At 40.2% G+C, this 144,179-nt stretch overlaps 2 protein-coding genes and 1 long non-coding RNA gene across 9 annotated transcripts; 1 reads left to right on the plus strand and 2 right to left on the minus strand.

Moving 5' to 3' along the window:
• Positions 1 to 544: 544 nt before the first annotated feature.
• On the minus strand, positions 545 to 27,224 carry LOC142158878 (beta-Ala-His dipeptidase-like). Its single transcript, XM_075213221.1, has 12 exons — positions 27,168 to 27,224; positions 25,485 to 25,592; positions 24,063 to 24,206; positions 23,787 to 23,949; positions 21,389 to 21,471; positions 19,945 to 20,142; positions 15,543 to 15,627; positions 12,616 to 12,776; positions 6,261 to 6,425; positions 5,445 to 5,586; positions 3,950 to 4,097; positions 545 to 1,405 (listed from the first exon to the last, which is right to left on the minus strand). The coding sequence occupies exons 1-12, from the start codon at positions 27,168 to 27,170 to the stop codon at positions 1,342 to 1,344; spliced, it is 1,464 nt and encodes a 487-aa protein (XP_075069322.1). The 5' UTR covers positions 27,171 to 27,224; the 3' UTR covers positions 545 to 1,341.
• On the plus strand, positions 23,802 to 27,026 carry LOC142158879 (uncharacterized). Its single transcript, XR_012692881.1, has 3 exons — positions 23,802 to 23,942; positions 25,181 to 25,296; positions 26,863 to 27,026. It is a non-coding gene; the product is annotated as an uncharacterized LOC142158879 (long non-coding RNA).
• Positions 27,225 to 65,332: 38,108 nt separating the features above from the next.
• On the minus strand, positions 65,333 to 109,083 carry LOC142158880 (beta-Ala-His dipeptidase-like). 7 transcript variants are annotated; one of them, XM_075213225.1, is made up of 13 exons: positions 108,985 to 109,083; positions 108,086 to 108,229; positions 86,747 to 86,854; positions 84,986 to 85,129; positions 83,914 to 84,076; positions 83,260 to 83,348; positions 82,131 to 82,325; positions 77,626 to 77,710; positions 76,925 to 77,085; positions 75,164 to 75,328; positions 69,456 to 69,597; positions 67,508 to 67,655; positions 65,333 to 65,703 (listed from the first exon to the last, which is right to left on the minus strand). In XM_075213225.1, exons 2-13 carry the CDS (start codon positions 108,122 to 108,124, stop codon positions 65,577 to 65,579), a joined length of 1,566 nt encoding a protein of 521 aa, XP_075069326.1. In that variant the 5' UTR covers positions 108,125 to 108,229; positions 108,985 to 109,083; the 3' UTR covers positions 65,333 to 65,576. The 7 variants fall into 7 exon arrangements, with proteins under 7 accessions (XP_075069326.1, XP_075069324.1, XP_075069325.1 ...); XM_075213223.1 differs by lacking the exon at positions 108,985 to 109,083 and adding an exon at positions 108,632 to 108,786; XM_075213224.1 differs by lacking the exon at positions 108,985 to 109,083 and adding an exon at positions 108,589 to 108,786.
• Positions 109,084 to 144,179: the final 35,096 nt, after the last annotated feature.

Raw genomic sequence — 144,179 nt, forward strand, 5'->3', positions numbered from 1 at the left:
ATGAGATATATGTCTGATATTTCTGGGCCTGACACTAGAGCAACCCCATCCAATTTCACGACCAGTTGTAAATGTGAGGATGCTTAATGATTTAGAAATTGAGGATGCTACTTTTGAAGTTTCTCCAATGCTAGCGTTTGAGAGGTATGATGATAATAATGAGGGCCAATAAACACAATTGCATGCAATTCATGTCTGAACGCAAATAGCACTAGAGCGGTACGGTGGTGGGGAGAGACGGATGAATGTAAGTAACGTACAGTAATGGTGTGCCAATGCAGATGAGGCTGATTCAAGTTTTGGATTTCTGTTAAGCACGTGTTTTTTAACCGTGTCATTTGCACCAGGTACAGGGTAGGTGTAAGTGCCTACTGATATAGGAGGCTGTCACAGCACAGTCTTTGTATTAAAGACTACACGTATGCATGCCACTAGATAGCAAAGAAAATGTGTACGCATGGAATATTGAATATATAAATGCATTCTATGTACAGTGCATATTAAGAAAATCCTGATTTATGCGTTTAATGTAAAAAAAAAAGCATTAAACATAAAACATTTTTATTAATGATTATAGTATTTTTAGTTGGTAATTTCTTTTAATTTTCTGCTTTCAGTCAACAGTGCTGACAGTTTTTACAATACTTGTTTAATTACTGTCTTTTTTTTCCTCAATACATCATAGGAATTTTTTCCCCTGTCCTTCTGCATCATAGCAATTCCCCTATGACAGTATAATGATGTCACCTAATTTCTATTTTGGAAGCAATTTATGGGTTGTTAGTATAAATGGGTCTTACATTTCTTATCCTTGAAAAAGATCCCAAGCATAGGAGATATATATATAATTTGTCTTCGCACACATGTATACATTAGGTCAAGGTAACATTTTGAAATTCTAACCACATCACACATAAAACAAAATAATCATATGCCATGCCAGTAAATACATATGGATAAAGTGCAATAAATGTTCATTGGCATTTATACTGCAATTAAAATGTTTTCTTAAACATATTAGAACTGAAATACTGCGATATTAATACTGACATATGCCAAAATTGCTCATCTGCCAAAATGCTCACCAAATATATCTCTAATGGTTATTTTAAAAAGAAAAGAGTTTGAGGCTTTCATAACAAATAGTATGTTTACCTTAACCCTTTCTTTATGTTGTGGTATTAACAAATACTAAGTAGTACATATGTAAGCCTACCTAATATATAATTGTATTTTCTCTGAAACATATTCAGCATAATAGCTAATATGGTACTTATAACATATATTTATATTATTATTCAAAAACCCTTTCTGTCTTGTATCTGTAATGATGCACCATGGTCAGAATGATGTGAGTTCTTGCATAAAAGATGCATACAATTTTGTTCCTTCAATGTAATTGAACCTATAAAGAAATAGAAGCAAAATATATATTTTAATTTATGGCACATAGACAGGTGAAAGCTTCAAAACAGCCAGTTAACAACAGTCATAGGCAACTTACCACTTTTCAAGCCTCACATTTGGATTTCCTATTGGTTTAAAAAGACTCTATTGCAATTTCCCCTCTATGATTGTATGCACTACATCATTATAGCATCGATATACTATGTTCATGATTGACAGGCCAATGAGCAAGAAGACATCGCCACCTAATCTTTGATTATTCTGCCACACAAGCTGAATTTTGTAATCAGAATAAGAAACAAACAAAAAAATATCTACTAACAAAGTGCAAATGTGCAGTAACCTATAGCAACCATGCAGCAATTGGCTGTGAAAGATCTAGTGCAATTTACACAAATGTCAGATTGGTTGCATATTTGCATTTTGTTTATAATTGTATATCCCTTGTGAAATCATGCAAAAAGAATGTTTTGGTAGGTATTCTAAATGAAAACACAAAGTAGTGCCGATATATAGTTTTACCTTTTTTCTTTTATTCAATAATGTTTTTTCCTGTGCTATGTATTTTGATTAGATAACTTTTTCTGAGTGTACCATCATTTATAAGACACAGCATTTGTTTTGGGTTAATCAACTATGGTTCACATCTTGAATTGTTCCTGTTATATTGTAAACTTTACTATTTAGTTACTACTTATTTTGCTAGTGTTTTTCAGTATTTCTTTCAGTATATACTAAGTTTCTTTATTTAATTTATTGAGAGGTAAAATTTCAATGAGAAGCCTTGTTTGATTTAAATATTTTTGTGTGCTGTGTATATGTACAACAATTACGCTAAATACATAGCATTATTTAACATGCACAATGATATGTTGTTGAGTCTGAGTGTAGATCTAGATGTTATGAAATATTAGGGCTGTATTGTTTGGCCCTTTCGGAAAACTTATAGCTAAAGGTCCTGTTCCAACTTCCCATATCTGGTTTCACCGCGTTATTTAGAGAAGACAACAAAAAAAAGAGCATGATATGTTTACTGATTATGAGGATGTTTGTTATGTTGTACACAGATTAAAGGAGAAATCCATTAAAAAAGCATTAACCGATAAACCTCCTTATCCTCAGCAAGTATAACCATAGGGGTATTAAATGTCTGTCAGTGCAGCTAATTGGATGACTGTGTTGGTTTGTGTAATCAGCTGTGTTTCAACTATGTTAGCCACTCAATGCCTTCCATTTACTTTCAAACTTCTACCCAGCTGTAAACCTGTAAAAATTGTGACTAATGTTAAAGCGATGGTGAGCATCTCTGAAACCATGGGCGGTTTAGTTTCATGAGAAAAAAACAACTATTTAAAGTGGCATTCTGCTTTAGTGTTAAGTTTTGTTGTTAATATATTCTCTTATTTGTCAGTAAATTTAGTAATGTTTGCCTGGGTTTTCTTGGGGGGATTCTGATTTTTCACACAATCAACTTGCATAGTAGTAAGTTAATGTTACTGTGATAGAGAATTTAGACAGTAAGCTCCACTGGGGCAGGGATTTTTAACCCTTTATTTGGCAAGCATTGAAAATGTCAAGGAAAATGTTTTTATTTGCAGCACTGTATTCATACACCATCAATATTGGAACTTCTGAAACAACTGACTACTGTAAACACACATTCAGATGTTGCTTGAGAGCACCTCTGCCAAGGAAAGGATACCATTTTTAAACTTTATTACATAAAAGTAATGCGAAATTCATGTTGCTTGAAACTACTTAAGTGTGCAAAGTTGAGATAAGAGCCATGTTAAGTTACAATGTGTATTAATACTTTTGTTCTATGTTCCTATGTTCTCTACTTTTGGAGGAAGAGCGGCAGAATAGAGATGACAGGCAGGCTGCAAGAGGAGAGAGTAGAGTACAAAATAGACTATTTACAAAGCTAAATATTCTCCTGGTCATGTGGTACTCTTGTGGGGGAATACAGCTCTAGTAACTATAATATACTTACCTTAGTAAACGTGTAAGAGTTTAGGGAAAACACGTTCAATGTTTGGTTGGTGAGTGTGCAGATATTGTTACAGTGTGTTGGAAAACATAACTACAGCTGATATGGCTTTTTTAGAGAGAAGTTAATGTGTATTTCAGTTTACCCATTGTGGTGAGTGTTATTCATTGTATGCCTCAGCTTATCTGATTGGTTCTAACACAGTTTTGTTTGCGTTCAGCAAGGTTATATTTAATAATATAGTAATATATATTCAAGCACCTTGCATTACAAAATAACCATCTTAAAATATTTAGTATGAGAATACATTTTGTAGTAGAAATGCAAAATGTTTCTTCCAAAAAATGTTACTTTGTAAACATGGTGTTTTCAGGAATTTCTCCTTTATTGACCAAATAGTTGTATTTACTGTGAAAATCAGTTTTTCTCTAAATAAAGCTATATTTCTTATATGACTTGGGTGAATAAATAAACTGCTTAAGTATACCATACAACACTTTAAAATTTGGCGTTCTATTCACGTATTTAAGAGAAGGAAAAATTACAGCTTACTTGCTTATCTTCTCATTCTGCCCATGGGGAGCATCATCTGGTCCACCAATACCAAGTAACATGACACTTTTTCCTAGAACTTCCTCAAAATTTTTAGCTATTGGAATTGTTCCTCCAGCACGAATCATGTCTGCATCAATATTGAACACTAGAGGGCAGACAGAGACAGGAGAATAGGAATGTGGAAGCTTTTCACAAACACATTTACTGTAAATGAGCATGCCCAAAATATAGTCCCAGGTCTTTTCCTTAAGACAGTGTTCAACCACAAAAAAATGTTTCTTGAATGAACCTATTTTTGTCCCAGGGTCTTAACAGGCAGACTTTGTGTGGATATTATTTTTATGTTTGCTCTCAAACCACATTATTATAGTTAATTATTACATATTATGAACCATTTCTAGTAAACTTGCAGCTGTTACATCTAGTCCTATAGTGTCTTTCCCCACATACACAGATATAGTTAACATTGCAATGAACAATAACTTCCCATATAGCTGATCAACATATTTATTTAATGACTCCTAATTACCGGAGACGGTGATGTCACCAGCCTCTGGCAGGTCCGATATCGCGTCCCGTTGCCTTGCAACGGGGCGCACATGCGCTGTTTTGTCGGCTGGGTAGCCAGAAGCATGGTGTCTGGTTGCTATGCACCCAGGCACAGGAGGAACAGAGGCAGGTGGGCGTCCCAGGGTAGACACAGAGGGACGGCGCTTGACAATCATCTAGTTTAAAGTGTAGGAAATGGCAAAGAGCTTGTGTTAGCGGTAAGGTCCCAAACATGGTGATCCCACAGGCCCTTGCAATGTCCTGAAGAGGATTTTTATGTGTGTAAAAATGCCACTTTCCCTAGGCATTTGTCTTTGAAAAATATTTTTATATCCTTGCAAAGCCAAAGGTATTATGAACCCTGCATATCATGATTTTATTATTCCTGTTTCCACGCACATGTAAAAAATGTACGGCAGTATTTTGAGTTGCATGTGTCTTAAAAGGTTTACCTAATAAAGATGCAGCTTTCATCATCATCAACATTGAAAATTGCACTAGGCCTATAGGACAGGTAATGATATGTATCCTAAAAAGCATATTTTAAAGATTCTTGTAGGACAGAATCGGACGCATTTGTGATGGTCATGATCGTCTTGCATCCTCACTTCCTTATTGTAATGAACTTCTGCGCAAATGCTCCTGAGATACCTCTCCTTGTGCAAAGGACTGCAAATCTAAGATACGCTCAACTCAAAATATGACTATTAGTTGTGCTCATGGGCAGTGCCACCATTTTTACATGGCACATATGGACTTAGGTTCACCTCTAGTCACTTCACATGGGTCCATTGTTAGAAATCTGCATTAATGCTCCCTGCAGTTTTTCTGCAGGCAGCTTATTAGTGGACAGCCCAACTTGTATATCAATAGTGCCTGTAAACTACACCCACTTTATCACTGATGCCCATTTATGTCCACATTCCATGATTCCTTATATTACCTCTTTTCACTGCTTTCCTTGCAGCCAGATATTGGGGCTCATTCATATTTGCTAGCCATGGCTGTGCTCCGATAACCATGTTTACTTTCATTTTATTAGGGCTCTTACGTTCTGAAAATTTGTTTTCCAGGTAGTCAGATACCTATTGAAAAAGTAGGCAAAATAATAGAGATAATCCTTTGCTTTGAACTATGTAGTATGCAGTACATCACATCAGGTTTAAGCAACCTATGGTTCTCTGGCTGTTTAGGAAAAGTAGTTACTGGCAGACTGGCTTGGTATACTTGTATTTGTACTTAAACAAATGCTAGAAAGCCACAGATTGCCTATCTTTGTAATATATCAAGGCTTTTTCTATTAAAAGGGTTAGTAGTGGGGCTTATAACCAAAGCAGATCACTGTTGGCACCTTTTTCCAATATCTGCCTTTTGAAGGCAAAGAAGCAGTAACTAGTTGAAAGAGTTATCAGGTAAAGACAGTGTTGTTCTAGAAATCCAGTCAGAAACAGAGGACTTTAACATTGGTGGAATCAAGACTTTGGCTTACTTATTCTGATAAAAATATCCATTTTATAGGTCTATTTTTCAGTAAACAAATTTATACCCATCCATATGATTTGGTTGTTTAAAATGTTATTATTTGCTCTATACATTTTTCAAGCGGTTTATTACTTTCTATGAATGTAGATGGATACATTTGCCTACAATTATGGCTATATAACTGCCCACTGAAATAGCTCAGTTACAACATCCATAAAAGAGTATAGTTTACTTTGCTATAACTCATTGCCCTATGTAACATTTTTTTCTAGTGTACCTGCTTCTCCACAACGGATGGATTCATATTCGGAACTTGACGAATTGAGAATTTTCCAATAACTTTTGCAGGGATAACAGTTTTTGTTCCAGATCCAGAAAATCCTCCTTCAATGCCATGGATTGATAATGAAGGAAACCGCCATCTGTGCATAAGCAACTCTTCCTGAATGGAAATAAAAAATACATATGATACAGATTTATAATTCAAATATTTGTATTGTGACTGTAAAATTTATAGCTGCAATGCATGATTGGCTGTGTGATTTTTATTAGCTATGGTTGTGTCTGCAGTTTAAGCATTTATAAACAAACAAATGGATATTTCAGATGAAAAAAGCACTGTTACAGTTTATATTCAAAGATTTTAGACCAAGTGCAGAATAAGTAGAAAGTATTTAAAAGATTTGTTGCTGAAGTTCTGCACAAAAGTGACCGTAACCCACAGAATGCAGTAATTTGTCTAGAGCTATGGATGACATTACTTTTGTGCATCGTTACCATAAATGGCCCCGACAGTATGTACTTGTATTTATTTATAAATGAGTCCATCTGTTCACACTGTATTGTCATATTAACCTCCTAATTACCACCCCTCTACACAGTTCACACAAAACTTACATTTATTTTCCTTCTATATTTTTTCCCCCAAAGTGACATAGATGTGTGATTGAATGATATAGCTCTGCTACGCACTTTCCGATTGCAATCTGGCACGACAAATTTGCTATATGTGACACTTCATGGATCACACTGCTATATTCTTTTAGATTGTAAGCTTGCGAGCAAAACCATATAACCATTTTGTCTATTTTTTAATGCCCAGTCTTGTTTTATTACAGTGGTAAGAGCAGAGTGCCATGTGCAGTGGGCATGAGATTAAGCTAGGCATTCCCTCTTGCCAATCACTGTTAAATAGCTTTTGGTAAAATGTATTGTCATATGTGTGCCTTATGTTACAAATAAACTACAGTATTAAATGTTGCCAGGTGGCAACAGATATAAAGCTAGTCCTATTTCTGGTACAGCATGCTTGGTGAATTAGTGTAATGGCGGTATCTGCATTTAGATATCTTTTAAAGAGCCTACCACAGAACAGTTAGGATTAAAGGGAGGTGGAGTCATCTCCTCTGTGAGTCTGTATTGGTGAGTGTCAGAAATCACTATGGAATATATCCCAGTGTTAAGGAAATTGTTTTGAAACAGCTATTTGGGAAATCATAGATTATTGTATATTGCGAGTAAATCCTCTGCTCTCAGGTTACACTCACCCAATGCTCTAGAATAATATGCAATATCCCTGTATTGAAGTTCTAATTGTTTACAGGATAAGAGGTTTGCCCTCTTTGAACTATAGGGGACAAATTAACTGGACATGCTCATACAGTAGTGGCTCCCAAACTTTCTCAGTTTGAGGCACCCTTAGGGTCTCCATAATTTTTTCAAAGCACCCCTAACCCAAACTAATTACAGAGCACTCCCGTTGTATAAGTAGTTGGGACAAAATAATGTGATAAGTATTTAGGTCAGGACAGAAATACTTATTAAGTTGTTTGCATTAAATAATATACATAAATCCAAGGGAAAAGAATATTTATTTATTTTTTTCAATTATATTTCTGTCAGAGAACAATTTGCAGCACTCATTAACAGGAATAGGATCAAACAACAATATTGTCAAAAAACATCACACTGCCCCTTCATTCTGCGCCACTCCATTATCACACTGCGCCTCTTTACCATCACACTGCCCCTTCATCACACTGTGCCCCTTCACCATTATACTGTAATCCTTCACCATCACACTGTGTCCTCCATCATGTCACCATGCCCCCCTTCACCATGTCACACTGTGTTCCCCAATTGCTGTTTCCTCTCCTTTCTTTTTCTTACCTTTTACCTGGTCTTCTTTCTTCAGGCTCTTCTCTGCGCTGCTCCTCACTGAAAATGTTGGGCATGATGAGGTCACGCCCGACTATGACAAGGGAACAGGTAAGGAGAATTCTGTGTCCTGGGAGCTGCTAAATTGGTAAGTATTTCTTTTTTTTTGCCCGGTAGACAAGTAGCCCTGGTCGTAGCTCCCCAGGGAGCCGTGGTGCACACTTTGGGAACCACTGTCATAGAGCCTTTGCGCATTAGCCCAGTCAAATCTAATCCAGATTTGATTTTGAAGCACAGCTCCTCTGCCAGATTGGCTGCTCTGCTCAAACATCCATCAGGATTGATGCAGGTTTTCAAGTGCTTATTTGAATTTATGGCAGGGATGGAGATTAGTTTTGGGTCTATAAAAAGAGCACATGCTACTGTATGTTTCTCTCTCTTGCCTGAACAGTTCAGATCATGCCTGCTGCTCGGCTCATTGTAGTCTCCATGGACTTGGCTACTTTGTGTACCTGCAAAAAGCAGGAGAACATAGGGCAGTGGTCTGAACATCGCTTCATGGGAACTAGTGAATAATAGCCCATTTAGAGAAGGAGTGTCAGAATCACTAGGTGGAATTGATGATACCTGCAGTTGGCGCTACTGAGTACTGAGGCGCGGAGTCTAACACGCCCCTGGTTTTCACCAGGAACCCCAGCAAGGAGGTATGGACTTCGCTGCAAGGGACGTGCAGGTCGCGGCCCTCAGTATCAGTCAGCTGGCGAGGTAACAATTGAGACAGCGGTGATAGCCCACCAGGATGCAGGATGGAAGAGTAGTCAGCAAGCCGGATCAAAACAAGAGGAACGGATATAGCCAAATCAGAAGCAGGAGAATGGTCAGGAAGCCGGGTCAATACCAAATATCACTCTAAGCCAGAATCAGGAACCAAAGGAGAAGTCAGGAACAAGCCGGGATCAGAATCCAAATAACAGCAACACAGGAACAAATGCTGGAGAAAGGCTGAAGACCAAATACTCTGGCACTAGACATGTGTCAGAGGCTGCCTTATATACCCTAAGGTGCCTCCTGATAGGGTTAGGGAGATTTTGGCTGTAAGACATGCTGGCTGCAGACAGGTGAGCAGAGATAGTGTCCCGCTGCTAGGCAACAGGACGTGGTTGCTTGGAAGGTGCAAGCGTCCATCTCCTGCACCAAGTGTCAGTGCGGAGACGGCGCCTGACAAGGAGTAGACTCCTTGTTCGGTTAACCCCCTTGTTTTTGTTACCTGTTTTTTTTGTTATTTATGTGTATATACATTTATCAGATGCAGGTGCTTTCGGCGGTAGACAGAGGTCAGCATGGGCACTCTGACTGGTCTACAGCTACACAGCCCCATACGCAGCAAGCCGCAATACATTGTGTATTCTGACACCTTTCTATCATAGTCAGTATTAACTTTTTCAGTAATTTGTGCTATAGTAGCTTGTGTGAGGATTGGACTAGACGCGATACTCTTCGAACTCCAAGCGTATCGATGAGCCTTGGGCGCCCATGACCCTGTCAACAGTTCACTGGTTGTCCTTCCTTGGGCCACTTTTGGTAGGTACTAGCCACTGCATACCCAGAACACCACACAAGACCTGCCATTTTGGAGATGTTCTGACCCAGAGGTCTAGCCATCACAATTTGGCCCTTGTCAAAGTTGATCAGATCCTTATGATTGCCCATTTGTCCTGCTCCCAACACATCAAAATCAAGAACTGACTGTTCACTTTCTGCCTAATATATCCCACCCCTTGACAGATGTCATTGTAACAAGATAATCAATGTTATTGACTTCACTTGTTCAACTTCTATTTTTCAATACTTGTCAATGTTTAAAGAGCCATTCAAAGACATATATAAAGGGTGTTTGCATGTGAGGGCTTTTTCTGGGCATTGTCAACATTCAGCAACTGCATGTAGAACACTGCAGTGGCTGCAAAAGAAATTGCATCTGCTATGCCACCAACTAAAGCAAACTAGATAAATTATACAAAAAAAATTAATATAAGGTGCAAGAAATAATGAAACGCTACGCACACAAAATTTGGAACGTTAAACAGCATACATCATGGAGAGTGAAGATGCAGTAACAATCAGTTGTCATTAGATGGACAGGGGCATCAGTAGATATTTAAACACGTAGACACCCAATTGTAAAGCGCTATATAATTTGCTGTCACTATATAAATAAATAATGGTAGACAAAGGTGGCCAGCACTCATACCATAAACTTCAAAGACTAGTAATATGCACTTCTCAATGGGCAGAGCATTCAAAGTTGGAGCTTTCAAATAACTTGCCGCTATATAAAGCAATGTTGATGCTGAGAGACAAAGGTGGCCTGCAGCCATACTACAAAGCTTCAAAGACTATGGACGCAATACATGTTGAATGTTACAGGGCATCCATCATAGACAGTGAAGCTACAGTAACAGGCAGAGGTCACTATGGATAGTGGTATGAATGAATAGAGTTGGACAGCTATAAAAGTAAATGGATGAACTCATACTGAAAACTTCAAACACTAGAACTATACACTTCTCAAAGGGCAGAGCATTCATCGTTAGCCAAAAGCAGAACTACAAGTAAGGTAGATCTGTGTAGTAATGGTGTCCTTCTGAATCAAATAACGGGACTTGTATATATTAATTGAGAGGTGCTGAAGAATCAGTCCCCTGGGGGAGGCTTTGTCCAACCCCAGGGTAAAGGGGACTGCCCGAGACTAGCGGCGGAGGTGGTTCCTAAGACCCATGTATATAAATATGGAATGTATATAAATACTATTTATATGTTGAATTAGTGAAGTGTAAGAAATATGTAAAATAGACAGTTCTGATAGGCCAATATTTGCCATTCCCACACAAGTATATATAATACTCAACTTCATGCACATTTGGTTGTCCAAAACATGTCTTGTCAATGCAACTGAAGTCCACATTCTGAAAAATTAGGAGGACAGATTTTGGCCCTGGAAAAGAATATATGTATAGATGGAGATATGATGTCTGACGAGTTACGCTAAGTGATGAAGTTAGATTACTGTAATTTATGTTTCTTGCATACACATGTTCTGTGCTGCTAGTGGCACACATAGGTTGTCGTAAGTGTCATTTGCATTTGGACATGCGTTGCATGAAATTGTATTCATTGGTTAAATATTTTTGGACTTGAATGGGAGAAAGCAAATGCAATGATGGCAAAATTACAAAATCCTTTGGCCAAAATTGGTGGCAATTGGGACAGTTGTGAAAGAATCATTTGGAAATGACTGGAAAATAATGTTACTGTTAGTAATATAGGAGCAAAAACCGCTGTAAATTACATTATTTTACCTATTTTTCACAATTTTGTATTAAATCCAGATCATAAACCTTTTGTGTGTTTTTGGCAAAAGCAGTTACAAAACCAAAACACAAATATATTTTAGAACCAAAACCACATCCAAAACTAAAACAAGGGGGTCAGGGCTGTGACGATTGTATACTATTGTTATTTTCCCTTAATATTCAGGTATGACAATGTATATTTTATGTATCTCAATGTGTGCTTTGCTAAATTACATGAGTCTGAAACTATGCAAGGGTCAATAAACTTTTGAAACTAACCAGGCCCAGGGAGATAAGCATCTCGGAGGAGTTTGAAGCCTCAGAGTTGTAAACCATCTAGCCACTCAACTGATAGGTGAGAACTCAGCCCCTGTAAACATGCCAGATCTCAGGACATCCATAACTCTCTTCAGAATGTTCGGTGTCATTTTAGGAATCAATCTGACCTAATTGAAAATGTAATACCTAAGGTGGGGTTGAAGCCTGTAAGAAGGGTTTAAAATCTTCTGCTTTAGACATTACATTGTGCATTTTCATGAGAGGGTCTATCAAGACTGAAATGTCTCATATTAATCATTTGTGTTCCCTCACACACACCAAGTCTTAACCAGTACTAGTAAGTGGTGACTCTGGTTTTATTTCCTATTTTATGTCTCAAACTTATTTGTGCAACTTATTGTATGTCTTGTTATTAACAAAAAAGTTAACTAAGCCTTGGAAACATTTTTCAGATTAAATAAATTTAATCTAGTGTGTTCTCCGTGATTCTTTGTGAATTTACTAAGCCGAGGGAGGCTCATGCTACATATGTATGTTTTTAAGTGTGAAACATTACTAAGTGTGCAACGTACACACTAATAGGCAAACTTCACTCTTTCTACCTTATACTATAACTATAATGGCACTAATTTGTACTCTCCAGGTTCACATTATGCTGATTGACAATCAACCTTGGACTATATTTGTTCATTTTTGTCATCTGTTCATTATATGAACAATGTTATAGTCTCTATGATTACTTTTTATTGTCATGTAAAGGAGGGGCTTGGATAGTTTAAGGTTTCTGCTGGGCACCATAAAACCTATAATTAGATCTGCTTTGTAGTATAGATTTTGCTTTACCTTTGTGTTGTGAAGAAAGGTCTGTACTCCAGTATCAGCCTGCAGTTCGTCTAGGTTGAATTCCAGCCCTTTGTATAATTCTTTTTCTTGTTCGTTCAGGGGTAATACATCCTCATAAATACCTGGAATTAGGATTTTACCTTTGACATCCACAAGTAGATCTAAAGAAAAACAAACATAGATTCAATTAAAATATGATAAATCCCTAAACTATTGCACACATTACCTACACAAAATAAACATAAATTAATAAATATGAAAATATTTCAAAGTCCAAATTAGTAGCTCCTTTCTTCCAATACTCCATAACCCGCCGTGGAGAAAATCTAAAATCTGAAATAATGAAGAAAAAGGGCACTCATGGTGTAGTACTTATTAGACCATTAGTCAAAATTTAGAAACAAAAGCAGTGTGCATTTTTATTTTTTTTTAAAAAAAGTATAGCTTATCTCTATATAATCACTTTGAAAAATTCTTGCACTTTTATATGGCAACTTCAGTCTATGAGCAGGGAAGAGAGGAATCCCTCTTGTGTACACTGTTTCTGACAAAGCAGACAGTAACACTGATTCATGTCTGAATGCAACACGCAAGTTGCTTTAAAAGAGCATTGGACTTGAATGTAGTTCCGACTGTATTGAAATCGAAGCATATCTCAAGATGCATTTTAATTTGAGTCTGAGTGTAAGTACGCGTTGCCTGAATGGTAATTGCCTTATGTACACAGACAGAGCAGACTGCAGTAAATGCAATAAATGCATATGTGCAATATAAGGTCACATCAGAAATATTCTATTGTAAATAAATGAACAACTATTATTAGTATAATCTGTTGGAGTTTGTATGTTCTTCCCGTGTTTGTGTGGGTTTCCTCCGGGTGCTCCGGTTTCCTCCCACACTCCAAAAAAACAAACTAGTAGGCTAATTGGCTGCTATCAAAATTGACCCTAGTCTCTACCTGTCTGTCTCTGTGTGTATGTTAGGGAATTTAGACTGTAAGCTCCAATGGGGCAGGGACTGATGTGAGTGAGTTCTCTGTACAGCGCTGCGGATGCAGTGGCGCTATATAAATAAATGATGATGATGATCTAAATATAGGTTTTCATTTAAAAAAAATACATAAATCAAGATGATTATTAATGTGTACAGTACATACGATGTGTTACTATAGTTTATGTTACTTGCATACACACGTTCTGTGCTGCTAGTGGCACACATAGGCTGTCGTAAGTGTCATTTGCATTTGGACATGAATTGCATGCAATTGTATTCATTGGTAAGGTCCGTTTCGGTGCATTCACAAAGCTATTACACGTAAGATATACTATGCAAATGGACATATCAGCATTTATCAGGCCCAGTGTGTGCATAGATATTAAGACGAGGTAAAGGGGAGAGGACCTGGAGTGGGACTACAAAATTTGGGGCTTGGGCTAATTGGGATGACATTACTTCTGTGTAACATTCATGATTTTGTAGTCTGTTACACGCATGCTGAATTGTGGTGTTGGATAGGGGTCCAAGAAAGGAAGGTAAGTTAAATAATATATTTTTATTTCAGTTAGGTTGACAAAAACCTTATCTGCAGACGACATTGGACATTATAGTGTTGGTGACATGGGAGACCTGATATGGACTAAGTTACAATGGATTATTGTAATTTTTCATTTATTTCTGTTTGGTAGCTACCAGAAGGTGAAGAACTGAACCAATCAATTTCTACCTTCTTGTTGGACCATTGGGCTGTCATTGATAGCTCAAATCCAACTACGGTGTGTTTTAGGAGAGTACCACCACTACCAGCCTTTGGTAATTTACATCATCATCTGAGGTATATGTACATCAAGCAAGGTTGGTGTTTGGGGGGAAGTGAAAGGGGTTGCTTGCTCTCAATTTATTTATTTTGTTTCATATTTTTTCAGTGTCACTAGGTAAATAAACTTGTAAACAGCAATAAGCGCTGGAACTGTTCAGAAACACCAGTTAGTTAACAACAAGCACTGGCAATGAGTTCAAAGTGATATCTATGTTCCCTCAGAATCACAAATAGTTCAAGTAAGCTGATTGTGTAGCTGCTATCTGTTGCCAGCCAATTAGGACACAATGGACAGAAAAGGGAAGTCACTATAACCCGATGAACTGGGCTGCAGGCAGGTGTGGATTGTCCTCTCCAGGCATAGGACATGCGCCAGTGTGTCAGGGCAAGGTGGACCAGTACTGAACTCCGGGAACTTCACACTCAAATCAGTTTTTCCTGGGTCTAAAGGATTATAAAGCATGCTCAGCTTTTTAATAGTTGAATATTTCTGCCACAGAGGTGTGTAATTCTGCAGACCAATAGAAAGCTTCAAAGTCTCTGCTTACAGCTTCCTATTGGTCTTCAGCATCATACCACTAGTCTACGCACACAACACTGGCAAAATCCCCCAGCCAGAATTGTCCTACCAATCCACTTTTGGCTGCAAGCGTTTATGTTCTGTTGTATCAAATGATTGAAGCTCTCCAGGGTTCAGTGCTTCCCACTGACACAAGTAGTACGTACTATAAAGAAACTATCTATCCTAAACTAGGGTTCATTTTTTTGTTTGCGTGTGAATGTTGGCTAACATGCAGATATATGCATTTTTTATTTATATACATAATGAATCTGTAATATGCATGAAAAACAGATGGCCATAGGCAGAAAAGTATGTAAAATATAATGGTCATGTCACATTTGAGGAATTTACCTAGAAATGTGTTGGGAATATTGATCAAGATGGCAACAGCTTCCAATACATGAAGTTTGTTCTTACAGATGAAGGTATCAAATACTGTTTTTGATTCTTCCCCAAGCACATGAGAATGGACTACGTGTATGTAAAGTGTGTATATATGAAAATATGTCAAAGTGTAAACATTGGTATTAAATTAAAACTAGATATTACCAAGTAAATATATTAGGTCACTCATAGCTTCATAAACTGTTCCTCCGAAGCCTCCTGAGTGCAGGTCCCTCCTTGCACCCTTAACCTATATGAGGGCAAAAACAAATATACAATTTACATTCAGTTAGTGTAGACGTAATATAAATATGTACTAGTACCAAAGATAAGATATTGTTTGAAGTTATTCACATAATATGATCAACCACTGATCCTCAATGAGTTTTGCAACTTTTTTAATACATGAATATCAGGATTTTGGTCTGATTTTATGACTCTATTTACTTTATCAACATTTTAAAGGAACAGGTAAACTTAAACAGTACATAGGAATATGATATAGGTCCCTTTAATAAGGATTACATTGGGAGGGTTTACCAGCAATATATTTAGTATCTAATTTGTATCCTGGCCATGGGGAATAAAGGGAATTTTCCCCTAGACAGATCTTCATCATGTGACTCAGGGCTACACCAACTGTGAGGATACCACTCTTAGCTGGGATGGCAGTTACCCTCTGTGGGATTCAACTCACTCAGGTAGACCAGAATATATCCAAAATTAGGCTTTATTACGACAGCACAAGACGCTCACAAGATACAGGGTAAATGGTAGCATGTATCCTTCAGCAGCCTCTTGCAGTCAGCACGAAGTAATAATCTCAGTCTCTTTCAGAGTTTTATCCTCCTGCAAAATTACTACTACCGATTAGTTAGACAGTTATGGTGTTGCCCAGCCTGGGTTACTGGCTCAAACAGACCCTGTCCTGATAGGGTTTCCTCCAGCTGCACCACGATGCATGGCCCAGAGTCCTTTTTCCTGATGTCTTGTACACCAGGATTCTCCAAGCTATAATAGCTCTCTTGGGAATTCTGCTCTCCCTATATTCTTCACTGTATACACAGGGAGTAGGGTCAAATGTCTCAATCCTCCCCCTTACAGCAGGGGTCTCTCAGTGGACACTTTAGCTGCTGAAAATACTGTCTCTGTTGCGTTGATTATACAATAGAATGGCTTGACTCAATTAGCTATTTGGCTGAATTCACTAAACCCTAGGTTCCCAAACTGTGCGCCGCGGCTCCCGGGGGTGCAGCGGCGCTGTCACAGGGGTGCCGTGGACAGGAAGAAGAAGAGGAAGGGAAAAAACCCCCCAAAAAAACTACTTACCAATCCAGCGGCGCCCTGGACCCAGCATCCTCCTCCTTCCTCGCTTCTCACTGAATTACATCACTATGTAAGCCTTATTTCTTACCCGATCTCGAGCCGCACATACACGACACACAGCTGTATAGGTGAACCAGGCAGCGCCAATCGCCCGCCGAACACACAGCGCCAGCCGATCACCAGCGTTCACCGGACATCGCACACAGTGCCTCCTACCATCACACCACGAGACGGACTTCTGCATGCACGATCACCGGAACGCAGACCACCGCAGATCTTCATTGGTCACCACGGGACAAGATTCTGCAGACTGTACCTAAGAGCCAGCTATCGAGCACATATATATCTACCACAAGGTAATTGCGCATACTATATACACATGTTATCCCGAGATAGCTGAGCCACCAGCAGCTTCACCAATAGTCCGGACTATCAGATACCCTTTGCTATTTTGCCATATTGCTTCTAACCCAATTCGCAGTGACAGTCACACTGTATATTGGCACTTAACATGCTATCGACCTCTGCATTGACTGTTCAGACTGATCCGCAGTCATTTCACTTTTACATTGATTGTCTTTGCATATTATTCCTTCCGGTTGTGTTTTTGTCTTATTGTTCTATTGTATATTGGTTTGGTCTGTTGTGTGAATCAGTTTCCCATTGCCCCTCCATATCCTCTTACACCACCACATATCAACATTCTCTATCAGACCCAGACCCCTACTAATATCATATTATTTATCGCCATTTCTGGTGGCATTACCATCGACTTACTTTCATTCTCGTTTTTGTTTCTGTTTTTGTCTTGGTCATGTTCCGGTATCCCATTGTACTGTTCACCTGAGTCCCTGTTCCAGCTTGTGCATCTGCACTTGTTACACTCACATCCATTTCCCTTGCCCCACTAATTTCCATACAGTATTGAGCGCAGTTGGACCATATATTTCTTCAGGGCGTGACATCACACCCGGCATTCAGTGAGAAGCGAGGACGGAGGAGGATGCTAGGTCCTGGGCGCCGCCGGATTGGTAAATAGTTTTTTTGGGGGTTTTTTTCTTTTTCCTGTCCACGGCGGGATACAGAGGGGGCACAGCGAGGGGCAGAGGGCAGAGGCTGAGAGGGCAGAGCACAGAGGGCTGAGGGGGCAGAGGTCAGAGGCTCAGAGGGCTGAGGGCACAGTGAGAGGCAGAGCGCTGAGGGGGCAGAGGCTGAGAGGGCAGAGCGCAGAGACTGAGGGGGCAGAGCATGGAGGCTGAGGGGGCAGAGCGCGGAGGCTGAGGGGGCAGAGCGCATATGCTGAGGGGACACTGTGTGGATGCAAGGGGCACAGAGTGTGTGGATGCAAGGGGCACAGATTGTGTGGATGCAGAGGGGCACAAAGTGTGTGGATGCAGAGGGACACATAGTGTGTGGATGCAAAGGGGCACAAAGTGTGTGGATGCAGAGGGGCACAGAGTGTGTGGATGCAGAGAGGCATAGAGTGTGTGGATGTAGAGGGGCTCAGATTGTGTGGATGCAGGGGGCACAGTGTGTGGATGCAGGGGGCACAGAGTGTGTGGATGCAGGGGGCCAGTGTGTGTTAGCTGTAAATTATTCTTTGACAGAAATATAATTGAAAAAAATATACATAAATTCTTTTCCTTTGGATTTATGTGTATTATTTTTGCATACAACTAAATAAGTATTTCTGTTCTGACCTAAATACTTATTACGCCTTTTTGACTACTTATAAAACGGGACGGCTCGTTAATTATTTTGGAGGGGTGCCTTGAAAAAAATATGGAGACTCTAAGGGTGTCGCGAACTGCAAACGTTTGGGAACCAATGCACTAAACAAAGGGTTACAATATAAAATCAAGGAATGACACTTCACGCTTGTGTGAAACAACAAGACATTTGACACATTGTATCTGCCACATTACACAATCTGAGGCTGTGATACATTTTGATATAATAACATTTATATTGATACATGTTAATACATATCCTAATGCTATTGCAGCCAGTATATTACTGTGGAGGCACATTGCATATCATCTAGAAGTTCTAACCTAATTACCTCTCAGATTAACTGTTGACCTAACTAATTTATGTGGACTGCCAGCTAGCTATGTCAAGTCACTCAGACATTGTTCTGATTACAAACCAGATCTAAGCCACACCTCATGACAATGAACATTTGAGACAAATGGTAATTACCTTAGCTAACACAACCAAAATGACTTCTGCTGTCCTGTTATTTTCACACAATATGGTAATATTCTTTCTATTTCTAATACATACAATATTGCAGGTAATAGCAAGGGCAAAATGTACCTAATAACATGAAATAATAATACACAGATGCTCTGGTGTATATACTTAGACTGGGCCAAGGCTTAAAAAGTACATTAAACCGTGAGAAACGGGTGATGAATAAAAGTTCTCAGTCTAGTAGTACCCCGTTTCATGACACCAACCATTTTGAGATATGGTTTGCTAAGCAATGCAAGTAAGTGAGGTTTTGCACTGGCTAAGTCACTGCGGCTGCTACTCATTGGATAGTATGGAAAGAAGGCACATAGTTATGTTAAAGGAAACAGTGATACTGGCAATATGCTTTCCTTAAACATAAACTACAACTGTGATATTAGGCTATATTATGATATGAGAAAAAAATTATTCATAGCATATTTGCAAGTTCCAATGCAGGAACTATTTGAGCTGAGACCTTGAAAACCCATTATGTTGCTGAAATTAAGGGGTGGCATGACATGGTGGTAGTGGACCTGCTGTGTTCAGTTCATATGGGGTAAACTCCATTTCATCAGGGCTTCCTTCGGGCACAAAATTAGCCCCATGAGAAGAACACATAATATACAGGAAATTGAGTGCATTTCTAAAACATCAATATTTTACAGTGGAAATGACCTTAATGCACTTTGCCAGGTTTCTTGCTGGACTGTGGGCAACTCACTTCCGTGGCCAAAACCTGCATGCCATTCTCTGTGATATCTATTATCTCTTCACCTGCCTCTCCAGTTGTATTTCAATAAACCATAGAAAATGCTTAAAAGAATTGTGAAACATAAAAAAATCCTTAATAGTTGAACAACATCAGTGGTGTATAGTGTTATTGAAATAAATTACATAGACATGAGTGTAACTGTAACTGCTGGTATGTAAATTGTGTATTATTTTAACCACTTAACTCCCTTTTTCATGCTTGAGTTCTAATGGAATAAATGGAATAACAAACCTCTATGAGGAAGTAGCAGTTTCCTCTGGCCCCATAAGTGATGCCTGGTTTCACGCTAAGCCATGGAGTATCAGTTACAACAATGTAGTTAACATTAGAGAAAAAAGTGTTCTTTTTCTCCTCAACAAGTTGCTCTAGACCTTGGGATCCCACTTCTTCCATGCCTTCAATGAAAAGTTTCACATTTACTGGCAGACCCTGGAACAACATAAACTTGCATTACATATGAATAGATCATTTGCTGTTTTAGAAGCGCATGCTTTAAATGAATCCTGTTTTCTTTATAGCTATTCACAGTAAGGTTCACTTATAAACTGTAAATTCTGCAGACCTGTAATTCTCCTCTATGTGCACAAGTGTGTCTCCTTATCCAACAATCCCATTTTATAGCATTGCATAGCCACTTCACGGCCTTTTAAAACACATCCAATCTGCCCCTAGTTTTGTATGTTGACAAATACTCCGGAAAATCATTGCATGGAAACAGTAACATGTCAGATCAAAGTCCAACCTACTACCACTTAATGGACCACACCCTTTATTCGATTAAACATTCCCTTCTTTTTCTCCTTAAATACTGCTCAATTTATGCTAATTTATGTCTGAAATAAATCACGACAGTGAGAGGATTTTGGAACTTATTACATGTGCTATGTGCTATTATGTGCTACCTTTGATTACTTATTACATGGTTTAGAGTATGCATAGAAATGGGCTTTTCTTCTGAAGTGCAACTTTATGCCACATTATATGCATATGTACACGATCTCCGGGACATCAATAGTGTTGTAGTATTCAAGGCCTTTTGCAGGAAGAAAAAGGATGTGTGAACTTGAGGTAAGGCATGCAATTCTCTCCCTATCACTTTGTGTCATTGTAGTAGTCCCATCCAGGAAAATTAAATCTTGTTTCTGTACTTTAGTGCAAATGTAGTTGAGCCTTATTCACACTTAGTATGGATACCTCCAATCAACTCCTCCCAAGGGCTGGTGCAAATATTTGAACACTGGCCACCATATGCCACAAATACTTGTGCTTATATATAAAACTAGACATTACAAATGAGCATTTGTACTGTGTTTTAACACTTGTACAGTTTGTAAATACAACTTACTGTTTTCCCTAATAGTGTTCATCATTGGTCCTATCTACCTTGTACAGCTTGGCTTTCACCTTCTTACCACATTATTCAAACACCTATTTTCATGCACGCACTTGAAATATCAACTTAAATCTTGCCATTAAGCAGATGTTTTGGAGCTCATTTTCTCAGGGTCTGCTACCACATGATGATTAGTTAGTATTGCTAGGGTGTTAAGTGCTATAATGATCTTTTAGGTTCAGAATGTTAAATAATTAAAAGTATGCTGGAAAAATTAGAGAGCCAAATCAATAAATACTGATACTATACAAAATTACTACTATGCAAAAAAAAACTACATACAATTTTCTTAATAGATTCCACTGCATGCAGCAAAGCCAGAACTTGTCCTTTGTCATCAGAAGTGCCTCTGCCATACAGATTACCTTTAAAAAAAAATAAAAGAGAACATACACTGATATAACAAAAGAAAACTTGAATATTGGCAATATGCTTTCCTTAAAAATAAACGCCAACAATTACATTAGGCTATGAGAAGGTACGATAAAACAAAATAGACCAATTATGATGATTTTACAGGAAGTAAATTTCCAAATGATAAGCTAAAATAAATATATATTGGAGTCCATTAAAAACATCTTGGTCATAGTCATACCTTCCAAGCATAATATTTTGCCCTCCTTAGCCAACATTCTCATGGATCATTTAGAATGATTCTTCTCTTGTTTTTGAGCAATTGTTTGAATATATAAATGTTAATGGATTGAATTGAACTTGTACTAGGGTACTAAATATTTATTTGATGACATTTGCTGTAATAGAGTATTCTCTTTTTGGAGATTGTGTTTCCTCCCCTAGGTAATTAATTAAAGGTGTAGAGTTTAAATTTCTGGCAATATCAATTTTCTTCACTGAGCACCCCTTTTTCTTAAAAATATTTTTTTAATGGAATTATCCAAGAGGTACAATAGAGTGAGCATTTACTATCGCCACCTATGCTGTTGAATGCTTTACATTGGGCTTTATTTATAGATCTCCAGAACACTGAGATTAACAATATATGACTAATAAGGTCCTTTGGATTTCAGTATCTTCCATCTCTATGCAGATGATACACAAATCTATCAATCCTCTCCTGATCTCTCACCACCTGTGTTGTCTTGTGTTACTGACTGTCTTTCTGCTATTTTATCTTTGATGTCTTCTCACCAACTCAAACTCAATCTTTCAAAAACTGAATTATTAATTTCCCCAATCTAAAACAGAAGCTTCCTGTCTGCAGCGCAGGTGCTAGGGTCCTTGGCGCCCTAGGCACAGTGTGAAAATCGCCGCCCCCCCATGTGAAGATCGCCGCCCCCCCTTTAAAAATCACCCCCCCCTTTAAAAATCGCCGCTTCCCTCCCCTCAGCTCCCCTCCCCATGTCTTTCTTTAACTTACCTGCATGAAGCTGCTCCTCTCTGCTCTGTCTTCTCCCCTCCACTCACAGACACTGTCGGGCCGTGATGATGACATCATCACGGCCTGTCACTGTCAGTGAGCGGAGGGGAGAAGACAGAGCAGAGAGAAGCAGCTTCATGCAGGTAAGATTCAATAGCCCCTTCCCTCCTCTCCTCCCCGTGGATTTCCGATTTCAAGGCGCCCTGCAGAGCCCGGCGCCCTAGGCAATTGCCTAACCTTGCCTAATGGGAGCGCCGGGCCTGCCTGTCTGACATTTCTATTTCTGTCAATAACATGACCATGAATACAACCCCGCAAGCTCACTGCCTAATTGTAATCCTTGACTCACAACTATCCTTTGTTCCCCACATCGACTCTATATCTAAATCATGTTACATACATCTAAAGAACATTTCCAGAATATGCTCATATGTCACACAAGACACTGCAAAAACCTTAATTTATGCACTCATCATCTCCCGCATCAACTGTTGCAATTCTCTACTTACTGGTCTTCCCAAAATCAGACTTGAACCCCCTACAATCTATTTTGCACACAGCGGCTAGATTGATTTTCCTTGCAAACCGTTCTTCCTCTGCTGAGCCACTCTGTCAGTCTCTACATTGGTTGCCTGTTTTTCAACGAATCCAATAAAAAATTCTTTAACTAGCATACAAGGCCGACAACAAAATTGCACCGACATATATTTCCTCACTTTTCTCAAAATAATTCCCAACTCGACACCTTCATTCTGCACAAGATCTGCGTCTCTCTTCCACTCTCATCAAATCCTCCCATTCCCGGTTACATGACTTATTTCGGGCTGCACTCATTTTGTGGAATTCCCTCCCTCGCACAGTAAGACTTTCCTCTAGTCTTTAAACCTTCAAGCGTTCTCTGAAAAACCACCTCTTCAGACAAAGTTATGATATTCCTCAACCAGCATCTTAATCTCTCTAGGTTAACCTATTACCACCCTCTACACAGCTAACACAAGACAACAACCCTGTGACCAACATTGCTGTGTGACTGATCACACAGCCCACTCAATGCTTTATACCTTTGCATTCTAGCTGGTCCAATGTGCAATATGATGTAGCACATGCCCTTGTATTTCAAACTCCCATTGTCCCATAGATTGTAAGCTTGTGAGCAGGGTTCTCTTACCTCTCTGTCTGTATGTATTACCCAGTAATGTTTTATTCATATTTGTTCCCAATTGTAAAGCACTACGGAATTTGCTGGCGCTATATAAATAAATGATGATGATGATGATGATGTAATATCAGTGTAATACTTACCATCTTTCTCTGTAAGGGTGTATGGCTCTGTTATCCATCCATCTTCTTTCTTTGCAGGCTGTACATCCATATGGCCATAAAAACAGACAGTAGGTTTGTTTGTGTCATTTCCAAATTCTGCAAGAATCACTGGTGGCAGGTGGAGTTTTCTTCCAGGTGAATACTAAAATGATTGTGTTTGATCATAAAGTGTTGCTAAAAAAACTGCTGACAAACGTGTGTTGTACATTGCACAGAATATATATCACCTATTATAAGACATGGAGCATTCTGTACCTCTTGCTCACCAAGTTCTGCCATCTCTACGTTTCCGCCTAGCTGCAAGATGTAGTCTTTAGTAACTTGCATCATATGTTGCAGCTGGTTCCTCTTTGATGGATCACTGGAATCACTTTCTATTGCCACCCAATCTTTCAATCTCTAGTAAAAAAAAATTATTGGACATTAACAAGAACCTTTTCACTCATCTTATGCTGCCCTCAATAGTCACATTCTTGCTGATATAAATGGGCTTCAGCAAAGCAACTCAATTTAAACAGGGTATATATGGGAGATATTCTGTTTGTCTAACTGTTCCCAGAATATAAAGTACGATTAAGCCACCTTACAACTCCCTATGATAGCTGCTATCCATTTCTGTTGCTGACATAAAGCCAGATATTATACAGTACTCACTGACAGATAAACAGGCAAACATATTAGCATCTACTTTCCTGGTAAAATGTTTATGCAAAATATAGTACTAACTGTGCAGTAATAAGTGCACTAAATCTGATCATTAAAGCTAAGTCTTTTGCATATGGAGGTCTTATGATATATTTACTATACAATTTGTTATATTATTAGCAAGTTGATATTATTAGATGGCAATTTTTCCCAAAGTGGCATTTAGGGGTAAACATAATTGGCACCAGGTCATTTCAGAAATAAACCTGTTTTATTCCTGGCTCCCGCCATCAGCAGAAAAGCATCTCTGGTAATAAGCATCTTGGGAAAATATAGTTTCCCAAACCCAGTCCCCAACAGTGCAGAGTTTCTGGATCACATGTGACATAATCAGGACCACCTGTGGATCTGTTACAATGTGTCAGTCAGTAATGAATACACCTGTGCTCCAGCAAGGAGATATGGAAAACCTGCACTGTTAGGGAGTCCTGAGGGCTGGGTTTGGGAAACCCAGGTTTAAGTTATTTATACAGAAGAATTGTCCTGCCTTGTCTGTTCTAGAATGTTCTCACACTGTTTATGCTGACAATCATTCAGAAGTTACTTAGTGCATGCCATATTTTTGTGAATGTTCATCATGTATCCCAAACCACAGTATGCAACTCAAACTGCAATTGAAATCATGTTTTATCCTGGTTCAAGTAAGTGAAGTAGACAAACCTCTTTAGGTTCCTATATATTAAGGTGATGAAAACTTCAACAGGAGTGTGTTATTCGGAAAAGTGTGAGGCACTGTGTTTCGGAGGCTGGCCCCCTTCTTCAGGAGTGACAATTCAGGTGCAAAGTGAGTATTTCAATTGTAACACTGATAATGTGGTATTATAGTCAACCAATCACAAAAATAATGTGTGATACATTCTTGGAATGAAAAAGTGAAACAAATAATTTACAACATAAAAAAACAATTGTTACACACAAAACAATGCACTTGTATTGTTAGCAGCACACATTATGGGAGCATGCAGGACTAACCTGAATATAATCATTCTGGTGATCGTCAATGTACTGAAATAAGGCATCTTTTGTCACAGGAGATAAGTAAGCTTGACTAGTTAGCAAAGAGAGAATGTACAACAGGAGCTGTAAAACAATAAAAAGAAATGCTATACAAATTATGGTCTACATACAGACTGAAATTAGTTTTTTGGGCCCCCATCTGCCAAGCAGACCACTTTTGTTGTATTATACTCTACCACAATCGTCATTGAGATTCCTGTCCCCATCTTACACTATGTCCTATCTCTATAAACTATATTCATTTATTCTGCAAATAATAAAGTATAATCATGGATTTTTTGGTGGCCAACATGTGTGGCACATTGCTCTTCTATCCTACAGAAGTGGTTCAGATACTTATAAAATAATAAAATATATATTAAATAAAAATCACTGGCATAAACGTAGGGACATGATTTTACACCCCTAAAACCAGTCACTTTCAAATTTTAATGAACAAATACCTTAAAAATAGTAACTAGAAGAGAAGCTCCAAAAATGATATCAAATTACCACTACTACTGCTTTAGTACATCATTTATTAAATGCAGTAATACTGTAATCTAAAATGTATTACATTTGGGGGATAAAATATGTAGAATAATATGACAGTATTGTATTTTTTTTTTTACTAAAAACTCTAAATAACATTATCAATTATTTATACAAATGTAAGTATAGAATATGTCTGAACAGAGTCTTGATTAACCAATGGAAAGCGCATATATTGCAAATGCATAGATTGCAAACTGTAAAGCCATGGACCCACAACTCTTTGTTCCTGACATGTTCAGCCAAATACATATACATCTTGTAGAATAGAGATCATTGATCTCTATGGAGCGCACACATCATTTATATAAAACTGGATGAGCAATGTCTGCAACAAAATATATATATATATATATATATATATATATATATATATATATATATATATATATAGTAGCAGTCGTGGTCTGAAGACTCTGTGTATCCTATACAGGAATTAGTGATCTGTATTCCGCATGATGTCCCTGCAGCATGCAGGATACAGAGTGTACAGAGAACACGCATGAACACACATATTGTTGTGGATATTCAGCCTGAAGAGTACATGTGATTCTGATGCATGTTTTTCATACATGGAAAATATAATAAAAACAACTCATAAACTAATGTGCTTTTTTTTTCATGCTGAAATTATATTTTTCATTTGAATTTTCTAAAAATGTAAGAATTTTTAAGCTTTTTTGCCTCAGCTTACCATCATGCATTATTGTGCTGATAATCTTTGTCAGGGGTTTGATTTGCCTGACAATGAACTTCAATACATTTTTTGGGGTCTTTTAACAAATTTTATTTACATTTTCAGATACAGTGCAGAAAGCGAAACACAAGTACCAAGACCAGAACAATACTCATTGCACAAAGTACACAAACTAAATGCATGATATATCCAACAATAGTGAAACCAAGAATCATGCAAAACTGAAAAGAAAACCCAAAGACGTTTTGAATGATTATCAGTACTTCGTCAGATAAAGAAAAAGTATTTCAAATGCTCAATTGCCCTACTTATTAATATAATTATGACATAAAGTAGTTTCCTTTAGTTATTAAACTGATTGTGAAGCTAAACACAGGTAAAGTAAAACAAATAATAACTATGTGTATTACCATGGCTGTAGTGCTTGTCTTGCCTTGTCCAGGAGTAATATTTTCAGTGGCACAGTGCTTACTGGGTGTTGAGGGATTTGCCTGTATTTATATGTATCTGGGACAAGCCACTCCTTTATACCAGTGCTCTCCAAGTAATAAGATTTAGCACTTGATTTGAAATAGGTTTAGTTAAGACAAATACTTGGTTAATAATCTTTGAAAAGTAAATATTAAGAATGCAACACTTATTTCTTCCTAAGGCAAATGCTATACAGTGTCTCTTTTTTTCACATTGCTCTAAAATATCTGATTTAATTTTAGGCAAATAATATTTTCAATCATATTTTGAAAATATAAAGTAATCTCAATCAAACATGTATCTACTTGCACTAAAGATTTGGTACTTGAAAAAAGAAAAATGAAAGAAGGTATTTGATAATGCTCTGCTCACTCCACAAATAATAATCAATTGGATTGTAATAAAAGGTTGTCCAAGACTGTAAAATTTAACTTTTATTGTTAAGTATTAAAAACATCAAGATCTCAGCAAAATATCACAAACAAATGTGTAAGTGATAAAGTGACAAAAAAGTGTCTTTTAAAATAACTGAATACACCCTTTAGTCTCTAGTAATTGTAAGACACCACAATATCTATTCTGTAACAGATAACAGATTAAAATATATTTTTTTAAAAATTCTTAAAATGTGTTAAATATTTTTACATTTTTAAATACCTTTTATCTATTATTATTTTTTTGTCAATCCACTTTAGCGGAAATGAAAGCTTAAATCTGGCAAGCTGCCTTAAAGAAGGGCCTGCAAAGTGGTAAGCTAATTCTAATGCCTCGGAACATTACCGCTGGGGCGGCTGAGAAACGATGAGCAGTCTGGCAACATTTTTTTATCACCTTATTGAAAAATTGTACATACCAAAACAAATGATAGTTCATGATAAATAAGTTACTGTATCATTGAACTGGATCCCTTACTTTAAACAGAAATATAATTAATCAAGTTCCATGGCTATCTTGATAATGCTAGTTTAGGTAAGTGGTATAAAGATTACTTTGCTATAAAAACAGAAATAATAAATAAATTCTATTTTTAAGTGTACTTTTGTAACGTGTTGTTTTAGTATAGTAAGAGACCTTAAAATATCTGATTTGTGATTACATAACATATTTATTTTGTACAGCAACGCAAGCTTCCCATGTGGATTGAGAAGCAGGCAGGCCAGAATACAAGCTGCAAGGTAAGTGGGCCTTCAGTCAATGACACATTACTTTTATCAGTGCAATATTGTGGAACTATAAAGCACAGCATGTTCTCCTAGAGGATTGCTGGAACTTGTCATTCCAATGTACTTTGTGGGTTGGCCGCACACCCTGTGTTGACGCACTTCTGTACTGGTGCATGAGGATCGGTGGGGTGGTGGTGCCGTTGCATGCGCTTGCTCCAGGTCACAATGGCCAAGCACTAAACCTCTGCATTTGTCACTTTTCTGTTCTTCAATATTTTTGCATATTATTATAACTTTATTATTATTTTTACAGCTCCTGCGCATTAAAAAATGACTGGATGGTATAAAGGGTATTCTATTGAAAGTATAGGATAACTATTCATCATCATCATCATCACTTATTTATATAGCGCCACTAATTCCACAGTGCTGTACTCAGAACTCATTCACATCAGTCCCTGCCCCATTGGAGCCTACAGTCTAAATTTCCTAACATACACACTCAGACAGAGACAGAGAGACTAGGGTCAATTTGATGGCAGCCAATTAACCTACTAATATATTTTTGGAGAGTGGGAGGAAACCGGAGCACCCGGAGGAAACCCACGCAAACACGGGGAGAACATGCAATCTCCACACAGGTACGGGAAATGAACTCATGACCCCAGTGCTGTGAGGCAGAAGTGCTAACCACTTTGCCAACCGTGCTGCCCTATGCCACTATTGATAACTGAGCACCTTTAAATAAATCCCAACTAATGTTTCAGTAAAAAAAAAAATCTTCTAACAAAGAAATGTCCCATAAATGCACCTATCGACCCCTTTGAATGTATATAATGAGCTTTTCCTCCAAACCAGTATATCAGGTCTAAATAAGTACAAAGGTCAGTTGCTCTTGTTAAGCAATCAGATTTCAAGAGACCATATACAAATACAAAGGAAGGTTTGTATTTAATAAACACAAATAGTGACATCTTTCTTGACAATAACATTAAATTACATAACAAAAGTCAAGTAATCATTTGTTGAAATCATAAATAGCTGCAGAATTGATATTGCCAAAACAAAATTTAAATAATTGAAATTGAAGTAAAACCAGATAATTGAGCACAGCGAACAGCATATACAAATTATTCAATGCTTCTGTTTATAATATGTTTATAATATGTAATTGTTCCAAAAATGCAATGATAAAACAACAAGATCATACATATTTAATCTAACGTATAGTAGATGGCTAAAATGAATGATCATTTAATTTAAATAATACGAATCTTGTTGTTGTCACATAGCATATTTGCTTTTTTTATGTATTTTATTTGATCACTGCTTTACGAATTGAATCTGGAGGAATTATATATATATCTCCTTAGAGGTTAACCTTTTTGTTATCATATACAGCATTTTAACCTTATCCAGCAACCCAAAGAGCTTTACTACATTTGGACATATTTATTTTCTTAACTTTGTCCATCATCATTATTTTGTTTATTTATGTGGTTCAGTACATAATAATAGTCCATAATAATGTTTATGTGTGCCAGCACTCACTGATGGTGTGTGTTTATATCTCTATGGGACAGCATTGACCATTTATTATACATTACCTTCACATCATTGTGTTGCCACAGCGATTGCTTGGCTTCCGTGGTTGTTTAGGTCGTTGCTGGGCAACAGCAGTCAAATGGCATAAATGTATTATGTGAGATCATTTTGGTGCCATCTGTTCTATTTAAATTGGATATCTTAGTATGTGCTTTTTAACAATCAATGTTTAAATAAAGCTTGATTTGTTTTGCATCTATTCTATATTCTTTTTTTTTTTTTTTTAGTTTTATTTTTGCAATGACAAAGTGTATACTGATAACAAAAGTAGTCAGGAAGTAACAATATTCACAACCAGCGTAGAACATGTGAAGACACTAAGTCAAACAACCTAACAATTTTGGTAGTAACAGGTGACCTAAGGTTTTTATAGAGAGAGAAAGAAAGTAAGAGAATACATAGAAGAGGAAAGGAGAGAGAAATGAGAGAGAAGAGGAGAGAAGGGAAGAAGTGACTAGATCCATTGTTGGTTGGAAGAAGATCCAAGATGGGTATGAGGTTTTAAAGCTGAGTTATGTAAACGGTGGGCACGGCTGGAAGAGGGATAACCATGGGTCCCAGACCTTGGAGAAGGCTCTAGAGGAATTCCGGAAAATACTGGTCATGTATTCCATCTGTTCAATCTGCCAAATTCTGTTGATTATGGACTGCATGGAAGGAGGGGATTGCGAGCGCCAGTCTGTCGCTATTTGGCAGGTAGCTGCCGAAACAATATGCCTGATCAGTTTATTCTGAGGTCGGGTTGCCGTGGGAGCCCCCATAGGAAGAAGAATAAATTTGGGCTCCAGGGGAACATCCACCTGGAGAATTGAGTTAATCAGACCTCTTATCTGGATCCAGAAGCCTGTCAATTTTGGGCACGACCACCATATGTGGAGAAATGTGCCTTCGTGGGAGCACCCTCGCCAGCACCGATCAGATGAATCGGGAAGGATTTTGCAGAGACGCGACGGCACATAGTACCATTGATATAGTACCTTATATACGTTCTCTTTAATTCTTATGCAGATGGAACTAGAGGCGGCGTTCTCGTAAATTTCAGACCATTCCTCTTCTAGTAGCTCTTCACCAAGGTCCCGTTTCCAGGCTAGTTCATGGGGGGGGGTCTAAGAGAAGAAGAAGAGGAAGCAAGTTCATGGTAAAGCGTTGATATTAGACCTTTAGTTGATGATTGGCGTAAACAGAGGGCTTCAAAGGTGGAGAGAGGTCGGGCTAGCAGGCGATCTTTAGCAACATTATGGAAATGGCGAAGTTGCAAAAACTGATAAAAGTACTTTGAGGAAATGTGGATCTGCGATTGAATTTCAGAAAACTGAGGAACAGTTACGGAGGTGGATAAATGATTGAGGTAAATGACTCCCCGCGAGTACCATGGCTGGAATGAGCTATGATGCAGTCTGGGAGGAAATTCCGGAGAGTTGAATAACGGAACAACCGGAGAGGGATGGGGAGACAAGGCAAATTTTTGGGATGTTGAGTCCCAGATAGATAATGTGTGTGAGACTATTGGGTGAGATAACAATCAATTAAGGCGACGGGGCCTAGGAACCCATAGGAGAGATGATAAAGAAAGCAATCCCAGACCCTGTGCCTCAATTTTAGACCATGCTCTGGCTTCCGTCGGACCAGACCACAGGACACACTGAGCGAGTTGGGCGGAGAGGTAGTATCTTCGAAAATCAGGAATCCCCAGGCCTCCCCCCTGCGGGGACCTCTGATGAATCTTTAGTCGGACCCTGGGTCGCCTGCCCGACCAGACAAATCTGGAGACATGGAATTGCAGGAATTTAAAAACATATGGCGGGATGCAGATGGGAAGAGTCTGAAAGAAGTAGAGCAGCCTGGGGAGGATATTCATTTTGACGGCATTAATACGTCCTAGCCAGGAGATGTAGAGCTGTGACCACGATGTAAGGTCTGTTTTAACTTGGTCGAGTAGGTGAGGAAAATTGGCTTGAAAAAGATGTCGATAGTGCTTTGTGATGAAAACACCCAAATATTTAATTTTGTGACGACCCCATTGAAAAGGGAAGGAGCGTTCTAATAATAGCTTGTCTGTAACTGATACATTAAAATCTAGAACCTCCGTCTTATCTGGATTAATCTTGTAGCCCGAGAAATAGCCATAGAGGTCTAGTTCATCTAGGAGGGGGGGAACCGACGTTTTGGGGTTAGTAATAGTAAGCAGGACATCGTCCGCATACAGGGCAATCTTATGAGTAGAGGGTCCACCTGTATGCCAGATATCTCATGATTGTTTCGGATTCTAGCAGCCAATGGCTCAATGACAAGAGCAAATATCAGTGGGGGGAGGGGGCATCCCTGACGAGTGCCGTTCGTGATCAGAAAGGGCATCGAGGTCAGACCATTAGCTCGAAGGACACCCTCCATAAATGACCAGGAGATGCGATCGAACGCCTTTTTGGCGTCGAGCGCCATGACAAGAGAGGAAAGATTATCATTGTTTATTGTGTGAATTAAGTCAACAATCCTTCTAGTATTATCAGGAGCTTGGCGCCCTGGGATATCTATTCTATATTCTTATTGCTGGGAACAATTATTCTGTCTCTCACTCTGCCGCCCCCTTCCCCTCCCACACTGTGTGTGTGGTTCTATGGGGAGGAAGGGAGCTATCAGTAGCTCCCAGTCCCCTGACAGTATGTGATGTCACACACTGTCCAAGGAGCTCTAAATCTCGCGAGATTTGGTCATCTCGAGAGATTTACAGCTGTACTGCTCACACTGCAGGACCAGCACAACTTTGGTAAGTATGCTGGGGGGTGTTTAATGATGTGTTTGGGAGGGTTAATGATGTGCTTGGGGGGGTTAATGATGTTTCTGGGGGGGTAGTGGTGTGCTTAGGGGGTTAATTATGTTCCTGGAGGGGTAATGATGTGTTTGGGGGGTTAATGATGTTCCTGGGGGTTAATGATGTGCTTGGGAGGGGTTAATCATGTGTTTGGGGTGGGGGAGTAATGATGTAATGAAGCAAAAATCAGCTTCATTAGGCCCTTGAGACCATTGGAGAGCAATCCACTGACCGCAATGCACTTAAACTTATGTTAAATACAATGAATGGTGCAAGAAACATCCGAAAAACCACAGCTCTGTGTAACATACAATACTTAAAAAAGTGTAAAGAAGTACATACAGGGAAAATAAGTAATAGGTAATATCTCCCTGTCCCATTTCACTCATATTCTCCCGGTCATGATGTACTTAGACCCTCGTGACAGTAGGCCACAGACCCACTTCCAAATTGCAATGGGGATCCTGGGACCTCCTCCCCTTTGTTCCAGGTCCCTGGCTGTCACTCTCTCACCATATCTTATCAGCTCATACCAGCCTTATGTGTCTCCTCTGGGTCCTAGTGCCAGGGCCACACAATCAATCACAGGGAGATGTGAGTAACAGTGCCAGAGGGGGTGTTACATACAGTACTGTGAAAGCAAACTTTAAAAAAAGGAAGAAAATGAAGAGTAGGAATATGATATGTCAAATATCAATTCAAAACAAGTTGTCTCATACCTAGGTGTTTTTCATTTGAATGTATATTAATACATTCCACTACTGAGCACCTTGAAAATGAATGATGTCATGCTGCAAGAGTGTGTGGGCTCTTGAGTGAGTATATATAGCCAAATTGGAACATATGTATTTTCTTGCCATAAAAAAGCAGCAAAAGAGCAGCATATGTGTCAAATACTATTTGCCCTATATGTACTTCTGTACACTTTTACATTAAGTATTGTATGTTAAACAGAGCTGAGGTTTTTTGGACAATTCTTGCTCCATTCATTGTATTTAACATAAGTTTAAGTGCATTGCGGTCAGTGGAGTGCTCTCCAATGGTCTCAAGGACCTAATTAGAAACACTACATGTGACACACAATGCATAGCAAATCAAACGCCAGTGGTTATAAGGCCTAAGATCTGTAAACGTTTATGGTAACTATTGAATTACTCCATAGTCCTTTTCCGGTATGCTAAAAATGAACAATGGAAGGTGAGAGCGTAGGATAGGACATAAAAAGGGAAACACATGGTTAAGGCAGGCCAAGATCAGGCTCATAGTAAACCAGGAAAAAAATCAAACCAGGCAGCTGACCCATTTAGTAAGCAAGGGTCACACTCAAATCCAAACAGAGGGGATTAAGGGGAGATTTAGATTTGCTGGCTTCCACATGTGAATTTAACTTGCTTGTACAGCCGCAATGTTTCATTATTGCCTTCTCAGAATAGTGATAGCAGATTAATATTATTTTAAAATATGTTATTCTTTGAATAAAGCATTTACAAAGGTTTTTAAATATTTGGAATTTTTTTCAAAATAAATGTTATATATTTTTTACCTTTTTTTTTTTTTTTAAATTTCACTTTAGTGGAACTGAAAGCCAAATCTGTACTTTAAAGGCTAGCCTGGTGAAGTTAGGAAACCATTACTAATCCAGGCAAATATTGGCAGGGGCAGCTGAGTTTTTTTTCTATTCTTTGATAAATTGTTGTGATAACTGTTTTTATTGCCAATGATAGTTTGTCAAAAAAACATATTACATATGGCCTTGAAGAGGCTATTCAGGATAAATAGGCACCTATATCTTTCAACTGGATCTCTATTGCTTTTAAGAGAAATACAATTTATCAAGCATCCTGGTCATTTTGATAATACTGGTTTAGACTAGTGTTATCAAAATTATGTTGCTATAAAGCACAAATAGGCAATAAATATATATTTTTAAATGTAGTTCCGATTTCTAAAATATCAGACTGTGATTACATATTATATTTGCTTTGTATTGCAATGCAAGCTTCCCACGTGGATGGAGTCCGTCCACCTTCACTGCTCCAGAGAAGCTCCAGAGGTGATACAGACAGGTCAGAATACATGCTGTATGGTAAGTGGGTCTTCAATTAATATATACAATACATATTCATTTTAGACTGCATGGGCCCTCCTGTCTTAAGTGCCCAGGTCCCTCAAAGCATTAATCCAGCTCTGAATCCAGCACACTGTAGTAGCAGAAAACAGTTTTCCTAATTAAAAACTAGACTTGTTGAAATGAGGCAGTTACAGTCATTAACAAAATAAGCAGTGGGTAAATATAGTAGAATGATTACACAAAATGTCTGCATAAACTGTGTATAAATGAGCAATATAGGGTGCTATGATTTACTATATAAATGGGGCCCATAAAATGCCACCGTCATTTCTAAGGCAGCTTTCACCAGGATGCTGCCTACCCTGCACTGCTGAACACTTCACTGCATTCCCCCTCCATGAGCCTGCTCTACTGATTAAATATTTGCCAAGGCATCCAACTGAGTGCTACAACATGTGTAAATCTACCCTCTTGGGTGAGGCTTGCCATCTGCAGGCACAATTTTATATGTGTGGTGCCATCTGTGTTTATGCAGTTGTGTCTACTGAAGGATTACAACAGTTTAAGGGAAGGGCGTGCCAATGTATTCTGAAGTGCAGGGGATACAGCACCTTATTGGCTGCTGTCTTGCTTATTAGAAGTGACGCTTCTTGGTCACAGAGAAAGGGCAGAACCATAAGAGTTACAGAGCATCCTATGTAAAGAACAGCTTATGATCCAAACAATGTGGTAACTTTTTGTTTACTTTGCAGACCAAAACTACTTCCTCTCTTCTCTTCCCTATTGCCATTAAAGTTCATGCCATGTTCGCCACATATATCATCTGTATAAAAGAAGTAAGTATAAGAAATACGTTAACTCTATCAGCAATTTAAGCTGAGCATTCTGGGCCTGATGCAGAGTAGCATGCACGTCTATTTGCGTAGTGTAAATTGTGTGAAATTGCTTTGCGCACAAAAAAGCTCCAAGTATCTATGCAGAGTTGCATGCAGCCACATTTATGTCTGCATCTGTACAGCGCTGCAGAATTAGAGGCGCTATATGAATAAATAAATGATGATGATGATGATGCTCCTCAAGAAGCATGATAGGGAAAGGAAGGGACGTTCTACCGTAGGCCAAGTATGGGTATGTTCGAGGATTTGCGAACCAATGTGGACCTTAAAGGAGATGCATATATTGCTTTTACAGCTGCATTATTTGCACCAGCATAGAGGCTGATGATGATGACGATCGCCAGCACTTCTGAAGCTGCCGGGTGCATTCTTCATTGATCATACATATACTGTGGGATTTGGTGTGTATTTAAAAAAATTGTCATTGTTATTTTCATTCGTATACGAAAAGGATGGTTAAATTAGTTGTATCATATGAAGCCTAATAGCAAAAGAGATTTTGCCTATGAAAACAAAGGTTGTATATATGTGTAAGTACAGCTGCTGGAAACCTAGTGCATGTGCTATAGATGCAGAGCTGGAAGATATTGCGATATATCTGACTATGGGCTGAAATATGCTGTTTTTGTGTGTGCATTTGTGGCTCATAAATAACATCCCAAGTTTTGTTCAACTCTGCATTAGGCCCTATATTTTTAGGCTGGCAGGCATGACTAAAAAAATTAAAATGTGGTCCCCCTCTCAAATGTCGTTTTTACACATGTATCTATAGATAAGTATAATATTTCAGTATGCTTGTTTGGGTTTTTTGATTTTTTTCTCCTTTTTTTTTTTTTCAAACATCATGCACCACAGACAGGGTACTATTGTTTTTAGTATCATCACAAACTACATTGTTGTTCCACTGTTCCACTATGTTACTGCATTACTATTTTGTCTATTTTTTGCTTTGGTCCTCTCACGCACCATGGACCCGTAAGGTTTTCACACCTCTGTAACCCATCTGGCATTTGCCAGAGCCACATTACCCCCCTCTGGTCATTAGGACCAGCCTCAGACACCTACAGCTATTATGCCGTCTTCTTTCCCGTGTCCATCCACTCGGGCTATTCATTTTTGTGGTGAGGTAACAGGAGATGCGGAGATGCTCTGCGGTCTGCAGGTTATTACCACCGGAGTGATGGAGAGATTATCCGGACAGCAGCTAAGGTAACAGGAGACGCTGAGAAGGACTGCAGGTAAGGTAACCAGGAGGTGTATGAACCACAGCTGCCTCAGCAGAGTGAAGACCAAGAACAGGCACTAGGAGTAGGTCGAGGGTACCTTAAATAGGGAGAGGCTGACAGTGGGCCAATGAAGAGCAAGGGAAGTCTTTAAAGCTTATTCCGGTCTGCACATGCGCAGAACCGTAGCTAAGATGGTGGCCGGCCGCGGCGCTGCACGGACGCCGGCAGAGGGGTGAGTGAATCGGGTCTTGGGTTAGTAGAACCAGAGACCTGGCGAGTGACACAGACTCTATCCTTGCTCTTTTCATGCTTGCGATCCTGTTGAAAAGTAAAAGGGGTTGCTATTCTTATAGCTAAACATCTCACATTCACAGTCTCTAAAGAAATTAGGGATCCAGAGGGGCATTATATTCTCCTGACAGGTGACCTTAATAACATCCCTTACACATTTCTAAATGTTTATGCTTTCAACACGAACCAAGCTCAATTTTTCCGTTCTATAAGTGACCTTCTTTCACTGCACTGGGCAGGTAGGGTAATTGTGGCAGGGGACTTTAACACTACTCTAGACAACTATCTGGACAGATCTTCCTTTCCCCCCTATCAACCTGCCATACCACTGATACTGACTCTAAGGGCTAGATTTGCTTTTCGGCTAGTTTTCCGGCGGTTTCAACCGCCTGATTTACTAAAGCCCAAACCGCCGTCAAAACAGCCAGAAACGACATTTTTCAAAACCACCACTTTACAAACCGCCATCCCGATTTTAACAATGATGATCATACAAACAGCCGGATTTACTAAGCTGGGGTTTTCAAAACCGCTGCAAAACAGCCATCCAAAACGGCCAAAATGAAAGAGGTGGTTGTAATAGGCAAGATTGATCAAACAGCATGCTGTTTGAGCTATTTTGCCATTCAGAACATAAGATAAAGCACCATTGATATTTTAATCATTTGGAAAACCATTATTTATTGATAAAGGGACAAAATTAATGTAATATTAATTTATGAGAGAATTTTTTTTTTATTTTTTTTTTAAAAGGGACACTACTATAGCATTATATTATGTAGAAAATTTGTATATATAATATTATTAACTGATTGTTAATGGTGGATATAATTATTTATGTTGCACAATTTGTCATGACATATTGTCCAAATAATATAATAATTAAATAATTAATTAATTAATATATAATGAAATATATATAATGAAAATTTTTTATTCCCTCATAAGTTAATATTTAATTCATTTTGCCCCTTAATCAATAAATAATGATTGGCAACATAATTTAAATGTCAATGATGTTTCTCTAATATTCTGAATGGCAAAATAGTTCAAACAGCACATTTAAGCTATCTAGCCATTCTGAAGCAGGTATTAAAACTGTCCTGTCCTGTCTTTTGGATGGCGGTTTTGATGGCGGTTTCATTCAAACCGCTGGCGGTTTAGCTTTTTCAATCTGCCATACATCGCCAGTCGTTTTAAATTAAAGCCTCAAGCCGCCCTATAGTAAATGCGGCGGTTTGAAGCACTAAACTGCCGGCGATGGGTGGCAGTTTCAAACCGCCACCAAACACGATTCTTAGTAAATCTAGCCCTAAGGCCCTGAGGTCTCTTCTGTCCCAACATCTTTTATTTGATGCATGGAGGGTCAGGGAACCTACCACAAAAAACTTTACTTTCTTTTCACCGGTTCATGGAGTGCACACATGCCTGTGCATGGATTTAGCTCAACATATACTTGATGTGGATATTCTCCCTAGCACGTGTTCGGACCATGGCCCAGCGACGGTGGATGTTATGGGTCCTCAGATGGGACAGAAGCAATTTTTGTGGCGCCTTAATGATAGGGTTCTACTCAACCTCCTTCTTAATTCACAAATAGACACAGAAATCCGTCAATACTACGAGACAAATATTGAGCCCTCTATATCCCCTATGCTCCTCTGGGACGCCCATAAGGCTGTAATCTGGGGTAGTCTGATTAGAGCAGCTGTGTAGGCCAAAAAAATAAAGACCCAGAAATTCCTGGAGGTTGCCAGGCGTGCAGCCAGTCTTGATAGAATACATAAAACCTCGGGCCTATCAGAGGATTATACTAAACTTGTAGCAGCTAGGGGAGAGCTAAACCTTCTGTTTTCCAACAAAGCAGAGAATTCTCTTAAAAGATTAAATCAATCCTTTTATGAAAAAGGTGATAAAGCGGATAGATTACTGGCATCTAGGCTAAGATCTAAACTTTCCCAAAACAATGTACTCCGCATAAAATCTAATTCAGGGGGTAGTACTCAATATCCAACCCAAATAGCAGAGGAGCTTAGAAAATTCTATAGCAAACTCTATAACGTCTCATTAACACATGACCCCTTTGTAACCCCAACGGAGGCCTCTAGGCATTTCCTCTCCCAATGTCACTTACCTAGACTTCTAATTGAGGCAATCCAACAATTGGGGGCTAACTTTGCAATACAAGAAATTCCTGATATTATCAAAAACTTGAAATCTAATAAAGCACCAGGTGCTGATGGTTTTAGAGCTAAAAAAAAACCTATAATAAGCTTATTTCATCTTATCTTGCTGACGTGTTTAACAGTGTACTAAAGGGTGGCTCATATTCAAAGGAAGCTCTTGAAACACGTATCATTGTAATCCCAAAAGAGGGCAAGGATCCGTCGGATTGTGCCAATTACCGACCCATTTCACTCTTGAATACAAACATTAAGATATATGCGAAAATCCTTGCTGACCATCTTAACGCGGTACTATCTCTTCTGATAAATAATGATCAGGTGGATTTCATACCAGGCAGTCAGGCTTGTGAAAACACCAGAAGAACCATTAGTCTCATTCACTACATTAATTCTACCAAAACACCGCCTGTAGGGCTTTCTCTGGATGCAGAGAAAGCCTTCGACCGAATCAGTTGACCCTTTATGTAGGAGACCCTCAGGACATTTGGCTTTGAAGGCACCTTTCTCAAAGGTGTCCAAGCTTTATACTCAAACCCCTCTGCTAGGATTTCAGTAAATGGGGTGATCTTCTCCCTGATTTCAATCACCAATGGTACTCGTCAAGGGTGCCCTCTCTCCCCTCTGATCTTTGCTCTTGTGAACCCCTGGTGGCCATGATTCGCTTTTCCCCAGATATTAAAGGAATTAGGTTCCGAGGAATATAAACTTAGTCTATTTCCAGACGATATCCTTGTTACATTAACTTCTCCCCACACCTCACTCCCAAATCTGTTTTCCCCCCTTAAAGCTTACGGTTTGACCTCTGGTTATAAAATTAATCTATCCAAAACGGAATCCCTGGCTCTCCATGTGTCACCTCCCACCTTGGGTCTTCTTAAAAGTAATTTTAACTTTTCCTGGCGGCATAAAAAATTAAAATACCTTGGAGTCTATATTACAGCCCAATATGAATCTTTATACGCAGAAAACTTTCCTTCCATAATTAAAACAATTAAACTAGATCTGCTTAGATGGCAAAAATTAATTATTTCCTGGCTGGGTCGAATAGTCGTCCTTAAGATGAATATCCTTCCCCACTTGTTTTACCTTTTCCAGACCCTCCCGGGGCAGTTACCTAGATCTATCCTATTCCAACTGCATCGTTGGTTCTCTCAATTCAATACAAGCAGACCAATGTATTTCTTTACCGTTGCTGGGAAAAAAATTAGACTTCCCTAATGTAAGCCCGTTTGCATTTCTCCAAGTAAAGCACTATGTTGACTCTCTCCCTCAGCTTGATATAACAAGACCTTTAACTTCCCTGAAATCCCTATGTGTACATTCGCCCCTACAAAGGGTGATTGTCTCCACATTTTATGACCTCCTGGTCTCCTACAAACAAGCCAATTCCCCCATTCATGAGCTCAGGTGGGAGGCTAACTTGGGTGGACCGCCTGACGAGGACACTTGGGCAACAATTAGAGAGAGAGTCTCTAAGACATCTATTTCTTCTCTAGTCAAGGAGAATGCATATAAAATGTATTATCTTTGGTACCTGGTCTTTACTAGACTGAAAAGAATATATGGTTTCACTTCTGACTTATGCTGGAGAGGTTGTGGGGAGCAGGGGTCCTTTCTCCATGTCTGGTGGTCCTGCTCACGTATTGCCTCTTTCTGGTATGATGTTGTCACTTTAATTAGTGATGTTACTTCCGTCCAGGTCTCCAAGTGTCCTTGGTCGTTTCTCCTCGGCTACCCTATCGAGGTCCTGGATAAATGTGCAGATAAATTGTCCGTTCAGATCCTCAATGCTGCCAGATGTCTAGTTGCAAAGCATTGAAAAATCCTGATCCCCCCTCTAGACAGCAACTAATTAATAACATTTGGTGCCTGGCATCTATGGAAAACATTTCTGCATATCTAAATAAGAAAACACATATATTCTCTCAATTATGGGGCAATTGGTTCATTTACAACGGTGCCTCTGGGCTTACACACTCAACCAACCTTCCTCGAAGTGTCTCTGCCCTTTTCTTTTGATTGACATTTTGTAGATAATATATGCCACACTCTCATTCAACTTGCCTTTATCATTAGATATCATTTGTCTATTGTATCTTTTGACCTTGTCGTTTGTCGTTACTTTTTATGACGAACTTTAATAAATAAAATCTTTAAAAAAAATAAAAAAAATGAAAATGTGGTGATATGATGAAACAATGGGTAGCCTGCCAACCTTCCAATTCTGTCAATTTAGGACTTGACCTGTTTGGTGGTTCCACAAATCCAGGCCTGCATATAGCACCTATTCAAAAAAGAGGCATATGGAGAGCCGGTGGTGGATTAACTCACCTCCTCAGTCTATGCCACAATCACACCCCAGGAGATCCATTTGTTGCATTTTTGTGCTGTATCAGGTTTCACCAGAAAATATCTTTTTTTTCTTATTATTTTAGGACACATGGCTTTCTTTTGTTACCATAGTCAAGCAAATATTTTTTAAATTTTTAGGCATTACTGGGAGAAAAATTCAACCAAATGTCAATGACAGTGACATGGTAAAAACAACTGTGGGCCTTGGGTGGTGCTCAGGTTATGGGCCCTGTGCCCTACATGTTCCACGCCTAAGAACTTATCCTCCTCCCCCTGCATCATCTATTGGCTGGGTTTATTACTGTGCATCCCACAGTCGTGGCAGAAGTTAATGTGAACTAATTGCTCTGAGTTCTACTAAGACCTAAGTTTGCACCCAGTAGTTTTCTATCTAGCTCCATGACCTGTCCAATGGTCTCATGCATGCCTTCGCCCACCCCTTACTCCTTAATCACCACCATATTTTTCTGTCTCACCCTCTGTCATGCCTGAGGATTTGTTTGTACTCAGACTGGGTTGTGTCTTTGGAAAGGAACTAGTGGCTACGTGCACAAAACTGTGTTGCCTGATTAAGTTCCTTTCCATGGGAGAGAAAGAACTGGTATAGGTGGTGGTTGCTGATAATTCAGGAGGTTACTAAATATATGAATGGCACTGGAGACTGGCAAGAAGTCAGGAATAGCAAGATGGTGTGATCAGGTTTAGCAGAGGACACCAGGCTGGAACCGGATTTCTGGACAGGACTGGAACCAGATTACTTGTCCGAACTGGGACCAGGGGTTGCTGGACTGGACTGGAACATGATTGCTGAACCAGAGTGGAACTGGATTGCTAGATGCGTTATAGCTCCAGGCAGTTCATTTATAGGAACTGCTAACCCCTGATTGGAGGCTGCAGTCAGCTGAGCTGAAGCATCCCTTTGGGTGAGAAGGAGCAGGTGACTGAATCCAATATGGCGCCCCCCAGGCAACAGTCCTGGAAGGATCTCTGGAGTGGAGAAAGACTGGGCAGCACTCTGCAGGTTGACCTGAGACTGGCAGAGCCTGCAGACAGCATTGACAGCTGAGAAATTCAACAAGAGTTTTATTATACATGGGAAGCCTCACACACAAAGCTATCTCCCCAAGTTAATTGGAATATACATCTAGATCCTCATTCCAAGCTTACTTTACTTTTGCCTATTAAAAAAGATGTATTGAAGATCTACACTTGTGTGGGTTACTTATGATTTCAATATGTATGTAGAGAATATTTCTCCAGTGAAGTGTTTTAAAAATAAAAATGTCTGATTGACATTTTACAGCTGTAATATTTCACATTCTTTCATGGATATTAACAGCGAGACTTTAGATCTGATCTCTTAATCAGCTTTTCCTAGCCGATAAATGTATTATTTATAAAGGTAAGCTCTTTAGCCATTAATTCTTTGTAAAGTATTTCACACTGTGGTTAATCTTAGGCTGGGTACACACTACAGAAAATGTCTCCCGATGAGATATCGTTAACGATTGTGCAAACGACTGAAGAAATAAAAAAAATTCCTTAACAGCATGTCGATTCATGTGTACACACTACAGATGTTCATTGACCCCCGTGTTTTGGTTTTAGATCTGGATTAAGTTTGTGTTTTTGTTTTTGTTTTGGCAAAACCACCCTCACGTGTTTTGATTTTGGTTTTGGATCTGTATTTTTTAGAAAAATAGCTAAAATATGCTAAAATCACATAATTTTGCTCTTTTTTTTGTTTTATACATTATTATTAACCTCAATAACACTAATTTCCAGTCATTTACAGTCAATTTTGACCACCTCACAGGTAACAATATTATTTTCATAAACTTTCGGACAAAGACTGCAGTGAGCTGGCTGGATGCTAAGCCACAGAGCAACAACACAAACACACAGCAGTTCATAGCACATCCAGAAAACATTGCCAAACAGTAGTGGCAGAAAAGAAAAGTGGTGCAAGATGGAATTGTCCTTGGGCCCTCCCATCCACCCTTATGTAAGATATTGAAAAGGACATGAACAGTTTAACAAACCAAGCACTCCAGTGACAAGCAGTGCCACTTTTTTGGCTGAAGTGCTTGGTTTGTTTAGGCCCCCACAAAACAAGCTACCAATAGCTTAGCTGCCTTAAGCCTAACAGTGCTGTCAATGAACTCTACAGTATTAAACCTTGTCTGCTCGTGCTGCATCTTTAATCTTCTTCTCCTCTCTGGATACCTCCCTCTCATCCCTGAAGAACTGCCAAACTTATGTAGAAACAGGAATGGATATTACAACTGGAGTGGCATTAGATCTGCTTCAGACAGACTGTGATACGGAACATGTGAGCAGCATGGAATCTATCATGTTGGAATATGCTGCATTTAACAGAGATTTAAACCAATATATAGACGCAGTTGAGAAGACTGTACTTAAGTTAAAACGTGACCCATCAGATGAGATTCCGGATTTAAGAGAGCTTGTACATGAGAGATACACTGCGTTTCAGAAGAATAATACAGAGGAGGCCCTGAGGCAGGACGATAAATATGTCCAGTTTAAAGAATAGATAAGAGACCTGAGAAAACAAATGGGTGTGTCACCGGTCCCTGCAGATTAAGCTTTGGAACATGAAAACGAGGAGATCGCCTTCACCCAGAGCACTCCTATAACACAGTTGGAGATGGTGAACCCAGTGAAAAACAAAGTATGTGGTCACACGTATGAGAGAGAAGCAATTGAAAGGCTGATTGAAAACAAACTTCAGAAGGGTAAATCCGCCAGGTGTCAAAAAATTGGCTGTGATCGCACTGACATGAGGATGTCGGATCTTGTTTCAGACAATGCACTAAAAAGAACCATTGAAATTCACAGCAAAAAGCAAGGTCATCACTGAGCTTCGAATCAGCCCCAATTCCCCAAAAATTAAAAAATAAGGTACCAAGGAGTGCCACTTTTATGGCTGAAGTGCTTGGTTTGTTTGTGCCCCCACAAAACAAGCTAACAATGGGCTTAAGGTAACGGTGCTGTTAATGAACTCTACTGTGGCAAGATGTTGTTGTCATCATCCTCAGCCCCATCCTCACCCTCATCAGTGTGTACATCATCCTCACACATTATTAATTCATCACCGCTGGAATCCACCATTACAAAGTCTCTGTATTTTGATGTAATCATCGGGAAAAGCGTTCCTTGTGGAAATTGTAGTTCATTTTTATGAACATCATCTTTTCCACATTTTGAGGAAGTAGCCTCCTATGCAGATCGCTGACCAGGTTCCCGGCTGTGCTGAAAACTCTTTCCGAATACACTCTGGAGGGTGGGCAGCTTAGGTAGTTGAAAAGCGAGTTGGTACATGGGTCTACAAATTCCTTTTTTTTTCTCCCAGTATGTAAAGGAACTGTCTGATGTGTCTATTTCTATGCTGCCGCTATAATCCTCCACCATCCTTTGCATGTTCATAGTAGGATCAGGTGGAGTTATGGTAGAGGTGTAACTTTTTTGGTCAATTCTTTTAGACTAGACCAGATGTCAAAATCTTGTGCTGAGTCATCTGCAGCATCACTGGATCTGTTGGGAAAGCTAAGTTTTTTGCTAGCAGCAGGTGAATGAGAAAACGAAAAAGAAGATGCCATCCTGTCACGTAACACTTGAGCTGTCATCTTGGTCACCAAGAGCTCCTTGCATCTCTTAAGATATCTGGGTCAGTTGGAAACAAAGAGAAGACATAGCTCTTAAACATAGGATCAAGCACAGTCGCCAAAATGTAGTGATCTGATTTCAAGATTTTGATAACTCTTGGATCCTGGCGAAGCAAATAAAGTACATGATCTACAAGTCCGACATTCTTAGCGTAATGCTTTGTTTCATCTCCTCCTTCAGTTTCTCAAGCTGCTTATCCAAAAGTCTAATTAAGGGAATCACTTGGCTCAAGCTAGCAGCATCTGAACTCACTTTACAGGTGACTACTTCGAATGGTTTCAGCACCTTGCACAACACGGAAAGTATTCTCCACTGCACATTTCCCCTCCTTTCCCAATATCATGGCTTGTGGAGTAAGCGTGGATGGCTTTTCACTTTTCACTCAAAAGCATATACAGGGTGGAATTCCACCTTGTCACCACCTCTTGCTTCAGTTGATACCAGGGCAAATTAAATTGCTCTTGTAGCTGCTGCAGTCTCCTACATGCTGTTGCCAAATGTCCAGATATTTTAAGGGCCACAGACAGCATCTCCTGCACGTCCCTGTCATTTTTTAAAAAGCACTGCACCACCAAGTTTATTGTGTGAGCAAAACAGGGAATGTGATGGAATTCACCAAGCTGTAATGCTCTAACAATATTGGTGGTGTTATCAGAAATGACATATCCTGAGGAGAGTCCAAGTAGGATAAGCCATGTTGCAATGACATCCCTTAGTTTTTGTAACAGATTGTCAGCTGTATGTCTTTTAGTGAAGCCAGAGATACACAGAGTAGCCTGTCTCTGAAAAATGTGATGTACTTGGGTACATACTGTTGCTGTTCCTGCTGGTGAAGCCGAATCACCAACCCACTGGGTTGTCACAGTCATATAATCTTTGCCCAGTTCCGCTTGTCTGCATATCAGTGGTTAAGTGTACAGTGGGTAGAATGGCATTTTGTAGCCCAATAATTGCATTTTTACAAGCCTTTTGTTAGAGGTGAGGAATAGCTTTTCTAGTAAAATGGTGTCGTGCTGGAATTTGGTAATGGGGACACAATTAACTGTCTAAAACCAGCTGCATTAAAAGTGGATATTGGACGCAGATCTAATACTAGCATAGTCGCCATGGCGTCTGTGATCTGCTTTGCGACTGGGTGACAGCTTTCATAGTTGCTTCCTCTTGCAAAGGATTGTTTAACAGATAATTGTTGTAAACTACTAGTAGTCTTCTTCTTGGTCTGCTTCTGGGATGATGATCCACCGCCAGCAGCAGTAGTGGGACTAACACTAATGAATTCCATTGAGGAATCTTGGATAGTGGAAGTGTCATCTATCCTTAACAACTTGGATGCAGATCTAACTCCGACTGCTACTGAAGATATTGATGAGGAAGGTGTTGTGGGTGTAGATTGCAGGTGCCGGGATCTAGCTGAGAGAACGGACCTAGCAGATGCTGGACTGCTTGTTGTTATTTTTTTAGCATAAGTTTCAGATTTTCCCAACAGCTTGCCATGAACTCGCTTCTAATGGCATAACATGGATGAGGTTCTTAGATGGTTAAGGTCCCTACCTCTACTGACTGTGGCTTTATAAACGCTACAAATGGCTAGACAACTGTTTGCAGGATTTGGATAAAAATAATTCCACATATAATAGGTGGATTTTTATGGTCTTATGCCCAGGCATGTCAATGGCCTTCTTCTTATCAAGTGCAAGAACTGCTTCCACTGGTGCAGGACTTACACAAACAACATCATCCTCATCAACATTCTCATTAGCGCCGTCGTCAGATACACAAAAATCTCCCTCATCATGTTGCAATTCCAAAGTGGCATCCTCAATTTGTGTATCACCGGCTACACTTGGGCTGTTCATGCACACATCTGCAGAAATGCTGAAAGGAGGCTTCTTTATGGGTACAGTATCAGAAAGACAATAGGTATGTATAGTCAAACAGGGCCAAATAGGATAGGCTGCTCGTATAGCCAACCAAAAAGAGGTCACCCCAACAACCTATATAATAAATCAATTGTCAAAATAAAGGTAAGCCTAACCAAGCGCCAATCCCAAAATCAAGATATAGCTATGAATGACCAGAACGGTCCAACAGGAATTACTGACTGGCGCTATTCTAGATGTTCATTGCAAAAATAATTGAAAGGAAATAAATATATATATCATTTTTTTTTTTCAAAATCAGAAATAAACATCTGAAACAATAACAAAAAAAAACCCAAACAAGCAAAAAAAAAAACCCAGACATATAAATACAGCAATAAATGGATATAAAAATCCTTCCAATAATCAGGTATTATAAAAGGCAGTCTTTGTATATAAATTCTGCCCTTGAAATAGGTTAATATCTCTGTAGATCTGTCACATATGGTATCCTCAATCCGATAATAGATGCAACAGTCTTTTCATAGATACATATCCTACCATATCTACAATCTCAGGACACATCCGGAAGATGTACAATCAGAGATCACGTAGCGGAGAAGTATCAGACATGCGTGTTCCATGTAAATGAAAAAGAAAAAATATCCACATAGCGTGACTCCATAAAAATAACAATTTATTTAGCTCTAAAACATAAATGATCATAAATCAAAGGGAATGCAAATATTGGAACCCGTACCAGATAGCTGATGTAAAAGCACCTTCAGATACACACTCACTGCTTGTAATCTAGAGTACTGCAGCTAGCGACTAATGGCTCCAACAAGCAAATCCACTACAACAATGATCATCAAGTTCCACTCTCCTGCACCTACGCGTTACGGCTCACCTGGAGCCTTTCTCAAGGTGAATGATTTGCTTGTTGGAGCCATTAGCCAATGTCCCTGGAGACTTTTAAGAAAACTGCCATCCCTCCTCTTTCTGTTTTAGATATGACGCTGCCTAACTGCATTAGAGTCTGCCAAGAACTGTGCTACCCCTTTTGTGTCTCTCTGTGAAATGGCGCTGGATCGTGATGGAGGTCAGTACTTATAAAATCCAAAGCTTGTGTCACAAACCGCGGCGGTACTCACACCCGATGCGGCTCGCTTCCCGTGCGCCCTGGCGTCCCGGCCGTCACCATGACGACCGGGACGTCATTTCCTCTTCCTGCTTGGCCATCACCAAAGCAATGGCCGGACGCTTCTACTATAGCGCTGCGTCCCGGCGGTAGGCGGGCGCATGCGCATGACAGGCAGGCTGTGGGCTGATATTACAGGCATTAGCCTGCATCTGTGTATTTCAGGGACAAGCCCTGATTGGCCCTGTTCTGTATGAGTATTAGCCTGCAGCTGTGTATCCAACTACTGATTGGTCTGTATTGGTATTTAAGGCAATGAGGTCTGCTGCCTCATTGCCGGTTATAGCGTTCTGTCCTCAGTTCTGCTGCCTGCTTGTGCTATCCATTTTGGTTCCTGCTACCTTGGATTTGACTACCCGTGTTTTGACCCCTGCTTGTTATTGGACCTGTGACCCTTCTCTTCTGACCTTGACCTTTTGCCTGGAATTCGGATTTTGCTTCTCTGCCTGTGAGTTTGACCCTTTGCTTGCCCTTGGATATTGCATCTGTGCCTGTGACCTTTTTGACCTAGGATTCCTCTTATACTACAGTCCACCAATCACTCCACTTCTGGGAACTCCTTTAAGTCAGTATACGTTACTCGACCCTCGGTTGGCCCGCAGCCCAGTCTGTCCCCACCACTAGGGGCTCCAGCGAACACCTGGCCTTCAGAGTAGTTTCCGAGTTTCACTGTACTGACTTGGGAGTTCCTAACAGCTTGCAAGATCCGACGACGCAACAATGAAGTTTTGCCTCGTTTTCACTTCCGAGGGTGCGCGAAGGTAGCCGGCTCGGTACTCGGATTGGCGAAGTTCGGGTGGACTTGGTTCTCGGAGAACCGAGCCCGAGCATCTCTAGTAAACACCATACATGTTTTACAACATTTACTTTAGTGCTCTTCTTCTGTCATAATCATCGGCTGAAAAGATCATGATACACACTGCAGAATTGGAATGATATTGTTCCATACGATGAGCTTTAGAATGATAATCATCACTGGAGCAAATACAATAATGCGATATCGGGTCCTTTACTGTGTGATTGGTCCGATAGCTGGCTGAAACACCTGTAGTGTGTACACAGCCTTAGTTCTGTGTCTTATTATTTTTTAGAATGCATTTTATTTTTCGTTTTCAGTCAAAGTAGAAAAAACTGCAAGAAATGTTATTGTTCATAAAATAATAGAGGAAAACATTTACTGTATGAAGGTAAAGCTGAAGTATGTTTTTAAATTTGTCAGTCATATTTCAGGCCAATGAATCACTCTATTCTATTCTTAGAAAAATAATTTGGCTGTCAGAGTTTGCTGGGGCTAGTAATACCACAGGAGAAAATATTGATTTTACTATATTAACTATATGTGTTAATCCAGCAGAGAGGGACACATTTTTTTTGCCTCTGGGGAATACAACCCTATGAAGAATAGGCTAAGGTTGAGTGAGATTATGACAAGAGGAGTCCACTCTGTGAGTTTTCCAGTTATAGTATCACCAACAAAGTCTTTTATAGCCTAGTGCAGGCAGCATATTTTCCATCGAGACCCTGCGCTATCTGACTCTTCCAGTCTAAGTTCCTGACAAACATATATGCTGGTGATTCTCTCTCTTAATGTGCCACAATTATATGAAAACACCATTTCTGGTGTACTTGGCCTAACTTTGCAAGCCCCTTCCCTCCATTATTCCAACTTTCTAAGCGTTATAGCTCACACAGAAACAGGAGAGGTTCCAGTGTTGTTGCCAGTCTACAGTCTACGTGCCATTGCTCCATTGCCAATTGTCATTGCTGAATTAGAAATAATAGGGCTGTCAGTGTTCTTCAAAATCTGCAGTCACATTGTACTGTGTTATCAAAATGGATTCACAGCAGTACACAGAATACCAGGAGCACCAATCAGCTGCTGGCACCAGTCATGATGATAGTAATACCTCTACGTCATCTGCTAAAGCCTATGTTAAAGTGCATAGTGTTTTTAAGTCAGGGAAACAAAATGTAAAAAAAACACATTTTTACCTAGTAGAACTACCAGCATACACATGACTGCCAGAGCATGATAGCGCTTATAGGACTACAAGTGCCAGCATACACATGACTGCCAGATCATAATAACACTTGTACAGTCATGGCCACAAGTTTTGAGAATTACACAAATATTATTTTTCACAAAGTCTGCGCCTCAGTTTTTATGATGTCAATTTGCATATACTCCAGAAAGTCATAAATAGTAATCAGATGAATTGCAGTTAATTTCAAAGTCCCTCTTTGCCATGACAATGAACTTTATCCCAAAAACAACATTACCACTGCATTTCAGCCCTGACACAAAAGGACCAGTTGACATCAGGTCAGTGATTCTCTCATGGACACAGGTGAGAGTGTTGATGAGGACAAAGCTGGAGATCACTCTTTCATGCTGATTGAGTTAAAATAACAGATTGGAAGATTTAAAGGAGGGCGGTTCTTGAAATCATTGTTCTCTTAATTTTCCACAATTACATGAAAACACCATTTCTGGTGTACTTAGTCTATGTAAGCAGTCGCGGCAGCCGCTGGCACCGCCGCGACTCTCTCAGCTCTGCTGGTGGCGTTCCGGCCCTCGTTATGACAACCGGGGTGTCACTTCTGGTTCCTTTGTCCTGGTTGCCTGGGCAACAACCGGGGTGCCTCGGTCTCCCTGCCGCCGCGCCCGGCCAGCTGTCAATCAGCCGGGCGCGTGCGCGAAGGGTTTTGCAGCATCAGCCAATTATGGCTGATTAAGTAAGTACAGGCTCTGTAGCCAATAACAAGGCAGAGTGCCAGCAGGATCCTAAAAATATCAACTTTAAATTTCAGTGTACAAATAAGTTATCAAGTGTTTGTGTGCTACATGAAAAAACAGCCAGTAGTTAACTTGTGTGCAAAACAGAAAACTAATTTTCACCCTTTGCATTGTAACATGGTTTTGTCCAGGAGACTTAAATAAGAAACTTCTTAATTTAAGTTCCGTAATGAATCAGGACTGATATGCTTAAAGTAAATCATATGCCTTAAATGTATCTATTTGCAGCACACATTCTGCGTTGCATGCTCATTAGCAAGCATCATAAGATACATGCAGCTCAGTATACAGATGTTATTGCGTCCTTTTTTTGGACGCATTTTACTTCTGTGGCTTTGAAGTAAAAGGTATCACCTCTACATGAGTCCCATCATAAGATAGCATAGGCTAGGGCTGAGTGACATTATGACATAGCTGCAGGTTACCTTGATTGTCACCAGCCCTGCCTGTTATAGCGTAGTGCTGGTTATGGCTTGTTTGGAGGTGGATCCTACTCTGTTCGTCCCCCTGAAATTATTTCTGCCAGCCTAGGCTAAAAGCGTCCTTTATTTGGATGCGTTTTACGTCTGCATTTTTTAAGTGAAACTTCTTTGGTGCCACCAAGTAAAAATAATTTGTGGAGATGAAATGTGTAACGGAAGTGCCGTCATGCACTTCCCCTATATGCTGTCATCCCCCGAACTGCCTAATTTGAGCTTCGTACTGTCCAGATTCAGTTAAGGGCAGGCTAACTTGGGCTTGGTCACTAGGCCACCTGCAGTTTTTTCCTTTAAAATGTTCCTAATAGGCTGCTGAGTAGAGTCTTCCCCCTAGGATAAAATTTACCAACCCTCCCCTAGATTCAGTACATAGTCCTTGAGGAATGACTTCAACACAAGAACCACCAAGCCGTAAACACCACGGTGTGCTCCTGTACCACGCCTGTACCTGTTCTGTACCTGCAGCACACAGCAGTTTACAGTCATCCAGACCTGCCCCTATCTTCTTATGTGCATTTTTACTCGTGGCACACCGCCCTTCCCTCAGCCTCTCTGCCACCCCATGTGTAATTTGGTCAAACAAGTTGTACTGTCACACAGGAGAAGAGGTGACTTGAAAGAGTGTTATCTGTGAGGATTTACAAGTACCAGCCAAGACTATGACCAATGAAGACCAAAGGCTAGATTTACTAAGCTTCGGGTTTGAAAAAGTGATGTTGCATTTAGCAACCAATCAGATTCTAGCTTTCATTTATTTAGTGCTTTCTACAAAATGACAGCTAGAATCTGATTGGTTGCTATAGGCAACATCCCCACTTTTTCAAACCCGCAGCTTAGTAAATCTAGCCCCAAGACTCTACTCAAGAAGTACAAGTACTCCCAGACCGTGGGGTTGCTGCATGCAGCCACGGGCAGGACACATATGAGTCTGCCTGAGTCCAGGAGGAAGATCTGGTGGGTAAGTGGGAGACCGGGAGCTTTGGTGGTGCAGCATCTGGAGTGCTCACGGTCTTTAGTCAGGGTCAGAGGATATGGTCAAAGGAACGGTTGGGTTAATAGGGCTTTTCTTGGCTCTGTAGCCATGGCAGCGACTACAATGATGCAGGAGAGAGAACTTTCTTATATTCAGCAACAGCACCTTAGAAGCAGGGGGCCCCATCCGCTCCACAACCCTCATCATCCACACTATCACCTGCTCAAAACATCATAATCCCCCTCAACAGTCTCCTCTCCTCAGCCAATGCACCGCTATGACGAGGGAGAAGGTTGGGCGCAACCAGACACCTGTGCCTTCCCCTCACGTGCACACAAACACACCTGTGCCCTCCCCTGACGTGCACACAGCCACACACCTGTGACCTCATCCTGACGTGCACACACCCTGGTGCCCTCCCCTGACGTACACATAAACACACACCTGTGCACTCCCCTACCTTGGGCAGACACAGACCTGCGCCCTCCTTTGACGTGCACATAAACACACACCTGTGCCCTCCCCTGAGTTGAACAGACACACACCTGTACCCTCCTCTGACGTCCACATAAACACACACCTGTGCACTCCCCTGACTTGGGCAGACACAGACCTGTGCACTCCCCTGACTTGGGCAGACATAGACATGCTCCCTCCTTTGACGTGCACATAAACACACATCTTTTCCCTCCCCTGAGCTGAACAGACACACACCTGTGCCCTTCCCTGACGTGCACACAAACACACACCTTTGCCCTCCTGACTTGTAAGAAAACACAAAGGTGTTACTTAAAATATGTGTGCTGGGCCCACAGTCTTTTTTTAATGTAAAATGCATCCAAGTACATGAGGCCCTCTGTCTCTTTGCTTGTTCCAACATGGACCAGAAGATGGCAGCAATACTCTATGCAGTTTGTCTCCTTATTTAAATAATGTTCTTTATAAAAAATCTCCATTCACATACCCATGTAATAAAAAAGTGTTTAAATGCACAAATGTGATAAATGTAATACAGACAGTGGCGAAGTCCCCTTTTCCTTTATGCAGCATAATGGGAGAACAATAAGATCTGAAACAAACACCTTTTTAGGCCATATTCTTCATTAGCAGAAATACAACAATGATGTAAATCTGTATGTGCACTGGGAATCAAATTGATTTAGACCATTTTAGTACATAAATAATAACAGTCTTAACCTACAATTCACAGCTAATACAGTACAAGTAACGAAAAAAGTGGAATTCATTGACTTAGAGATATATATTACAAATGGTTCACTAGAAACAAAAAACATTTGTCAAATAAATGGACTGTAATAACTTAATTTTGGCATCCAGTAATCACCATAAAAATGGGTGAAAGAATATATTAGGTGTTAGGAACCCCTCCAGCCGGCACAACACAACCCGGAGTCTACTCTGCCAATCAGCTGTTCACTGGAGCCCCTGGTGGTGGGGACAGACGGGGCTGCAGACTGGCAGAGGGTCATGAAGTGTGTATCGGCTGGGGAGAACCCAGGCAAGTGGAGTGAGGTCCACACAGAGGTCAAGGGCGGGCAGCAGGTCGCAATACCAGTTAACAAGCCGGGGTCAAGGGTCACAGGCAGACAGGAGAAACGGTAAACAGGCCAGAGGTCAGGGTCACGGGATACACAAGTGAAGTCCAAATCCAACCCAGGGGTCATACACGGGAGGTCAGCAGAAGTTCAAATAGATAGGAACAGGAACAGAGCAGGTCAGCAGACTGGGAAGCAGAAGCTATAACCGGCAATGAGGTAGCAGACCTCATTGCCTTAAATACTGACCCCAACCAATTAGAGCCTACCTCTGCAAGAATACAGCCCCCTGCATTAATTAGCCCACAGGCTACCTAGTTGCGCACGCGCCCAGCAGTTCTCCTTGCTGGGACGCGGCGCTCTCTCACTCAGCGTCCCGACTGTTGCCTAGGCAACGGCCGAGACGAGCCCCCGGAAGTGACGTCCCGGTCATTATAGCGACGGCCGGGACGAAGGTAGGGGAGTCGCGGCGGCAAATTCCGCCCAGGGTAACAAGGAGGACCAGTTGTCATGGAACTCCGATGTGTAGCATCGTAAAAATTTCTCTAAGGACTGGTTAACCCTTTCAGTTTGCCCATTTGACTGAGGGTGGTATGCGGATGACAAACTGATCTTGATTCCAAGGAGGGTACAGAATGATTTCCAGAACTGCACTATGAACTGAGAACCCTGATCGGAGACAATGTCAGTAGGGAGTCCATGAAGACGGAAAATGTGTTGAATGAACAAGACGGCTAAATCTCGAGCAGTAGGAAGCTTGGTTAACGGAATGAAATGTGACATTTTGCTGAACCGGTCCACCACGACCCAAATGGTATTGTGTCCCACAGAGGGTGGCAGATCAACTATAAAGTCCACGGACAAATGTGTACAAGGTTTTGCAGGAGCGGCCAATGGAACCAACTGACCTACTGGGCGAGTCCTGGGAACTTTGTTCCTGGCACAAACTTCACAAGACAGGACGTGACTCTTGACGTCAGCAGACAAAGACGGCCACCATACAGTACGGGAAAGGCACCACGAAGATCAATTTTTGTGAAGATAGTTGCCCCTCTTAGTTGGCCAAAAAGCACGGAGATGAGAGGAAGGGGATAGGTGTTCTTAACCGTAATGAGATTCAGCCCTCGGTATTCGATACAGGGTCTGAGTCCAACGTCCTTCTTGGATACAAAAAAGCACCCTGCTCCTACTGGGGACTTGGATGGCCTGATGAAGCCTTTCTCCAAGTTTTCGTCAATGTATTCCTGCATGGATTTGGTCTCTGGACCGGAGAGAGAATACAAGCGTCCCTTGGGTAACTTAGAACCCGGAATGAGCTCGATGGCACAGTCGAATTCCCGGTGCGGTGGTAGAATGTCAGCAGCCTTTTTGGAGAAAACATCCCAGAACTCATGATACTTTGAAGGAAGTTATCCGGAATAGGCTGAATCACACGCAGAGGTAGTGTCAAGCAGGACTGTGTACAATAAGAGCTCCACTGGACAATTTCTCCTTTTACCCAATCCATGACAGGGTTATGACGGGATAGCCAGGGGTGGCCCAGAATCAAAGGAACTGATGGACATTCGATAAGGAAGATGACTATGGATTCCGAGTGAAGAGCGCCAATGTTCAATGGCAGTGGCGGGGTTTCCCAGATAATCTTGCCGCCTGGCAACGGACTGCCATCTAAGCCACATACCGTGCTGCAGCGTTACTCATAAACTTGCACTACATTGAGTTTAAGACCTGGAGGCATCTGAGTACCTGTGAGCATATCAAACTCTACTGGAAAGGCGGCTGCTATAGGTGAAAACCTACACTAATGGTTCTGTAGTCTTAGGATAATGGCTGGTAGCCATAACAGAAAGGAGAGTAAGTGGGATCCGGTCAGTTGCTGCAGAAATAGTAGTGCTGCTGTTGACACCTCATCAACGGACCAAACTTTTGACCAACAAACTTGACAGCATCAAACAAATTTGCCACACAAGTAAAAACAGTGGTGTTTAGGACTGAAACCAGCACAGCTGAGCACAAATGAACGATCAGTAACACTATATTATTTTGGCACCAAAAATCCACGGAGCTGCCATTGCAAGACTGTGTAAAGAGACATAGAGCCTCTCTCGGACAAGAGCCACCCACAGTTAGCACCTTGGGAATTCAACTTTACAGAGTTTTTGTTCTGATCACTCATTCTGTCCTATATAGCGGTATAAACTCTTTCACAAACTCACATTTATATATATACTTTGATAAATCATAACCAATAGTGAGAGTATTTTCACTCAAGCTGCATCTCTGCCATCTACTGGTAGTGAAATAAATAACACCTTTTACTGCTGAGAATTAAACTAGATAGGTTCTGTCATCTAGTGGTCAGTTGGCATACTTCACCCTATGTGTGAAAACCTCTCTTATACCTCCCAACACAGTATCTGTCAAAGACATACTACTTGTAAATCTAACACCATTCTGTGTTTATCAAAACAACGATAAAAATGTGACACATAAAAATGGCATCCCTACTGTAAACATAGTGGTAGTGAGAAGAACTACACACTGTCAATGTGTTGGACTGTTTTTCATCTTGGTTTAAATGCCTAGGGGAAGTCCCAAGATGAGCTAGGCAACCCAACTTAAGTGAACATGTGCAATACACAGGCCTTGATCACAGCATTGAAACACCCTGTCTCCCACCATGTCCCATAAACATAAAAAGTTAACTAATATACCTATGCATACAATTATTAAGGCCTTGGAGAAAGCCAACGGGCACTCCAAGTAATTCCAGATCAAGCTAATCTAGGATCAGAATTGGATCATCATCATCATCATTTATATAGCGACACTGATTCCGCAGCGCTTTACAGAGAACTCATTCACATCAGTCCCTGCCCGATTGGAGCTTACAGTCTAAATTCCCTAACATACACACACATGACACATCCCTATTAGACAGGGCCATCTTTTCAATTGGGCACGATGGGCAGGTGCCGGGGGCCCCATGAGCAAGGGGGCCCCATAGGCAGGGCTCTTAATTTGAATAAATAATCCTGCAAAAGAAAAAACCTGCAAAAAAAACATTCAAGCAAAAAAAACATTCAAGGGTCACTGAGCAAGTACATCTATCTATCTCTATATATCTATATCTATATCTGTATCTCTATACATCTATATATATATATATATATATATATATATATATATATATGTAGGGGCCCCAGTGCACTGCTTTGCCCGGGGGCCCATAATGTTATTAAGATGGCCCTGCTATTAGAATCACCTCTAACACTAAATGACATGGCTACTATAGTGACAAAAACAATAGAATCTGAAATGCAGGCAATTGTTGGAGAGCTATGCTCTGACATTACAGAGCTTGGTACCCGAATAAATATTGTTGAAAGTCAACTAGATGCAGGTTCAAAACACCAACAAACCACTGATAAAGAGATGAATTTAACGTCTTCAAAGATCAATTGGAAGATTTAGAAAATCGAAACAGACATAACAACATCCGAATAAAAAATATACTTGAGTCCATCTCCTCAGAGGCCCTACAAAATTATCTTGAAGGATTATTTCTACAAATAATTCCTGAATTACTCAAAGAAATGCTTCATCTTGACAGAGCCCATAGGGCTTTATGTCCAAAACCAAAACTGGATCAGCTGCCAAGTGACGTAATCATCCGATTCCATCATTTCAAGACTAAACAAAAGATAATGTTATCAGCAAGACATATTCAATCAATTCTTCTGTTGGATCGCATCTTCATCTGTACCAAGATCTAGCCTCTTCATCACTTAAGAAACAAAGAGATCTCATTAATATCACAAGGGCCTTGCGCAACCACTCCATCATATACAAAAGGGGGTTCCACCTCCAACTGATAGTATCAAAAGACGGGCGTAATCATTCTATTAAGACTCAAGACCAAGTCTACGACCTACTCAAGAGATTCGGTATAAATCAGGACTCAGAAGCTTCTACCTCAACTTTTCTGGCACAACACAAATCCTCTGCTCCGACCCTAGTCTGACAGCAGGCATGGTTCATAGAAGTGACTTGTCTCCAGGTTTTGTTCTCTCTTCGATAGCAATTATCTAAAGTTTAAGAGATTATTTTAAAATCACTATGACTTCTAATATTTACTTGTTTCTAATCCACTGCTTTCCCACAGGTTCATTGTGTAAACTTTTTTACTTAAACATATAGAGCTATGTCGTCCAATTCAATCTCTTTCTTTACATTTACTGCACCCTACCAGGACTTCAGTGATGTGTTCTGTAAACAGAAGGCTGACTCTCTCCCGCCTCATCGGGACTATGACTGTGCTATCGATCTTGTACCTGGTTCAAAATTGCCCAAAAGGCGCCCATATTCTTTGTCTGTCCCAGAGACTCAAGCTATAGAGCAGTACGTGGAGGAGAATCTGAAGAAAGAATTTATCCGTCCCTCCATATCCCCAGTAGGAGCGGGATGTTTCTTCGTGGCCAAAAAGGATGGCAGTCTGAAACCCTGCATCGACTACCGCAGACTGAATAAAATCACAGTCAAAAACACATATCCTCTGCCATTGATTTCTGTTTTGTTTGACAAGCTCAAGTCAGCTGCCATTTTTTCTAAGATCGACCTCCACAGTGCCTATAATCTTATCGGCATCAGACAGGGAGACGAGTGGAAGACGGCCTTTAATACTCACTCCGGGCATTATGAGTATCTGGTGATGCCATTCGGATTGTGCAACGCACTGGCAGTCTTCCAAGACCTCATTAATGACGTCTTGCGTGAATTCCTAGGAAAGACTGTGGTGGTCTACTTGGATGATATTTTCATTTACTCTCAGTCCTTGTCTCAGCACCGCCAACAGGTTCGGGAAGTTCTGGAGAAATTGCGCCAACACCGCCTCTACACAAAATTGGAGAAGTGCGAGTTCGAGGTCTCCAAGGTGGCCTTCTTAAGATATAGCATTTCTTCTTCCGGTTTCTCCATGGACCCCAGTAAAGTCCAAGCAATCCAGGACTGGGTTCTCCCTACTAACCTCAAGGCAATTCAAAGGTACCTTGGCTTCGCCAATTATTATCAGAGGTTTATACACTCATTTTCTTCCCTGGTGGCTCCCATCACTGCTCTCACCCGGCAGGGCGCAGACACGGCTTATTGGTCTTCGGAGGCGTTGGCAAGCTTTTCTGCCCTTAAAGCCACCTTCATATCTGCACCCGTTCTTAGGCACCAAGGGCCTGATTCATTAAGGATCTTAAATTAAGAAGTATCTTATTTAAGTCTCCTGGACAAAACCATGTTACAATGCAAGGGGTGCAAACTAGTTTTCTGTTTTGCACATAACATGGTTTTTTCCAGGAGACTGAAATAAGAAACTTCTTAATTTAAGATCCTTAATGAATCAGGCCCCAATACCCTGAGCTCCCGTACATTGTGGTAGTGGATGCCTCAGATGTAGAAGGAGGCGCCATTCTCTCTCAAAGAGATCCACAAAGCAAGAAATTGCATCCGTGTGCATATCTGTCCAGGAAATTCTCACCTGCTGAGATTAACTATGATGTTGGGAATCGGGAATTGTTGGCCATCAAGTGGGCAACCCATGTTATAACAATCTTCACTGACCACAAGAACCTACAGTATATTCAGACCGCCAAAACTCTGAATCCCCGGCAGGCCTGCTGGGCTTTGTTTTTCACCCGGTTCAACTTTTTTATCACTTACGGTCCAGGATCAAAGAATACCAAGGCTGACTCTCTGTCTCAAAGCTTTATGGCATGCCATCCTCAGCCTCCTGACCCGCAACCTATTATTCCCCCAACCTCCATTCATTTTGGTCTAACCCAAGATCTTGGGGCAGCGACTGCCATGATGCAGGAGGGAGAACTTGCTTATATTTAGCAACAGCATCTTAGCAGCAGGGGGCCCCATCTGCTCCACCACCCTCATCATCCACACTATCACCTGCTTAAAACATCATAATCCCCCTCAACAGTCTCCTCCCCAGCCAATGCACTGCTATGACATAAGGTAGAAGGTTGGGCGCAACCAGACACCTGTGCCCTCCCCCTCATGTGCACACAAACACACCTGTGCCCACCACAGACGTGCACACAACCACACACCTGTGACCTAGTCCTGACGTGCACACACGCCGGTGCCCTCCCCTGACGTGCACACATACACACACTGGTGCCCTCCCCTGACGTGCACACACACACAGATGTGGGTTACAAACTTGTTTTAACAAATCTAAACTAATGCCGCTATCAGGAATCCCCACTATTACACATGACTCGGAACTCATTTCCCAGTTCATAATATCTTACACTAAAATCAAATAATTAGGAATTTGCATCCCAGCTAAATTACAAAATCATTAACTATCTACCTATCATAAAAAAATATCATCACTCCTGCTCAATAGGCATAATCTCCCATCATCCCTCCTGGGCCGCAATGCTACCATTAAGAGCGTAATTTTTCCCAAGCTATTCTATCCACTTCAGATGCTCCCAATATGCTTACTTAAATCCGATTAACATACTTGTACAAAAATATTTTGTAAATTTAGTCCAAATAACCTTGTATAGCCAGACATAAATTAATCCTTGGAAGAGTTACCAGATATACTTTACTTTACACGGGCTGCTCGGTTCCATTATGCTGTAGACTGGCCAAGCACTGGAAAATGCTTTATTCCACCCATACTGCCCAGCGACTTTACTACACTCACCAAAATCCCTTATACCTCCCCAATTTCATCATAATATTCTGTTTAACGATACATATAAGGCCTGGATAAGAAATACAGAGATTTAAAATATACTAGATTCCTTCCAATGTGGGGTAATCCACCGTTTACACCTAGGGGTAAATGTATCAAGCTGAGAGTTTTTCGTCGGGTTTGAAAAGTGGAGATGTTGCCTATAGCAACCAATCAGATTCTAGCTATCATTTTGCAGAATGTACTAAATAAATGATAGCTAAAATCTGATTGGTTTTTCAAACTCGCTGGAAAACTCTCAGCTTGATACATTTACCCCCTAGTCTGGAAAATGTCAATTTCTTGGTGTGGCAAAAGAACGATATAATGGCAGTCAAAGATGTATTTGATCCGGGAGGCAAACTCTATACTTTCCAACAATTGTGGAAAAAGCTGGAATCGCAAACACACAATTTTACATTTACCTTCAACTTCGACATTACATCACCTAATTTCAACTGCCGATCATCACACCGGAGACCCCTGATGGTCTAGATGCCCTACTCACCTTTTTAAAGTGTTCGCCTTATAGAATTCAATACCTATATGTAGATCTTATTCATATAGAACCTACAACTTCCTGGAAGACGAGCTTTGGAGGCTTGGCAAACAGATATCCTGAGCGTAACTGGCACAGACACCTTAATTCGTTACTTTGATTCCACTTGAAAATCTCTGACTTCAACTCGTCTTCAGAAGGTGCATTTAAAAACACTTTACAGGGCTTACATTACTCAGGCCAGATGCCGCTTCATGGTTAGGGAGGAGACGGGGCTATGCCCAAAATGTAAAACTCAAATAGCGGATTGGTCATATAATGTTTGGGAATGCAGGAAAATAATAAAGTTTCGGAATAAAGTTACAGATTTCATTAATCATAGTTTCAAAATACACGTGACTGCATCTAGAGAATCACTCCTCACTAATTTCGATGCCTGGAAGAATGCTTTACCCTCCTTTGAGTTGCTTCCTGCCCTAACAATAATGGTCACTGTAGCCAAACAGCTGATCCTAAGACAATGGACATCCCCGGTTCCTCCAACCTTGGGCGAACTTCAGACAGCAATATTAGATATTAATTATTTAGACAGAAAAGCTACACTCCCTGATATTGAAAAAAGAAGGATATTGTTAAAAAAGCAAGTGGGGATTGTACATTGAATCATTAACAGCCCCTGTTCAACAGAATATTTTCAAACTGTTTGAATTTACCACGTGGTATCTTCTTAGGCAGTTGAGCTGAGACAACACAAGTCCTGCCCTTCTGTTTTTGGACCATTGGTGATTTCTGATTTTTGGCAAACATGCTTGTTTTCCCTGTTGTGGAGGTCCTCCACTCAGGGGATTTATATGTATTTGTCCTTTAACTGGGGTCTCATCCTCATTCACATAACCTGATGCTACCCTGGCGCAAACAACTACCATTCCTTCACTGTCCCATTAATATCCCCTTATCCCCTCTTACCTCATTGGATTTTTTTCTTCTTCTCTTGTTTATGGATGCTCATGATTCCTATACATTCCATTATAATATCGTAATTGTTCATCGTTATGCACATAGGATGCCTGTTGTGACCAATAAATCTAACCAATTTTTATTCTGAAAAGTTAAGCTGATGTTATCATTTATATTGTGATGCCTAAATTTATAGAATTTTTTATATGTTCAATGTCATTGTTGTTTTCTCTCCTTTAAAACTAATAAAGAGAATTTCAAACATTTATTTGAATATTCATGATAGGGAGGCTAATAAGAACCTCTCCCACCCATTGCTAACATTGCACTACACTATCCCTGAGGAAGCCGGAATGTGTGCGGGTGAAACGCGGAGGATGATTATCTAACTCACAACAGCAGTTTCATTCATTCTAACAAATCTCTCTGTCTGCGAAAACAGACACTGTGCACGGAGTTCAGTGAAATTAAAGCAGGCGAAGAAATGAAAGTAATTAATTGAACCAAGAGTGTGTTTTAAATCATGTTTTTTGTTTATTGTATGTAGACATTATTTTAGGAATATTCTCACAACATGTTTTGTTTATTTTATGTTTTACTTTATGTTGCTATAAGATTTCTGATATCAAGATTGATTTTTTATCAGTAGATGTGATGGTGACATATGCTAATATTTCTGTTTTAAACTTAAAAAAAGTTATTATGGTTTCTCCTAGTGTAGAGTATTAAAAGGCCTACATTATATATCTCAACATCTTGCAATAGTGGATATTTGCATTTGGTTTATATTCTTTAGAAGGTTGAAATTACCTTTTTTTTCCAACAAGGCAGCATTTGGGTGTTGGAAACATTAATAAGGAAAGCACAGATAGTTTACTGGTGTATTATTAAACTGGAACTTCCAGTATGACAATTCCAAAGTTGATATGCTTGGTTATAATGTAAAGTTTTGATTTAAATAGGCCTACTTGTCCTAATTAAATATTTAATCAGAATACAGAATAATAGCAGAATTGTATTCATTATAAAGAATAAGAGGACTTGTGCTGTGCAGTTGGTCAGTGCTTAAGATAGTTCAATATGAGGAAGGAAGCCCATGCCCCGGCGGGGCTGATGCATGCATAGTATAGCACTGTTTTGGACTCCTCTGTGCATGGTTTCAGCTAATAGTGATGGAATTACTGCTAATGTGGTGGGTGCAGTGGCTACTCACCCTACTGTGTGCAAAACAGGAAATGTGATGGAATTCAACCCTGCTGTAATGCTTGAACAATATTGGGGTCGTAATCAGAAATTACATATCCTCAGGAGAGTCCAAGCAGGATTAGCCATCTTTCAATGACATCCATTAGTTTTTTGAACAGATTGTCAGCTGTATGCCTCCTAGTGAAGCTGTTGATACACAGAGTAGCCTACTTCTGAAAAATGTGACGTACTTGGGTACATGCTGCTGCTGTCCTTGCTGGTGAAGGCGAATGACCAACCCAGTGGGCTGTCACAGTCATATAATCTTTACTTTGCCCAGTTCCGCTTGCCCACATATCTGTGGTTAAGTGTACAGTGGGTAGAATGCCATTTTGTAGCCCAATAATTACATTTTTATGAACTTTCTGGTAGAGGTGAGGAATAGCTTTTCTAGTAAAATGGTGTTGTCATGGAATTTGGTAATAGGGACAGAAGACCTCAAGTAACTGTCTAAAACCAGCTGCAATAATAATGGACATTGGACGCAGATTTAATACAAGCATAGTCCTTATGGCGTCTGTGATCCGCTTTGCGACTGGGTGGCAGATTTCATACTTGCTTCCTCTTGCAAAGGATTGTTTAACTGTAAATTATTGGTTCTGGGGATATTGATGATGAAGGTGTTGGGGGAGTAGATTGCAGGTGCTGGGATGTAGATGAGAGAAGGGAGGCAGATGATACTGGACTGCTTGTTGTTATTTTTTTTAACCTAAGTTTCTGATTTTCCCAACAGCTTTCCAAGAACTCGCTGAAAAATGACATAACATGGATGAGGATCCCAGATGGTTAAGGTCCCTACCTCTACTGAGTGTGGCTTTAAAAACGCTACAAATGGCTAGACAACTGTTGTCAGGATTTATGTAAAAATAATTCCACACTTAAGAGGCGGATTTTTGGTCTTATGCCCAGGCATGACAATGGCCTTTTTCTTATCACTGGCAAGGACTGAAGCAATTTTTCTTTGAAAGTATATGAAAATCATATTGTGACCTAGGAGGTGGTCAAAATTGAATGGAAATGACTGGAAATTAGTGTTAGTGAGGTTAATAATAATGTAGGTACAAAATAATACCTAAATTATGTTATTTTAGGCCAAAAAATGATTTTTTTTTAACAAATTGCAAAACAAAACCAAACAAAACCAAAACACGCAAGGGCGGTTTGGCAAAACCAAAACCAAAACAGACGGTAATTCAGATCCAAAACCAAAACCAAAACACGGGGGTCAGTGAGCATCTCTAGTCTTAACCCACTAAATCAATTACACCTCGCACCTTACTTGTTTTTTTTTTTAATGCTTACATCACTAAGAAGGTAATAATTATAACTGAGTGATCATAGTGAATACCAAGGTTTATAAAATAAACAAAGAAGCAAAGTCAACTGCCAAAACAGTTTTGTAATATATGTAGTCACAGAATGTGTAGATACATTTCCCTTGTACAACTGAATGTGGGCAGCTTGTGACATAAATGTCAGTGAAGACGAACATAAAAAACCCATTAAAAAAGTTTTAATGTATCAAAGTAAAACATTTTACATGCATAAACAAGCAAAATTAGCCTTATAAAAGAATAGTGGATCTAATTGTATTGATATATAGCATTGTGTGTCCTTCGTATATGGACACCCAGGGGGGTATTCAGTAAGAACAGCTGGTGTCCCTGTAGCACCATTAAAGTTGAAGGGATGGTGTAGAGAGCAGTACTGAATCCCCAATCTGGTCTTTGTATTGTTCACCCCTAGCTCTCAATAATTTGGGACATTTTTACTTTCTTGGCATCTGATTTTTCCAACAAATCTTCATGTAGTTTTGCCAGATCCAAGAAAAATGATGCAAAGACTTTGGTCCCTTGGATGTAGTTAGATCTACAAGAGAAGGAGAAAAGCAAAACATTAAATTGACTCTTGTGAGCGGAATAGTTTTCTTTTATGCCTTCCTGAATGCCTTGAATAAGCAGCAACTACATAATTCAAATAAGCCAGAAAATGTTTTAATGGCTAAACAATTCACCATTTTAGTATTAGCTGGAAACAGAGTTGGACCTACAGTCAAAAATGCAACTTTAAATAAGGACAGAAGTTGTGTGCATGCACTGTGCAGCTAAGTTTAGAGTTATGAGACGGGTCAGGGGTGGTAACATGTAAGTTCAGTACAGTAATGCAATGGAGACACGCCTTATAGTTACATTTTAGTGGTGTATCTTTGTGGGTGCCTTTGGCCAGGTTAAAATGCCTGGGTGAGGATGATGACGGAAACATCTTTGCAACAGACACATATATATGCTAGAATGCGCATATCTTAATATACTGCAGCAGAATCGTAAGTGTATGTGTGTATTTTTTGTCTGCAAAAAGGTCCAACTGTAAATGAGGCCTATAGTTTTTAAGTTTAGCTTTTTAAAATAAAAACATCTAACAAAAGCAAAATAGTTTGTTGAGCTAATTAATATGGTGCCCTGAATGGCACTTTAAATTTAATCCCTTAAAACAACACAAAGGAATAAATATAAACACATCTACAAAGAGGCAGTCCATCCTCCTGCAGTCCCCGATTTGATCTTCTGAGCATGCTCTGAGATAATAATAATAATGGGTACAGACAATGGTGGAGCTGCTTGCAGCCACTAGTAAGAACTACTGCCGGTGCAGGGTGTGCAGTAGTACGAACCCTGCCTCACCTGTGGGCCTTGTAGCCCCTGCATCCAATGCAACTGTGGTACTTCTGCCACTGTCTATACATACACCTGCTTTTCCTGCTGAAAATTTATAAAAAAAAAACACTACTTACACAGTGTGTCCATTTTCCCTTTAAGTGGTGTAGTAAAGGTGGGGCATGTCATGTGATGATACAGGAGGAGGTAGAAGGGAAAGTCAAGATACCACCAATTGACTAGGTAAATTAATAAATTACAAGGGAATGGATATGATCCAGATTTTTTTTTTTTATTACAATTTGAGGTGGAGGTCGAGATAGGGCGGAGGCCAAGATGGAGGTATGGATGATGAAGAGGCATAGATGGTTACTGAGCACTCATGAATCAAGCTGGAGTTTCCTATGCCAGTGCAGTTTTCAGTAGGTGGCTGGGTGTAGATGTAAGCACTGATGGACAGCTGGAACCACCCTCAGCACCCCTCTCACTGCTGGCTCCCAAACAGCCAGGGTAGAGATAACGGAAGGGGACTCCAATACAGAGGGCTGATAATGCACGTTCATCCTGCCAGCAGCTTCAATAAGGTCTCTGAGCACCTACTGCAGATTAACACAACAAGGCTGCACATCCGGCTCAGGCAAGACCGTGGTCTGTGACGTGTACCCCTGCTATGATCTCAGAGCAAGGATCGGCGGAACAGGGGAATGACCTCATGCTTTAAGAAAGTATCTGCCAGATGTAGAGCTGGAGGCTGGATGTCCTCCCATGGAACATATCCACCCAACTGTCCAGTAGCCAGAAGTTGTGCCCAAATCAGCTCTCCAGGCATCACATGGATTTACAGTGTTCCTCACAAGATGGGTATAAAAGAGCAGATGGACAGAAGCATTCAGGGCACCCCTAGTTGGCAACACCAGGAGGGTATAAGACCATCAAGTATTAGAGCAGCTAAGAGATTTCCAGGAAACACTTAAAAAAAGTTTGTTGATTGAATAAAAGGAAAGTAAAATATGACTCACCTGCTAATTTTCTCATTTTGTGAATGTTCACCATCATCCGCCCCACCAATTGGAAGCATCATTATTCTCTTTTTGGTTAGATCCTGAAAAGTTCGGGCTAGTGGTATAGTGGAGCCTTCTCTGACCATGTCTGGTGTAACACCAAATACTGCAAAAACGAAAGCAGTAGAGATACAACTTGTTTTACAGATTGATAGTGAGCACTCCATAATGTATATGTATAATATATTTTACACATACATACAAACACATACATATATAATTGGATCATGCACTTTGTACTGTAAATTATATAACTATATTTTAAGTCAATAAGTTCTGTTACCATATAAAAGCACAAGGTTGCAGGCCAAGTGCATTTTTACAGAAACACAGATCTACACATAGGGCTAGATTTACTAAGCTGCGGGTTTGAAAAAGTGGGGATGTTGCCTATAGCAACCAATCAAATTCTAACTATCATTTTGTAGAAGGTACTAAATAAATGAAAGCTAGAATCTGATTGGTTGCTATAGGCAACATCCCCACTTTTTCAAACCCGCAGCTTAGTAAATCTAGCCCATAGACTTCTAATAAGTTACAATGTCTTGTGCCATAAAATACAACAGTTTTCCTAATGAATACCATCAGAACATATAAAAAGTATTAATATTGGTGGAATTTTCATTGCCTTTTAAAAAGGTGTTTGTGAGTAACAACCTATTATCAGCATTGATGATACCTATTGCATGGATGATATTGTGACAAAATGTAGTATTTCTAATGACTGATTGTTATTTTCTGTTGAATCTATGCATAACACTGTGAATATTTCATGTAACCTTTCAAAGTGTATTTGGTTAACTGACCTGAGTCTGACCTAAGTAAGTTTCAATGGTCTTTTGAAAGTAGCCAGGCCCAGAGACAGATATCTGTGTAGTTTGTGTATGCAGAGGAGTTAGGCTTAGCCAGGCAGAAAGATCAGAGGTGAGAGATTTTCTGAGGTGCCCAAACATATATCTTAGTGCTAGATAATTTACTTCGGGGGGGAAAACTCAGTGTCATTTTGGGAATCAATCTGACTTAATTGAAAGTGTAAATTCCTAAGGTGGGGGTTGAAGAGTCAACAAAAAATTGTTTAAAAATCCCTTGTATCAATAGGACAGTGTCCATTTCTTTGAGGAGGGTCTACCACGACTAAAATGTGCCATACTTCTCAATGTGTACTCCTCACATGCCAATTCCTGAACTTGTAAGTAGGGATTCTGGTTTTATTTCCTATTTTATTTTTTGAAACTTATATGCAACCTATCGTATGTCTGTTTATTATCTTTTTGCAATTAAGTCTTGGAAATATTTTTCAGATTAAACATATTTATTCTAGCGTATTTCTCCAGGATTCTTTGTGAACTTACGAAGCCCTAAGGAGGCTCATGCTACATGTATATGTGATTTAAGTGTGAAACTTTAATAATGGTTTTGGTGAACGTAAGGACACCATAATAAATCCTTTGTGGAGGCAGAAAAAGTTAATTAACAATGAATACACCAAGGTAACACCAGTCACGTCCAGATGACCAGATTGCTGTATCTGGGACAGGCTGGGCATTCGTGACAATATGGTATTATGTATTTCAAGTTATGCACCATCATGATTGTCTAAAAGACCCTTGTCAGGGACACCAAATAAATAAAGCTTTTTTTCAGTCTGTAAAATGTCTGAGTCATTTATTATTTTCAGATTTTCAAAGACTACTTAAAAATGCTTAATACCCTATTTAATGTAATAAAAACAAACAAAAAAAAACACTCCTTCAGACAAAATTGTCCGATAACTAACAGTTACAGATAGAGTGTAGCTATATTACATACAGGGTGGAAGGGGGGTCCACCTTGAAGTTATCCTTGATGCTACAGTGTAGCACACTTTGAATACATGGAGCTAATATAATGTAACATAAAAGCAAACCTTTTCTTATTGAAATTTTTGCAGCTTCATACTGAGGATCATCAACATTAGCCACCCAAGGCATTGCTCCAATTTCCAGTGATACTTTAAGTTTGTTTGGGCTGTTTAATTTAGCAAACACATCTTCAAGATAGTTCTTCACCTTAAAGAGAAATGGAACATCAATGTATTTTTATGACACAAGTGAAGAGACATGCAGGTTTCTATTACAGGGCTTTGAGGTTCTTTTCCATTTCGGTCTACAAGCGATCAAGTATGAGCTTATTAAATATATATTTTATAATGTGGGAAACAAAGGTTTGGGGGGGGGGGTTAATAAACAGGGGCTCTTAGGTACCTTTATCCATTATACTGGTACCACTGGGGTTGCCAATCCAGGAGTCCCAATCTTGTTCAGTACTCCAGCCTCCACAGCCCATGGGGTTGGGAACAGCCTAGCACTTTCAGAGCCATCACTGGGTGGTTGAGGCAGGGAGAACACAGATTTTTTGCAGCCTTCCCACAATAAGGTTTCTAATGCTGCCTGGCCAGCCTCGGGCCTGCACTATCATGTATCTATTTACTACCAAAGCTTTTCTCATTCATTTAATTTGGGGTTTCTATATGTAGTGTACAGGCTGGAAATAACATTTAAATTAATTATGGTCATTGAGATGAAGGGATAAATAAAGATCAGAGATTTTTAAAATATTGCTAGTGAAATCTAATTTTTTCATTAAAATTGGAATGTAACAGATTAGAGCTCTGGGACTTGGTTTTATTTATAAAACAGTAGGGAAGGGGGGAGCAAAAAACCCCAAAAAACAATATCGACCTTTTAGTTGATTCTACCTCCACCTTACCAGTTGAAATATTTTTGGTGATTTCCAATATTGCGTTACTAAATCTTTCACAGATTCACCTATTCTATACTTATAATGATCAATGATTTTATTAACTGTGCAATATCTGACAATTTTTTGGGGAGGTTTGGAAAAAGAGTGATTTATAGGTCAGTTTGCCTTTAAATCACTAAATAGTAATTTAAAGGCAATTGAATAGAAATTGTATCACTATTTATACAAAACAAATTTTAGAAAATAACCCCAATGTTACGCTCAGGGGAGACCCACAGTCAGTATTTGCACCAGCTTAGCAGGGCGCGGAGTCTAACAGCCTCTCAGGTCTTCACCAAGAACTGCCGAAAGGCAGGATGGGTTTGGCTGTGAGAAACTGCAGGTCACAGCCCATGATAAGCCTACAGACGGTGGAGACAGATAGACAAACGGCAAGATAAAATTGAATGGGCACCTGTAGCCGATGTCAGAGGTACAGCGGAGATCTCAAAGGAGTAGTGAGGAACAGTCGGGTCTGGTACACAATAGCAGATGACAGTAGTGACAAGAATAGATAAAATAGACACTGGATAGAATAGACACAGGGCCTGTGTCAGAGCACGATTTATATACAGGAGAAGGAGAAGTTTTGAATTCCCCGCCAGAAATCACATGTTTGGCACTGCCGCAACCGGGAAGTGACCGGCGGCCGGCAACGCAGAGAATCATGGAGCAGGTAAGTAATACAACCAATATGCCTAGAAATGCTGGGTTTGTAGTAAACAGAAAGTGAAGGACAATGTTTTCCATATCAATAAATTAAGTAAATCAGATAATAAAATTAATAGAAAGCTACAGTAAGTAAAGTAATTGTGCAGTTTAAAAATGCTATAACAATATAAATAAGACTTAAATGAACTGAAAATGGAAGTCTCTTATCACAAATCTGAGGAGGCACCAATGTTCCTCTTAGATCCAGATGAACAGGTAGGTGACCTCTATGTCCATGGAAGCAAGAAATTAATTCTGCTCCATTCCATTGGTTACTGACTAAAGGGACTCCATCTTGAACTTGTCCAACCAAAGACTGGTGTTTAGAGACTTTAGGTTCAAGATGGGTCGCTTGGGGTAAAATCACTTAGCTTTCTGTTTTTCCAGATCTGGAAAAATCAACACTGAAACCTCCAAGATTGAATGGCCTAGATGAAACTCAGCCTCTTTGTCCTGCTTTTGGGAAACCTGGTAAAAAATAACTAACTGGGTGAAGGACCTTGTAGGTTTAGAATATAACCCATCTTACCTACAGCCTAAAAGTGGGGGCCATCTATTTGTTGTCCAAAAACAGAAGGCAGGCAGGTTTGTCAAAATGGCATGGAAGCCGGATGTTTGGAAGCCTATGCCTTGTCCTCGCTGTTGTCCCCCTTGGGAGGGAAAGGACAGCTCTTTATTTGGTGGGAAAGCGAAAGGACCAAAACTTTTGCCTTAGAAACAGTAACTGAAAGAAAAGTGCTCTTACCTCTTGATGCCTGACTAATTATGTTATTTATTGCAGGGCCAAAAAGAACCTGACCATCAAATGACAAGATTTCAAAAGTCCCCTTAGACTCCACATCTGCTTCCCAAGTAATGAGCCAAAAGGGCTTTTGAAGACACCATTAATGTCGAAATTCTAAACTCAACAAGGGCTGCGTCCAAAACCGCCTCAGCAATGTACTTTGAAACTTCCCTAATGTGATCCATTAAGGGCAGTAAATCAGAGTTAGTAGTGCCCAACTGATGCCCCTCGATCACCTTTTGCGACCATTTCTCAATAGCCTTATTGACCCATGCAGCTGCCAGAATAAGTCTCAGATCCGTACCAGCCGCAACATAGATTTTAAAATTCCCTTGAGTTTTCAATATGTGCTATCCAGGAGAAGCAGCTCCAGGGGTATGAAGGGTTTTATCAAGAGTGTCATGGGCACATTTATTTTATGAGGAAATTTCCAATTTGTGGCATCCTCAGCCAGAAAGGGATAAACTATCCGGAACCTCAGCTGAATTTTTTTATTTTTTTTATTTTAAAAATCACTTTTAGACCATGGTTCACCCAATATTTGTCAATTTTGGAGAAAGTGAAAAGAATAATGCACTTTTTCTCTCTCTTAAAAAGAAACATCAGGAAAAGCTAAATCCTCTGAATCCTGAATATTAAGAGTCTGATCCCCACCTCCTAAATGGCTCTTCCATCCTTATGGAATTATAATAATCAGTCTCCCAACAACTCGACCTCCTCTTGGGAGAGTTCCGAATCAGAACCCTCTCTAAAAAGGAATTTGGACGTTTACACGGCTTCTAGACTCAGGAAGAATATAAAAATCTCTCCAAAGGTTAAGAAACCTGTGCAAGCATAACCAACCTTAACATTCTAGCCCAAGGTGGCTCAATATGGGCCTCAAAAATAGGTTCCACTGAAACCTGAGAAAAATTTCCTTGAGGAGTTCCTACTATCCATTCATCAGTTTAGCTTGGCACTTGGAACAGGTAAAGAAAAGATAGAGTTTCATCCAACAGACTTAGTCCTGGAACTAGGACTTGGCCATGGAGCTAGTACCTCTATCCAACATGGTAGCCAGGGAAGAAACACTTTAGCACACAGTTAATTATTAAGCCTGTTACAGAATCTGTATATAGACTACCAAATGCTAAATATAAACTTCTGAAAATTTTTATACAAACAAAACACTCAAAAGAGAGAAAAATATTTTTGGGTATGCAGCCAATCGGGGAATCCTCAGGACTTTCCAGAAAGGAAGGAATTAAGCAGAGGAACTTTTTTCATCTCTGTGAGATAAAGCTCGCCAAGAAAGTGGTGGAACAACCGGGAATGCACCTCCCCTTTCAGTCCAGTACAGCTGTGGCTACTGTAAAGAACAGATCCCTCTTGCCAAGCTGTTCCTAGCAGGAACTAGCCTATATAGGAGTTTCCTTCTGATCTGCCCTATGAAGTTTTGTGAAGATCCAATCAGCCTTTGTCAATTGGGCATCAGAAATATAACTAGGGCTGACTGCAAAGACTGGATCATTACCCTATAAAGATCAGAGGAGCCAGCCATCAAACACCACCCAAAGACTCCTGAGTGTGGCCACAATGTTAACCAGCAAACTAACTGTAAGCTGGTCCCTGCGTCTCAGCTTCCTGTGGGGGAATTAGTCAAGGCACTATTTTGTTTTCTGATAAAAAGAAAGAATGTTTCACGGCCACTAGGATTCTGGACCCAGAATTCTACCAATAGTTGTCTATTTTACCAGAGGTGCGGAGTCTAACGCAGCGACTGGTCTTCTCCAGGGACCCCCGCAAGAAGGTATGGATTTAGCGGCTTCCGCTGCGCTGGTTGCGGCCCTCAGGAGAGTATGGCAGGATCCATGGACATACAGCTATTCAGGGAGAAGGTAGAGGATAGAGCAGACTAGATAATTAGAGGCGATGAGATGTTCTACAGGTTGCAGGTAATAGCACCGAAGTAATGAAGATGATCTGTAGATGGTAATTGAGGTAATAGGAGGTGTAGAGATGCTCTGCGGGTTGCAGGTAATAGCACCGGAGTAGTGGAGATGAAGAATCCAGCCAGCAGATGAGGTGAAAGAAGACGCTGTGATGAGCTGCGGATTGCAGATATTACCACAGACGTGGAGATGAAGTTATCCAGCTGGCAGGTGAGGTAACAGGAGAAGCTGAGAAGGTAAGGAGGTGAGTAATCCACCGTTACCTCAGCAGAGTGAGGACCAAGAACAGGCATTGGGAGTAGGTCAAAAGGTGCCGTAAATAGGGGAAGGCTGACAGAGAGCCAATACGGAGTGAGGAACGTCTTTAAATCTTGTTCTGGTCTGCACATGCGCAGAACTATACCTAAGATGGCGGACGGCCGCGGCCCTGCACGGGCGCCGGCAGAGGGGTGTGTGACCCGGGTCTAGGCTTAGAGGAACCAAAGACCCGGTGAGTGACAGAATGAAGGATGCAAAATAAGTGCTTTCTCTGTTCAAACAAATTGAATACATAAATGTGCAAAATCCAATTAATCTCTGTTCTAACAAATATCTCAACCACACAATCCTCCTTCAAATGGAAAAACAATTAGTGAATAATCTGATCAAATTCTTCTGTTTCCACACTGTGTTCCTATCCACAACAAGTATGCACATAAACATTTGAATGTCTCATTCACAACATCGCTTGGAAACAGGGAAAGCGCTTAGTTTGTGTCCTTTATTCTTTATTATAATTTGTTTTATGTGTGGTGGCACTTTGGGATACTTTCAGCTGATTCCTTTGAGTGCTGATTTAAAGTCATTTTATATTTTTCACTATTTTGTTTTCTGTCTTTGGGGCATATTGAAGATGCACCGCATAATGTGAAAGATATTTTTCAATCCTCATTGCATTGGTAAGGATTAAAATATCTTTCATATTTATCAAAAAACATCAACAGGGACAGCAGTTTATCATTTGTCTTTTTTTCAGCCTCTTCAGTGCGAAGAGAACGGTCTTTCTGGATTTTTCCTAAAAATCCTACTGTACATGCGCCAACCGAAAGTATCGGGCACGCGCACCGAGAGACCTGTCCCAGTGTAATACAAGGAACCGTTATCATGTGACTGGGAGGGATGACAATTTCCCTCCACACATGCGCTGTCCAGTTCTGCTCTTCGGAGCAGAGCTGACAGCAGTGAAGGTTTTCAAATATGTTAATAGCTGGTGTAGATTAACATGAAAAAAAAATAATTTCAGCTGTTCTTAAATAGCGTTACTGAGCAGTCCACATACACTTTTATGGAGACTGCTCAGTAAAACGAAGACAGATTTTATATAGTTTTATATATAAAAAGGTGTATAAAATCTTTTGAGTCACCTACCAGCTTTTCCACTACAGGAATTTGCATATTTGGAGCTTGTCGAATTGAGAATTTTCCAATCACTTTTGATGGGATGACAGTTTTGCTTCCAGTTCCAGAGAATGCTCCTTCAATTCCATGGATAGAAAGGCTGGGATATCGCCACAGGTGCTGGAGGATTTCTTCCTGCGTGAGAGGTTATATAGTCCATTGTGTAAGGGACATCATGGCAGCAGAATTGATGAAAAGGAAATAGGGAAACACTGTTGCTAATAGCGATAAGTATTAGACAATACATTTAAAATTGAAACATAGCAAGACACAATAGCAGTTTGAAGCACAAAATATAGGTAGTAATGGATGATCACAACAGCATGAGTTCTGGATGCAAAGAAAGTCTAGTAGTCAATGACTGCTTAATACAAAGTAATGGGCTGCCCAGAGTCCACAATTCACAAACAGTCATGGGGCCCGATTCCTCCAAGCACGTATTTGATGTATCAAACGCAAAATCACTCTGCGCACCGTCCGCTGGCGAGCACAAGGGACATATACTACAGCCTTCTACATCGTGGAGTGAACTTGGCAGGGAAGGGGCGTGTTGCCGTATGCAGTAGGGGCATGCCAAACTGGAGCGCATGCAGCCACGGTCATATCCAGCTCTACAACCGTCACAGTAACTTGTTTTTCTGCCATATCTCTGGGGCTAGTCTAAATATGCTGGACCTGCCAGCTCTATACTGTGGTAAAATAAAGATTTAAAAAAAAAAAAAAGAAAGCGTGGCGTCCCCCATCCTAAAGATAATAACCCATGTGCTGCCAGCCTAGTGCTATTAGTTGCAAAATCCAGGGGGGAGGTGTATGGGGTGTGGGTCCTCCTCGATTTTAGGAAAACCAGAACCAGCACCAGGCAAGTCAGCCAGGGCTGATAGCGCTATAGCAGGGAACCCACAGCTATAATGACAAACTAGCCAGCATGCCCAGGCTGTTATTGGCAGCCCGGGCTGACTGGGACTTGTAGTTCTACAAAGTAAAATAGTGTTTTATACATTTTTTTCCTTTTTTTTTTTACTTTATTACCCCCTACCCAACACCCAGGGGTCTGGGAAAGGTGGTAATTTAGAGCAATAAACACTCAGATATTATGCTAAGAAGCAAACATTTTAAGCTGGGTACCTATACTGCAATATTAGCAAACTCTCCCAGTATGATAGCACATGTGGAGCAGCACAATGTCTTAGAAGAGATTAGATCACATTCAGGCATGTCTGAAAATCTGGTTGTCAGATGATAAACGTAGGTCTGTGTTTGTCGTCTGCAGACTGCATTGTGGTACAACTGCAAGGTCCAAGTGCTGAATGGCCAGATCTGTCCAAATCACAATCACAAGGCTCACACAGATCCTGTCATTCAGCGCTCACACTGATCAACAGTGTTATCCAACATGTGGCCAACATTATTGGTGAAGTCTTGTCTTTCATTACCAGCTTGGACAGTTTAATTATTGCACCTTGTTTGCTTATTAGCAGTAGTGGCTCAGCCAAAAAAGGGGAAGTAGTAAATTAGAGAGACAGCAAAAAGTGATCACAGAGTAGGGGAAGAAGGTTGGTGTAAAAGGCAGCATAAAAGAAGGTATAATCATTAGGGTGAACAGGAAGGGCTTATTTTTAAGATGATCAAGATAGAAAAGTAATTATTGTGCTGATGGAGAAACAGTATTATTAATGAACAACTATTGTGTAAGAGGTCATTAATGGATGTTTATAGAGATTATTTGTTTACCTTGTTGTTGTATAAAAATGTGTTCACTTCTGTGTTGTTTTTATGTTCCTCCATATCAAAATCTATGTTTTCGTACAGTTTGTGCTCTTCTTCTGTTACCGGGGCAACGTCATCATAAATTCCAGGGATGAGGATGCGACCAGAAGTATCCACAAGGCTGGCTAGTTACGGAATACAAAGAAGTGCAGAATGTTTATTACACAGCTTCTACAATTTATCCCATCTCGATATAAACAAAAATGTCAGAAATTAAATTTATTAAAGGTTTTGCCTTTAATAAAATTTCAGTTTTAAATAATGACAGAAAACCACCAAGGTTTTAAGTAACCGCTGATTGATACATTTACCCCTTAATGCTTCCCATTCTTATACCCAAGAACCTGGTGGAACTGAGTAAGTTTATATAGCTTTATGTAAAAAGGTGGCTACTTGTGTTTATTGAGGTGGGCCCAGACATGACATAAATTCAGGTGGATTACAATAGCCTGTGTGCATTTAGTATTGTAAATAAAGTGTCTGCATAGTAATTTGATGAGCATGCAGCAGATTTTTCCTTTCACAGAGTAAAATAAGAAAGGTTCACATAAATGATAGTCACATGAAAATGATCTAGTTTGTTAATAACACGTACCATCAATGTCTATAACATCCCCGTATTCGATGTATATTATTGTAGGCATAATAGACCCAGCATATATTACCTAGGAGATATACTAAATCCCTCATTGATTCATGGATGATGCCTCCAAAAGTTCCTGAATGTAAGTCCTTCTTACCACTTTCCACCTAAGAAGAATTTAGGGCAGTATAAGATATACCATTTAAAATTGCAACATAAATTTACATTCATTATTCTGTATCTAAATCCATTATTATCACTGTCTGACCTACTACTATTATTTTGAACTGGGAACATAAATGACATTGTAGGGTACATTTATCAAGCTGCGGGTTTGAAAAAGTAGAGATGTTGCCTATAGCAACCAATCAGATTCTAGCTGTCATTTTGTAGAATGTACTAAATAAATGATCACTAGAATCTGATTGGTTGCTATAGGCAACATCTCTACTTTTTCAAACCCACAGCTTGATAAATTTACCCCTGTGACTTCTATTTCATATTTTTTTTAGTTTTATGCAGCAATCTTTGACAGTGTTTGAAAATAAGTTTTACTCATTGTTATATTCACATTAATGCTTTATACCCAGGATCAGGATTTGTCTCTTGAAATGTACACGTTTTAATGGCACTCTTTAAGCCAACATTATGTGCAGACTTCTAGTTGGATCTCTGTTGTCAAAGTCAAATAATTAGATGAAAGAAAGTATATTGATTAATATTGTTTTACCGTGCGATTGCGATCAGTACGCCACATGTCATGATGCAATTGCACGATAAATAACGCACACATACACTTACACATTCACTTATTCACTTATATACATTTCATATTTATAATTGTTTCAGTCCACAGTTGTTCACAAACAAATGTAGCAGAGTTTATGGTGAAATATGATAATGTTATATCCACTTTAGTGAGATCTAAGGTTCAGGTCACAGGAAACAGATCGTATGTAGGAATGTAAAATCCGAATCCTCCAAATGGGTGGAAGTGAAATCTAATACCACTGGGGTAGTTTACAAGATCGAAGATTTTATTACGTGCAATACCAACAATTGTATCTATTTAGTAGAGTGTGAATGTAAGAAACAATATATAGGGAGAACAAGCCGAAAATTAAGAGAACGTTGGGCGGAACATATAAGGCATATTAAAAAGGGGTACGATTTACACTCTTTATCATTACATTGTAAGACGGAACATAAATGTAATGTTTCATCAATTAAATATTTCTGTGGTCTTAAAAAGATTTGGGGGGATTGGAGGAAAAAAGAATCAAAAGAAGAATTAGCTAAGATGGAAATGAGATTTATCTACTCAATGGACACACTAATACCGAAGGGTTTGAATTCGGACTTCGAAGTTAAATGGTTTCTATAAGGAAGTTTCAGATGTTGTAGATTTTACGAGTTTTAGTGTTTAGAGTTTTTTATGTACATAGTACAATATATGATGTAACCTAGATGATTATGTGGATTTTTGAAGGATTGAATTGTTGATAGAAATGTGAAGAATGATTCTTTCCGAAATCCTTCTAAGTTGAGTAGTATAGATCTAATGGGTTACCATGGTAACTGTTTGTACCTTTTCCATTTATTTGTACTATGCCTTTTATATGTTTTATGTATTTCCCCCCCCCCCCCTCTTTTCCTGATATATAAGCCATTATATATATTTTTTACTTACCTTCTGAAGGGAGCAATTGGAACGAGAATAAGATTAGGAAGGAACATAATACTCAGGAATGTATAAGCTCAATTATTATACAGTTTTTTTCCCTATTTTAAGTCATTTGTTTAAATATACTGTGTACACACCCTCCTTGAGAGGATATATTCAAATATTTGGTTTTCACTGTATATGCTAAAACCCGGGTTTAAACGGGTTGCCATGGTAACGTTGGGCCAATCGGGACAAAGTTTTTATATCATTTAGATGTTTTATGTATGTATAAACTTATTATTCATTGTGATTTATTATGTTAGTTGAATGTCAATAATTAAGGAGGCATTCATAAAGTTTTCGGGATTCATTATTCTTATGTATAATAACCCGAGCTCGGACAGGTCACCATAGCAACTCTATGCTAATTTGGGAAGCCCTGATTGGATGGAAGTGTTTTTAAAGACTTGTCGATTGTATTCACCACACAGCCTTGATAAAGATTTTGTAAAATTGAAACGCGTTGGTGGCAGAGGTGGTGACTGGGAGGAAAGCCGCGGATTACCTGGAATTGTTTGGAATCCAAAACCTGAGTGTTGTGGAGCGTGGAACGGTAACCAGCCGGCTTCCTAATCTATGGAGAGGGACATAGAGGTGTCCCTACACGCCTGATACCATCTTACACAGGGTAAGGGTCCAGCTTTATCGGGACCGTTTGCGACAATCCTCTCATGTACTCATTTTATTTGTTTTTATGGTGTGCAAACATTAAATAGAATTATTTTGGATAATGCACTATGTGGAGCATTTTTCTCTTCTTTTGCTCTCTTTGAGATAAAATCCAAAGATCAATGTGAAAATTATTGAAGAGTTCCATACGTGCTTTTATGTTGACTTTGGACAAGAAGTCTCTTCTTATGTAAGTGTATTACCTAAGGAAAGGTGATTTATTACACATGGTGGTGGCTAATTTAAATTTAATACCACACTGGTGCTACATATGCATTGATTATAGAGAATTGCACTGACCCACGGTAATGTGATCTTTTCATTTTTTGTATGGATGAACATCGGTGGAGAACGTAATAGTGGGACAAATAGTATTATCCTATGAACCAAAAACTTTGAATTCAGGAACATTGAGGATATTGTACTGGACAATACTTTTCTGGACTTGAGTGGGATCGATTTCAGCAATTTTAAAGTGACTATCTGCTTTTGAATTTGTATGCTTTTGTTCATCTGTTAGAGTATAAGCGCCATACTTGTCTATTAATTTTAAAAGGAAACATATCATGTCTGGTATCATTCTAATTCCCTATTTATCCGCAGACGTCTGGTTCAATCGCCTAAAGGATCGCACCTTGCGTATGCTAGATATGGAATATAGGGAATAAATGATCAGAATGGTATTTTCTGTGTAATGTAAATTGATCAGTTTGAACTAGTTCTTGGTGGGAAGATTAGTATGCATCTTCTGGAGAGTTGACCCCCACCCTTGGATGGCATCGTTTGAATTGGCCAATGACCTGCATTACACTGGACCTTCCTGAAGCCTGAACCTATGGAAACATGCCAAATTATCTGTATTATTTTCACTGTATCACTGAGTGTATATAAGCAGGGGCTCTGGGACCAGCATGCAGTCACTTTGACCACAGACTTCAGGACTAAATGACTGTATAGCTGCATCCAGCAGAGCGCAGCGTATGTATCGGCTGTACTTATGTATTTAATTGTTATTCTTTTGCTTTTGATAATAAATCGCTTTCAGCTTTGGAACCACACAAATCGCATAGACAATGATTACTGGAAAACGATAAAATAACTTTAATAATGTCTCACTACTAGGTGATTGTCCAGAAGACACTGGTTTTATGGAACCTCTGGTTTACAGATGTACCAACAGATTGCATGCAACAGTCCCCTGTAGTTTCATGCACCATGAAGATATGTTCTATTACTACTATAGTCAAGCCAGTCTAGCAAAGAAAAAAATTCTGGATAAGGAAAGGACTTCAGGGCTCCCCCATGTACCACTGAAAGGATGAAAAAACATATACAAATGGCCTTTAAAATTGGAGACAAGTCTGCCCCTGCTACAGGCCCCAAGATAGCTGCATACCTTCTAGTATGGTAATCATTCTTTGCATCAGGGCCTAGCGACTTGCAAGTCATTGAGGACAGTAGACCATGTTGTAATATTTCTATTTCTCTTTATATTCTTGGAGAAGGACCATCAAGCAAAATATATGGCTGTAGTGCATGACAAGTGGAAGGCTTGGTCATAGGATTTCTAGTCTATAGGTGGAATGTGTTAATTAAACAGAAATTGAAGTTGCTCAATCAATTTATAGGTTCAGAGCAGGTGTTTCAAATGGTGCGGTTATCCAGAAAAGAAAATACAGATAGAATTCCCCCAGGAACACTTCTGTGAACCAGTAAAAGAGCTGCTATTCTACTTGTATATAAAAATGCAGAATTCTCAATTACATATATTGGCAAATGCATGATAAGCAAATATGTACAACTAGAATTCCAGCACTTTTACCGGTTCACAGCAGTGCTGCTGGGGGATTTTTCTCTGTATTTTTCCTTTCGGGATGTGTTAATTAAAAACCCTCTTAATTCGGATCATCAGAGATTACATGGTGGAATAGGTTAGAATCTCTATAGCGATGGGTATATTAAAAAGTAACAAGATTTGCGATATACTTAAAATCTATCCTGAAAATCTTAATGAAAAGTACTGTCTCATGTCATATGGGATTATGTCATGTGAGTACTGGTGTTTCCTCTGTCATCCTCCTTTCATAGCAGGAACATAAGCATGAACATAAAATAAACCAATTAGCCACATGCCCTAAGCAAAAAACAGCACTATCATGTACGCTCATCACCACAGGAAAATGTATAATTACCTCAACAAAAAAATAGGCATTGCCCCTTGTTCCATATGTCAAGGCAGGTTTTCTGCTGAGCCACACATTATCGGAAATTACAATATAATCCACATCAGAGAAGAACTGCTCTTGTCCTTTAATTAGCTCCTCTAAACCAGGGGAGCCCGTTTCCTCCACACCTTCTATAATGAACTTTAGATTTACAGGGATATCCTAAAGTAAAAAAAAAACAAACAAGATATTAAATAAATTGTATCAATAATTCCTGGAAATAATGGGAAAACATTTTTTTTTTTAAATCTCTATTTTCAAACTTTTTTGAAAAGACAAAAATGTAGAACATGTTCAGTGAGTAAAATAGTATAATATAAAATTGGTTCCTCGTTATCTTGTCAAGAGGGTTAAATAAAACAAAGTGAGTTTTCCAATAATATTGTAAAGGAGAAAAGAATAGAAGAAGGACCTGGAAAAAGGTAGAGGGAGAGGTAGAAAAGGGAAGGGGGGGGGGGGGGGAGAACTCCGTGTTTACATGCTGCCTGAAATGGGAGAGCCGTGAAGTCTGTACCATGGGGTGCATGTTAGAAATTGGGTTTTAAGTGCACAGTGAACGATTTGTAAATGGTTCAATGACAGATTAAGACCAGCTTCATCTTGTGCCTTGGACATTACTCCAGTAAAAGGGCACAACCTACATTTAGGCGCTGTCTGGATTACAAAGCAGTAAGAAAACAAATGGGTGGAACCATATTATGCTGTATATTAGACAGGGTATACACCATTTCTCTCTCTTTTAGGGATAATGTTACTGTAAGTACATAAACTGCGATGGATGAAGCAGCTCTTCCTCCCACATTGCTGGGTTCCACCTAAAAATACACTTATTATCATCCACCACGGAAATAGCTTAAATATATATTCCTTGCACTGGTGGCTGCATCCTTGCTTAGTCAAAAGTATGTATGATGACATTTCTCCTGCAATACAGCAGCAACCATGTCTGACCTGATTGCAGTGGCAACGTCTAGACAGTGAAAAAAGACATTCTAAATTTCTGTATCTGATGAGTTCGATAAGTGACGTACAGGAAAAAGAATATGTATAGTACAGTACAGAGTTAAACTACTGTGAATCAGCTGTCAAGTTGTACCTGTTTCATGGCTATGTATGTGTCTATGGCATGTATCCAGGCTAACACGGGGCCTTTGTTATCTGTTGCACCTCGTCCATACAGATTTCCTAGAAATAATGTGAAGAATTAGAATTAGAAGGGAGATGATATCAAATATAGACAAATATTTTTATTTTACTTTTATAAGACTATCATACTGGTTCTTGTCTTCAATTAAATATCTAATTTTTGTCATCAGCTATATGCTGCCATTTTGCCAATCCAAAATATTTCCCCAAAAACCATAGCCACTGTATTTTTATTTTATATACCTCTGTCCATTTTCCCTTTACTTGAGCTCCAATCCCCTCATGCCAACATCACAGTCAATAGGGCATATTCAATTGTTGGCGGTTTCCGCCACGGAAAAAGTATTACTGTTATTACGGTAATACTAAGCCGGATTTCAGCTCGCAGCTCCCTGAGCAGCGAGCTGAAATCCAGCGAGAAATGTACCGTAATATCGGTAATAGTGTGCGCGCCGCATTACTTTAGGCAGTAACGCAAACAATTGAATATGCCCCACTGAGTTAGAGTGAACTATGAATCACTTGTGAATATTAACAACTGACACAAGTACTGTACTGTGCATGGAGGGAAAATGGTGACATGAAACATTTTTAAGGTACTAACCATTCAATTCCGTTAGCGTGAAGGGATCACTTTTCCATCCATCCTCTTTTTTAGCAGGCTGAACATCCACATGTCCATAAAAACAAACCGTCGCCTTAGTGGTGTCATTTCCTAGCTCAGCTAGAATTGCTGGAGGGAATTTGACTTTTCGTCCATCATACAGCTGCAGGTAAGCATTATGTTATGTAAGTACAAACAGCAGTGAATGATTACACTTTCACTCAAACTCAGGAGATTGCCTATGCTTCCCCAACGCATTTACTTGCAGTAAATGCAAGTGATTTGAGCAGTTTACATGTATTGTACTAGCATTATTATTATTCTTTATTTATATGGCGCTACAAGGTTAACACAGCGCCATACAAATTACAATACGAACAGTGGACCATACAGGGTACAACAGTACAGAACGAGACAAGTAAAACCAAGACTCCAATAGCTCCAAGCATAGCAAGTACAAACTAAAGCATAACAAGTAGCATTAAAACTAATAGTACAATGCACATAATGTATGCAAATGGGAGACTTTAGTTTATTTAGGGTGAATAAATCATTTCATATGTGGGCAAGATAAATTTCTATTTATATGGTGTCCTCTTACTCAACTAGAGACCTTGCACTATTTTAGGATGTCTGTTCCCGGTGCCAGGAGATCCTGGAGTTTGAGAGGACATGTTGGTATATCCCTTTTTGCCATTTTTCCTCATTGTTAAGCTCCATGTTTGAGAGTTAAATTCCTTTGTATGAGTATTTCAAATTTTATTAAATATGTGATTATATTCACAGATTGTTCCTGCTACTTTCCGCTGTACATGTATTCTGGTTTCTGGTCAAAGAAGTATAGCCACTATCTAGTGATTTGGTGGTTTTTCTCTACTTTTTATTTATTTGCTTTATAAAGTTTTATCGACTGTTTCCCTGTCCTCCTTAATGGTATATTGAACTCTTTACTTTATTTTTGCAATATGTATACAAGGTAAATAAGTAGTAATGTTTTAGCTCTATGGGTTCTATACATTCTTATACTAGATATACCTTAAGATTATCTTGTTAATGCAGTAATAACACTTACTGTTTCAAAGCCCATGTCTACTATCTGCACCGAGGCTCCCAAAGTTTCAATCCTTTTTGCTGTCATTTCCATCATTCTAATCACTTCTCCACGGAACTGAGGGTCACTGGAATCACTTGGAACAGCCACCCAATTTTTAAGGTTCTGTACAAAAAAATAAGTTATATATTTACTATTTATATAGTAAGTTATACTTGTCATCAGTCTGATTTAAAAAGCAAAGCAATATAACATACTAGTAATGCATTTACTTTAAACTCCTACTGAACATTCTGATAAAAAACATGTATAGGTGAAACAGAAAAAAAAATCTAAAATATGTGGAAATTATACTGTAGAATATTTAATAAACATGACATTAACTTCAACCTCTGGGCACAGTGTGGATTTGCTTGAAGATTGGTGATTACAAATTAGATCACATAGTAACATTTAGCTAGATCTGCTCTACTACCAAACTCCTATATAACCCTCCTCTGTTCCAATGTATTGTAACACACCAATTACATCTTTACCAAGATGTTCAGCTGAAATACACATATATTCCCATTATTAGCAATTGCTTCCTAAGCAACTCCTGTCTAAATACTGCAATATGAAGCCAAGGTCAGGTTTAGAGACCCTATGGTGCTAGGACCCATCGTTGTCATGTGGCCTGCTTTGGCTACAGATAAGTCCTTGTACACATATAGCTAAAATTAATGTAATTATTTCATAGAATATAACACCCTAATGTAGCATGCATTACTTTAGACTTATGTATGTAGTTAATGCCAAAAATTCTATATATTGACTATCTCGCTTTTCTAATTTAATAATGTGATGAACAGGTAATTTTTGAATATGAAGACACTATAAGCCACTATAGACTTATATAGAGTTGAATACAATTTTGCTGCCCGAACTTAGGACAAGAAAGCTACAGTTTTGCATTATTATTTTCATATGTGAGTATCAGAAGATATGTGCACCTGAAAATACAGCATATAAAGCGTGGCAGCATCAAATATACATGATGACATAGGTGCCGCCGGAATAAAGATACAGCAGTCATCATCATCAAGTTGATGTTTACTGTTTAATAAATAAATAATAAAAAAACAACTAAAAATACCCCCCAAAAAACGGAGTGCCCCCACCTAAATGACTAACAAGCACCAGCGATATACTCAATGCTGGTCATCCCTCTGCTTTACCTACAAGCAGCAGGCTAGAGCCCTACTGCTGGTTTCTCATGTTATTTGAAAACAGCAAATATACGTGTTGATGATTATCAGCAGCAGCACAAATCTTTACACCAATGCTTAGATTCCTGCAAATGATACACCTCCTAAGAAGAGGCGTATCTGAAGATGCGGCCAAGTCAACTAGTTGGCATCTCCAGAGGGAATGCTACACATATGTTTGCATCCCCTACTGTACTGGATGTACTCCTCGCTGATTTGCCTCCCTGGCTAGAGGGCTGCAAGTGCAAATTACTTGATACTTTAAATACAGGTGCTTTATTTCTTTGCATGCACAGTACAGGCAACGCACATTATTACACATCGCATTTGGAAATGCAACTCCATATCAGTCCCTACAGCAGTCAGTAAATGCATGCAGAATACCACACACACATGATTTGTTAGTCCTGACTATATTGGCTGGCATTCAGGTTTTAAAGTGGAAAAAAAAAAGCACTCACTTCCCTTTCAAGAATAATTGCTTGTCAGAGTTCTCCCTTACAAAGAGATGTAAGGAGATCCTTTTTTACTATACCTGAACAAAATCATCTTGGTGGGCATCAATGTAATTAAAAAGATCTTCGACTAATCTCTCAGATGCATCAGATCCGAACGGCAGCATGATTAGCGGAATGATGAAAATCTGCAAATAACAACACATAATTCGCTTAGCAAATGCAGGTGTGAAATAGCACATACATAGTGTTTTTCTGCTATTATGCATCCCAGGCAATATAGTATTTAGTGTAAAGGCCAAGTCAAGTAATTAGAACTCTGCTGTGTCTGCATCATCAGCTGAAAGCAGTTCTTTGTTCCTTCAGCCAGAGGATTGCATAAGGTCCCCTTGAGATTTACCACAAACAAGCAAAACACTGGCTGTTTATTATCATTGTAAGAGAGCGTTCCAAAAACGTTTCACCTCTGATATTCCATTTTCCTATTTCACAATGTGTAATGCACAAAGTGCATATTGTGCAAAGCACCAGTATTTTTTTTAAATTAAAATAGTAAAGTAAAGTTTGTAAAGCAAAGCAGCCTGTTAGGACCATTTTAAAGGATAAAAAATGCAGGTGGACCAGTGACCTAGCCCAAGGTACCCCACTAAGAGGCCAGTCCGGGGGACAGATGCCACCCAGTCCAGCCTGCCCCTGTCAGTGCCTCACGGTGCCTGCTTTCCTACCTCTTCATTGAATCAGAGCTAGATGCCTAAGCCTGCACAACAGCTTTCATGTCCAGTCCTGCTTCAGTAATTAGCTAGCAGAGTAAGCACTGGAGGAACTTGTTCAGCAGACCTTTACACAGATGTCCTTAATTTAATATCGTAGTATGCAGAGTTATTTCTGGTGTCAATCATAGTTTGAGAATCATATATGGTGTAAGTTCAGCTCCAGTTCAGCAAATAGCTAGCAGGGCAGACAATTATACCATGAGCAAACCTCAACAAATGTACCAATACTAGTAAATGCACCCAATTGACTAACATTGCTCAAAAGGTACAAACCTGCGCTAAAGACAGAGCAGCTAATCATGAATTCATTTTTGCTCGTCACCAAACTGTTCTTGGATGGTTGGGAGAAGTTGCTTTTGTAGGATGTTTTGCTACCATTCTTTATTCATGGCTGTGTTCTTACGCAACATTGTGAGTGAGCCCACTCCATTGGCTGAGAAGCAACCCCACACATGAATGGTCTCAGGATGCTTTACTGTTGGCATGACACAGAACTGATGGTAGCGCTCACCTTTTCTTCTCCGGACAAGCATTTTTCCAGATGCCCCAAACAATCTGAAAGGGGATACAGCAGAGAAAATGACTTTACCCCAGTCCTCAGCAGTCCAATCCCTGTACCTCTTACAGAATATCAGTCTGACCCTGATGTTTTCCTGAAGAGAAGTGGCTTCTTTGCTGGCCTTCTTGACACCAGTCCATCCACCAAAAGTCTTCGCCTCACTGTGCGTGCAGATGTACTCACACCTGCCTGCTGCCATATCCGAGCAAGCTCTGCACTGGTAGTTCCCCAATCCCGCAGCTGAATCAAATTTAGGAGATGGTCCCGGCGCTTGCTGGACGTTCTTGAGCACCCTGAAGCCTTCTTCACAGCTACTAAACCTCTCTCCTTGAAGTTCTTGATGATCCGATAAATGGTTGATTTAGGTGCAATCTATCAGCACTATCCTTGTCTGTGAGGCCATTTTTGTGCAAAGCAATGATGACTGCACGTGTTTCCTTGCAGGTAACCATGGTTAACAGAGGAAGAACAATGATTTCAAGCACCACCCTCCTTTAAAGCTTCCAGTCTGTTTTTCTAACTCAATCAGCATGACAGAGTGATCTCCAGCCTTGTCCTCATCAACACCCTCATCTGTGTTAATGAGAGAATCACTGACCTGATGTCAGCTGGTCCTTTAGTGACAGGACTGAAATGCAGTGTAAATGTTGTTTTTGGGATAAAGCTCATTATCATGACAGAGAGGGACTTTGAAATTAATTGCAAATTATCTGATCACTCTTCATGACAACCTGTAGGTTTTGCAAATTGTCATCATAAAAACTGAGGCAGCAGACTTTAGGAAAAATATTTGTGTCATTCTCAAAACTTTTGGCCATGACTGTATGCAACTCTGTATTGTTTACTGGTGTCATCCTGACCAAACTGCATGCTGTTATTGTGATGCAAACAAATCACCGTTTGATTTGAAGCAAGAAGTTGTTCGTGGATGCATCATCTAAGGGTTGCAAGGTGTCAGAAGTTCTGATATAATATATATATATATATATATATATACACATACATATATACACACACATATATACACACACATATATATACATATACAAATATACATATATATACATATATACATATATATATATATATATATATATATATATATATATATATACACACACATATATACATATATATACACACACATATATACATATATATATATATATATACACACACATATATATATATATATATAAAAAATCCCTTTTCTCTTCTCCTCTGATACACACGTCCATGATTATTTGGAGACAATTTGATGAATGATTAAGAAGTTGAAATAATAAGTATATACATGAATTCTTGATTTTTTTTTAAACAGAGACTTGGTTTATAGAAAATTGATGCTGGTTTCGTATATATGCAAGCTTACATTTTTTTCTATGGTTATATGTTATGTGCCTGATATATACACACATATAGATATGGCTCTGTATATTAGAATTGTCACAAGATATCCTAAACTTGGCATCAGATAATGCTGTGAATTTTAGACTTGGCAACAGGTATGGCTGTGCAAGTTAGACAATGAAAGCAAGTATCTGATTGGTCGCTGTGTAAATGTTACAGCTAAATGCAATGTTAGTAGATAAGCCCTATTGTTTTTCAAATATCAATGGAGAAAAAGCATTTGCATGTTAAAGTATACAGTCTATCAACCATTTCTTACCTCAATGAAATGAGTCTGAGATGTGTTCCTTTCTTAGGGAATCAGCCTGAACAATGTGACATATTTGCAAGGTATAGTAGGAGCCAGACTGGTCTAACTGGATATAAAGTGCAAAATGAAAGGGATGGATTAAGCCAGAGGGAAAACTAAAAGCTTTGGGTGGGTACATAATCAATTTGGATTACTAAGGGTTAACGAAGGGAGTAGAAGTGGTAATGTACAAGCAACTGTTATGAGGGGTCAGGCATAAGGGATCAGTTTAATTAAGTGGGGATGGAGTTATCTCACTGTCTTGGCCCAGGACAGCAATCCCTCCCGCCCATCCCCGAGTCCTGGGGCAAGTGTTCGCTGTCAGCTAAAGGTACAGAATCTCGTGCTTCGTTACAAATGGCCAAGGTATGCGGGGGTCAATCTGACGATGGAGTGTGGATGCAGGTCGGAGATATGAGGAGCCAATTGCAGCACGGGCTTGTGGTATTGTACAGATGTTGTGGTTCAACCCCGGCGGTGTGTTGGTACAGTAGGGAGTGAAGGCCATGGTATGGTGTGGGCGTTGTGGTTCAACCTATGAGATATTAATGGGCCAACAATAAAATCAAGCAGTGGCATAGTACGGGCTGTGGCTCAGCTCTGGATGTACCTGGTGCCTCGTGGATGAAGGCCTTGGCATGGTACGGGCTGTGGTTCAGCTCTGGATGTACTTTGTGCCTCATGGATGCAGGCCGTGGTACGGTACAAGCTGTGATTCAGCTCTGGATGTACTTGGTGCCACATGTCGATGGGCCTTGGTATGGTACGAGTGTTATGGTTTAACCCTGAAGGTAACACAGAGATGCTTGGTCAGAGTGAAAATGGCATGGTTTGCCATCTAGCGGCTGGTGCAACCTTTAAGGTGGCAGATGAACACTGTACAGGATAAGCAAAGTGGTAAAGCACACATTTATGTTGGTTAGGTTTTTAGAGCCCATGCCCTTCAAAGAGGCAGCTTAGGTTCGGAGCAAGTACAGCTCATTTGGGCTGACTGGCGGTGCATTACTATTAGTCCAGAGGGGTTCGGGTTCCGGGATACCTGGGGATGGTTGTCCCCTTTAAGTTTAAGAAACAGTGTGCGCTTATGGATGGACAAGGCTGAGTGTAGTGTTCTCCAGCCACCATTGCAGCTACGGTTTCACTAAATAAGAGTTATTTGAAAACAAGTTGGTGTGGTGTCTTTTATTATATATTACGTAAGAGTTAAGGTTAAGACTAAGGTCTACTGATTATGTTATGAACCGTAAGCATTTTATGGAAACATTAGCGCTCTGTATAGGAGAATTCCTATCAAGGGGGATCATCATTTTAAAGGGCCAAATCTAAATCTTTCATTTATAATATAATTCTAACCTAATAGCCTTAATCCTATCCAAGTCCTGACATAAATTTGTTACTCTTTGGCCACATTTGTTTAGACGTTTCTCAGATCTTATAGAATATAATATATTAGTAGTAATGTCACAAACTAAAACATAATAGCGGTTTTAATTTGATGCTGTGTTCTTGCAATCTGCAGAATGCATTACAGCAATATTAAAGTGCTGTCTCTTTATAACTCCAGCTCAAAACTAGAGATGCTCAGGCTCGGTTCCCCAAGAACTGATCACACCCGAACTTAAGAGATCCGAATACCGAGCCTAGCCAGCTCGGTACTTTTGCGCGTCCTCGGAATTGAAAACGAGGCAAAACGTCATTGTTACGTCGTCGGATCTCGGGAGTTTTGGATCCTATAAGTACCGACCCCCACGGCAATCCAGCGCCATTTCACAGAGGGACACAGAAGGGGTAGCAAAGTTCTTGGTAGTCTGTAGAGCAGTTGGGCAGCGTCATAGGTAGAATAGAAAGAGGAGAGGTAGCAGTGTTCTTCAAAGTCTCCAGTGACATTCAGGAGAGCTCCATTGCCAATTGTCATTGCTGAAATAGAAATAATAGATCTGGCAGGCTTGGTCTTCTAAATCTGCAGTCACATTGTACTATGTTATATAGGTAAAACACAAAGAGGAGAGCTCCATTGCTAATTGCACCACTTTTCCTTACTGAAAAGTGGTGTAATTCTCAGTAAAGAATTGTGTGGCAATGTTTTCTAGATGTGCTAGGTACTGCCATGTGTTTGAGTCATTGCTCTGTTGCTTAGCATCCAGCCAGGTCCCTGCAGTCTGTTTGAAAGTGTATGAAAATAATATTGTGACTGTGAGGTGGTCAAAATTGACTGCAACTGAGATGAAATTAGAGTTATTGAGGTTAATAGTAATGTGGAGGGGGGAGCAAAAATAGGTGACTTTAGCAAAAAAAAATATATATCGGGATTTTATAAGAAAAAAAATAAAAATATCGGGAACCAAAAAACGCAAGGGCGGTTTTGCCAAAACCAAATCACGAAGTTAATCCAGATCCAAAACCAGAACCAGAAAACAGGGATCAGTAAACATCTCTACTCAAAACACATTGTAGAACTGGTGTTATAGAAAAAGTAACATTACAAAGTGGGTGACAATTGGTGGAATATACCTTACCTTCAGGGGTGGATTGGGAACTTAAAGTGAACCTGAAAAAAATTACTGAAGTGGCCTTCTGTGGGCGGGATTAAAACAAATGTAGCTGGGGCTAACACAAAAGTACTGTACCGGACCCCGCCAACACATTTCTCCTCCCATCTGCCAGACATCCCCTACTAATGTACCGGACCAGTCCCCATTCTCTCCTATCAGACACAAGACTGTTCTCCCTGCAATGCTTTCATAGCTTCACTGGAGACATCAGAATAAAGGAGAGACTACATTCACTTTGATCTAGGTAAGTGCATGTTTAGCATTTTATATATTACCATTATTATAAATGTATTGTTTTTATTTAGGATTAAAATAGTCTTCCAGGTGCAAAAATATTTAAAATATACGTATATAATTTATAACTTAAGTTATATAAAGTTTTCTTTTTTTCTTTTGGTGCTTGTTAATTATATGGACGCCACGGTAGCTCGCCACTCTTTCACTGCCTGGCTGACATGATGACTTCACAATGACTTGAGGCAGTGTAATATTTGAAAATAGAGGTGGAAGAAGCGCAGCACTGCTGAGGAGCTACAGTGGTGTCCGTATAATTATCAAATGAAAAAATAAACTTTATTCCGTGGACTGACTATGCCTATGCCAGTGGCTGGTCATACCTTTTCAGTGGCACGCTGCTGCACACACTAAGTTATGGGCCCCTACCATTGCATTCCTCAGTGCGCCCTGCGTGCCTTAGTCTGACACTGTGTACCTAAAGTCCTCCAGTAATTCAAAGGCCATAGCAAACACAGGCTGAAAATTAAAAACAGCATTATGATAGGTCACTATATCAGGCCACCTGCGGGTACACATAATTTCACTATTTGACATTAATATTTATCAATGGATTTTTATTACCGATTTCAATAATCTAAATAGAATAACTAAAATGTTTATACTGGTAGGGCCTGCTGGACATAATTAGATTTCATCCCAGTGCAGACGTTTGCTGTGTTATGTAGAAGATGCTTCTATGCTTGAGAAGCGAGTGATTGACAGCGTTTCAGGAATGCACTATGTGGATTAGTATAGCCTCATAAAGCTGCAGTGTCAGCATTTTCATCTGTATACCAGAAGAAAGCTATCGACTGGAAAGTTAGTCAGTCAATTGACACCATAGACATGTGTTATCACTGTTACACATTTAGAACATAAAAAGTTTTTACGTTTTAAAGTCTTACTACTTGTAGCATATAAAATTAGTGCAGGACAGTCACTGACATCTTACCAGTTGCTGCTTGTGTCTTGATTCTTTGAATGAGAACAAAAATCTGCTGATGAAACATGAATTTATGGCTCTGTGACTTATTACATTGCTAAATATTAACTTGAACTGAGAGTCTTGGCCATATAGACCTTCAATTTAATGCTTCTGTAATGTCACTTAGGAGAACTAGCAAAGTGTTCCCCATTTACAGTCAATATTTATAGTCACTTTATTTTCTAATGCAGTCCAGTAAAATGTATGTACACATAATTTATTCTTATTTCTCTTTCATATTTGTTGTACGCAAAACTTGAATTTTAAAGTGATCACCAGAACTTTGTATCATTTATATAATCATTTATATATAACATAGCATAAGAATCTTCTCCCCAACCCCCTCACCAACTTACCACCCCATCTCTTGTCCTTGTTTTTGTTTTAGAAGAAAAACATTATTTGGTTGTGCAAGCTGTTTATTTGATTAGGTATATATTATAATCTTAAATTCTGGGACCTGTTGATTTTGCTTTTCAGGACAAAAAGCTTTTTTTTTTTTTTCTTTAAAAAAAAAGCATACCATTATCAATAGTACAGTTGTGTAGATGCAGTTGTGCACAAATGTCTAAAGTTCATAGTTTTATTATTGGATTTTACATCTATTGCAATTCCAGCTTATCTCTCAATGGGGCACATTTATCAACTGCATACTTGCCTACTTTTAGCAAGTAAATTCCGGGAGAGGGGCATGACTAGGGGGCGGGACACGGCAAAACGCCTCTTTTTGGTCCCGCCCCCAGCAGCAGAAATGACGTTCTTGACGCCGGGGGCCGGGCCAAAATGACGCAATTCACCACGAATCGCATCATTTTGGCGATGCAATTGCGGGATGCGGGAGACTTGTCTGCTCTTCCGGAAGACCGTGAGACCGACCCGATTTTCGGGAGTCTCCCGGACATTCCGGGAGAGTTGGCAAGTATGATCAACAGTAGCAAAAAATGAAGAATAGTTTTCAGTCCTTATCGCATTGATAAGGATTGAACTATTTCTCATATTTCTTAAAAAAGCAACACAGGAACAGCTGTTCCTATGAAGTGGAAAACATACTTGCCACTGCCTCTTCACTTCCGAAGACGTTTGCGGTCCATGGGGTCCTCTTCTCACTCCAGTGCGCATGTGCTAACTGAAAACCTCAGACATGCACAAAAACATCCCTGCAATTCACTGTTGCAGAGAGAGCAGTGTGAGACAGGGAGTGATCATGTGATCTCTCCACACATGCGCTGTGAAGCTCTACTCTTCGGAGCAGAGCTTCACAGTATTGAAAACTGTCAAAAACAGTAATGCATGCCAGCCTGAGCTGGCGTACATTACCATAAGTGTAAAAGTATTTTCGAAAATTGTTAAATTGCGGTACATAACAGTCCCCATAGACATCTATGGGGACTGCTATGTATTTTTAAAAAAAAAGCAAAGCAGCAGATTTGAGGCAGTGTTGATAAATTAGAAAAACACTTAAATATGTGTCCATTCCATGAAAATAGCTGTTTTCGGGGAATTTACAAGTAAATTAGCTGTAATAAATAGGCCCCAATGTGTCAATGGTATTATCACACATTAACTGATAGCTGGGGTAGCCTGAGGAAAACTACTAAAGTATATAAAAAGCAGAGCCGTAACTAGGCATCATCATCATCATTTATTTATATAGCGCCACTGATTCCACATGCATGTGCCGCCCTCCACGGTGATCCAGCGCAATTTCACAGAGGGACACAGAAGGGGTAGCACAGTCTGTAGAGCAGTTGAGCAGCAACATAAGTAGAATAGAAAGAGAAGGAAGTAGCAGTGTTCTTCAAAGTCTACAGTGACATTCCGGAGAGCTTCATTACTCCATTGCTAATTGTCATTGCTGAAATACATAATACTAGTGCTGGCAGGCTTGGTGTAAATCTGCAGTCAAATTGTACGGTGTTATAGTTACACACAAAGAGGAGAGCTCCATTGCTAATTGTCATTGCTGAAATACATAATACTAGTGCTGGCAGGCTTGGTGTAAATCTGCAGTCAAATTGTACGATGTTATAGTTACACACAAAGAGGAGAGCTCCATTGCTAATTGTCATTGCTGAAATACAAATACTAGGGTTGGCAGGTTTGGTCTTCTGAATTTGCAGTCATGGGGCCTGATTCATTAAGGATCTTAAATTAAGAAATTTCTTATTTAAGTCTCCTGGACAAAATCATGTTATAATGCAAGGGGTGCAAACTAGTTTTCTGTTTTGCACATAAGTTAAATACTGACTGTTTTTTCATGTAGCACACAAATATCAACTTTAAATTTCAGTGTACCAATAAGCTATCAAGTATTTGTTTGCTACATGAAAAAAAGTCAGTATTTAACTTATGTGCAAAACAGAAAACTAATTTGCACCCCTTGCATTGTAACATAGTTTTGTCCAGGAGACTTAAATAAGAAGTTTCTTAAGTTAATATCCTTAATGAATCAGGCCCAAAGTGTACAGTGTTATCAAAATGGATTCACAGCAGTACACAGAAGAGCAGGAGTACCAAGCAGCTGCTGCCACCAGTAATGATGATAGTAATCCCTCTATGTCACCTGGTAAAGCCTATGTAAAAGTGCATAGTGTTTTTAAGTCAGGGAAACAAAAATGTAAAAAAAAAAAAAAACACCTTTTTACCTTGGTCAAGAAAAAAAGACCTGTAATCCAGGCAAAGTTATTTGCAGAAAAAAATAAAATTGCCAACATGCCATTCTACACACGCAGCGGCAAAGAAAGAATGAGGCCTGAGTGCAAGTTCTGCAACTGTCACTGAGGCATCTTCTTGTAAGATCAGTCGTGACCATGCAAGACCTTGTCATTTGGACTCCAAAAGCGGTGTCCAAATACTTTTACGTGTAAAAGCCGAGCTGGAAGAAAATAGTAAGGCATTAGAGGAAAATGTATGTTCAGATTCAGAAATGACACAAATCCCTGAGGAGAGTCTATCCATGAGTACTATGTGTAATCCTGACCATTCTGATAGTGTACTCATAAAGAAGGTCCCTTTCAGCATTTCTGCAGATGTGTGCCTGAACAGCCCAAGTGTAGCTGGTTATACACCAATTGAGGGTGCCACTTTGGAATTGTTACAGGATGAGGGGCATTCTTGTGTAGCTGACAAGGGCGCTAATGAGGATGTTGGTATTTGTGGCAGTCCTGTATCGGTGGAAGCAGTTCTTGCACATGCTAAGAAGGCCATTGTCATGCCTGGACTTAAGAACAAAAAAATCCACTTCTTTTGTGTGGAATTATTTTTACCCAAATCCTGACAACAGTTGTATAGCCATTTGTAGTGTATGTAAAGCCACAATCAGTCGAGGGAGGAACCTTAACCATTTAAGAACCTCATCCATGTTACGCTATTTGAAGAAAGTTCATGGCAAGCTGTTGGGAAAATCAGAAACGTATGCTAAAACAACATCAACAAGCAGTCCATCATCAGCTAGGACCCTTCACTCACCTATATCCCGACGCCTGCAATCTACACTCACAACATCATCCTCATAAATATTCTCAGTAGCGATCGGAGTTATTCCTGCATCCAAGTTGCTAAGGCTAGATGACTCTTGCACTATCCTGGATTCCTCAGAAGAATTCTTGAGCGTTAGTCCCACTGCTGCTGCTGCTGCTGCTGCTGGGGGTGAATCTTCATCCCAGAAGCAGACCAAGAAGAAGACTACTAGTAGTTTACAACAATTGACCGTTAAACAATCCTTTGCAAGAGGAAGCAAGTATGAAAGCTGTCACCCAGTCACAAAGCCGATCACAGACTCCATGGCGACTATGCTAGTATTAGATCTGCATCCAATATCCACTATTAATGCAGCTGATTTTAGTCAATTTCTTGAGGTCTTGTGTCCCCGTTACCAAATTCCATCACGACTCCATTTCAATAGAAAAGCTATTCCTCACCTCTACCAGAAGGTTTGTAAAAATGTAATTATTGGGCTACACAATGCCATTCTACCCACTGTACACTTAACCACAGATATGTGGACAAGCAAACTGGGTAAACTAAAGATTATATGACTGACAGCCCACTGGGTTGGTGATTCGCCTTCACCAGCAGGAACAGCAGTAGCATGCACCCAAGTACGTCACTGTCACACTTCTGGTATCACAAACGGAACCCAATAGCCAGGTATTTCTGAATTCAAAAGGATTTATTTTGGTATACAAATAAATCTCCAGTGTCCAACAAATAAAGTCCAAAGTAACAAGAGTATAAAGGTCTGGTGGAAGTATCAAGTACTTGTAGTCCAAATCACAGGGAGGCAAGGTTCTGTGGAAGCATCTGGTTCAGATACAAACACAATACTCGCGCAAAGGCTTCATAACAGGAAGTGCCTTTTCTAGGCCCAAACTGGAAATGGGATCCAAGATGGAATCTTCATGAGACAGTCCCGGCCATCTTGGATAAGGGCTATTGTAAGGGCAAGTTCATAACAGAGATCCAAGATGGAAACTTCATGATGCAATCACGGCCATCTTGAATGAGGGCAAAACTAAGGGCAAGTACATAACAGGATGCCCCCTTCTCAACGACGTCCTCTGGACGACTTAGGACCAGGCTTCCCAGGATTCTGTCGATGAAATGCTTTTACCAAAAGTGGGGCATGAACATCCTTTGTAGATTGCCAAGAGTCATCTTCTGGCCCATATCCCTGCCAACGTAGCAGATACTGTAATTGGTTTCGAAACATACGAGAGTCCAGGATCTTTTCGACAATAAATTCCTCATGCTCATCAACTTGAATTGGTTCAGGAGGAGGCAAAGAGCGACCAGGAAATGGATTCTTAACTGAAGGTTTTAGTAATGATACATGAAAAACAGGATGTACCTTCATGGAATCAGGAAGATCCAATCTAAAAGCCACTGAACTAATCTGTGCAATGATCTTATATGGACCAATAAACTTACTTCCCAACTTAGCAGATGGTACCTTCATTCTTAAATGTCTAGTTGACAACCATACTTCATCACCAATACTAAAAGTTGGAGCAGCCCTTCGTGATCTGTCAGCATCACGTTTATATCTTTCTTGAGCAGTTTTCAAAGTCTCTTTTAATAATTCAAGATTATTTTGCATAATAATCAGTCTATCTTTCACAGCAGGAATTGGAGAGTCACAAGGTAGATTGGGACAAATATTTGGATGATATCCTAGATTAGCATAGAAAGGGCTAAATCTTGTAGATGAATGTTGAGAATTATTGTATGCAAACTCAGCCATGGGGAGGATATCAACCCAATCATCCTGTAGGTGACAAATATAACATCTGAGATATTGCTCAAGTGTTTGGTTTGTTCGCTCCGTTTGTCCATTTAACTGTGGATGAAATGCAGTGGACAAGTTCACCACAATGCCAAGGGATTTGCAAAACTGTTTCCAGAATCGTGATGTGAATTGAACGCCTCGGTCTGACACCACATCATTAGGAACGCCATGCAAACGAAAAACTTCTTTTATAAGTAAGTCGGCTGTTTCTTTTGCTGTAGGAGTACCCTGGCAGGGTATAAAGTGAGCCATCTTTGTCAGTCTGTCAATTACCACAAAGATAGTGGTCATATTCTTAGATCTCGGAAGTTCTACAATAAAATCCATGGAAATGGAATCCCATGGACGTGTAGGTATTGGCAAAGGTTGTAGTAGTCCAAAAGGAGAAGCACGAGGAGTCTTAAATCTGGCACACGTTGTACAAGAGGATACATATTTTGCTATATCTTCCTTATAGTTGGGCCACCAGAATGAACGGCTTAACAGTTCTTGAGTTTTCTGAAGTCCTTTATGGCCTGCTAATTTAGAGTCATGGAATAGTTAGTTGCATGACCTTTCACCGTGCTTTTTCTGGAACGTATAGTTGATGTGCCATATGCCAGACTCTTTTGTCATAAGATAATTTAACATTTTTTGGAGGATTCATGAGGGTAGAATCCATATCATATCCATTCTTGATCTCTGTTAATAACTCCGTTGTACAAATAACCCCCAAAAAATTTGAATCAGGAATTATTGTTTGAACAGGCTTTACCTGTTGAGGATTCTCCGCATAAGCTCTTGAGAGGGCATCAGCTTTTCCATTCTTCGATCCAGGTCTATAGGAAATTAGGTAATCAAAACGGCTTAAAAAGAGAGCCCATCGAGCTTGTCGGGGAGATAATCTTTTTACTGATTTAAGGAATTCCAAATTCCGGTGATCGGTGAGGACTATCACTTGATGCTTTGCACCTTCTAAAAGATGTCTCCATTCTGAAAAAGCAGCTATAATGGCAAGAAGTTCTTTATTTCCCACATCATAGTTTCTTTCAGGAGCAGTCATTTGCCTTGAATAAAAAGCACAGGGGTGAAGTAACATTTTTTCTCCTACTCTTTGTGAAATTACTGCTCCTATAGCTGAATCTGATGCATCGGTTTCCAAAACAAATGGGAGTGTAGGATCAGGATGAATTAATATAGGAGCTGACGTGAACTTAGTTTTCAAAATGGAAAAAGCTTTATCAGCTGCTGGTGACCACTGAAAGGAGGAAACCTTTTTTGTGAGCTGAGTAATGGGGGCAGCAATTCCAGAAAAGTCCTTTATAAAACGTCAATAGAAATTAGCAAAGCCCATAAATCGTTGCACATCTTTGATGTTTTTAGGTATGGGCCAATCTACCACAGCATGCACTTTACAGGGATCCATACACAGTCCTTGAGGGGATATAATGTAACCCAAAAATTTTATTTGAGTACGATGGAATTCGCATTTCTCCAACTTGATGTATAATTGGTTTATACGTAGCCGTTGTAAAATAATTCGAACATGTTCTTGATGTTCTGGTAAAGAATTAGAAAAGATAAGGATATCATCAAGATATACAATAATGAACAGATCAAGCAAATCTCGAAAGACATGATTTATAAAATGTTGGAAAGTAGCAGGGGCATTACATAACCCGAACGGCATCACGAGGTACTCATAATGTCCATACTTTGTTCGAAAAGCCGTTTTCCATTCATCACCTGGTCGAATGCGTATTAGGTTGTACGCTCCTCTTAAATCAAGCTTTGTGAAAATACTTGCTGTCTGCAGTCTTTCCAATAATTCTGGGATGAGAGGAAGTGGATGTCTGTTCTTTATAGTAACTTTATTTAATTCTCTATAATCAATGCATGGCCGCAAAGATCCATCTTTATTTTTTACAAAAAAAATAGGAGCCCCTGCTGGAGATTTTGAAGGACGTATAAAACCTTTAGTTTCATTTTCCTCCAGGTAAGTCTTTAGTGTCTTTAATTCAGGATCAGCTAATGAATAAATCCGACCAAAAGGAATAGCAGCCCCAGGTAATAGATCAATGGGACAATCATATGGTCGATGGGGTGGTAATTTGTCAGCATTTTGTTTGTTACAGATATCTGCAAAATCCTGATATTGAACAGGCAATTGTTCCTCCACAGAAGAGGGGGACACTGAGATCTGACTCTCCTCCTGTGCAAGCGGGACCATACCGATAGGATCTTGAAACGTTAGGGTTTGAGACTCCCAGTTAATGGCTGGGTTATTGTTAGTGAACCAAGGGAGACCCAAAATTATGGGAAAATTTGGAGAAGAGATGAGAAAAAAAGTGAGTTCCTCCTTATGATTGGGTTCTATCATCAAGGACATAAGTTCTGTCTCATGTGTGATGGGAGCAGAATTCAGAGGGGACCATCAACTGTCTCCATCAATACAGGGGTCTTTCTTTCTTGAAATACTATATGGTTTTGTTTAGCAAAATCTATATTCATGAAATTACCATTGGCTCCTGAATCCAGCATTGCCATGGTTGAAATAAGTTGAGAGTTTATCTCAAGTTGTATTGGTATTGAAAAATGATTCTTTATTCTTCTGTTCTCTCTCTCCAATGTAGACAGTGAAGAGATTTGAGGAATAATAGCATTCAGTTGATGTGAGCAGCATGAAATAATAGATTCCTGGTCAGAGTCTTTAGGTTCCATTAATGTAGCAACTGTCTTGCGAGGTCGTTGAGAACAATTAGAAACATAATGTCCAGATTTACCAAAATACAAACAGAGATTTTCTTGTCGTCGTTGATCTCTTCTTTCAATAGAAATCTGTTTGCGAATGGTATCTATTTGCATTGGCTCAGACTCCTCAATTTGTTGTGTTGCAGGAGTTCCAGAGTAATTTGATATTGCTGGTTCTGGATAATTAGGACGAGTCCACATGGAACCCCATCTATCTTGTTTCCTCTCCATTTGACGAGCATCAATACGAATACAATGTTTAACAAAGGCTTCAAATTCAGTGGGTGCATCAGCTCTAGATAATTCATCTTTAATGAACTCAGATAACCCCTTTCGATAAACAGACAGCTTAGCTGCCGAATTCCAATCAGTGTCCAAAATCCATCTTCGGAAATCAGAGGTGTATTCAGCCACTGAACGTCTTCCCTGACGCATTTTTAATAAAACTGACTCAGCAGTAGCACTTCGATTTGGATCATCAAATATCTGGTTCATTGCATCCATAAAATTAGAAAGATCTTGTAATATGGGACTTTTTGCTTCTATCAAAGGAGAAGCCCATGCCAAGGCATCATCTTTCAACAATAAAAGAATACAACGTACTTTCTGTACATCAGTCAAAAAATAAGTAGGATGTAAATCAAAATGCATATTACATTGATTAATAAAACCTCTGTATTTTTTACGATCACCTGAGAATCGAGCCGGAGGTAGTGGGAGTGTGGGCTGATGTACTGCAGCTGACGGTGCTACAGCATTAACTTCTTGAAGCCGCACCTGTAGTTCTGTAATAACTCCATTTTGTAGCGCTATTTGATCTTTGAGTTCATGAACATTTATTTGCAACTCCGTTACGTGTTGATTTTGCAGTTGAAAATTATTTGTACACTGGGTCTCCAGTTCTTGAAATTTTGCATGAAATTCCTGTAGTTGTCTTGAAGCAGAATGCATGTGGAAACTCAGATCTGAAAGTCGCTGTAAAGCAGATGGTTCTGACCCGGCGGGCTCCGTCATTTTGGGCACGAGTATCCTGTCACACTTCTGGTATCACAAACGGAACCCAATAGCCAGGTATTTCTGAATTCAAAAGGATTTATTTTGGTATACAAATAAATCTCCAGTGTCCAACAAATAAAGTCCAAAGTAACAAGAGTATAAAGGTCTGGTGGAAGTATCAAGTACTTGTAGTCCAAATCACAAGGAGGCAAGGTTCTGTGGAAGCATCTGGTTCAGATACAAACACAATACTCGTGCAAAGGCTTCATAACAGGAAGTGCCTTTTCTAGGCCCAAACTGGAAATGGGATCCAAGATGGAATCTTCATGAGACAGTCCCGGCCATCTTGGATAAGGGCTATTGTAAGGGCAAGTTCATAACAGAGATCCAAGATGGAAACTTCATGATGCAATCACGGCCATCTTGAATGAGGGCAAAACTAAGGGCAAGTACATAACAGTCACATTTGTCAGAAGCAAGCTACTCTGTGTATCACCGGCTTCACTAAGAGGCATACAGCTGACAATCTGTTACAAAAACGAAGGGATGTCATTGCAACATGGCTTATCCCGCTTGGACTCTCCTCTGGATATGTCATTTCTGATAACGCCACCAAAATTGTGAGAGTATTACAGCTGGGTGAATTACATCACATTCCTTGTTTTGCTCACACAATAAACTTGATGGTGCAGAGATTTTTAAAACATGACAGGGACGTGCAGGAGATGCTGTCTGTGGCCCATAAAATATCTGGACATTTCCGGCATTCGGCAACAGCGTGTAGGAGATTGTAGTAGCTGCAAGAGGAATTTAATTTACCCTGCCACCAATTGAAGCAAGAGGTGGTGACAAGGTGGAATTCCACCTTGTTTATGCTTCTGCGGATGGAGGAACAGCAAAAAACCATTCATGCTTACTCCACAAGCCATGACATTGGGAAAGGAGGGGGATGTATTTTAGTCAAGCGCACTGGAGTATACTTTCCGTGTTGTGCAAGGTGCTGAAACCATTCAAAGTAGTCACCTGTGAAGTGAGCTCTGACACTGCTAGCTTGAGTCAAGTGATTCCCTTAGACTTTTGGAAAAGTAGCTTGAGAAACTGAAGGAGGAGCTGAAACAAAGCAGTTACACTAAGTATGTCAGACTTGTAGATCAAGTACTTTATTCACTTCGCCAGGATCCAAGAGTTATCAAAATCTTGAAATCGGATCACTACATTTTGGCGACTGTGCTTGATCCTCGATTTAAGAGCTATGTCTATTTGTTTTCAACTGACCCAGATCTGAAGAGATGCAAGGAGCTCCTGGTGAGCAAGATGACAGCTCAAGTGTTATGTAACATGACGCCGTCTCCTCCTTCAGTTTTTCACTCAACTGCTGCTAGGAAAAAAAACTTAGCTTTTCCAAGAGACCCAGGGATTATGCAGATGACTTCGCACCAAATTTTGACATCTGGTCTGGTCTAAAAGAATTGACCAAAAAACATGAAATCTCTGCGTAACTCCACCTGATCCTACTACAGCATCCAAAAGATGGTGGAGGATTATTTTCACGACAGCATAGCAATAGACACATGAGACAGTCCCTTTATATACTGGGAGGAAAAAAAAGGGAATTTGTAGACCCATGTACCAACTAGTTTTGCACAGCCTAAGCTGCCCACCCTCAAGTGTGTACTCGTAAAGAGTTTTCAGCACAGCCGGGAACCTTGTCAGCGATATGCGTAGGAGGCTACTTCCTCAAAATGTGGAAAAGATGATGTTCATAAAAATGAACTTCAAGTTCCACGAGCAAGGTCTTTCCCACCAATTACTTCAAAATACTGAGACTTCTGTAATGGTGGATTCCAGGGGTGATGAATTAATAATGTGTGAGAATTATGTACACACTGATGAGGATGAGGATGAGGCTGAGGATGACGACAACAACATCTTGCCACAGTAGAGTTCATTAACAGCACTGTTACCTTAGGTGCCTTAATCTCATTGTTACCTTGCTTTGTGGGGGCCAAACAAACCAAGCACTTCAGCCACAAGGAGTGGCACTTTTGTGGCTGAAGTGCTTGGTTTGTTAAAGTGTGCATGTCCTTTTTTAAGATCCAACATAAGGGTGGGTGGGAGGACCCAAGGACAATTCCATCTTGCACCATTTTTCCTTTCAGCTACAGCTGTGTGCCAATGTTACCTACATGTGCTATATACTGTTGTGTGCTTAGCAAAAATCTTAGCCACCCATTGATCATGCAGATGACTCAGCACAACATTTTGACATCTGGTCTTGTTTACTGTAAAAGAATTGACCAGAATTAGTGACACCTCTGCTGTAACTCCACCTGATTCTACTATCAACATCCAAAGAATGGTGGAGGATTATTATTTTATTTTTTTTGAACCGTATAAACACAACAGTTTTATTAACAAAGAACAACGTTGCTTGCAGAAGTAATGTAAGCATGGATATCTAAATAGACGTGTATATGTATTACCTTCCACTTTGCTGCTGTTTCATCAAGTGTTTGTAATCTGCACTGTACATCAAAGGTACCTAACAATTATAATTTTGTGGGAATTGGGGCTGATTCGAAGCTCACTGATGAACTGGCTTTTTGCTGGGAATTACAATGGCTCTTTTTAGTGCATTGTCTGGCACCCTAGATTGGTGTGTGTCTGATAAAAGCATGCATCCCGAGAGGGTCAGCGCTCATTGTCATGTATTAGCAGTAGAATTACCTCAGTTATCCAAGAAACAGGTGGAGTGATCAAATGAACCATAACTGGTTTCATGATCCAAGGACAATTTCATCTTGCACCACTTTTCTTTTCTGCCACTGCTGTGTACTAATGTGTCCTATATGTGCTACGAACTGCCCTGTGTTTGAGTTATTGCTCTGTCACTTACCATCCAGCCAGGTCGCTGCAGTATTTGTCCAAAAGTGTATGAAAATAATATTGTGACCTGTGAGGTGGTCAAAATTGACTGCAAATGACTTGAAATTAGTGTTATTGAGGTTAATAATAATGTATGGAACAAAAAAAGAGCAAAATTATGTGATCTTAGCATATTTTAGAAATTTTTATAGAAAATACAGATTCAAAACCAAAACACACAAGGGCGGTTTTATCAAAACCAAAACATGAAGCTAATCCAGATCCAAAACCAAAACCAGTTCACGGGGGTCAGTAAGCATCTCTAGTATGTAGTAAAACACAAATTAGGCACATTAAAAAAATGTCTAGGAGGAGGCTGGATAGTCACTAGAATTGTCAATACAGTTGCCTCATCTATGACATATTTATAGTGTAGAGAATCATATAGTTACATGTATGCATCAAACTAAAACAAGGAAAGTTAATTCTGCTCAGTATTTGGTATGGTAATCTTACTAACAAAAGAAAAAGAAATGCACAGAAAGTACCTGAATATAGTATATACAAAAACAATTAAGTAGTACACTTAATATCCAAATTATGGCAGCCAATAAATAAATAGCCAACAGTGGCGCACGCAGGGGGGGTTTCTGGGTCTCTAGAAACCCCCCCCCCTGCACTAAGTGGCCACTGTCCTATACAGCAGCCGCGGCGCTGTCAAAGAAGCGTCCGCGGCGGTGCTGTATTCTTAGACAGCGCCGCGGCTGCTGTATAGGACAGCGCTGGCGAAAAGGAGCGCATGCGCAGATCTCTCTCTGGTGTTTTTTGGGTTTTCTTTGGTGTCGGTGGGGAGAACCCCCCCCCCCCCCCCCCCCCCCGGGGAGAACCCCCCCCCCCCCCCCCCCCCCCGACAATCCTCCGTGCGCCCCTGGCCAACAATAAACAACAGAGCTCTGTGTAATATCAATATTAGATTATTGCATTAATTGCCAGCTGAAAAAATAATGAGCAAATCTCACATGTATAGCATAGTCTTTAGATCCCAGTGAAAATGATATCCTCCAATATATCCAATGAGATGTAATCTAGTATAACTTTCTTATGTCAGCGGGACAATAGGCGTGGATGAAATATTGAAGTCCACACACCCCCGGTAATTCAACCACCAATAACGGATAAGTAAAGTAATAAAATCCACAACACTCACCCACCACGGAGCAGTGAATAAACAAGCATCCTTACCGCATGAGCGGCTCTTGTAGAATTAAGACTGGAGTCTGTCTGTGGTGCGCACCAGCTTCTCGGTCCGGATAAAAGTCGGTTAATGTGTAGACTGTTCCTTTGGAACGATGTAAGTAAATCACTGGGGTAAAGGTCCTCACATCCAATAGTATCAGTTGGCAACACTGAACAGCACTAAGTAAGCAATAGCGACGCGTTTCGTCTGTCATGCAGACTTTCTCAAGCAATATTGCTACATCTCCAGAGGGCTGTTCTTAAATAGAAAGTATTAAGCTCCCATTGGGTGAATTGATCTCAGGGGTGTCAGATTGAAAATCTTAAGCACCCAGTACAAACCCTATGCATAATAAATAATTAAGACAGAAAAAAAATATCTAAAAATAATTGTATATACATTTTTATAACATGACATGAACTATTTTAAAACATATAATATGCTTTTAAAAAGAAATAATAAAAATACACATTATTACAAAATACATATGTATATAGTGACACCATACATATCCACATATATGGAATCACATATATAGATAGACAGCTAAAGATACTCTAAATGATACCCAATATACCGATTCACTAGAAATAAATTGGCACGCATATAAATACCTCATTAGGAATAAAAAATTTAAGATCACTAGATATGCATCTGTATATACACATACACATGCATTTAACACATTGAGCATACAACCTCTGAATGCCCAAGGTCACATGTCAATATATAGCATACTACTCAGAACAGGTTAAACAACCCTAGTGTTCCCATATTGGAACTGCAAATAAAGAGAAACAGAATATAAATATATGGGTAAATTAAATTAAAATAAAGCTAGCATCTAGTGGGCTACATACATAGGTGGATCCTGAACGAATCCCCCCATATGCAAGACCCCTATACATACCAGTCATTAAATTCCATTGTTTTGTTCAGACCTTCCAGGCATAAAGTCTGGAGTTTGAATATCAAAGAAACGTCCCCCTTACATAATCTCTTATATCTATCACCACCTCTTACTGTAGGATCAAAATTTTCTAATCCAGTTACTACCAGACCCTTGGGATTACAATTATGGCTTTCAGAAAAATGTCTAGAGACACTATGGGCTAGATTTACTAAACTGTGGGTTTGAAAAAGTAGAGATGTTGCCTATAGCAACCAGATTCTAGCTGTCATTTTGTAGAATGTACTAAATAAATGACAGCTAGAATCTGATTGGTTGCTATAGGCAACATCTCCACTTTCTCAAACCTGCAGTTTAGTTTAATATACCCCTATGACTCTGTAAGCCTGGTAATTTTTACTATAGACCTTGCGAGGTCTAAGAGACAATTACCACACTAGCAAGAGTTTTTATACAGCAGAAATCAGAAATAAAAGTATACATCAAATAAAATATCTGTATATATATATTATTCAAATATACATTAGCAAGAAAGGCTGTAAATCCTTACAAGGAAGAGTGAGCAAAGCGGTAGAGAGGGTTGCTTCATTTGCCTGTCTGGTCTAATTTCGTTGTTCCTGAAAGGAGTCAGTGTCAGATTTCACCAGCAACTCCAATGAATTACTTTCTCCAGCTACATGTGTGTACTCAAAGCCTAACAGAAGCAGAGAGAGACACATTAAAAACAGATATATGGACATGGAGTAAAACAAATGCAGTAAGCAGTAGAAATATCAATACTTCAGTGCAAATTGCAGAATTATGACATTTAGCAGCAAAATAAACAAAAAACTTTTTTTTGCACATTCCTGATTTTTCGGCATAACATTTTTAAATCACATTAATACGAGATACTCTATATTTGAATTTTTAAATATTACTGATTTACATTTTTAAATGCAAAACACACACACTGACTGATGCAAATAAAACTTTGTATCTATGGGGTATATGTTGTATGGTGGTGATAACAAACAGATGGATTGTACCACAATATGCTACTGCTCCTCTTACTAAGCAGCTATGGCTGTATGCTGATGTTACAACTAAACTCTACCAATGTTCCTTGCTGCGTCTTCCTGCCGGACCACAACAGTATTGTAGTACAGACAAGAGCACTTTGCCTAGTATGTATACTGCAGTCACTGGGTGTGTCCGTTTTGCACTCTATACACTACAGTGCTGTATAGTGGGCACATAGCTCCAATGGTAGGTGGTGTCAGGACTGGGGTCACAATCTTTGGTGTAGTGACCGGTCCAAAGTACGGCAAGGAAACTAGATCCACTTTATGCTGAGCTGGACAAGGTCATGTAACGTTATTTGTGATGCAATCTCGTTCCCATATTGCATAATTCTTGCAGGGGTGAAGGGACAACGTAAAGAATGAATGGCCATTATAACATATGCACCTAAGTTCTGTAGATCACTCTGCCCGCAGATCTCTTACACGGGTGAATAGATTCTGTTTATTAGCTCCAAGTTCACAGAAGTTTTTACTGCAGCAGTCTGTGTAGCCCAGTGGCACATGATTGGCTGAGCCCAGAGTAAACTGCTGACGGTCACTCAGAATATCTGTCTCCTGTTAAATTGAGTTTGTCAGAGGGTCTTTGTTCATGCTTGTTAAGATTGTTACGCAGATGGCATCAAGAGCTCCCATATGGCCAGTTTGTCCCTAGGCAGCCAGTCACAGGTGTTGGCAATTAATAATCTTTCAATCTAAATACAAATGTTCACATTAAAATGATTTCTGATAAGTGTGGAGAATATATTTGAAATCCATAAAGAAAAATGATCACTAAGCAAACAGCACACCAGAGATTGTCCCAGATTGTTTGAAAAGTACCACATCAATTCATACTTGCCTACTTTTAGGCACTGAAGTCCGGGAGATCCCAGATAGGGTGCGTGACTAGAGGGCGGGAGGGGGCGGTCCATCGCGACATTTTGGACCAGCCCCCCGCGTCGAAAATTATGTTTTGATGCGGGTGGCGGGGCCAAAATGCTGCATTATTTTGGCCAGGTATTTGCCGGATGTGGGAGAATTGCTTGCTCGTCCGGGAGCCTCCCGGACATTCCGGGAGAGTTGACAAGTATACATCAATTGTAGTGTGTTCAGTGATTATCATATATGACAAATTAGTTCCTTCTTGCATTCTGGTTGTATAAGAAGTAATAATTATAGAATAAATGAAAAACGAAATAAAATGATTTTAATAATGGGAAAATATATCTTTACTGATTTTTTTGTGATTTTTTTTTGCACTCCAATTTGCCTCCCCAAATGATCTAGTGCTGGTATCTCCTGTCAAATGGTGATACCATGAAGACCACAGGGCATTAGGACCAGGCCCGGCGCTCCCATTAGGCAAGGTTAGGCACTTGCCTAGGGCGCCGGGCTCTGGAGGGCGCCTGGAGGGCGCCACAGAATGGTAAATTACTTTAAAAAACTGTGCGGCGACCGCTGACCATACCTGTCATGGCCGCCGCACAGCATTCAGATGCACGGGGAGGGGGGAAGAGGCTATTGCTCACCCCCGCCGCCTCTCTCCACTCACTAGTGTCAGTGAGTGGAGGGGAGGAGACGGAGCAGAGAGGCGGCGGTGGTGAGACAAGGTAAGGAAAGACGGGGTGAGGGGGGAGGAGGGAGGAGGGAGGTGGGTGCCGATTTTTGCGGGGGGGAGGGGGCGCCGATTTTGTAAAAATGCCTAGGGCGCCATGGACCCTAGCACCGGCCCTGATTAGGACCCTGTAGGACAGAACTTTGTCACAGCATGACAAAGCACTGTATGTGTTTTGTATCTTTAGACAAAAAAAGGTGTGGGTAAAAACCGGAACGCTGGAATGATTTGGCTCCCTGCAGAGCGCCCTCTGGTGCTTGGTGTCTTGAGTGAAGCTTGTTGTTCTGTTTCTCCCTATATAGTGCATTCTGTTCTGCTACACATATATTTTCTCTGTAATATGCGGAACAACTATTCCACATAGTATATTGCATATATATTGTATTGTGTGTGTGTATGTGTATGTATGTATGTATGTGTATATATATATATATATATATAAATATTATATATTTCTGTATATCATAGCTATGTATTCTAGTTATCCATTCTACTTGACTGAATGTATGGCAGAATGGAGCGCTGAGTGCATTATCCATCCATTACGGCTGCCGGAATAGAGCCTCGAGGACCTTAACCATCCATTCTCACTGCCGGAATGGAGCTCTGAGGACCTTAGCCATCCATTCCGGGTGCCAGACTTGGTCTGCCAATAGCTTAGCCATCCATTATGGCTACCAGAATGGGTCAGCGAGTACCTTGCCCATCATTCCAGGTGCCGGAATACGTCTGCCAGTACCTTAGCCATCCATTACGGGTGCTGGAATGGGTCTGCCAGTACCATAACTATCCAGTCCGGGTGTCGGAATGGGTCTGTGAGTACCATAGCGATTCGTTCTGGGTTCTGAGTACCTTACCCATGCATTCCGGCTGCCAGAATGGAGGTCTGAGTACATTAAGCATCCATTCCGGCACCCGGAATGGATTATAGTTATATATAATATCTTTTTCTGACACCCAAATTGGATCGCTAAGATACTCAGACATCTATTCTGGCACCTGGAATGGTTGGCTCAAGTACTGAGATGAGGTACTTCGATTGCTAAGGTACTCAGAGCCCCATTCGGGCAGCTGGAATGGGTGGTTAGGTTACTCTGAGCCCCATGCTGGCACTCGGAATAGTTCTCTAAGATACTTAGAACCCAATTCTGTCAGCCGGGATGGATGACTAAGATACTTAGGCATCCATTTCGGTACCTGGAATGAGTGGTTAAGGTACTCTGAGCCCCATTCTGATAGCTGGAATGGTAGCCTGAGCCCCATTTCGACTGCCGGAATTTATGAATAATGTACTAAGCGCCCCATTCCAGCACCTGGAATAATTGTCTAAGATACTGAGGGCCCAATTTTGGCAGCCGGAATGGATGGTTAAAGTCTTTTGAGCTTCATTCCGGCAGCCGGATTGGATGGTTAATGCACTCAGCACTCCATTCCGACATACATTCGGGCAGGCAGAATGGATAACTAGAATATATACCTATGATATACAATATATATGCAATGTAATATGTGTAATAGTTGTTCCACATATTACAGAGAACATATCTGTGTAGCAGAAGAGAATGCACTATACAGCCAGAGAAAACACAGCAAGCTTCAAAACCCCAAGCAGGGCGCTGCAGCAGGCTGACTCCTTCCAGCTTTCCAGCTTTCCGGATTTTATATAATCCCAAATAAAAATACTTTTTCAATCAAAAACTTTGTCACAGCATGATACAGGGGGGCACTAGGACCCAGGGTAAATCAAGTCTGTTGGAAAGTTCCAGAGTTTTGTGGCAGAGACTGGTGAGTGAGGCCTGAGGAGACATTTTGTGAGGAGAGACAGGTTTGTCTGCTGCTGTTGTGAGGAAAAGTGAGACAAGAAGTTGCTGAGAAATAGACTATTGCCTAGAGGCAGGAGCGCAGAGAGGGGAGTGGTACAAACTAGCCGGGCTCCGGCCTGGGCCCGCCTGGAGCATTATAGTTTAAAATTATGTTCAGATTTATGTCCATACCGTATCTTGCCTGAAATAGCTGTGTGCAAGCTCAGGAACAGACCTTAAACCAATGAGCGCAATTGCATGCAAATCATGTCTGAACGTAAATGACACTTAGGACTGCCTATGACTTGAGCGGTGGAATGGGGAAGAGAAGGGTTGGACTAACATAAGTAATGTACTGAAAGAGCGTTCTGATGCAGACGTGGCCAATTCAAGTCCTGACTTTCTTGTAAGTATACTTGGAGTCAGCCATATCATTTGCACCCACCACAGGTCAGGTGTAAATGCCAACAGATAGTGGTGACTGACACGGCATAGCATTTGGTTTAAAAAGTATATGTATGTGTGCTACTAAATAGCTCAGAACAAATGTAGGCAAGTAATAAAGACTATAAGAAGGCATTGCATGTACAATGCAAGCATGTTTATGTATCTAATGTAAAAAAATACATTTTCTATAAATGATTATAAGAGTTGTTCTTATATTTTATATTACAAACTGTTTTTAAATGTATTCTGATGTGACCTTTTATTGTACGTATGCATGTTCCTATAGTGCAGTCAGTGTGTGTCCGTGTATGGCAAGTACTGTTTAGCCAGAGCACACTTCCACCCTGATTCACATTGAAACATATCTTGAGATGCACTTAGATTTGAATACAGTCAGAACTACACTCAACCCTATGGGGTGCAAAGGAAAATCAGCGTTATTGCGGTGCTGTGGATTACATTCGCACCTCGTTCTGGCGCGTTACCGGGATCCAGAGACCTAATTGAATATGCACCTCTGTTTAAAAAAAACCTTAGGAGAAGATAGCAGGGCCCAACATTTGGGTGTGGCTGTTGATGAGACAAATTAAAAGATTGAACATGTCTATCATTTTATATTTTTATTGATGCAGACATATTACAATTATATATTTGTGAAAATATTATTCTCACACACTTATCTTATTGTACTTCCTCTGTATCTGTGAATTCAATTATTCACAGTATCCGAACAGGCTTGGATACTGGAATCTTTGAGGGCTTCAAGGACAAAGGAAGATCTGCACCTATGTTTTTCCTTCTTGCGTTCCATTGTACTAATTCATAAAAAGAACCAAATATCTTTATATAATATCCAAAAAGAACAGAAACATAGCTAATGTCTGCACAAGCTGGTTAAATTAGTTGACAGCAATATAATAAAAATATTATTGAAAAATATTTTAAAAAATTAATTTTTTAGCACCTGTGAATTGGTAAACATTTCATATAATTTATTAAAAATATTATCAGGTCCAGCTAAGATCGACACAGCCAGAGAGCGGTGGTAGGGATTCTGTTACCACCCGTATTCACTAGAGCTCTCCGCAAAACAGGATGGATTACGTGTAGTAACCAGGTCACAGTCTGCCGAACTGGCCCTTAGCGTGGTGGGTGGAGCACTACAGATTAGTACCTCTGTCGGTAGAATAGACAGACTAGATGAGGTCAGCAGGATGCAGGTTAACTGATCAGAATTGGTAAGCAGGGGAATAGTCAGGAAAAGCCAAAGGTCAAAAACAATCTATCAGCACAATACAAAGTCTGGATCCAGGTATCACAAAGTAAGGAACAAGCTGGGTCAATAATCAGGAAGCGAACAGTAAACAGGATAAGCTGCTCAGGAGCTCAGACCAGGAAAGCTGATACTCTGGCAAGTACTAACAGGCAGAGCAGGTGTTTGTACTGTTTGGAAGTTTAACTCCCTGCGTCTGTGATGTCAGCAATCACCTCATTGCAACTCAATAAGCTTGCATCAACTGTATTTGCCATGCTGTGCAATGAGAGTTGCTTACTGAGGTATATACAGTATTCCTGACAAATACATTGCTTCACACCTCATGAGTAAGTCTTGTTCATGTGACAAAATGCATTGGTTCTACTCTTTTTGATTTCAAAGACTTTAGTATACTGGAATCCCCCAGGTGTTCCAGTGTGGAGCGAAAACTGCGATGCAGATTTAGTGGTATCCAGTTCATTTCAGTTTCCCCATTTTATCTAATAAAGATGTTTTATTCCTTTAATTTTTAATAGAACAGATAATATTTTACTAATCATAAGACTTCCAGATACATGGTCATTTCTTCCATTTCATACAGTGGCTTTAGAGGGTAATACTACGTGAAGGAGCTGCAACATATACTCGTGTGAGATGCTTACTTTATATTCAATTTCTCTTTCATACAATCTGGGGGACACTACTACCATGGGGTTGTTTGAGGGGACACAGGAGTTGGCACTTAAATTGTTAATGTAACTTGACAGAAGTTCCTCCCCTCTGCAACCTCTGTTGTTCAGTGTTACTTAAGTGCACATAGGATTTGGTTAATTTGAGCTGCTCTGCAGCTATTTCTGTAGGTTAGGTTTTATTGTCTTTTGTTTGATTGATTTATTAGTACTTTATAATCATAGTTGCCTACTTTCCCGGAATGTCCTGGGACACGCCCGAATTTCTGGGAGTTCTCCGTCACTCCCGGGAGAGTAGGCAAACCTCCCGATTACCAAACACCTCAATAGTAAGGGGGCGGGGCTTATGACGCAAATCTCGCCGTCATCGTGGCGCTGCCCCTGCTGTAATTTGTCCAAAACAATTGATTGATGTTAATGAGGCAGGGCCAAATGATGCGCCCCACCTCCAACATGCCTAAATCTCTTCCCCCCCCCCCCCAATCTCCTGGAGCACTATATGATTGTAATGTGTACTGTGCTGACAGGCATAGTCTGCTGAGGGAAACTAATCCCCACAGGCAGGCTTAGTAGATGTATAGATGAAAGCCAGTGGCTCTCACAGAAATTAAATTTTTTCTGTGACTGCTTCCTTTAGTTACAGTGGCTATCACTGTTGTAAACTATTATTATTAAACTGACTATCCGGCGCTGCCGTTGGTGGCATAGATCACCGTGATGTCAAGATGGAGCAGCCATATCTGTGCTCATACCAACTCCCCTCTCAGAATAGTAGAGGGGCACTCGGAAAATCCACTGTCAAAGAAGGATAAAAAAGGCAAGGAGACAAGGAGGAGCCATTTTGCTGGCTTAAACATAGTAAACCATCGCAGATGGCATGCCTAGAAGCCAGAGAGGAGGACACCCTACTCATCAGTAGACTTGGTATATTCCTAAGGCAGGAAAACAAGCTACTATTTCGGCAGTACACTCCTGAGAGGATTATTAAGGAGTATAGTCTGCTATTATCCTTGCTGACAGGAGTCTCTCCTCCTTACTGTACTTCAACTATCCTAGAAGGATAAGTACATTGTTGAATTCTTGAATTACAGTCTACTGGTGTAAACTGTATTTATATGACTCAGTGGCGCACGCAGGGGGGGTTTCTGAGTCTTTAGAAACCCCCCCTGCGCTAACTAAGTGGCCACTGTCCTATATAGCAGCCGCGGCGCTGTCAAAGAAGCGTCCGCGGCGGTGCTGTGTATTGTATACAGCATCGCCGCAGATGCTTCTTAGACAGCGCCGCGGCTGCTGTATAGGACAGCGCTGGCGAAACGGTGCTGCTGCGCATGCGCAGCAGCTCTCTCTCGTGTTTTTTTTTTTTTTTGGGTCGGCGGGGGGAAACCCCCCCCCCCCGACAATCCTCCGTGCGCCGCCGTGACTGTATATATTCATATACCAAACTGTATTACGCATAGTTTTGATAACATGACAGATACAAGTACTATTACACACATATAGTGGTTAAAAACTGAGGAGGATCAAGTCATTTTCATATAGGAATGCTCCCCCTTTGCAAATTGGTATGTTCCTTGGAGCCAATTCAGGAGAAGTGACAGTTGGAGACAGTTGAGGAACAGCCTGAGCAGTTTTACCTCACAGACATTGCTTCTGATCACCAGTATATACTGGGGGGTATTCAATTAGGATTCGGGGCCACCTCGCAGACATTGCTACTGATAACCAGTATATACTGGGGATATTCAATTAGGATTCGGGGCCACCTCGCAGACATTGCTTCTGATCACCAGTATATACTGGGGGGTATTCAATTAGGATTCGGGGCCACCTCGCAGACATTGCTTCTGATCACCAGTATATACTGGGGGGTATCCAATTAGGATTCGGGGCCACCTCACAGACATTGCTACTGATCACCAGTATATACTGGGGGGTATTCAATTAGGATTCGGGGCCACCTCGCAGACATTGCTACTGATCACCAGTATATACTGGGGGGTATTCAATTAGGATTCAGGGCCACCTCGCAGACATTGCTTCTGATCACCAGTATATACTGGGGGGTATTCAATTAGGATTCGGGGCCACCTCGCAGACATTGCTACTGATAACCAGTATATACTGGGGGGTATTCAATTAGGATTCGGGGCCACCTCGCAGACATTGCTTCTGATCACCAGTATATACTGGGGGGTATTCAATTAGGATTCGGGACCACCTCGCAGACATTGCTTCTGATCACCAGTATATACTGGGGGGTATTCAATTAGGATTCGGGGCCACCTCGCAGACATTGCTTCTGATCACCAGTATATACTGGGGGGTATTCAATTAGGATTCGGGGCCACCTCGCAGACATTGCTACTGATAACCAGTATATACTGGGGGGTATTCAATTAGGATTCGGGGCCACCTCGCAGACATTGCTACTGATAACCAGTATATACTGGGGCGTATTCAATTAGGATTCGGGGCCACCTCGCAGACATTGCTACTGATAACCAGTATATACTGGGGGGTATTCAATTAGGATTCGGGGCCACCTCGCAGACATTGCTACTGATAACCAGTATATACTGGGGCATATTCAATTAGGATTCGCGGCTACCTCACAGACATTGCTTCTGATCACCAGTATATACTGGGGCATATTCAATTAGGATTCGGGGCCACCTCGCAGACATTGCTACTGATAACCAGTATATACTGGGGGGTATTCAATTAGGATTCGGGGCCACCTCGCAGACATTGCTACTGATAACCAGTATATACTGGGGCGTATTCAATTAGGATTCGGGGCCACCTCGCAGACATTGCTACTGATAACCAGTATATACTGGGGCGTATTCAATTAGGATTCGCGGCTACCTCACAGACATTGCTTCTGATCACCAGTATATACTGGGGCGTATTCAATTAGGATTTGGGGCCACCTCGCAGACATTGCTACTGATAACCAGTATATACTGGGGTGTATTCAATTAGAATTCGCGGACATCGCGGATTTTGGGGGCGCACAGAAATCCACAATGTTGTGGTACCGGGACCTATGCAACCTCGCGTAATCGCGGCAGCAAATCCTAATTGAATATTCCCCACTGTGCGTGACTGACAGGCTGCTCTCTATCTACGGGTACACTGCCCTAGACATGGTTCTGGAGGGATGAGTACCATACATCATACAACATATCTGTACAAATAGATATCTGTAGAATATTTACATACTTTTACTAATTCCTTCAGTCTGACTGTTGAGATTCTTGCTATTGTGAGGATAATTTTTTCATGTATAGTAACACAACATTGGGTTGGGAAGTACAACTCTGGGTTTATCCCTGTAGAGTTAGGATATGTATGTGTATTTATATAAACGCATAACTATATATAGCTATGTATATGCATTAGAAAAAGTAAAAAAGTGTAGTGTAACTACTATTGATATAGAGTTTCAGGTTACCAGTCCATGGTACGCTGGATTGGCTGCAATGACCTAAGGTCCACATGATGGGTTACTAGATGAGTATGCCCTAGATGGCTCGCAAACAGGACATACCATGATAGTAGCACTCAGGCTGGGCTCCAAGTTGGACCTGTTCTATCCATTGACCTTGATTTGTGGCCACAAAGAACCTCCATCAGGGGCACAGCAAATGGCTGCGATACATTCTCCATGATCAAGTATACTTTTGGCACATTGATGTGATAGGTATAAGACTGCCTACCCTCTGGGTCTATGGCAATAATCACATTGTTATGTGGCTTTCCCGGTTACAGTGTGACCAGCTCAGCCTGTTATAGCCTGGTGCTGATTGCAGCTTTTACGGGGGAACCTCATACTGTTAAACCCCCCCGCATTACTGTTAACCATCCAAGGCTATGATTGCTGGTGCATGGTTCACTTTTGTGGGGTGGGAAAGGCACCTGTTTTTTTTTATAGTCCTTTATAAAGAGATGGGTCCAGCTCTATAATGTGCAGCTTGGTTTCCTATAGCCAATTTCGTCCCATGTATTCCTATTGTAGATATCACCGTTTGTATTATACATCCTATTTCACATTCTTGCAAAATAAAGATTAGCATTCTTAGGCTAGGTACACGCCACAGTGTTTTCAGCCAAGTACCGGGGCAATCATATGATAAATGACCGCTCAGCCAGATATTGGATTAGTATGTACACTCCATTGATGAACAATTATCGTTCGAAAGCTCATCGTATTGTTTGATTTGATTTTTAAACCAAACTAAAAAATCTTGTTCAACTATGAAATATTGTTCCAATCCTGCAGTGTCCGTAGATCTCTATGGAGCAGGGCCGGACTGGGACTAAAAATTAGCCCTGGCATTTAAAGCACACATGAGTGTATGTGTGTGTGGGGGGGTATTTATTTCTCCCAATGACCCGCAAACTTACATTATTAGTACCCCAATTACATCAATAAATACCATAACAATACATTATTTGTATCAAAATTACAGCAGTAAATAACCCCCCCACACACTCATACTACATCAATACCCACCCACCTACATTACAGCAACCAGCATTACCCCCCCACATTACAGCAACCGGCATCACTCCCACATTACAGCAACCGTCGTCACCCCCCACATTACAGCAATACCCTCTCCTACTTATTAGCATTACTAAGCCCCAAACACACTACAACATTGCCACCACCATGCCACCCCATACTACAGCAATACCACCAATTATACAGGCGCCACTGTAGGAAACCAATGTTTTGCTATTTTCAAGTCTCCCACAAAATAGCAACAACAGAATACTTGCACACATATAGTTAACAGGTACCCTCAATTAAATAGTAATGGCAAAATTTTCATGAATCATTCCACATGAAATAAAACTCTAACAAATATATCAGAAAAAACATAACTATTGAACGATCATTTGAACCCACACGGACGCATTAAAAGTATTTCCATCTACAGCAAAATGTCAGAGAAAAATATTTTTTTTTACTACAGTAAATGGACATGCGTCTTTTCTATTTATTTTAAATAACACAGTATATAAATTAATGGGGATAATGGAGGTGGGTGAGAGATAATTGGCTGTGATCCATCAGTTTGTTTAGATAGGAAACATTTAGATTATTTACCTGGAGACGTCTACTCCCTTGACTCACAGGGCCGACCAGAGGAATTTTGGGCCCCGGTACAGCAACTTCTTTGGGCTCCCGTCATATTCAACACTGAGAGACTTGCCTTTGGCAGAAGTTCATATTATGCCACACTGTAGTGCCCCCAGTTCATATTATGTCACATCGTAGTGCCCCCAGGTCATATTATGCCACATAATATTACCCTCAATTCATATTTGGCCATGCAGTAGTGCCCACAAATCATATTATGGCACAGTAGTGCCCCCAAATCATATTATGTCACAATAGTGCCCACAAATCATATTATGCCACAATAGTGCCCCCAAATTACATTATGCCATACAGTAGTGGCCCCAAATAACAGTATGCCATATAGTAGTGCCCCCAAATAACAGTATGCCATAGTAGTGCCCCAAATCAATAGTAGTGACCAGACAAGAACTCATTCACAAATAAAAATTGGAACAGCATATGAGATACTGAGAGTGCGAGTCCCAGGAGCAGCTTAATACCCCATTTACAATGCAAAGAAAAATAGATATATTGACACAATCACAGATAAAATGTATGACAAGCAGTGTTTTTCCTCTTAATTAGAAATCTCTGTACAGATAAATATGCAAGAAACATTACAGCACAATAATGAGCAATACATAGTGTGTTAAACATCGTTAGATACACAGTAGTGCCCCCAGTTCAAGAAAGGATGGTGAAAAATAGATCGGACACGAGAAAATATATGAACTTACCTGATTATGGCATCCTGTGTTCTGTTCTCCTACTGGGCGCACTGGGCAAGGAGTGATCAGCAGCTGTTGGCTCACACAGGTAGTCGGGAGCAGGGACAGAGGGTCGAAGTGGAAATTTAGAAGTGGGGGTATAGAAAATATACATGAATGGAGTATGAAGGCTTGATTTTTTTTTTTAACACTTGTCCCCTCTGTGCATTCCCATTCTTCATTACTACTTGTCTTTTATGATGGCTGCATTCCTGACATTCCCATTGTTAAGATGTCTCTCCCTTTACACTTTCTTTTAGCTATGCCCCTGCACCATCTTATCCTTTGTCCCTCTCACCCCTCTTCCTGCACCCCCTTCCCCCTGGCTCTCACCTCTCTTCCTGCACCCCTTTTCCTCCTGGCTCTGTCACCCCTCTTCCAGCACCCCTTTTCCCCTAGGCTCTCACCCCTCTTCCAGCACCCCTTTTCCCCCTGGCTCTCACCTCTCTTCCAGCACCCCCTTTCCCCCTGGCTCTCACCCCTCTTCCAGCACACCCTTTCCCCCTGGGTCTGTCTCCACTCTTCTAGCACCCCTTTTCCCCCTGGCTCTGTCACCCCTCTTTTCTAGCACCCCTTTTCCCCCTGGCTCTGTCACCCCTCTTTTCTAGCACCCCTTTTCCCCCTGGCTCTGTCACCCCTCTTTTCCAGCACCCATTTTCCTCCTGGCTCTGTCACTCCTCTTCCAGGACCCCCTTTTCCCCCTGGCTCTCTGTCCTCTTCCTGCACTCCCTTCCTCCCTGGCTCTGTCACACTCCTGACAACTCTACCCCCCCCCACCCCCACGAAAATCGCGGAACCCCCCTCCCCCACGACTGGCCAACTGGCACTTCTGGCATTTGCCAGAAGTGCCAGATGGCCAGTCCGGCCCTGCTATGGAGCATGCAGAGTCACAATCTTTTCAGCTGATGGTTATGACAGATGAAGAGCACAGATCTGAAGGTAAATCTTGTAAAACGTGTTTAGTGTGTACACATGAATTGACAATCTAATTGGAACTTTTTTTCTTTTCTTTAGAGGCGTTGGTAAAATCGCTAACGATATCGCATCAGGAGAAGTTTTCTGTAGTGTTTACCCAGTCTTATGTTTACAAAAATCCCCCTTGTACCTTATTGTTAATGTCTTAACAGTAGCATTAATGAAACTGATTTGTATCTGTTATTAATTTCCTATACATAAGATGTACACATAAATATTTTGTAATCTTTCCAACTCTCTCAAGAATTACAGTTTCTGCACCCATAAACTATTTCATATTAAAATATATTGTACAAGAAGAAAACATAAACTGGCTGCTCTAGCACTTATGTTATGATAGTTAAGTATTAACATTAATGTTATCCCAGAATTGTGTAAAATAATTGTATTTATTATAAAATCACATATAATTAATCATTTTAAGAACACACTATACCAGCTGGCATAACAGAACATCAATACATTCTTAGGGCTAGATTTACTAAGCTGCGGGTTTGAAAAAGTGGGGATGTTGCCTATAGCAACCAATCAGATTCTAGCTGTCATTTTGTAGGAGGTACTAAATAAATGAGAGCTAGAATCTGATTAGTTGCTATAGGCAACATCCCCACTTTTTCAAACCCGTAGCTTAGTAAATCTAGCCCTTAGTCTTTTATAGCTTAGATTTAAGCTTGAGGCATTTATAGCTGTTCTTATATCACAGGAACAATATTAGCAGTAATATTTACACTGACTAGAATTAGCACACAATAATAAGAAGTCTATAGAAAAGCTGTTGTGGAGGCTATCATTAGTTTATAAAAGTTTTTAGCTCAGGTGTAGTTCTCCAACAGTATATACGTTTATAGGATCTCACTGCAAAGTCCATCAGTTTCCTGTATATTTGCTCCATTATTTTCAATTTCAGTTGGCGGCTTACTGGGTGTTCGTCTGCATGACGCTATCCCGTCTTTTCAGCTAGATGAATGCTGAAAAGTTTCTGAGGATGTTTCTATATTATGCAAGCTCAGTAAGGCGATTATGCTGGCAATTCCTGATGTGTTTCAGTGCTATTGTGCACTTTCCTCAGAAGATGTAGAATAGAAACTTATTATATTAAAATATGTAGAGAGTTCAGAATGGAGGTCATGTGATACATAAATAACAGGGCTGGTGGTGGAGGGGGAATAGGTCTGTTTATGTTGGGGGGGGAGGTGGCCTTATTATTAAACTATTCATTTCATTTCAGGAACTGGTTGGGGAAATACAGGCATTTATTAAATGTAATATTTAATTTCTCATTGAGGGTGGGGGGGCTATTTAGTAAACAAAAAACACTACTGATTTGATATTGGGTTAATTGGGATTGAAGGAGGCCTACTTTTGATGCCCCCAACATTCCTGGATCCAGCCAAGCAGCTGCTGACCTTAAGTCACAAGCAGCGATGAAAGGTAGTCAAAGCTACAAGAACAGGTAGGTAAGAACAGCACATGATTGAAGGGTTGTCTATCTTTTGTAAAGGCAGTATCTACTCCCACAAATAGGGGGGGGGGGCACACCAATGTTCCCGCTCACCCAGGACACTAAGATGTCTAGTTATGGCTCTGCATTTACATATAGTAACGTCAGACTTCCTTATATGGCCTAATTTGTCAGATGACAGCTTATTGCTGACTGGTTGTTATGGTTCAATGCAAGTTTTGCACCTACATGACTTGGTAGCAAATGAGCTTACATAGCTGGATTCCATCCCAATTTGACCCTCATGATGAGGTGATTTGACAACACTGCCAGGAATTTGTAAAACACCTGTCCTGTGCAGGGTAGATGTTCTTAAGCTAGTTTAGGCATCGAGGGACATGGTAGAATGAAAACTTGTGGGAAGTGGAGGCTAATTATTTATTCTTATATTATTTACCCAACGCCATCCAAAACTAAACGTTCAGTTTTGGGTGAAGCTATTCATTAAGTTTGTCCAGCTTGTTCTTTTTCAGTAGTGCAATGTCTCTCGTTTAATAAACGTCTCCTACAAGTTCCAGGTGGCAGTGGTCCTTGTTGTTAGTTGCACAGTGGCAAGTATTGCTTATGTTTGCAAACTTTGGACTCCTTATAATGGAACCAATTGAAGGAAAATGTAACATTTGCAACTTATCTGGGAACACTATCAACAAAACTATTTTTAGTTAACAATCATTATGGACAAATGTCATATGTTATCCAATTATGGTACATTATCAATCAATCCTAAACCCCATAGGTAACAACACGAAATGTGGAGGATATAACAAACACAAAAGGAAAAACAAACTTATTTATTATCACTACCCTCATTGGTTGAGAGATCTGTCCATCAAAGATGGGACATATGATAACCTATCAGTAGCCTACCCGGAACATGGGCGCCTATAAGAAATTAATCAATGGGCCCCCCTTTTACAATCCCTGAGGAAGCCCCAAAGGTGAAACGCGTTGGATTGAAGCCACACAACAACTCAGCGGTGCAGCTATCCGCAGTTACTGCTGAGAACAAACACATTCAACCACCGCTACGAGCGGCGGTAGTACAGTCGCATGCGCATGCGCAAGAACATTCACTCTGAGACGGACACTTCCGCCAGGCAACAGGACATGAGGAACATCGCCACGGCAACGGGCCCAACACACAAAGGAGCGTTTTCAGGTTAGGACTATCCACAACTCTGTGATTCGCAATCTGCTTCACTAAGGGTAAGTCCTTCAACCAGTCTCCTAATTGGGCTCACCCGATGGACCTATCTGGCTTATAACACTCTTATACCAGGATTTGTTTCGGAACTGACTTTACCTATTTTGGGATCATTCACCGTTTTTCATCATCATTTTTATTTGTTATATATCCTCACTCAGGAGGGATGGACTTATGGAAGTTACATTTGGACATTGTGTGTGACTAATATAATATAAGATATTGTTTTGGACTATTATACAGTGTTTTGTACACACGGCCAGCTCATTTGGCTACCAGCTGATATATAATTATCATACATGTATCAGGTCCAATATTGGCTTTGTATAGTTGTTACCTAAGGTTGATACTTATAAGGGGATTATATTGATATACCATTTAAAGTCCATTACTACTGATATATATGTGGTTATGTACAGCACTGTGTGATTACATTATCAATGATTTATTAAATTGTTTTACACAAGATACATTGTCTATGCGCCCAGGGACTAACTACTATCATCAAGACTTATATCCTAAAATAATCTGTGATGCTGAGAAAAGCCCCAGGATCTGTTTCTCTGCCACCAAGTCTAGAGCCACCTGGACATTCTGGAGATGACTATTTATAACTATGATGTGCTCAGACGCTAGAAAACTGGAGAAAATACCAACAGCCCAGTTAATTGGTGAATTAATGTACAGGGGGATTGCCAGTACAAATAATTAATATGTTATGCTTTGTCAATTAAACCTTTCATCCAATGGCAACACCCTTCAGACATAATAGTATAGCATATATTTTTACAGTCACGCTTCCTATGTAAACATTGCAGTTTTGATGTTTGCCATCATTTAGGTCTAGTTTTGGGTTGACCTGAATTACCTGGTTTCTGTATATGGACTTTCCTGAATAGTATCTGCAGATGCAGATAATGATTGATATATTGTCAGATACATTAAATAAACCTATTTTTATCACTATATGCAAGATGGAGTCTCAAATATTAGATAAATTGGAAAACAAATGACCATTATTCTGGATTCTTTAACAACCTTTAATCTTTTGCCAGCATCAGACTTCAAACTCACGATTAAAGACAAAGGAGGTCAAACTATACTACATGGCCAAAAGTATGTGGGTACTCCTAACTAGTGTATCTGGCCATTTCAATCATATCAATCCTGACCTAAATTCCTCTCTAGTATTTCTTGATTCAAGTGACACCCTAACGTACAATAGAATTCTTTTTCATTACTCACAAAACCGGAATATGCATTTGTAGTTGTAACACCCTCTAGGTCAGGGTCCTTTGCAACCTGAATATTTTCTCAGCACAATGCAGCAGGTACAATTCTTACATCTTCTAATTCAAATTGTCTACATCCATCATAATCTACAGTATCCATAGATTTATAATTTCATTATCCTTTCCTCTGACTGAACATTGGGTTCATAGAATACCCTCTAATCATCTCAACTTAATTTCCTTAGACATACAAAGAAATACCGAACAGAGTAAAAAGGTAGAAATCTACACTTTTTCTTACTCGCTGTATGGAATTTAGTTCAGCAGTTCACTGGACATCAGTGGAGTCTGGCGTCAGGTGTGGAGATATTGGGGAATCCCGGACATGAGCTCCCAGAAATGTTGGGGTATCGTGGTTCACCGATACTTCTATCAATCACATTTAATGTCAGTCAGATCTTCCTTGATTTCAGTCGACTGGGGAACAGAAAAACACTCAACACCTGTATAATATATTACTGAGCAGTTCTGATTCTGTTCCAATCTGAGACTGCTTCAGTGTCTTTATTTATACATAAAAGTTTAGGGGTATAGATGCTTAACAACCAATTATAAGACAGTAGATTATGAAAGTAAGTCAATCAACAATTATATATATATTGCAGTTTTCCATCAAAGTTCAAACAATTCTTTCTTCTTTCTACGTTATCTCTTTCCAGGTTTTCTGCAAATATTCTTGTGCTGCCCCCAGCTTTGAGTCCTTGGGTTTTATCTGTAAAGAACGCTTTGTTTTGCTGCATGTCCTTGGTCCGTTTCTCTTCTGTTGGGAACATCCTATTATGTAGTTTCACAACCTTGAATAATTCTTCTTCAAAACTTAATATAATATCTGCTGATTTCTCTTAAGGTTATAGCATAACATATTAGTTTCTAAAGCTTAATACATAATAGATATTAAATCAATAATCATACAAATTTACCCTTACACACACATACCATTTGTAATCACATCCGCACAGAAAATAATGATGCATGAGATGATAGAGGTCCCACCTGGAGTAGAAATAATGATATGTGAATATGTTAGTGCATGGGGAAACAGTGGCTGAATAACATGCAAACCTGCATTGACAGAATGCTGCTGAGAGATACAACTCAAAGTTAATCTTATCAAAATGCAAATAGTACCAGTGATATCAGATTTTTTTGTACATTTTAACCAGAGATGGTGCTAAGATTTTGGGGGGCTTCAACAAAGTCACTTACAACAGAAGTAAGGCGTTTTTATGAATGTTGCACAAATTGAAATAACATAAATACAAATCTAATAAAATATGATGATGTAAACAACATTTAAATAAAGCATGGACATTGCAAAAGAAACATGTCCTGTTGCACAGTTTCAACCTATAGCAGAATTAAAATGAAATTTGTACAATATGTAAACTGTGTTAGTTATTTGTACCACAAGCACGTTACTCTCTCTCCTCTCTCCTCTCTCCTCTCTCTCTCATAAAAAGTGCAGGTAACTAAACAAACGTCAAACAGTGCAATTACCAACAAGTTATTAACATATTGCAGCGAAGGAAAAACAAATATAAATCTGAAAAATAGTACCAAATTTAACCGACTATAGTACAAATACAAAGTATCACAATATGAAAGATAGACACATTTGAAACACAAACTGTGTTTATACGTATCTGGAAATAGTATTTATTGGATCCTCACATGTTCTAAAATTTGGTAAATCTAATCTCATTTGACAAATACCCATAATACATTTTACGGGCATTATTTATTTAATAAAAAAATAAATCCAGCATGTGTGTGTGTGTAATATTAATATTTCCTCATTTAAGGTATTGCGAGTTCATGACTAAATCCTAGTTCCAAAGTATCTCAAAACAAGCCACCATGTGAGGATGAAGATATGGAAATCGATTGCCAGGAGTGAGGAAACATGTAAGTAGAGATTCCGAGATTGCAGGAAGAGCACTGAGAACATAGCCAAGGCAGCAAGATTATTTGGCCGTAAGAAGCGACCCAAGATCCAATTGAAGGGATGGCAGTAGAAGCTGAGGTATCATCTGAACACATCTGATGAAGATACATTGTCTGTCGAAACTCTGAAAGTACCTTCTAAGTCTCATGGTAAGATTTTTAATTATATATGTGTTAATACAATACACCCTACATAATTGTAAAAGTCCCATTCTATAAAATGAAGTAACACATAACATCTCACTAAACACAATCCTAATCTATAGCATGCTTATTAAACTTCACTCAGGAATTCCAAATAACAGGTTATTTTTGTATGGTCATTGTTCATGTGAACAGCAATATAATTCCTGATTTCCCCAAATCTATTAGCACACCTGTCCTATAGTTGAGAATTCATCATCTATATAATTATGTAATAAATCATAAAACAAGTTTTCTAATTATCACTATATGGACAAAATTATTTGGCCACAACTGAATTGAGGTGTTCCAATCAGACCCATTGCCAGGGATGTATAAAATCAAGTACCTAACCATGCAGTCTCCATTTGCAAACATTTGAGATACAAAATGGGTCATTCTGAAGAGTTCGTTGACTTCAAGTGTGCTACTGTGATAGGATGTCACCTTTGCAATAAGATGGTTTGTGAAATTTCATCTCTGCTGGATATTCCACAGTCAACTAGCTGATATTGTTAGACAGTGAAAGCATTTAGGAACAACAGCAACTCAGCTATGAAGCGGGATACCACGTCAAACCACTGAGCGAGGTCAACAAAAACTGTGCACCAGGAGCTTAATGGAATGGATTTGCATGGCCAAGCAGCTGCATGCGAGCCTCACATCACAAAGACCAATGCCAAGCATCAGATGGAATGGTATAAAGCACACCAACACTGAATTGTGGAACAGTGGAAACATGTTATGTGGAGTGACAAATCACACTTTTCTGTTTGGCAGTCAGATGGACGAGTCTGGGTTTGACGGATGCCAGAAGAACGTTACCTGCCTGAATGCATTATGCCAACTATGAAGTTTGGTGGAGAAGGGATAATGGTAGGGGGGTGTTTTTCATGGTTTGGACTAGGCCACTTGTCTCCAGTGAAGGGCAATCTTAATGCTTCAGCTTACCAAGTTATTTTGGACAATGCTATTCCAACTTTTTGGCAACATTTTTGGGGAAGGCCCTTGTCACGAATCGGGGTCTTAGTCCTGTTTACACCACTCAGCGGTACCACATCACTGTACATCTCCCTCCTGGTCGAATGCAGCATTCTATCCTGGGACAAGCGTGACTTCTGTCTGCAGTACTAGAGGCTGCCATCTTGGGTGAGACATTTGCAAAACATCCTGCTGAGTCTGAACACCTGGGGGTAAATGTATCAAAGTGCGATTTTGCAACTCCAGTGATTTTCTCGGGAGAGTTGAAACTCGCCGATGTATGAAGCTGAGATTTCATGCAAAATCGCCAGAGTTCTGCTTCTGTCAAAATCGCTGTTTGCAAAATCGCCAGAGATCAAACTCCCGACTGTTTGTCACTGCAGCTATACAGCTCTCAAATGTATGAAGCTGCGAGTTAGCAAACTCAGGAGAGTTTGCTTCAAAACACGCCAGATACAACACGCTGCTTGATAGCAGCGTGTTGTACAAACACATCACTGTTACACTGCCCTGGCAGTGTTAAAACTGTAAAGAATAGATAAAAGTTGAAAAAAAAAAAAAGCGTGAGGTCCCCCCGCTATTAATGCTTAACCCTAGTGCTGCCTGACTAGTGCTGGTCCCGTGAAAATCGGGGAAAAATTTTGCGTGGGGTCCCCCCGATTTTTACTTTACCAGCACTAGGCAAACCAGCCAGGGTTGGCGGCACTATAGCAGGGGAACGCGTGGCAGGGGTCCCCCTGCCATAATGACTAACCAACCCTAGACTGTTCAGCGCTGGGCTGGATTCCCTAGGGAGTGGGGTCCGCTGCAAAAAACGAGCGGGCCCCCCCCCTAGAAAGAACCAGCCCAGTGCTGATAGCACTAGGGCTCTTCCTACTACCCCTGGGCTGTGGGTAGTAGGGTAATACGGCGTAAAGTAGTAAAAAAAAACAAACTGACACCAATTTTGTTTGTGGAACTACAAGTCCCAGCCAGCCAGGTTGCCAAAAACAGTGTGGCCATGCTGGTGCTTGTATAACTACAAGCACCAGCATACCCACGGCAGCCAGGGCATGTTGGCACTTGGAGAACCACAAGTGCCAACATGCCCTGACATCCCTGGCTTGCTGGACCCTGTAGTTCCACAAAGAAAAAAGTTTACAAAGCCACAACACCCTCTTATAAACCACATACATTTATTAAAAATAATAAAACCCACAATAAAGACACTAACCACCCTCTTTTAAACCACAAGTATTTATTAAAAATAAAAAAAAACAAATACTTACCAATGATGTCTTCTTTCTTGATGGCTTGGTCCTGTCCTTAAGTATTTGTAAATCCATCTTGCCGGCTTGCCTTAGTCCCAGCCATTTATACCTCCATAAGGGAATCTTTTCCAACAGGAACTCTTCGCCCAGAAGGGGCACATATTTGTAACATCCCGACTCTTTAGGCTTGATTGAAGTTCTTAAAAAAAAAAAAACTTGAGGCCCCGCAAACACCTCCTACCTAGTAGGAGGTCCTAGCCGCAATGCACTTACGCCGTTTCCGTAAGAGCTAACTACTGTATTATGATATTTTCCCACGCTAGTGGGGAAATCACATATTACAGTATCTAGCGCTTACGCAATTAACGTAGCGCATTGTGCATGCGCTATGCTACTTGCGTAACCTGTAATACAGTAAATTCAGGTTACGCAAGTAAGAACTTCAATCAAGCCTAAAGAGTCGGGATGTTACAAATATGTGCCCCTTCTGGGCGAAGAGTTCCTGTTGGAAAAGATTCCCTTATGGAGGTATAAATGGCTGGGACTAAGGCAAGCCGGCAAGATGGATTTACAAATACTTAAGGACAGGACCAAGCCATCAAGAAAGAAGACATCATTGGTAAGTATTTGGGTTTTATTATTTTTAATAAATACTTGTGGTTTAAAAGAGGGTGGTTAGTGTCTTTATTGTGGGGTTTATTATTTTTAATAAATATGTGTGGTTTGTATGAGGGTGTTGTGGCTTTGTAAACTTTTTTCTTTGTGGAACTACAGGGCCCAGCAAGCCAGGGATGTCAGGGCATGTTGGAACTTGTGGTTCTCCAAGTGCCAACATGCCCTGGCTGCCGTTGGTATGCTGGTGCTTGTAGTTATAGAAGCACCAGCATGGCCACACTGTTTTTGGCAACCTGGCTGGCTGGGACTTGTAGTTCCACAAACAAAATTGGTGTCAGTTTTTTTTTTTTTTACTACTTTACGCCGTATTACCCTACTACCCACAGCCCAGGGGTAGTAGGAAGAGCCCTAGTGCTATCAGCACTGGGCTGGTTTTTTGTAGGGGGGGGGGGCCCGCTCGTTTTTTTCAGCGGACCCCACTCCCTAGGGAATCCAGCCCAGCGCTGAACAGTCTAGGGTTGGTTAGTCATTATGGCAGGGGGACCCCTGCCGCGCGTCCCCCTGCTATAGTGCCGCCAACCCTGGCTGGTTTGCCTAGTGCTGGTAAAGTGAAAATCGGGGGAACCCACGCAAAATTTTTCCACAATTTTCATGGGACCAGCACTAGTCAGGCAGCACTAGGGTTAAGCATAAATAGCGGGGGGACCCCACGCTTTTTTTTTTTTTTTAAAACTTTTATCTGTTCTTTAACATTTTAACAGCTGCCGGAGCTCTGGCAGCTGTATGACAGGTCAGTGTAACAGTGATGTGTTTACAACTCACTGTTACAACACAGGAGAGTTTGCCAAACACAGGAGAGTTAGCTAAACTCGGGAGTGTTTACATCGCTCAAAATCGCCAGAGATGACCAGCGGTTTTGAACATGAGTGTCAAAATCGCAGCTTGATACATTTCCAGTTTTTTTTTAAAAAATCCCGCGATTTGCCGCGATTTCAACACGCTGGCAAACTCGCAGCTTGATACATTTACCCCCTGATCTCATCCACCAATTGACTTCCTCTGCAGACTATAAGAGTCTCCTTCTACACTCAGCAAATTGCCAGTGCAGCACTTTCCTAGTTCCTGATCTCCACAGTTGCTGTTGTTTTGCTGCCTGCTGTATACAGATCTCAACCCTTCATGTGAATTCAGCTTCATCCTGGTTGCTGCTTCAATCATCCTCCTGTATACAGATCTCCACCATTTATCCTCTGAGGGAATTCAGCCACATCCTGCAGCTGTGTTATGGAATTCTCTGTGTGAGTTCAACTTCATCTTGCTGGCTGTTATATGAACTGCAAACCAATAACCCTATGTGTGAATTCAGCTGCTTAATCATGTTTCTGTTATGTGAACTGCAAGCCATTAACCCTTGTGTGAATTTAGTTTCATTCTGCCTGCTGAAATAAAAACTTTGGTTTTATTCCTTGTGTGGAGTGACCTTCATTCCGACTGCTTGTGTACAGATTCCAGCTATTATCTTCTGTGTGGTGCCTCCTCCCAGTTTCCCCTACACTCCTGCCACAGCCAGTTCCAGGGATCCCGAGTTGGATTCCAGAAACCCTATTCCCGTGACAGCCCTTTTCTATTTCAACGTGACTGTGCCCCAGTGCACAAAACAAGGACTACAAAGACATGGCTTGATGGGTTTGGTGTGGAAGAAATTGACTTGCCTGCACAGAGCCCTGACCTCATCATCATCATTACCTACTTTATATAGTGCCACTAATTTTGCAGCGCTGTACAGAGGACTCACTCACTCCAGTCCCTGCCCTGTTGGAGCTTACAGTCTATATTCTCTAACATGCACACACACAGACCGAGAGAGACTAAGGTCAATTCACTAGCAGCCAATTAACAACCCAATCGAAGACCTTTGAGTTGAACTTGAACGGAGATTGAGAGCCATGGCTTCTCGTCCAACACCATTGCCTGTCCGCATAAATGCTCTACAGAATGAAGGGGCACACAATCCCACAGAAACAATCCAATATTTTGTGGAAAGCCTTCCAAGAAGAGTGGAAGCTGTTATTGCTGCAAAAGGGGGACCAACTCCATATTAAGATATATGTATTTGAATACAATGTCATTACAGTCCCTGTTGGTGTAGTGGTCAAGCTTCTGAATACTTTTTGTCCATATAGTGTATCTTTGATTGATTGAATATATGTTTAAGATTTCTGGACTCTAAGTGTCCTAGCCAACATTTTGCCAGGTTTATTTCCTCATCACAAATATCTATTCCTATATTTGCTGAAAGCGTTTCTTGTTCTATAATCCAATAGTTTACTCAAGACTGTCCTTGTCTCCTCCTAATATACTGACTGGGACATAGTGTCATTATGAGCTGTTTTAAGATTTTTAATATTGAGAAGCAGGGCCTATTTTTTTACTTCTTTTTGCCACTTGAGGAAGGACCCCAATGGAATACACCGCCCCCTAACTACACACTTATGAGCCCAAACAGTAATTTTGGATGTTTCACCGTTATCGTTTAGGGAGGTGAAATTAACAAGGGCCTCTTCCAATTATGTCCTGCAGTAACTATGCAGTATGAGTGTCTCAATGAGGTGCCAAATCCAGTTCTGGCGAGGAGGGACCACTACAGAAATTGTAATATATATCTGTGCATTATGGGATCATAATTTGGCCCATTTCAGCGTCGGCTAATACATGGAGGTATCTATGGTCTATAAATAAATAATCCTATTATATGTGGACTGTACATGTGAAAAGTATGTGTAGTCTTTAACGCCCCGTTAAGTGAGTCTCAAAGTGTTGGTCAGCTGGAACACTCCCATCCTTCCAGCAATAATCTATTGACTGTACTTGATGAGTCTATAAGAGGGTGAAGGGTCCAATTCCAATTGCCTCCTATTACTAAGATTCCTTCCTGCTGCAGTGCAATCAGACATACGGGTTATGAAGGAAGGTTGACTATGGTTTGGTGCATAAAGATTGGCAAATATACCTGGGGTAATGTTGGCTGCCAAATGAGGGAGATGCTGAATCTTTAAAGTTAGTTTCCTGAATAAAGGCTATGCAATTTTTTTTCATGTGTAATTTGTGTAATAATTTGCAATGTTTCTCAGGAATGTTTATTACTAGATATAATCTTTAACTTATCTATATTAGAGGCAATCATGGAGGGGAAAAGATCAGGTGTACACTACACTCTGGCGCCTGAAGATGTTGCTACTTTCTGCCTCTCCACCTGAATATGCAGGCTCTGTGAGCCTGAGTCATTAAGGAGAGCAAAGCAAAACAAGTATGCAAGGGGTGCAAATTAGTTTATTATTTTGCACATAAGATGAATACTGGCTGTTTTTTCATGTAGCACACAAATACTAAATAGCTTTATTTGTACATTGAAATTTAAAATTGATCTAGGACATGCCCTACATCAACTATAAACCTGTCCCCGCATTTTAAATTTACCTCCCACCTTCAATACAACATGGTTTTGCCCAGGTGCACAGTTACTCCTTTTTTATGCTTTGCTCTCCTTATTGACTCAGGCCCAGTGGGTCTTGGGGAAAAAAAGGCAAAAACACAAGGGTAGAGGGAAGGAAGGAGTAATGAAGTGGTAAAAGGCAGAGGAACGAGAGGGGGAGAAATTCACAAATGGCAGGCAAAAACAGTGACCGCAAACAAAATGAGAATAAACTTCCCTGCCAAGTTATGACTAAGGGGAATACTTTCCACTTTATGTAACATGGTAAGCCTATCAATCACCATGTCTAGCAGAAGGAAAGGAAGCAGAGTTAAGTATTGGGGTTAAGATGAAACCAGCATTCATATATATATAGTGCAAAAACATTTTAAGATATTATATGGATATATTAACCTAAAAAAAAGAAAAATACTAAAATTACACTTTGGGAGCAAAATATAAGTGAAGGATAGTACATCTTTGAGAGGTAGTCTGTCCCAGCAATCATCCAAGATCACTTAGTTGATGGGTGACTACTCAAGGAGACAGGAAAAGTAGGGATCTGTTGGGGGGATGTAATGACTACACCATGGAGAAATATGGTGCTGGACGGATCTAGATCTAATTAAATACCAAAAGATGGCGCAAACATTAGGTGAACTCTATTACTTTGACGGAGGTGGGCACAAACCCAAGGGAAAATATTTAAATTGGGCCAATGTGCAGCTCTGGTAAAATAGGTATAATAGACACATAAGGCAGTAGGAATTACTCTAGAGGCATACAATAAACAACATTATAGAGCTCACAAAGCAAAATAAGATATGATATGGCGCTTAACCCAATATTTGGTATAAACAATAGTCCATGTAATAATACACCTTGACTAACCCCCTTATGTACTGGTGGCAGCCAGCCTTCAATATTCCCAGATGGTAAGTCCGGAAAAAATCTAAAAAGAAGAAGGTATATAATATACTACATTATGTTTTATTTTCATCTTTCCTGGTTGGAGATATACAGCGAAATCAGAGGCTAAACACTATCGGGGAATAATACAGATAAGTTTGATTCTTTTTTTCTAACTGGTACGCATAAACACATTCCGTGGAAGTGGCGTTATATTAATAGTTATAGTAGATAATACCTTATCTCTGGTTATTCTGTCTTTCTTGCCGTATGTTTTGGAGCCCGTCAAGACATAAGTTTGTGGATTTGGGACCTCAACATAGATGTGCCTCACTCCCTCTTATACCTGGTACACATTATAGTTACCACCCATTGCACTGAATTTAACTCCTAACTACTACACAATTAGGTGCCGTATTTCTTCTTCTTCTTCTCTTTAGAACATTCTAAGAAATTAACAGCATGAAATAAAGTGACCATCAAATGCCCAGGAAGTCCTAGGGGCAAATTCCTGATCACTGCCTGGATTGACCAATTTGCTTGTGACCCCCACCTATGTAATTTGCTGCCAATAACAATCTTTTTGCCTAGCATTTGACTCTGCCTTATTGTCTGGGTTACCACTTCCCAGCTACAAGATTGTGGTGCCTGCATTCCACTCCATTGGGTATTCCTGTGTAGCTTTGATACTCACCCTTGAGATATAGGGCCTGAGTCATTAAGGCAAGCAAAGGAGTAAATGTTCTCTGGGACAAACCATGTTACAATGTAAGGGGTGCAAATCAGTTTATTATTTTGTACATAAGTTAAATACTGGCTGTTTTTTTCATCTAGCACACAAATACTTGCTAGCTTTATTATTACATTGAAATATAAAGTTGATCTAGGACATGCCCTATCCAAACTATAAATCTGCTTCACATTTTAAATTTACCTCCCCCTCCAATACAACATGGTTTTGCCCAGGTGCAAATGTTACTCCTTTTTTATGCTTTACTCTCCTTAATGACTCAGGCCCATATAGTGCAACCTTGCCTCTGCACTTTCCCTTGCACTGTGTGTTGGTCTCCAGTAGAGATGGGCGGGTCCGGTTCTCCGAGAACCGAACCCACCCGAACTTTGGGTATCCGAGTACCGAGCTGAGCAGCTCGGTACTCTCCCGCCAATTCCGAATCCAAATCGAGGCCGAACGTCATTGTGACGTCGTCGGATCTCGGGACTCGGTTCTCGCGATACTTCAACTTTATAAATACACGCCTCCACAGCAATCCATCGCCATTTGACAGAGGGAGAGAGCAGGGTGTAGTCATAGGCTAATTAGAGCAGGGACAGAGAAAGAATACAATATTGTTCTTGCAATTGCTCTAACCAAAATCGCTAGTGCAGAGAGGAGGATAGAGGTTTATTATTTTTTCTTCATATTTGGCACTCCCCAGCGCTTTTGGGTTGTCCCCCATAATTGTGCATTAATATTTCTGGCTGTCAAAAGTCATATCTGTCAGCAGTATCTACTCAATAAATGTTAGCACTCCTCAGTGTTTTTGGGGTGTCCTCTCTAATTGTGCATTAATATTTCTGGCTGTCAAAAGTCATATCTGTCAGCAGTATCTACTCAATAATTTTAAGCACTCCTCAGTGTTTTTGGGGTGTCCTCTCTAATTGTGCATTAATATTTCTGGCTGTCAAAAGTCATATCTGTCAGCAGTATCTACTCAATAATTTTAAGCACTCCTCAGTGTTTTTGGGGTGTCCTCTCTAATTGTGCATTAATATTTCTGGCTGTCAAAAGTCATATCTGTCAGCAGTATCTACTCAATAATTTTAAGCACTCCTCAGTGTTTTTGGGGTGTCCTCTCTAATTGTGCATTAATATTTCTGGCTGTCAAAAGTCATATCTGTCAGCAGTATCTACTCAATAATTTTAAGCACTCCTCAGTGTTTTTGGGGTGTCCTCTCTAATTGTGCATTAATATTTCTGGCTGTCAAAAGTCATATCTGTCAGCAGTATCTACTCAATAAATGTTAGCACTCCTCAGTGTTTTTGGGGTGTCCTCTCTAATTGTGCATTAATATTTCTGGCTGTCAAAAGTCATATCTGTCAGCAGTATCTACTCAATAAATTTTAGCACTCCTCTGTGTTTTTGGGGTGTCCTCCCTAATTGTGCATTAATATTTCTGGCTGTCAAAAGTCATATCTGTCAGCAGTATCTACTCAATAAATGTTAGCACTCCTCAGTGTTTTTGGGGTGTCCTCTCTAATTGTGCATTAATATTTCTGGCTGTCAAAAGTCATATCTGTCAGCAGTATCTACTCAATAATTTTAAGCACTCCTCAGTGTTTTTGGGGTGTCCTCTCTAATTGTGCATTAATATTTCTGGCTGTCAAAAGTCATATCTGTCAGCAGTATCTACTCAATAATTTTAAGCACTCCTCAGTGTTTTTGGGGTGTCCTCTCTAATTGTGCATTAATATTTCTGGCTGTCAAAAGTCATATCTGTCAGCAGTATCTACTCAATAAATGTTAGCACTCCTCAGTGTTTTTGGGGTGTCCTCTCTAATTGTGCATTAATATTTCTGGCTGTCAAAAGTCATATCTGTCAGCAGTATCTACTCAATAAATTTTAGCACTCCTCTGTGTTTTTGGGGTGTCCTCCCTAATTGTGCATTAATATTTCTGGCTGTCAAAAGTCATATCTGTCAGCAGTATCTACTCAATAAATGTTAGCACTCCTCAGTGTTTTTGGGGTGTCCTCTCTAATTGTGCATTAATATTTCTGGCTGTCAAAAGTCATATCTGTCAGCAGTATCTACTCAATAATTTTAAGCACTCCTCAGTGTTTTTGGGGTGTCCTCTCTAATTGTGCATTAATATTTCTGGCTGTCAAAAGTCATATCTGTCAGCAGTATCTACTCAATAATTTTAAGCACTCCTCAGTGTTTTTGGGGTGTCCTCTCTAATTGTGCATTAATATTTCTGGCTGTCAAAAGTCATATCTGTCAGCAGTATCTACTCAATAAATTTTAGCACTCCTCAGTGTTTTTGGGGTGTCCTCCCTAATTGTGCATTAATATTTCTGGCTGTCAAAAGTCATATCTGTCAGCAGTATCTACGCAATGGATTCAAAGCAGTCCACATATGATCTAAATGAGCAACCAGGTTCTGTCACCAGTCCTGATGTTAGTGTTCCCAGTACGTCATCTGGCCAAGGCGATGTCAAACAACAGAGTGTTTTCAAATTAGTGCAAAAAACAAAAACCAAAAAAAAATTTACTGTATTGAAGCGAAAACGAAGTGTAACTGAGCAAAAGTTAAGTGACGATAAAAAAAAAATTGCAAGCATGCCATTCTACACACGCAGTGGCAAAGAGAGAATGAGGCCTTCACCTTTGGCTATTAGTGGCAGATCCCAAAAAGTTACCCAGCCTACAATTGGTGCACAACTACTGTTACGCGTCAAAGCTGAGCTGCAAGATACCAGTGAGGCATTACAGGAGAATATTTGCTCTGATTCACAAATGACAACAATCCCTGTGGAGAGTCCATCCAACAGTGGGATGTCTAATCGTGAGCATTCTGCTGATGTGTGCCTTAATAGCCCGAGTGTAGCCGGTGATACCCAAATTGAGGATGCCACTTTGGAATTAGAAGAGGATGAGGGGGAGATTTGTGTAGGCGACGAGGGCGCTAATGAGGATGTTGATGAGGATGAGGTTGTTTGTGTAAGTCCTGCACCAGTGGCAGCAGTTCTGGCACGTGACAAGAAAAAGGCCATTGTCATGCCTGGGCATAAAACAAAAAAATCCACTTCTTATGTGTGGAATTATTTCTACCCAAATCCAGACAACAATTGTATAGCCATTTGTAGTGTATGTGAAGCCACAGTCAGTCGAGGGAGGGACCTTAACCATCTTGGAACCTCGTCTATGTTACGCCATTTAACGAGAGTTCATGGCAAAGTGTTGGGAAAAGCTGAAAGTTCTTCCCAAAAGAATACAAGCACTCCCTCATCAGCTAAGACCCTCCGCTCACCGACATACCGACGGCCACAAAATACACCCACCACACCATCCTCATCAATATCCTCAGTAGCGCTCGGAGTTAGCCCGGCATCCCACTTAAGGCTGGATGACTCCGGCACTATTATTGATTCCTCTGAAGAAAGCGTTAGTCCTGCTGCTGCTGTTGCTGCTGCTGGGGGTGAATCGTCATCCCAGAGGCAGGTGAATAAAATGAGCAGTCCTACATTTCAGCAATTAACTGTGAAACAATCCTTTGCGAGGGGAAGCAAATATGACAGCAGTCACCCAGTCGCCAAGCGAATCACAGACGCCATGGCTGCAATGTTAGTGTTAGATCTGCGTCCAATCTCCACCATAAACGCAGCTGGTTTTTCACAGTTAATTGAGGTTTTGTGTCCGCGTTACAGAATTCCATCGCGACACCATTTCTCCCGTAAAGCTATTCCACAACTATACCAAAAAGTGTGTAAAAATGTAGAGATTGCGCTGAAAAATGCCATTCTGCCCACTGTTCACTTAACCACAGATATGTGGACAAGTGGAAGTGGCCAAACCAAAGACTATATGACTGTGACAGCCCACTGGGTTGGTCATTCACCTTCACCAGCAGGAACAGCAGCAGCATGTACACCACTACGTAACATTTGTCACAGGCAGGCCACTCTTTGTATCACCGGCTTCACTAACAGGCATACGGCTGACAATTTGTTACGCAAACTGAGAGATGTGATTGATGCATGGCTTATACCACTCGGACTCTCCCCAGGGTATGTCATTTCAGATAACGCCAACAATATAGTGCGAGCATTACAGCTGGGTGATTTCCAACATATTCCCTGTTTTGCTCACACCATCAACTTGGTGGTGCAGAGCTTCCTACGAAACAACCGTGAGGTGCAGGAGATGCTTTCGGTGGCCCGTAAAATTTCAGGCCATTTCAGGCATTCAGCCACAGCATGTAGGAGATTACAGCAGCTCCAAGAGCAGTTTAACTTGCCCTGCCACCAACTTAAGCAAGAGGTGGTAACTCGGTGGAATTCCACCCTGTACATGCTTCAGAGGATGGAGGAACAGCGCAAAGCCATCCAAGCATATTGCACAAGTCATGACATTGGGAAAGGAGGGGGGATGTATTTCACTCTTGCACAGTGGGGAATCCTTTCAGTGCTGTGCAAGGTGCTGAAACCATTTGAAGTTGTGACATGTGAGGTCAGTGCAGACTCTGCTAGTTTGAGCCAAGTCATTCCTTTAATTAGACTATTGGAAAAGCAGCTTGAGAAAATGAAGGAGGAGCTGAAAGCAAGCAATTCAGCAAAGTATGTTGGCCTTGTCGATCAAGTACTTAATTCGCTTCACAATGATCCTCGAGTTATTAAGATCTTGAACTCGGATCAGTACGTTTTGGCCACTGTGCTTGATCCAAGGTTTAAAACCTACATTGAGTCTTTACTTGTAAATGAGCGAGATGTGAACTTTTGCAAGGAGCTATTGCTCAGCAAGTTGGCCGCTGAACTGGGCCTCGGCTTGACGACGTGTCCTCCTTCACTTTCTCAAGCTGTTGCTCGTAAAAAATTAAATTTCCAAAAAAGAAGCAGGGAAGACACAGGGGGCAGACGAGAACAATTTAACATCTGGGCTGGTTTGAAGGATTTTTCAAAAAAAAGTGTCACTTTGCCCATAAGTCCATCCAATATGAGTATAAACATGCAAAGGATGGTGGAGGATTACTTTCAAGAGGTAGTTGATATGGAAATGTCAGACAGTCCCTTTCCTTACTGGGAAGAAAAGCAAGCTATTTGGAAACCCATGTACAAACTTGCTTTGCAATACCTAAGCTGCCCACCCTCCAGTGTGTACTCTGAACGAGTGTTCAGCACAGCAGGGAACTTAGTCAGTGATCGCCGTAGAAGGTTACTTCCCAAAAATGTGGAGAAAATGATGTTTATAAAAATGAACTACATCTTCCACGAGGAAGGCCTTCACCATCCAAGACATGCAAGCACTGACTGTTCTCTAATGGCGGATTCAAGCGGCGATGAATTGATAGTCTGTGATGATGACGATAACACTGATGAGGGTGAGGATGAAGCTGAAGATGATGCCGATAACATCTTTTTAAAACTTTCTATGTAAGTGTAGGGTGCAATCTACCCCCAAAGAGGAAAGGGACTTGTGGCATTTCCATATCACATACCATCTTGAAAGGCTGCTGTTAGGGCAATTTATCCTTAAGGGTAGGGTGTCATAGACAGAGTGACCCTAAACTGGCTTTGTCCATTTTTCATAATATTGTACAGTCTATAATGGCTGAATTTTTTAGTATTTTATACAAGTGGAGGGGGGCCTAGAGAGACAGAAACCAAACTGGCTTTCTCCATGTCAATTAATATTGTACAGTCTATAATGGCTGAATTTTTTAGTATTTTATACAAGTGGAGGGGGGCCTAGAGAGACAGAAACCAAACTGGCTTTCTCCATGTCAATTAATATTGTACAGTCTATAATGGCTGAATTTTTTAGTATTTTATACAAGTGGAGGGGGGCCTAGAGAGACAGAAACCAAACTGGCTTTCTCCATGTCAATTAATATTGTACAGTCTATAATGGCTGAATTTTTTAGTATTTTATACAAGTGGAGGGGGGCCTAGAGAGACAGAAACCAAACTGGCTTTCTCCATGTCAATTAATATTGTACAGTCTATAATGGCTGAATTTTTTAGTATTTTATACAAGTGGAGGGGGGCCTAGAGAGACAGAAACCAAACTGGCTTTCTCCATGTCAATTAATATTGTACAGTCTATAATGGCTGAATTTTTGGGTATTTTATACAAGTGGAGGGGGGCCTTGAGAGACAGAAACCAAACTGGCTTTCTCCATGTCAATTAATATTGTACAGTCTATAATGGCTGAATTTTTTGGTATTTTATACAAGTGGAGGGGGGCCTTGAGAGACAGAAACCAAACTGGCTTTTTCCATTTCTTTACATATTTAACTATAAGTGTAGGGTGTAATATACATTCAAAGACGATGGCTGCATTGCCAATATGCATAGATGGAGAGGAAGACAATCTGTTTTGTGTGTAGAATAGGCCTACCAACGAAGAATTAAACTGTTTTTTGGGATGATTTATTACCTCAACAATTAGATTACTTGTCTCTAAAACAGTTGGAGCACTAAATTGGGTTAATTTAGGCCCAAAAACATGGATTTTCCCAAAAAATAGCAAAACAAAACCAAACAAAACCAAAACCAAAACCAAAACACGCAATGGAGGTTTTGCAAAACCAAAACCAAAACCAAAACACGACGGTAATCCAGATCCAAAACCGAATCCAAAACCAAAACACGGGGGTCAGTGACCATCTCTAGTCTCCAGTGCCATCTCCACACACACACAACTGGCATTACAGCAGCATGATGGCTAAGTGGTTAGCACGTCTGCCTTACACCACTGGGGTCATGAGTTCAATTCCTGACCATGGCCTTATCTATGAGGAGTTTGTATGTTCTCCCTTTATTTGTGTGGGTTTCTTCCGAGTGCTCCGGTTTCCTCCCACACTCCAAAAACATACTGGTAGGTTAATTGGCTGATAACAAAATTGACCCTAGTCTGTCTTTCTCTCTGTCTCTGTGTGTGTGTGTATTAGGGAATTTAGACTGTAAGCCCCAATGGGACAGGGACTGATGTGAGAGAGTTCTCTATACAGCGCTGCGGAATTAGTGGTGCCATATAAATAAATGGTAATAATGATAATTACATCTATCATTTCATCAGTTGTATTAGGTGTTACAGCTCTACTCTATACTGCCAAGCTGTTATACTGGTGGAAGATGGTACTACACTATATTACATCTCGGTGTATCTGCTCTATCTAGTCTAGTTGCATCTTACATCCCTGTTACCATAGTGATCTTTGCTCTACATCTCATTACCAAGTTCTCTGTGGTGCCCACCTACCTCAGATAAGTTACCACTACTCAAAATGAAGTCCTGGGGATAGCCAAATACTGGTGAACATATCTGGCTCCATGGAAATGGGGGTGGCTAAAGGTGAAGCTCATGTCTACATCAGGTTCTGGTAGCTTAACTAGTAGAGTTATTCATGACAGAGAGTAGGCAATTATGGGAACCTAAAATTGTATCAGTATATTTCCTTTAGTTGTTAATCCATCTACCACAAATTGTTGGTTGATAGCCAGTATTTGAGGTACGGCAGACTGAACCCTCATTCTGGCAGATCGCTGTAATATATCATACTAATTCTAGCTTTTTTTTTTTTTTGCTTGTTCCATCTAAAATATGAGATGTTTTTGTATGTCTACTTTTCTTAACGTTTGCATAACGTATATTATTTTAGGAAAGCTAGATATTTTGACCAAGTTGCAAACTGGCTAGAAACTTGATGTTCAAAGCTATCCATGTGTTTAATTCTTCTCTAGTTTGTTGGATAACTGCCTTGATATTATAAGCATATAAGTAGTTGTGATGAAATGAAAGGTTTATTCCCAAATAAGTTATGTGTTTCTGAGCCCACTAAAAAAGGAAAAGGAAAATATCTTGCCAGTCTGTTCTTGCATGCCCAAACATTGCCAGAGCATCACATTAAAAAATGTATAGTAAATTTTGAGAAGGACATCAATTTATTTATTCTGTCTGTTATCATTAATATGGATTGTCTAGAGTTTGTGGTGAAAATTAATACATCATCCATAAAAGCTGTAATTTTAATTTCTCAATTTCCCACCCTAATGCCATGGATATCGGTCAGTGTAGTTAGTATCTAATCAAGTGATCCAATGCTAGGTTAGTGGTGAGAGAGGTCAGCCCTGTCTTGTCTCTCTATGTAGCATGAATTAGGCATCCTTTCTTATACAAGACAATAGCTGAGTGTTCACCTCAGGGTTTCAGAAATGTAAGCTAGCATATCCATTCATACTTGCCCATTTGTTACCATTAGATTTTTTCACACTTGAAATTTGCAAGTTAATAGTTCTGTAGCCCCTCCTTTTCCTAACTCTTTGTACATTTAAATGGTATTGTGACAGCTTAAATAATATTGTCATTTGCAGTTACACTACAGTGCATGGTTATATACTGTTTTTGTGGGTCAGTCTATTGAATAGGAGCACCTCAGTTATAGTACTGGCACTAGTATTTCTAGCAGTAAAAAAAAAAAAAAAGGTCTGAAAGGGCCCTGCAAAAAAAAACCAAAAAACCAAACACTTGATTATCTCAAACAGCTTTTTCAGAAAACCAAAGTCCTATACACCACCAGCAGTAGCAATGAAAGGCTCAGACCAAAGCCACTTTTTTATTAGTACTGTGAATACTACAATATCCAGTGACAAAGTCATAGACCATCAAGGTCATGCATCTTCTGAAACGTTCCATGCATCGCTGTTTAGTTCTAAGTATAGGTCTATCACCTTCAAAACAAGCACATCACAGAATCAGAAGAAGACCAATGAAGCTGAAGGATCAGTTGGTCCTTCGCTTATTCAAGAGGAGGATGTCAATTTAGTTCTCTATCAGGACCCTTGA

Source organism: Mixophyes fleayi, chromosome 5, assembly GCF_038048845.1.
Source record: "Mixophyes fleayi isolate aMixFle1 chromosome 5, aMixFle1.hap1, whole genome shotgun sequence".
Taxonomy (NCBI): domain Eukaryota; kingdom Metazoa; phylum Chordata; class Amphibia; order Anura; family Limnodynastidae; genus Mixophyes; species Mixophyes fleayi.

What these genes read in the sequence shown, in the direction of transcription:
- LOC142158878 (XM_075213221.1), bottom strand. An exon ending in CAGAACTTGGTGAGCAAGAG is followed by an intron (nt 23,950 to 24,062) that starts GTACAGAATGCT and finishes CAATCATTTTAG; the next exon opens with TATTCACCTGGAAGAAAACT. An exon ending in TGGAATCTATTAAGAAAATT is followed by an intron (nt 20,143 to 21,388) that starts GTATGTAGTTTT and finishes ATGTTGTTCCAG; the next exon opens with GGTCTGCCAGTAAATGTGAA.
- LOC142158880 (XM_075213225.1), bottom strand. Translation starts at nt 108,124, where the DNA reads ATGAAGCAACCCTCTCTACCGCTTTGCTCACTCTTCCTT. An exon ending in CATACATAGCCATGAAACAG is followed by an intron (nt 82,326 to 83,259) that starts GTACAACTTGAC and finishes TTTTTACTTTAG; the next exon opens with GATATCCCTGTAAATCTAAA. An exon ending in ATGCCTATTTTTTTGTTGAG is followed by an intron (nt 77,711 to 82,130) that starts GTAATTATACAT and finishes AATTCTTCTTAG; the next exon opens with GTGGAAAGTGGTAAGAAGGA.